Source organism: Dryas octopetala, chromosome 2 (genome assembly GCF_963921425.1).
Source record: "Dryas octopetala chromosome 2, drDryOcto1.1, whole genome shotgun sequence".
Classification (NCBI taxonomy): domain Eukaryota; kingdom Viridiplantae; phylum Streptophyta; class Magnoliopsida; order Rosales; family Rosaceae; genus Dryas; species Dryas octopetala.
The window spans coordinates 22369790-22499537 of record NC_141367.1 but is presented as its reverse complement, the minus strand read 5'-3'; the positions used below and the strand labels follow the sequence as shown (position 1 = coordinate 22499537).

Below are 129748 nucleotides of genomic sequence, written 5' to 3'. Positions count from 1 at the left end.
CCCATCTAAGAAGGTTCATTTAAGTTAGAGGGGATTCACTAAGCCCCATTTTTTTTTAATCCCAAGCTCACCAAACATGAGCTTAAGGTCTTAACTAAGCCAATCCCTATTAAGAAGGTAAAACAAACGGGCCCTAAACGTTACCAATTAATAAAGTCAAGCCTATTCAACACTGAAGAGCCAAGAGTTGAGCAAGAATTGGGCTAATGGGCTTAAAGCATGTCTTCATTAAATGGGCCTGTCAACTATATTACTAATTTTTAATCAACAATTAATTCAGTACAGGAATATCAGAATATGTATAAACCCATTATTAAGAATTTAAGACAGAACCATGGCCAAAAAAAACAAAAGAATTTAAGACAGAACAGAAGCAGAAGACACCAATAATGCAGGTTGCAGGAGACACAAATTTGAACAATTTAGTATTAAAAAATCAACATATATATATCAAAATTTAAGAATTAAAATATATTTGCTGCGTGTCATATGGATCCTTCATTATTTATATGTGTAATGTAGCTTCCACACTCTTTTTAACTGCAGCCAATTTATTAGTGTGTATGACCACAGCCACTTCTTTTTTTTATTTTTTGGTAACAGACCACAGGCCACTTTCAAGTTAATAATTATCACGTGCAAATTATATGTTTTATAAAACGTGAAGGCAAAAAGGAAAGGAAAGGTTATTTTCGACAAGGAACTGGTCGATGACATCATAGTGACTTCAACTCCCATTGCACATTATCATGGAAGGAGAATTAAATTGTTCATGAAAAAGATTATGAAACCCCATGCATGCAAATATTGCAAACCATGCATGCAAATATTGTCCACCAATATTTTCTAGAATGATCAAAATAACCACGTACGTTATTGTAAGATTAGTTCATTAATTTATATTAAACAGGAAATTAGAAAACATTACTTAATTTTCTATTCTATAGGCAATTTTTCTTGTTGTACTTAATTTTATTTCTCACTTATGAGTTATGCCCATCATATATATAATAGGGAATGAATAAAATTAGAAAATAAAAAAGAGGAGATGGGGAAGAAAACATTATGATGAGATGTGTGATTTAATTTGTTGATTAATAATTAATCTAATTAAGCATGCAATGCATAAGAGACAAGTGAGGGAATGAAGAGATGATATAGAAAAGAAGAAAATGAATAGAATAGAGAGAGAGAGAGAGAGAGAGAGAGAGAGAGAGAGAGGAGAGAGAGAGAGAGAGAGTTCACTTCACGTAGATGGAGCTAGCACTTTTAATGACCACCCACTACTACACAAAACATGCACCTCAAAAATCTTAGGCGTGACAAGCCAAGCCTAAAGTGGGGTGCATTATCATCATCATCATCATGCTCAATTCCTCATCCATGCTTAATTCCACGTCATCTCCACTTTTATCTTTCTACACAAGTGAACTCCACATTGATCATTTGGCCAAAAAAAAAAACTCCACGTTGATCATCATCGATCACCAATTCATAATCAACGTCATTCTCGCCACCTCACTTCACCGCTCCACCCATCTATCAATCACCCACCGTCACCTGCCCTAAAATTTTCACCTAATCTTCTAAGCAGCAGCATGCACTACTTCTTCCCTACTTATTATTCCGGCGAGCCACCGTGAACGTTTGGAACACGACGGTGCCGGCTGCCGGGAACTCGTCCACGGCGCAACTCCGGCACTTCAATCCGAGCGGCTCCAGAGCCCCCACCACACGCGTCCACACCTCGTGGCTCGAGCACGTCGTCGCCACCGACATCTTCGCCGGCCGGAAAATCCCGACCACCTTCTGCAACACCCGAACGACGTCGTCGCCGTCGTCGTAGATCGACCCGACGCACTCGAAGCTCGCGTAGCTGTACCCGTCCTCGGGAGTCACGTGGATCGTGGAGTGGCGGTCGCCGTCGACGATCCCATTCATGGAGTAACCGCACGGATCGAACGCGAAGTCGCAGATGAGAGCTCCGGGATTGATGTCGGCGATGCCGGTGATCTCCGTCATCTCTTTTCCGGCGGTGTCGCCGTTCTTACCGTCGCCGGGGCGGCGAAAGAAGTTTCTGGCGAGGTCGCGGTCGAGCTCCGTCATGCAGATCTCGATTGTGTAGACGTCGTCATATTCGGGGAAGCACGTGACGACGTGGTTTGTGGCGGAGGCGGAGAACACGTGCCATGCATGTGAGGGGGTTTTAGAGGGCATGACGGAGGCCTTACGGAAGCAGAGGTTGGTTGGGAGACAGTTCTCCAAGAAAACGACCTCGTTTTGGAAGCTGTTGTGGGGAAAGGGCTGCGCCCTGGGGAATATGAAGGTGCCTCGGGTGTACCTGCAGGAGCAGAGCGTGAGGTTCAATCGCTGGGCCGCGAGGCGGAGGAGTGGAGGGATGGATTTGAGGAGCTGGGTGGTCCCACATGTCTTGATGATGATTTTTGTGGGGTACACGAAGAGGCTGGACTCGGATAACACGTAGGCATCGAAGTATTGATTTGCTACGGCCGAGACCACGGTGCACTGAACAGCATGTAGGACTTGCTCTAGGGACTCAAAGTCAAGGAGCCTAAGACCAAGACCAAGAGTGCCCTTATTGTTAGGGTCGTCCCCAAAGAAGTGAAGCTCCAAACGCTTCTCAAAGCCTTCAAAACCAGACACGGCCATTGGGAAAATTGGGCACAATGAAACAAGAAACAAACAAGTACCCAACCAAGCTAACCCAAATGGCCAAATGCTGAAGAACCCAAATACCCAAAATGAAAGTTTAGAGAGAGAGAGAGAGAGAGAGAGAGAGAGAGGGTGATGTGAGGGAGTGGAGGTGAGAGAGAGAGGTGGGGTGTGGGATGGGATTTATAGGTAGGTGGGATTGGGGGGTGGGGAGTGAGAGTGAGAGTGTGAGTGAGAAAGAGAGAGTGGGGGATCGATGTGGAAGTGAGGGTTGGGGTTCGGGGCATGCGGGTGAGGCAACCAAGAATCATGATTGCAGGCATTATGAAGTGAATAAGATGTGATGATATTGATATATGCTTGCTTACTTGCAATTTTTATTTTTGTGTGCAAAATCTTTCAGCAGTCACAGAGAGACTCAGAGGAAAGATAGTCATAGATAGCTACAGCCAACGGATTTTATGCCCACGCCTATTAATGTTTAAATATATATTATGTATATATTTTTAAGGATAATTTAATGTTTGTTTTTTTGTCAACTTTATTGTATCTGAACCCTGCACTTCTAGCTCCACTTTGTTCCAGTCAGCAGCAGGCAGTCACTGTTCTTCTTCTTTTAGTGCTACTGCTACCAAACCCAACACTGCATTGTCATATGCCATAATTTTGATTAAGATTGACAAACATATTTTATCCAATTAATTCATTCTTTTCTACATTTTGATATGTTAAATGCTGAGATGGGTACCAAAGTTCTCTCCTGCCGGCATTTCCTTAATTAGCCATTTTAATTTGCATTTGTTTCCAAATAAGGCCTAGTCTAGGGTGAGGAAAAACGAGGGGGAGCGAAGGTCGAACTCTAATTTGGTGTCGGTTAAATACTATTTGTCACTAAAGCTACAAATTAACCCTCAAAATGTATAGTTTCTATCCCCTGCCTTTTATTTAAGAAAGGACTAAAAAAACAGGGGAGGTCCTTATTCCTTAACATTAATTTATGAATTCATCAGTTGGTGCATGTAGGACCAAGAAACAACATCATCAGTTGGCCTAGTAATTTGTAGTGATTGTAATCAAGAATATTGGGCAAATGAATTGGTCTGATACTTGCTCTTCTATTCACAAGCAGGTTGAGAACTGTGATTAGCCAGAAGGACCAAGGACCTTATCATGGCAAATTTTGATGAAGATAATTAATATGTTTTTCTGCCATATTTGGGAACTTTGGTTAAAATTACTTATCATCAAGTCTCATAACATGGGTCATCCTCATTCAAACCCTTTGGAACATATAAGTCAAAATCCAGCATTCACAATTAAAAGCCATTATGTATAAGTCATAGCTTCATAAAACAAAGACATAATTATAGACTAAAACTAGATATGTCCCTATGCATGACAAGAATTATTAGCAATTTAATTAGCATTGCTGCTAAGCTCAATTTGCTGTTTATAGGTTTTGCCTACAAGTAGGTGTACATAACTAAAAAAAAAAAATTGGAAAATTGGAAAATTTGAAAAAGAAAAATAATAAGATTATAAGAACAAGGTTTTGCTGTGCTATGAGCACTCCAAACTTTGAAAATAGGTAGTGGCATGATGCAAAGGTGAAATCTACATTTGAAAACAACTGGTTGATAGAGACAGCATTGTCTATTCGTGAGCAAGCAGGTGCTGATTAACAAATGGTGGACGTGCTCAAAATATCATGAATATTTTAGGGTTTAAATGCAAAACGAAAAAAACAAAAGGAATCAGGCGTGGAGGGATAAATAATGAGAATATCCTTGAATTTAGGGGTAGATCCGTACGTGAAATCAAGCCAATCACATCATTTTTATTCTCCATGCAAATTCATGTCGCCAGCTAGCTAGGTGGCACTATCATTTTTTACACCCTCTTTTGCATTTCTCATATAGCATGCACACTTAACCTAATCTTCTTTGTTTTATTAAAAAATATATATATATATTCTTAACCTCTTAATAATAGAAGAGGTTTTATGGATTGTTGTCTAGGAAAGTACCAATTATGCCCCCTATTATATTAAATAATTTTAATAATTCATTTAAAAACTAAGATTATTACAATATTATAAAATATCACATTTTATCTCTACCGTTCTCATCTTATACACACATACACTCTCTCTTTTTGTATATATATATATATATATTGTATTTATTATTTATTATAATTTTCATCACAGTGCACATATGTTGGATGCACATGGTATTTTTTATTTAAATAAATAAAACTCTCCCAAAAACTTTAGTAATAAAGCATTTGTCCAAAGGGCAAAACAAAGATTGTCAATTAATACTTATGCCAACTTTGATTAGGCAAACCTTTTTGTAACAAACCTAATTTGGAGTTAGGCCTCTAATTATTTACAAACTACATGCAGTCCAAAACACATTCAATATAAGTATGTTAGTTTTACATTTTCATGAATTAATTTGCCACGACTTAGACTAGTGCCGACAGAATTGCATTTCTCATATAATGATTTTCTTGTTAATTTTGGTCAGACATAAAGTTGAATGGGGGTACAGTAACTTTGAAGGAAAAGGGAGTAATTAGTGCTTGGTGGGCTTTCCAATGAAGTTTCATAGCCACCCTAATTAAACTACTTCCCCTCATCACATTTCTAGTCTCCTTGGCTTTTAATTCAAGACTATAGCTGAAGATTATATCAATAATTCAAAATGATCAACTAGCTAGCTAGGAAGAACCTTCTCTTCAACAAGAATTTTGTTTTTCTAGGGTTAGGTTAGGATATAGACTACAAAAACAGGAGAGAGGATATCAGCTATTTATATGTATATTATATCATCTGATTTATTAATTTGAATCACACATTCAAATACAAATTTACATTCTTTTATTAGGTTATGTTATTAGACTGTTAATATGAATTATATATTCACGTAAAAATTTATTTTAATTATTAACAATTTAGATTAACAATTTACAATCTAACAAAACCGATCATACCGAAGATGAAGTATAAATATAAAAGTAACCCTCTCTAGAATGTAGCTAGGGTAGGTTGTAGAGAGTACTGTAGGGACTAGAGAGGTAAAATTTAATGGAAAAATTAGAGAGGAAGGTTGGGAAAGCAATGATGGAAATATGTGAGTTTAGAATCAAATTTTGCAGTTTTAAGAAGAGGAATGATGCAGAATGTATGGCGTCATGAATAAATCTTATGGTATGTGGCTGGCAGCCCCCATTATGACCACAATCCCACCTCTTTGTGCTGCACGCGCATCACCAAACTCAACACACTATCTCTCTCAAAGCCCACACCACACTCTCTCTCACTCTCTTTTTGCTGCACGCAACCTTCTGCTTATGCTTAGCCCAACAACAGTTACAACACTCACACCTCTCTCTCTCTCTCTCTCTCTCTCTCTCTCTCTCTCTCTCTCTCACATCAGTACATCACCATCACAATTCACAAATGGTCAACCACTTTGTTAGAGAACCAAATCTTACTTAAAAAGTCTCAACCAAACCAAACCATCAACAAAAGTCCCCACCTTTTACATGAAGAAAAAGTTGAATCCAAAATCTTCTTCTAATTTCAACTTGGGACTAATTCATATTCTTTTGAAAACTTTAACCCTAATCCTTGTTTGGTCCCACTAACCCACCTTTTAAACTCTATAAACCTGACCACATGCATCCCCTTAATTGTCTTGATAAAATTTTTGTGCATAATAAGTGTATGCAACATTCTTCTTATAAGTCATGTAACTAACAGAGATCCAAAACTTGGAACATAATTTTATACCAGCACATAATTTTATACAACGTGCTATGGATCATCATGCACGTAAAGAAATATGTCTGCTAACTTAATATACATTGCATGTCGACCTATTTTTGATAATATATAGTCTTGTATATTGGAGAAATTTTCTCCCCCAAGTTCCCCAAGCCAAAATGAATGAAACGATGCATAAGCATCATCTCCATCCCCTACACATATAATTGGTCCCACTGATCGGCCTTATGCGCCCCCCGACAGCCACCATGGACGACCCCACCAAGCCTACACATCATCTCCCATGTGTCCCAACTCCTCGGCACACTCCGTCCCTCCCTGCCCTGGGCCCCAATGGGCCTCCATGTGCTTCCTTTCCAAGGCATGCTGTCCCCACCAGGCCCTCCAAGGCCCGACAATCATTCCTATTTGTCCAAATGGATCCGGGTCGGACAACCAGCCTTAGCCGCCATGCCATGCTCGCACGCGCACATCTACTCACACGTGGCGGATTGGATTGTCGATCCGTGAGTGCTACTGTACCATGCGCGCAGAATTGCCTGAATGTGTGGAGCCCACCACTCTCAGTATATCTCATCTATGTGTTAAATGTTGTGTGTGTGTGTGTGCGCGCAAGGCATCGCTATTAAGCTATTAGCTATAGCCTATAGATAGATCACTCTCAACCTTCTATTTAATTCATCACTTTTGTTAATGGACATCATCAAGTTCTTGGAAAAAAAATATTGAATGGTGTCCTTTTCGATCTCCTTCTTTGTTGCCATTAATGACTTGGAAGGTGCACAAATATTTATTTATTTTTTAATTCAAACTACATGTACCAATTATATGTTAATCACATCTTTTAAAAATTGAGATACACATACAACGAGCCTGATCTTATAAAATATCTGTTTAGCAATATAATTAGTGAATATGACTTATAACACTGCATGTTTTAAATTAAGGAGTTTGGTTTATCTTCGATAACAATTGCACAATATATCCAATTACTAGTTAACCACACACATGTTACCATAGTAATCATGATGTAATACGTCGCTAGTATTAACTATTAAGTGGAGTGGTAGTATCAAGTAATGTTTAATTTATTATCAATAAATTGAAAAGTAATCACTAATATAAAGTTACTTCTTTACGAATTAAAAATTTTAAATAATGTTGATAGTGAACTGTTACACTTTCAATTATACCCTTTGTACATTGAGAGTTGTGCAAAAATTATTAACCTAAACCAGATTTGCAAATAACAAGTCAACCACATGTTAGAAGAACCTTGATGATTAGAGCCTCAAAAGGCCAATCAAAATCTCAAGTGGTGGACATGCCTAAGTAAGTAAGTTTTTTATATTAGCAAAGTATCGATTAGTTTACTTCATTTAATCCCCTCTCTAGACACCTCATAGTTTCTTAGGCATTTCAAAGGTTTATCCTAGGTTTGAGCCTCTCTACTCATGATCCTTAGCAATTAACAAGTAAAAAAAAAGGAAGTTATAGTTTAAGTGGTCCAAAATGCCTCCTTGTTAATTGCATTACCAAAATGTATTTAAACCCTTTTAGCAGGGAAAGAAAAATTCTATCATATAAGTAGGTAGGTTTATTCGTGCAAATATCTTTTATTTTCACTTTGCCTCTTTAAACTTTAATCTTCTCACTTTGCCTCCGAACTTTATAACCTTATATTCCGTAAAGTTTGTCAATGGATTCGTTTAAAAAAATTCGACATGTCGCTTACGTAGATGAGTGACACGTCAGCTTTTTTCATTGTGTTATTGACGGATTTGACGAAATATGACTTACTGAAAGAGTTTGTAAAGTTCGGGAGGCAAAGTGAGAAGATTAAACTTTAAGGGAGTAAAGTGAGAATGAAAATTATTTTCAAATGACATTTGTGCTAATAAGTCAAGTAAGTATGACATACAAATACACTTCTAAGAAGCCATTGTGTTTTTACCACCCAAAGTTTAAGTTGATTCTCACTTTACCATCAAGATATTTATTTGTCGATCTTACTTTATCACCTACAACTAGGGGTGGGTACGGAACGGACTCCGTACCGAATCACCACTTCCTAGTTCTGAATTGCCCCCTGGGGAAGCACCATTTTCGCCACTGCCTCCACCACCGACGGTAGCGGTTACCGCCTATTTCGGTATTAGTCAGAGGTTGTCGGTGGACATCGGCATCGAAGAGAATGATCGAGAGAGAGATATATATATATAAAGAGGGAGAGACTGAGAGGAGATGTGTTGGGTTTCTTAAATCCAGGTGGACTTGCTGGGTTGCTGGGTTTGCAGAGGAGAGGCCGGCGAGGAAAGGCCGATGAGGAAAGGTCGGCGAGAAGATATTGGCGAGGAGATGTGCAAAGGAGATCACAACAAGCAGATTTGCAGAGGAAAGACGTTGACGAGGAGATTGCAGAGGAGATAAACCAATATGGGCTTCAGTATTGGAATACCGCCGATATGGGCTTTTCAACACCAGCTCCAACTCCCATTTGGGCGGATTTCGATACCAAAAATCAAGTCCTATCACCGTTCCGGCGGCATCGGAAACGGGCCGGTCGGTATCTCAGCATTTTAACCCAGCCCTACCTACAAATATGCCTCATGTCTTACTTTACTTTTCTCCATCCATTCCATCGTCCAAACCGTTAAAAATACTGATGTGACAAGGTGATTATTATCATTTCATCCACTTGGACAAAAAAATAAATAAAAAATTATCCTAAACCCTAAAGATTGGTGATGTGGCACCTACATGGCTATTGTAGGCTTTTTTTTTCTTATATAAGTTGCCATGTGTAAACAAATTTAATTAAAAATATAATATTCTAAAACTTAAAAAAAACAAAACAAAACCCATCTCCTTCCTCCCTCCCCTCGAAAAACTCCCCTCCCCCACCCCAAAAAAATTCTCATATTTTAAGTTTAAAATTATTGTAATTAAATTTATATTTTATAAAATATAAGAAATTTTAGTTTTTTTTTTTTGTCCAAGTAGACGAAATTGAATAAAGAGAGGAAAATATGCCTCTGCCACGTTAGCAATTTTTAACTGTTTGAATGATGGAATGGACGGAAAAAGATAAAGTGGGACACGGAGAATAATTGTATGTGATAAAGTAAGACAAATAAATATCTGGGTGGTAAAGTGAGAATCAACTCAAACTTTGAGTGGTAAAACCACAATTAAGCCTTTATAAATTATGAAAACTTTACTTTTTCACTATTAAAATGCAGAGCAAATTACATGTAGGTACCTCAAGTATGCACCATATTTCAAGTTTGTACCTCAAGTTCAAAAAGTTGCACGTCAGTACCTCAACTTTTATTTCGTTACAACCACGTACCTTCGTCATCTTTTCCGTTTGTCAGACCATTAAGCGCCTACGTGGCACACTGACATGGCTTATAAAAAATGCCACAGAAAAAAATTAATAAAAAAAATCAATAAACTTAAAAAAATGAAATAATTGAAAAAAAAAAAAAAAAACTATTTTTTTTTCCAAGTTCACCCCCAACCCGCAGCCCACCTCCCTCCCCACCATCTCCACCCTACCTGCAAAAAAAGAAAAACACAAACCCAGATTCAACCCTCCCCAACCTAGGGGTTGAATCTGGGTTTTTTTTTTTTTTTTTCTTAGTTTTTTTTTTTTTTTTTGTGCAGGTGAGGAGTTGCCATCGATAGTGGGTTGGGGTTGTCGTCGGTGGTGGGTTCGGCGGTTGGGTGGGTGGGTGGAAGGGAGGGGAGGGGAGGGTTAAATCTGGGTTTGTTTCTTTTTTTGCAGGTGAGGGTGGAGATGGAGAGGAGGGAGGTGCTGGAGTTGGGGTGAATTTGCAGAAATTTTTTTGGTTTTTTTTTTTTTTTCAATTAGTTCATTTTTTAAGGTTAATTGATTTTATTATTATTTTTTTGTCTATGTGGCATTTTTTGTAAGTCATGTCAGTGTGCCACGTAGGCGCTTAACGGTCTAACAAACGGAAAAGATGACGAAGGTACGTGATTGTAACGAAATAAAAGTTGAGGTACTGACGTGCAACTTTTTGAACTTGAGGTACAAACTTGAAATATGGTGCATACTTGAGGTACCTACATGTAATTTGCTATAAAATGTATATTTCTTACCATTAAATTTGTTATAGGTATGGTGTTCGTACAATGGATGACCTATTAATCTAGTAAGAAACAATGTCCTAATCTAGTAACAAAAGAATGAATGATATGATACATCCTATGTGTGCTAGTCTGCTAGAGCAAACAAGGTTTAAGAGGCCATAATCTCCAAGTCACTCACTGCCCCCCCACCACATAGTCACAAAAACAAACACACAAACAATGATACAAAGCCCTCTCCCAACCCAAGTGACCCAATAATAATAGCAGTAATAATAATAGTATTAAGCCTATGTAGCTCTCTGTCACACCACACACAGACACAGTCTCCTAGTCCTCGAGCCCTCCCACACCAAAATGCAAAATCTATCTCGAAGAGAGAGAGAGAGAGAGAGAGAGAGAGAGAGAGAGAGAGAGAGAGAGATAGCAATATTCTAATGTCCCATACACGCCACATCATTCCTCTCGTGCTTTTTACAAAGCCAAAGCCTAAATCCGAATCTCTCTCAATTGCTCCACGCAAGCATCATTCTGCTGCGTGACTTTGTGTGACCCCTTCCTTGGCTTGTTTTCTTGCTGCCCTAACCATTTTGCCTTTCTTCTGCTGTCTTATTCGCTTCCTTTCCTTGGCCAAACGTCCAACACACACAATAACACCTACCAGCTAAGGTCCAAGGATCATAATTCCCCACATGAATATATTGAAAACTTCTATCAAATTTATACCAAATTAGTTTCGATTCACTGTTATTTTATATAATATAAATTTAAAAATTATACGACATCTTAATGCGAATGATACATAAGTTTGACTTAATATGAACGGTACAAGTAATTTTTTTTTAATTGCAACATGACAAACTAGCCTAACATATTATGGCAAACAAAAAACCTAATCAACAAGTTTATTATGCTAATAAAAACGGTTGTTTGTTGTGCTACACTGCACCACATGCAAACAGCCAAATATTCATCTGACCCTTAAATTTTTTAAAGGTATGTACATTTCTCTTTAATAAAATGTAATTTCTCATCTTTGGGTGGTAATAATATGTATGTACGTAGTGCAGTATCCACGTAGAAGGTATGAATAAAAGCATCAAGTATGTATTGTTAAGTTGGTGGGCACAAGAAATTGTGTGGTTGGGCCAACTCGTAGTGAGTCAGTGAAATCCAGTTCAGTAAATTAGCAGGGTAGTGGACCCATGAGAGAGAGAAAGAGAAAGAGAAGTGGGGGAGTACGTTTCAACTTTCAAGAGAGATTCATGTCATTGAGATACCCCATTCCCCATATATGGTTCTCTTTTTGAAATGAAGCCATTCATTGATAGTGTGAGTGAGTGAGAGTGTCTGAGTGACAGAGTGAGGGCGTCAGGCATGGATATGTAAACATGGAGGCCATCATGTTCCCTCTGCTCCAAACCCTCTGTCCTCTCCAAAAGTTGTATATAATTAATCAGTTTTTTTGTTAAACCAACCCAACTTTCTACATCTCTGACTCAAACCCCTCAAAACCCCAGATTTTGGTTTTTTGAGTTTCACAAAGACAAATCTGTAAGATGCTGAAGAGCAGCTAAAAGAAAGCTATCTATCTCTATACTTACATTTTAGTGGTTTTACACTTTCTCCAATGAGGCAATGAGCAAGAAAGGAAAGGGTCATTAGGCTTTTGGCAATGGTGGACCAAAAGATAGCAATGCCGACATCTTGGAACTCTTAATATATTCTTTGCTTTGTTAAATGTTTAAAGCAGTAAACAATATTCTAATTGGACTAATCTTCTATGATTACCTCTAAGCATATTCAAAAAGATATTGTGGTAATGTGGGGTGTGAAGCATAATTTCATGCCATACTTGGTTATTTTTATTGCAACTTGTTTACCTTTGCTGCTGCATTTTCCTTAGGATAATTCTATTTAAACCCCACAATTTATTCTGCAAAAAAAAAAAAAAAAACTCATTTTGTCCTCATTTGTTTCTAGACTTTTTTAAGGTTACAGTCATATATAATTTTCTTGTGTCCAAAACAATTTCTAACATAGTCATTGATAGACAATTACTATCATCTCTCACGGTAGAGAGACAAATATATACATACAGTATACATGTAGTCTCATCCGATAAAAAATAAGTAAAAAAGATTAAGAATTAAAGGTTTCGAATGGAAACCAAATAGATCAAAGCTATGATACTTTGCTAGATAACTATTGTTCTCTGAAAGCTTAGACCGTAAATAAATACACCAACAATATATATTCAACAAATTAACACCACCAGCTACCTACTTATAGTTTTTAGACTTTCAAGGTATAGAAGAATGATTTGTTACTGTAGCATTAGAAAATCCATATAGTCTGGTCTCTGCATGGATTGGAAATGAGATTAAGAAAAAGGAATTAATATTGTATCGTAGCTACCACCACTGTAACATAATCATTATAATGTTGATATGTTATAAGTGGATTATGTGCCTAACGTGACATCTATAATACAATGTATATCAGCAGGATCTCAATCTCAGCATTAATAATATATCGATTAATTAATTACAGACAACTTAGGATTCGTACAATATAATTTGTCAGATCTTAGACAGTGCATGCTACCATAAAATATTAGCATCCCAGGTTTTTTTTTTTTTTTTTTTTTAGTTTTTAAATATTTTACCTAAATTAATAATATTGATTAGCTCAGTTTATGGATTGGAATGATCTAATTTAGTATTCCAAGATTCAACATTATTGTTGAAGATTTTACATGGTTCACAGAAGTTGGCAGAAAATTAAATAATAATGTCTTTTGATGCACTAGATATGGAGGACAAGAACAGGTTAAAAATATTTATCCATATCTTTTGAGAGTTTGTGTGACATCTTATAATTCTAGTGGTTAAACATATTTATCCAATATCTAAAGTTTTAAGTTTACATTTTTCAATATTGTTTAATAAATTGAAAAAAAAAAAATTTAGTGCTTGTTGATGGCCAACAATGAGGTGCAAATCAAAATTTTGGACCATGAAATGAAATGGTAAATGGGGCTTCTCAAAATTCAACTCAGCAATCAAGCAAGCTGCCTTAAGAAATAATTAAGGAATATTACAATGAGGAGCTAAAGTACTTAGTTTTGAATTAGAGTACAAGAAAGAAGGAAATTGAAAGTAGTGGGATATTTTATTTTTTTTTAGAAGCAAAGTAGTGGGAATTAAAGAAGTTAACTTTTGTGGATAGTGGACTATCGTTATGTATAACTTTTAAGATTTCAAAGATTGTATAATTATGAAATTATGTCTAACATTGTGTTTGAATTTAAAATGATTTGAGAAATTTGTAATTAGAAAACGTCTATTGGGTACTTGGGTTCTTATGAAATGAACAAAATTGACAGAGCTTCAACATATATATATATATATATAATTATATACATAAGGTTGGTTTTTTATATATAGCTTATTCATTATTATAGAGAAATATTATTGTTTTTCAGTACAATATAGTTTAGAGTATTATAGTACTATTTCACTAAAAACGTAAGTATAACAGCAATTTTTTATTTTTTGTCAAAAGTATAAGAAATGGGATAAGGGATACGGGCCTGGCGGGCCTATTGAGTCAGTCTATCAGTGGGCCCATTCCCGATTTTACGTATGGGCTAGTACTTGTACTGGATAGAGTGTGTGGGAGCTTCTACGAAGACCCAATACGTGTCTTTGAAGACCCATACTCAAAACTTAAAATTTTAAATTTTTTCCCGACACAAAAATTTGAAATATACCAAAACTACCCTTAAAGCAATTTAAACCAAAAAAATAAAAGACGAAAATTGAAAGTAAAAAAAGAAGAAGTTGCAGATCCCCCCCTAGCATGCCCCTCCATGCATGCATGAATAGGGTACATGTCCTTAAAATTGCCTCTTAAGTCTCTAATACATATACATTACACCAAAGTTGCCTAAAATAGATTTACTGATTTAGACACCAAAAGTTGTGTATAATAGTCTTAATAGTGCTTTTAGGATTAATAGCTGTATATGAGATTCATGTCAGGCAAATGAGGGCAACCTATTTGAGCTCTCTAAAAGTTGAGTGGAGCACCCTTATCTTGCCAACATTACTTTTACCGATGAATGTACATGTGAGTGGACACGTAACATCTTGCCAATTTTTTTTAGTCAAACTAAGATACAATTAGTAACAAGTACTAAAAATAAAAAATAGACCTCCTCTAACTTTTCGGCAACCCAAAATACTTGGAGAGAAAAAAGGGCAATATATCTGATTTCCTTATTCTTGTTTTGGTCTTGCATGTTTTTGGCTCCACAGAAGTTCCAAGTCCTCTTTAAGTCTAAGATAGTCCGACCTTTTTTCTCTTCCTTACAATTTGTCCTTTCCTTCTCTCTAACTAATCTCCCTCTCTCTCACCCCCCCATGCATGCATAAACCCCATTTCTCATGCCAATGGCTTCTATTCTATTTCCTTTGCCCTTACACCTCCCAAAAAGAAGCCCAAAAAGATCATACCAAACAATCTAGCTGAGACAGGATGGCCTTGTGGAGGAGTACTTCAACCCCCCTCCCCATACCCCTTGGCCTCCTGTCCATCCTCCTCCTCCACCTCATCACCAGCACCTTCGGCATCCGCCTTGGCATTGTCCGCCGCCCCTCCCCCAACCCCCCCATCTTCCACGAAGCCCCCGCCTTCCAAAACGGCCGCCAATGTGGCTCCAAAGACGCCGACCACATCCATGTGGCCATGACCCTGGATGCCAATTACCTCCGGGGCACAATGGCTGCTGTATTCTCCATGTTGCAACACTCCACCTGCCCTGAAAACCTCTACTTCCACTTCCTCTCTGCCCACATTGTACCTGACCTCTTTTCGAGTATCAAATCCACCTTCCCTTACTTGAACTTCACGACTTATACCTTTGATTCAAACCGAGTTCAAGATAAGATATCAAGGTCAATAAGAGAAGCATTGGATCAGCCTATGAATTATGCCAGAATTTACCTTGCTGATATCCTCCCAACCAATATGGGACGAGTCATATACTTAGACTCGGACCTTGTTGTGGTGGATGACATTGGCAAGCTGTGGGATGTGGATATTGAGGACAAGGTGGTAGCTGCACCAGAATACTGCCATGCAAACTTCACACAGTACTTCACCGACACGTTTTGGTCCGATTCGGATTTGTCGAAGACATTCGAGGGAAGAAACCCATGTTACTTCAACACAGGGGTGATGGTGGTGGATGTGGACAAGTGGAGGAAAGGAGGGTATACACAGAAGGTGGAGGAGTGGATGGCATTGCAAAAGAGAAAGAGGCTTTACCATTTGGGGTCTTTGCCACCCTTTTTGCTGGTTTTGGCTGGGAAGATTAAGCCTGTCGATCATAGGTGGAACCAACATGGGCTTGGTGGTGACAACTTTAAAGGAAAGTGCAGGAGCCTCCACCCTGGTCCCATTAGCCTTCTGCATTGGAGTGGGAAGGGTAAGCCATGGTTGAGGTTGGATTCCAGGAAGCCATGCACCGTCGATCATCTTTGGGCACCGTACGATCTCTACTATTCGTCGAGAAGCTTTCTAGAAGGGTGAAAGAGAAGGAGAGCATTTAAGTTTAGACGATAAAAGGCAGATTCTACTATGTACTATACATAACATAACACAGGCCTTGACTGGACATTTTTTACGGGGTGGGGGGCTAGGATGGGTTCTTTGTGCCTTTGGACAAGGGGTCCCCTTTATTTTTGACTACTCTCTAGGTTAGAATGCTGCAGCTTTGGATTGTAAATCATGATCAAAGTACGAACATGGGAATGTTAATATACCTTTTTTTAATTCTTTCCAAACTTTTTAGGCATACATAACAAGACCAAGTTTTCACCAAAGAAAGCGTTCAAACCAATGGTACTTAACAGAACATAAGCAAAATCAACCAAGGGAAGCTATCACTAATCAGTTAGTTTTCAGCAGATTGCCCTCTCATTTCCAACATAAATAGAGTTACATAAAGCCGTTTCACAACGAATCACACCACAAACTTGCCCTCCCATCTTTTCAACACCATCTCTAGCTAAGAATAACGACCGAGTATTTCCAAAACAGGAAGCCTGAAATGGCAACACCTTGTCACACCCGACATGCATTGGACTTTGAAACACTAGATCAGGGTGTAGTAGATTAGACATAGGAAGCATCCTTGATCCCCAAATTTACATTTTATATTCCTGAGTTGCCATCAATATTCATCCCTATACTTTAGATGCAGCAGCAGACGGGCACCTACCCAATGTATTCCACAAAATATAATCCCCAGAAGTTACCTGTTTACAAAGTAGATGGAATAAAATGGATCTTCAGGTATATACTCAATTTTCTCGTGTAAACAATGAAATTGCTAGTATTAGAAGAAACAGCAAACATATTAACAAAGATTTGCAAATTATTTGTAGCAGTGCCATGATTACATAAATATACTTTGCAAGTCCTATATATGATTGCACAAAATTAACTTCTATGCACGATGTATTAAAAAAAGGAAAATTGATGGAAACGAAGTTTTCTCCATAGCATGCATGTCAGGGCTACGACAATGCCAACATTTTTTTGCAACAAAAATTTGAAGTCTATCAAGTTTGAAAGTAGAGAACTCTGAAGAAAAACATACCTGAGTAGAGGACTCCACTGGTGCTTTAACAGCTGGATAAATGTTTACCTGCATGTAGCACAAACAATTAAGAGAGCTAGCAGACAAACAAATGCTATGCAGTTTCAATATGTTGACAGGAAAACAGAAACAGTGGATTGAGGAGTTGTGCATGTTGAGATATACAATTTGAAAAATTGGACGATTGATGGAAGATAGAGAGCATGTATTGGAAAGGTAAAGAGAGGACAGACCTAATTTAATATGTATTAGTTAAAAATTAGTTGTTTCTTTTTGGTAAGTAAAAAGTAGGAGTTTTAGATTATATGGTGTTAGCATGCATTTAAGACATATACTGATGGAAAACAGAAAGATATAAACATATGGCCTAGATACAACAAGAACACTTCAACTTTTGCCTATCTCTGGGCTGCTTTAATGAATGAGAGGAGAATTAAAGGAGTCACAACTTACAGATTTTGGATCAATTGACATTCCAGACAATGAAGCCCCAACAATTTTGAAAGAAACCTGTAAATGAGTCAGAAAGCAACTGCCTCTGTTAAACTCTTCAATAATGTCCGAACGCTTTAAAGTACGAAAATCCATTTTAACCAATTATGTGCAGAAAAGCATTATGATCTTGACATAAAGTTGTATTTTGAATACGCTTTCTTGTTTTGGCATGCAATTCATGAAAATAGACAATGGCAAGAGACTATAACAACAATAACTGAGAATGGAAACCAAATCTAGTTCCCAACATCAGAACACTAGAATAGAAACCAGATCTCCAATCGCTAATAACAGTGAAATACATAAAGGGTGACAATAGAGAATATAGAACTGCAGCATATTGAAAATACATTCAATAAGGTAATAACAGCCAGAAATCTTATTCTGCAAGGTAAGTTATTTTTTTCCCTAATTTCAAGCAACAACATGAGGGACGTCCACTAAGGAATCAGTTTGTCACAACAGTAACTTGCTGTATATAAGGCATTTTTTGATGCATTAACAAATGATAGCACAACAACTTTGAGACAAGATTCAACTTGAATATAGATGACTTCATGAATTCAACAAAATTGCATTCATAAACAAAGGACCAGACAATGTATCTGGCAAAAATGCAAGAGCTGAGGTTTAAGATTGCAAGACCTCCAACTAAATTTGAGAAAAACAAAGAGGAAGTGTATACCTTGGCATAATTATATGCATTCCAGCAAAATGGCTCCTCCAGATCAGCTGGATGAAGATCCTTGCTCATTTTCTCCATTAAGAACTCCTCTACATTTACCATATTATTACTGTTACCATCTGTCTCAATATCACTATCTTCATCAGTTATGCTTCCAATGGCCGAACTATAGGGAGGTAACTTTTGGGGTTTCCATGGTGCAAACTGAACTTTCCCAGGGAAAGTTGCCTCAATACTTTTCCCGCTAAGGCCCCGTCCACCCGTTATAATCTTCCATTCCACAGAATGTTCTGTTGTGGAAGCTATTCCAACCGATGGAGTCCCATCAAAAGATATAACCCTTCTCCTTGGAAAAGGCATAGTCACAGTACAAAATTCCATTGTGAGAGGAGACTTGTAGCCATCCATTAGCCGCAATTTGAATAAAAAATCACCTTTATCTTCAGAGACCATCGACAATTGGTAAAATCCCTTTATGGGAGGTCCAACACCACAGACTGCTTGGTAATGCATTAAAACAAAATTACCTAATGGTGGTGAAAACATCACAGCCTGCTTATCAACACCTTGTTCTGGAACTTGAGCACACGGATGAAATGATAAAACTTCAGTGTGATCTGTGTTCAACCCTATCAAGGGGAAGGACACATCAGGCAATCCTTCTAATTCTGCTCGGCAATTTATTTGACCAGAAATTGATATACTATCTGGAATCTCATCTCGGTCATACATAGCAGCATGGACAGTCTCATGAATTGAGAATAGGATTCTCTGCCTTCCTTTGTATAGGTAAGGCTTCCATGCTGGTTGCTTGAGGTCTGCAGGAGGAAGATCTGATGAAGAAAATCCATTAACCTTGATGGAAAAAAAATTGGAGAAGCTCAAATCCAATGGTGTTCCTACACATACAACAAACAAGAACATGAGAGACTAACCAGAAACAGGTTAATGCAAGATGATTCACCAAATTGGCAATAGTGACAATAATAATAAAGAAATCTGAGATGAGAAATACCATAATAAAAAGTACCAACCAAAGGGCATTGAACTACTTATGTAAGTTCGAAGTACATCTTTATCTAAAGGCCTAGAACCAGTCTTGAGAGCATCCAACATAACAGTTCCTGTCACAACACTGCTGGAAGGGCTTGAGGATGCAACTGGTGCAGCTAAAGGTTTTGCCCTTGAAGAGATGCTAGCTATTCCAATGCTGACAGTCAGTGAATCCAACAACCCTCCTACAGATGGAGATGCACTTACAACCACCTCAGGTTCCACCACATCGCCAGTTATTAAGTCACCCATAGCATGAGCCACCATAAATGCCCTACAGGAAAAAGAAAAAGAAATAATGTCTCTAGAGGAAGTCATACATGCTATTTAACACAGTACAAGTCAATTCATGTGAACATGCAAGGCCAGCTCCCTTCCATTTATAATGGAAGAAAAAGGGAATCACTTGCATCCGATCAATTCAAAGTAAACACAAGGCATGCGTACAAGATGGTTTTTAATTTATACAAACATCTGGGATACATTTATCTCATTGTGCATTTTAAATTGTGACTCCACAATTTTAATTCACAGACATTGCTCATAGGCTGCACAATTTACAAATTGATTTTGAAATCAGCTTGATGTTGAGGAGAATGAGAAAACAAGCAACATGAACTGTGAAAGGCAGGGAAGAAAAAGATGGGCAACAATGCACGATATAAAATTCTACTATGATATTCTTCCTGAACAACATTGCAAGTAACTTACCATACCCTGTGATGGACGGAAGATCAAGCAGAATGGAAGATATACTTTCCTCCACTCCAACCGCATTGCCACAATCAGATCTATTACATAATCTTGCATATGCTTTCAAATGCCTAGGCTCCACCAAAGGCAATACAAGGATGCAATAAAGGCCCTTCGTGTGCAAGATTAAAGGCCATAGCAGATCATTTTCTCTTTCCTCATCTTTGTTTATGTAAACTCCTATCATATGACGTGTAATTGGATCGTCAACCCAAGAATCTGAGCCTTCAGCTGATTGAGTTACACGGACCCCAAACCCACGAAGAGACCCCTCCCTGCACACATAAAAAGAATTAGTTATAGTGACATATAAAAAACATAGTAAAGTTACCATAATCAACAAAAAGGGGGACCCGACAATGAAAATGAAAAAAATTACTAGTAATAACATAATGCAAGAAATCCATAAAACCCAAATTACAAAAGCGAGAGTGAGTGAGAAAAAATACATCTTGTATGTAAACCTCAAAATTAACTTGTTCAACCAATGGAGCTGTTTTAGCACATTTAGTTATGATTCCGTCAGTCAGGCTAATAAAAGCAAAACACCAATGTCACTTGGACGATGGATTCAATAAACCAAGCTCTACAATATTAATACATACATTAACATATGATTGGTACAGCTACACTACATCCCAAGAAAACAAAACAAGAGAAACAAAGCAAAAAAATGATTTTCAACTGACCTTCTCTTTCTGTCTGCAAACGCAGCAGCTAACTCTGGATCACTTGGAAGTGAGGGAAATACACTGTAATTAACACCACCCTCAGTAGAGCTCTTCTTCTCGTTCTCATTCTTACAAGCCCCCCGCCATCGCTTCTCTACCACCGGGAACCTCCTAAGTACCCAAAAAAAAAAAAAAAAAAAGACAATTTAGTAAGACCCAGATTTCATAAATCCCTGTTTGGCTGCCAAGAAACGCAACCAGAAATTACAGTTTTGAATCTCAAGCAGTGAACAAACAGATCCTCATGCATCTAGTTGGCTTTACTCGATCAAATTTATAAACAAAGAAACAATTTTTTGGCTTGTGAATTTTCCTCAGCAAACAATCAGAGCGATGATGGCTCTCAAAAAGAAAAGAAACAAAATCTGAAATCAGCTAAGCTGTGGTTGTGCAATGTAGATATGATAGGTGTGTATACCTGGAGAAAACGACGGCGTCGAGGCTGTTGAGGATCCAGATGGCTCTGATGCTACAACCACCGGGCATGGCTTCTCTCTCACCAACTCACTGTTGGACAACTGATAAATGTGATTAGAGAGCGAGCTGCGGGTTGTGGAGATGTTGAAAATTCACCACGTACTGTCTTGGAATTCGCATGAAACGGTGCCGTTAGAGTAAGATGTATATGACTTCGTAAATGTAAAAGTCATGCAATCGAGTGAATTACCTTGAACGTTGGCATATCAACCGTGAGATGAGACTGATATGAAATATTCTCATTCCAGACCATTTAGGCCCCGTTTGGGATTATTGTGGAGAACCCAAAAGCTGCAGTATATGACAATTCTCAATCACCCACATCAATTTTGATGTTTGGTAGAAAAATAAAAAAGTGTTTTGTCCCACAATTCTCAATTCCCCACATCAAAAATAGAAAGCAAGTTTGTAGGTATTTTTGAAACTGCAGTGAATCACATCAACAATGAACATTTTATTTTACCTCTAGTACCCTCATTTTAGTAATTATAAATAGTCACAACAGTTTTACATTACAATTTACCAAACATCTTCACACTACTTTTTGTATTCACAGCACTTTTGAAAATATAGTTTACCAAACACTCAACTACTACTTTACTTCACAACTGACTTTACTTCACAGTTGCTTTACTTCACAGCTTTTTTTTCTCAGAGCAATCTCAAACTAAGCCTTAATATGTTATATTATGAAATTGTCGTTGGTCAAGTAAATTATGTGTAAAAATAACTTAATGTTCTCAAACTAGCCTAGTGATATTTCTCCCCCACAATATATAATTCCCAGCCAATCTAGTCTAAAATCCATTCATTTCAGTGTAAAATATTGAAAATAATGAAATTACCGAAACCCTAAAACTTAAGAATTAAAACCAAAACCTCAGTCATAATTGACATTTACATCCTAATGTAATAAATTTATCGAGGAAAAAAAAACAGAAATTAACCACAACTAGGTCATGATTGAATTTTTCTTCCCAATTCTTTCAAATTCAAAAGAAACAAAAAAATAAAAAATAAAAAATTTGGTTTGAGGAATGAAGATAGAAGCTTTCTCAAAAAATAAAAAAAGGAATGAAGATTGAAGGTGTGATAAGCAGAAAGGTGCAAAAAAAAATCTTGCTAGTTACACCATAATTTCTTTATTTTCTATTACAACATTAAAAACATTTATTGCAATTTACAAACAAGGCCCAAAAAAAAAACCACAAGCAAAATATTTAAAAAGGAAAATAAATATCAGGCATTTGCAGATGGCTCTCTTATACTTCCAAGAGAGGTGAGGATTTGGCTCCAGAGTTTGTCTGTTACAGGTTGCTGTTGATGTTCTGAATTCAGCAAGCAAGCTCAGGGTATGTACATAAATACATGTGGGACTTTACAGGTCCACACATAGATAGGAAATAACAGCGCCGGCCCTCCGTTTGGTCCTCTGGCTAACCTTCCACTTCTCAACCAGGACCTTCTTTATGTTGGGGCAACTTGAAACCACAGTAGCTACCCCAGCAGAAGTTATACCTGGGCAATAAACCATGTGGCAGGAGGTAAGCATTGTGCAATTTTTAACAAGATGATTTAAACCAACATCTGTTATTTGACGGCAATGTGACAGCACGACGTCTTTCAGGTTTGGACAGCCTTCTCCTAACTCAGCCATTGCCATATCCCCCAAATTCTGCCCAAAATAATTATTTGTCAGCCAATGTGACAGCACGATGTCTTAGATAATTATATTGTTTTCATGTACTAACTACTAAGGATACCTCTGGTGAGAGAGAGAGAGAGAGAGAGAGAGAGAGAGAGAGAGAGAGAACACACCTGGAGAACGCTTACGTCTAGGTAACTGAGTTGTGGGCACCCCCTTGCAATGGCTATCAATCCAGCATCACCAATTTTGTGGCAGCCACTGACATTCAGATATTGTAGGGAGCTACACTGACTAACAGCAATAAGGGCCTCATCCCCCACTCTAGTAGTAAAAGGTAAGATTAGGCAGATGTCCCATATGATATACAATGTTACAGAAATCATAAAGTAATCTATGATGTATATTCCCAGTCCACAAAAAATTCAAAAAAATTAAATAAATGTTTGAAAGCAAACTCTCAATTAAGTATAAGAGAATAAGCATCTGACTTAAAAATAAAGAAATACGGTGTTAAAAACTAAAAGAAATATAATACAAAAGACATGAAGAAAGTTTACCTATCACAAAATCGGAGGCTAAGATCTGTGAGAGACCTACAATACTCTCCAACAGCCACAATTCCCTTGTTTCCAATCTACAACCAAAAACGACAGATATACATTGTGACCAATCAAACAAAATAAGTAAATGGGTCCACAAATAAAGATTGACACAAGATATATAGCAAATGAATCATTTAACATAAAAGAAGGCATTTCTCAATAAGCATTATATTCTAAGATTCTGCAACCTTAAAAATTATTTTGCAGCCCCAACATAGAGTCCATGAACAATCTTTTGACCAAGTAAAATGAGTTAAAAGGAAGATACTGAATAACATGAAATCATGACAAAAATAGTTTTAATCATATCTGGTAAATGAAAACAAAATATGGGGATTAAGGCATTATTAGTTGGAACGAAACAAAGAATATGTTAACTGTATGCAAAATGTACATGCATTTGGGCATGCGTGTGAGTGTGTGTAGAGAGAGAGAGAGAGAGAGAGAGAGAGAGAGAGAGAGAGAGAGAGAGAGAGAACCTCATAACATCGACGAATGTGAAGTTTCTTCATATTTCTGCAGCCTTTAGCTATATTGCAAATGGCTTCATCTCCAATACTTGAGCAATCTACCAAGTGAAGAGCTTGCAAGAACTTACAGCCCCGTCCAACCTCACTAAGTGCAAAGTTGCCTATCCTTTGGCAGTACAATAATGCCAACTCAGTAAGACGCCTGCACATATACAAGACATGTAGATTAACTTACTATCAACACACAATATGAATACATTTTTAGAAAGGAACCTATGAAAGAGCGACTAGGTATGACCATGGGAAGCAAGAAAGTATTTCATTTCAAATAAAGCAGAATGCTGTCAGAACCTAATAAAAGAAGATGCAAGGAACATATGACTGAGTCTATACAACTGTTAACTAATGGAAGGTACGGTACGCATTTTACTTGGAATAAAAGTGAAAAAACAGTTTGCCTGTACTAAAGAAAACATAATCAATCCCCCAACAGAGCTGAATGTAAACCTCCTAAGGATACAACTACTGGAAGTAGATAATTTTCCACCTAATTGTATCCATATAATATATGCAAAGAAAATTAGAGAAAGCATTCTTCTAGAGCTTAGCAGCATCTGTAACTTAAACACGAATTCCACTCAATGCATCCCTATAATTACCACCTAACATACCAATTTAAGTTAAGCTGAGAGAGGAACATACGGGCAAGATTTCCCAATCGATTCCAGACCCATAGTTCCAATATTGTGGCATCCATTCACTTCAAGATGTGTAAGTTCCTTGCAGCCAGTTGCAATTGATTCCAAGGCCTTGTCACTCAGGAAGTAGCAGTCACTTAGAGTAAGATTTTTTAACTTCTTACAGCCAATCCCAATAGCACGTAAACCTCTGAAATGCAGCAGACATAAGAATAAAAGGAGAGTATTTAGCTATATCAGCTGAAATAGTGAAACAAAACAGACAAGCACAAAACGTCATCATTTTTCTGATTAATCTTATAAATAATGTGTGCAGGCACAATCTGAAGTCGCCAAAACAGTATTGGCAAAAAAATAAAAGAGTGAAACAGTAGAGAAACAAATGCTCAGGTCCAATATTTGTTCCAAAATGGAACGTATTGGAAAGAAATTAAAAAAAAAAAAACCACTAGAACAGAAGGAAAGAAAAAGGAAATAACAGTCTCATGGTAAATTTTTAAAAAAAGTACTTCCATTGCATTCAAATAATAAGAAAACTATCAACATGAGGAGTAATGAGTACTTACTTATCAGTAAACCTCTGGAAGCTATATAGAGCCAACAACTCCAGCGAGGAACAAAAAGCTCCCACAGCTTTCAAAGCCTCATCTGTGACATTAATACATTGTAGCTTCAAAACTTTCAAAGCAGGACATCCTTGGGCCACAGCAACCACCCCATTGTTGTGGATGAACTCTGAATCCAATGACAAGATCTCGAGAGATTTGCAGTGAGACCCCACTGCTTCCAAAGACGCATCAGTCATCTTTGCACAAGCTGCGATACCAAGCGATTTTAATGATTTCCCAACACCAAGGGCTAACTCAACCAAACATACGTCAGTCAATCCCTCACAAAACCGCAAGTTCAAATCTTCAAGCTGTTTACAAAACTGTCCCACAGCAGCTAGTCCCCGATCTCCAACATAGCAACCCTTGAAAAGAAAAACCATGGTTAGCTGGTGATTCATGTAGTGCACTTGACATGCATATCAAATACCAATATCAATGTGATTCACTTAAAAAGAATGGAAAAGACTCCTCTTGTATTAAAACAAGTTTGTCCAAAAGTTCCAACCCCGCCAAAATTAAAAACCCATTTGCCCATAATCCCAAGAAAGTATTCATAGGAAGAATTGCAATTATAATGAGACCAAATTTCCCAATCTATATGGCATTTCACTGCTACAAAGATACTAGAATAAAACCCATAAGAGATTGAAGTCCAATTAAGCAAAAATTCACCTGCAAATCCAACGACTTCAAGAATCTACACTTTTGAGCAAGCGATATCAATCCGAGACTGGAGGCGTTAGAGCACCAGATTAAGCTCAACGTTTCGAGCTTCGGAAAGCCTTCGCCGATAGCAGTCAACCCGGCGTCTGATAAGCTGCAGGACTCAAATCCAACACCGTCAGCCCCACTACTCTTGTCGTTGACATAATGCAGCTTCAGCGACGAACGCGCCGAACCATCAGTCCCACGCCTCCTCCTCGTCCTCCCCTTGAAAAAAACCAAAAAAACAAAAAAACAAACAAAAAAGTTAAGGCCGTGTTTGGTTGCACGAATTAGAAAAATTGGATTGATTTGGGATCGGTTGATTGATTACGAGGTGGGTGGGGAGGGAGATGTTGAGGCGCTCGTCGATGTGGACGTGGCGGACGTTGAGGAAGCGGCGGGCGATGAGGTGGACGAAGAGGTCGGGGTTGCCGGAGGCGCCGATGCGGAGGGTGGTGCGCGAGAGGCGCTCCAGCGCCAGCCAGCGCTTGCAGACCAGCGAGCAGGCGTCGCGCGTGGCCTTCGAGTCCACGCGCCGGAAGATCTCCACGATCAGCTCGTCGGGGAAACACGTGTTGATCCGATCATGGCCTCGCATTGAGATTCGAGATTGAGATTGAGATTGAGCTCAGCCCAGCTCTTATAAAGAAGAAGAAGAAGAAGAAGAAGAAGGAGGATTTCAATGAATGCGTTTTATGTTGGTCTTTCAGGCGAATCGGTGGAGTCGGCGGTTAGCTGCCAAGTGATTTGTCATCAATGCCCCTGTTTTTACAGATAACTGCCTTCCACTCTAACCCAACCTTTTTTTTTTAACTTCTGTCCAAAATTTGAGGAAAAAATTTAATATTGCGATTCGAAAATTTTGCCTTAAATTCAAATTTGAGGAATGTACAAGTTACAATTATTAGAATATATAGAAAAAGAGAACTACTATTTATACACTTTTTTTTTTCACACATTTTTTTTTACACACCTTCTATCATTTTTTAAAATATAAAATTTCTCCTTTAACACACTTCACTCAATATATTCAAACAATATACACACGCTCAACCCTTTCAAACAATACACACCCCCACCCCTAACCTCACGCCCACCCAATCCTAGCCAAGCCATAGCCATTCTTGTCAATACCATGGTTATGTCTTAAGTTAAATTATTTTGATTCATATGCAAATCTAGGTTTTTTTTTTTTAGCAACACTCTAGAAAAATGATTGAAGATGCTATGTTAATTAGAACATATCTAATGAGAACAAATAAATTTATACACGTTATATATTTATTTTTTTATCATATATAAAATGCATAAACGAAATACTAAATTAACACAAATACACAATATATCATAGATAAAATTGCACACATCCCACGTCATATTACCGATTTATGTTTTCAATTTTAAAGTGAATTTTTTTAAAAAAACTTATTTATAATGTGTATTCGATGCTGACAAACTTATTGAAAATTTTTTAACGAATTTAAAATGTGGACTTATTTAATATGAAAACCTACTTAAAAAAATATATTAGAAGAATTAATGTAAAATGGAAAGTTATAACTTATAAGTGAACTTAAGATCATTATCTTTATATTTGATCATAGATTCATAATCCCATTTAAACTACATCAACCTGCGTTGCCAAACATTTGTTTCTCTTGTAGTTTAGTTTTCCTCAAAAAGCCAAAAGCCAAAAAACAAAAACAAATACAGAATAAAATGATGAAATAAATATAATTTGTTTTATTTATTTACAAGAGTGAAAAAAAAAAAAAAAAAACACAAAAAAAGTGAGATTGAAGCTGCATGTGGATCCGCACTGAGACAAAAGACTGGCCTTGTTCCAGAATCGCCATTGACAAAGCTCTGCTGTATTTCCGTCAATTCTTGGACATCGAGAGAGGGAATTGATCGGCATCATCATCATGTCGTTCTCGTTCTTCAAGCCGTCGAGGCCCAAATCCCCACAGGAGGTGGCCAAGGCCATCAGCGACAGCCTCATGGCCCTTGACACCCAGACCGTCGTCGAAGTCAAAGCCCTCGAGAAGGTCTTCGCTTCTTTTCTCATTATCTGGGGGTTTCGCTATTTTCATCCCCAATTTCATGCTTTTTATTCTATGTTTAGTCTCAATTTTACCTTCTAAAATGCATAAGGTTGTGCTCTTGCTATGAATTTGTTCCTTCGTGCAATTTTAAATTACTCTACTATAGTACTATTTGGGCAAATGTGTGTTTGCTTTTTTGATTTGTGGGTGTTTCGGCCCCATTGCACTTATCAATAGGGGATTGTCAATGAGGTAGATTTAGCTGGACATAGTACTGGGAAATTAGCTTAGTGCAATCAAAATTGTAAGTTTAGAGGTGCTTTTCAATTCAAAACTTGTGCATGAGTATGCAAATTTACCGGCATATTCATAATCTAGTATGATTTTGTTTTGGGTATGTTACGAAGCTTAATCGTGAGGTAGTGTCCATTTCTTTAATGAATGATTTGAAAGTTTAGTTCTTTTAATATGATAATACTTCCGTTTATTACAGGCTATGGAAGAAGTTGAAAAGAATTTTGTGACGATGAGATGTATGCTTTCCGGAGATGGGGAGACTGAACCAAATATGGAACAAGTTTCTCAGCTTGCGCTTGAAATTTGTAAGGAGGAGGTTCTTCCTCTTCTAGTTCACAAGTTACCTATACTGGGATGGGAAGTAAGTTATGGTCATTTGTATCATACTGTCTATCATATGAAGCATTGATTGCACGAGATGATATAGTGTCTTCAATACAGGCAAGAAAGGATTTGGTCAATTGTTGGTCCGTATTGTTGAAGCAACAGGTTGACTCTACTTATTGCTGTGCAGAATACATTGAGAACCATCTTGAGTTACTAGACTTCCTTGTTGTGTGGTAAGTTTATCCAATTTTTTGTTGTTACTTATGTGTAAAGTATAAAGCCTATTTTCTTTTTGTTCATTTGTTTGTTCCTCCCACACATGTTTGAGGTGTACATAATTATTTTGATTTGATTTATTCCTCTCTTTCACTTTTGGAGAATCGATTTACCACTGCCAAATGGTGTGGTTGTGTTAATTTTAGAGTTGTCCTGAGGGAAGGCCATAAGAATGCCACTATAAGTGACCTGTGCGGCAATTATATTTATTGTTGCGTCATGAAAATGGGATAATAATGATCATGCTCTTGCAAGAAAGCTGATGGAAGAGGAACAAACAACACAGATATGCTATCAGTACTGATGATCCTATAGTGTCATGCCAATATTAGAAATTTTAAATCCACGTGTCCACGAGAATACTACATCCATTATGGTAATCAATTATTCATAATGAAAATTGGCAAGCCCTCGTTCCTACTAAGCGGTTATACAGTATGACACTCTTGATTTAGTATCATGTTACAATTATGAATTCACAGGCATCTTGTTCTTTATCATTGCAATAAACAACAGTAAGCATCTTTTATCAGATGTTATTTAACCCTATACTTCTCGTTTCAAGAATGCATATATTTTTCTGTTGATAATTTTGACCTTTTTTCCTATCTTTGTTTATAGAAGTATTTTTTCATGAACAATAGTGATCGTGTCCAAATTCTTGCTAATTCCAATACCGTTACTTTTTTTGCAGTTTCTTTACTGAAGGTTTCATGCTTTTACTTCTTTTAAGTGAATATGGACCCATGCATGCTGCTTAGTGTAAATTTTGCCAGCAGATATGACAAATGGGAAAATGTCTTAATGTTGCATACTTGTAGTCATACTTGTTCAACTGATAGATTATTGCACAATACTTATTGGTTTATCTTTGAAGCAGTTATGATAACAAGGAAATTGCCTTGAATTCTGGAACGATGTTGAGGGATTGCATCAAATTTCCTAGACTTGCAAAGTAAGACATTCAAGCTTTTCATCTCCCTCCCTCCCCTCCCCTCCCCCTGTTCCCTCAATGATTGTTGGAGGTCAGTTTGTGAAAGGAGCTGTTCTGTTACGTTCCATTAAAGAAGATTTTGAATGATTGCTGAAAAGGAAATGTTTGGAAAAACTGATATGCGGACCCTTCTCTTTGGCAATATTTGCAAAGATTGTTGCTGAAATTCCCAAGTAGTTGACATCCCCATGATTGTTACCATCACTGTTGTTGCCCTCTGAATAGCTATTCTCTTTATAAGCTTGATCTTAAACCCAAGTTATCTTACGGTTCATTTGGATGAAAGGATTTTGGATTTGAAAACCCATTGTTTGGACAAAATATTTAAATGTAGAGATTTCAACTAGGCTTTTTTTAAAAAAAAAAATAAAAAATAAACAATGGGGCCAGAGGTCGTGGCTTGTGGGTTACAGTCTGTGGCTTGCGGTCTGTGACTTGCGGTCTGTGACTTGTTGGCCATGGATGGTGTCTTGCGCCTCATGGCTCTCTGCCCACAACCCATATGTCATGGCCCATTGCTCGTCGCTTACCGTCCATGGCTCGTTGCCTGCGGCTATTGATCCATGACTTATGACTCATGGTTTTTGGCCAGTGGCCATGGCTCGTAGCCCATAGGCTGTCGTCCGTTGTCAAGGTTGAGTTGGTGGTTGAAGAGGCTGAGGCCAAAATTGATGTTGGGGTCGAGGCCAAAATCCAGGCTGGTTTTCCAAATTCAAATCCACCCACCCACCCACCCAAATCCCTTCATTAATCATTCTACTTGTAGACACTTTTAAAAATGCATGCTTTTTTCTTTTCTTTGTTTTCTTTCTAGTTGGCAGGCACTGGCAAGTTTCTTTTATTCACACTTTTGATTTTTGTAGTATTTTTCAGATACATATTGGAGTCTGCATGCTTTGAGCTGTTCTTTAAATTTGTGGAGCTGCCTAACTTTGATGTTGCTTCTGATGCATTCTCTACCTTTAAGGTCAGAATCATGAGCTTCTTTAATGTTGTACCTTTCTAAACGTTACTGAACTTTTAAGGCCCTATCTGTTCTTCCATGTGTTCCTAAGTTGATGTTTGGCAGGATCTACTTACTAAACATGCTACGGTGGTATCTGAATTTTTGACGGCTCACTATGATGAGGTTTGCTCACTTTTTATCTCACTATAATTTTCTGTACCAAGTCTTGCCAGTGGCATTTATTGCTGCAGGACTTTTTGATATGTCTATCTTGATTGAATAGTTTACACCTAGGATATCTGCTTGGCCAAGATGCTTCTTGGAGGAGAGTTTAATCATCTGAATATCTGTTGTTTTGAATATAAAATCAAGCTTATACCCTGATTTTGTACACCTGCATGGTGCAGGCCGTGAAGATAGCTTTTTTCACTATTGTCTTGGTAGATTTGTAGTGCATTTTATTTTTTCAGATTATCTAATAAGAAATTGTTGTTTCAGTTCTTCGATCAGTATGAAAAACTCTTGACATCTCCTAATTATGTGACTAGGAGACAATCTTTAAAGGTTGGTTCTGGTTATGTAACTTTTTGACTTCTGCAGTCTATTATTCTTTGATCTATTAGATGTGCTAAGGATAATTTGTTTATTAATTTTAGCTTCTCTCTGAATTCCTTTTGGAGCCTCCAAATTCTCATATAATGAAGCGCTACATTCTAGAAGTTCGGTACTTGAAAGTCATGATGACGTTACTCAGGGTATGGAATTTCTTTTGTTATTCTATGACTCTTTCACAGTATGCTGTTTACATTACCAACCTATGGGTGGTGCTGTACATTGAGATGTGCTTAGTTGGGTTTTTGGTTACACCCCGTTGTAATTGACCAGCTTTTAATGTTTGGTATAAACTTGAAAAGTTGAGAATTTTTTTATTGTTGTTTCTTTGTGCTTTAACATTTTGTTTACTATTGTTTGTTTAATATAAGCAGGATTCGAGTAAAAATATCCAAATATCTGCCTTCCACATTTTCAAGGTGCTGCCCCTCCCCCTTCGTTTTTACATTTTGTTTACTATTGTTTGTTTAATATAAGCAGGATTCGAGTAAAAATATCCAAATATCTGCCTTACACATTTTCAAGGTGCTGCCCCTCCCCCTTCGTTTTTACATCCTGTACCCCTCCATGTGTTTGTTTGTGTGTGTGGTTAGAATATGGAGTGCATTGTGTAGGCAATCAGTTGAACCTGCGTGCATTGCGTAGGCAATCAGTTCAACCTGCGTGCATTGTGCAGGCTATCAGTTGAACCTGCGTGCATTGTGTAGGCTTGAACCTGTGTGCATTCTGTAGGCGATCAGTTCCTGCATGCAGTGAGGCGTGTGTGTCAGTGTCAGTGTCAGGTTTAGAGAATTTGGTGTGCATTGTGTAGGCTCTCAGTTGAAGCTGCATGCAGTGAGGTGTGTGTTCAATGTCAGGGTAGAATATGGAGTGCATTGTGTAGGCTATCAGTTGAAGCTGCATGCAGTGAGGTGTGTGTGTTCAATGTCTAGATGCATACTTATAGTGTCCATGATGGACGTGTTGACTGGCAATCTTATTTTGATGCAATTAAATTTTTTTATCAACTTCATAAAAGAAATGAGATTGCTTAGATTCCTGTCCATGTTTCTAAATTTTTGTTTGTTTTTTATATTCATCATTCTGCATTCTACATGCAGATCTTTGTTGCTAATCCTAATAAGCCACGAGAAGTAAAGCTAATTCTAGCTAAAAACCATGAAAAGTTGACGGAGTTGCTTCAGAGTCTTTCTGCTGGCAAAGGTTATTTATTAACTCATTACTTTTCCGCCCATGTAACTCTTTGGAGGAATTGGCTTCAGTGAAAAAGATTATTGTTCTCCAAAAGAAAATATGGAAATCTCATGTTTTTTCATCCCTGCTGAATTATTGTTCTTTAACAGGTGATGAAGATGACCAATTTGAAGAGGAGAAAGAGCTGATCATCAAGGAAATCGAATTAGTATCCCAACTGCGTAATCTTGGATGCTAGTTCACGTCTCCTAGTTGTGTTTGTCCTGAAATCCTATATTTGAATTTGAATGCCTTTGCAATGGTCTTCTGACAAGCACTGTTTGCCAAGAAAAGGGAAAAAGAATGCATAGAATAGAATGCTTTCAATGCGCGAGGAGTGGGTGTATCAAGAACTGTATGCCCTTGTAATCTTGTTGAATTAAAAAGAAAAAAAAGGAAAGTGTTTTTGATATACATTGTTGTAAAAGATCCGAAAAAAGTATGTAAAAATGGTTGTTTTTCAGTGATCAGGAGCACTTGTGAGTTATATATATTTGTTCTGCAGGTTTTCCATTTTAAAGGTTTGTCTTTGCTTGATTGATCAGACACCTCCAGATTGGAGAATACTCCATGGCTAATGTGAGATGGACTTCAAAGTAGTTTCCTTCCTGAAGTTGCTTCCTGAAACATGCTTCATGAAGTCATCCTTGACCTGGATATGTTTTTGAATAGAATAATGTTATACTTACCACATTTTTGTATCACATTTTTATACCATCTCACGTGTCATTACTTTATTGAACAAAGTTTTTCTTTTTCTTTTTCTTTTTGGATTTTTTATTTTATTTTTTAGTATTCAATATATGAATGCCATGTAAGTTGCCACATAAGGTGGTATGCAATTATGGTATAAAAATATGGTATATCTAGCACTACTGTTTTGAATATTAGTTCATTTTTCTTTTTTCGCTACAAGACATTCGTTGATTATTAGGCTCCTCCTAAAGAGGTTTTTGCCTTTAGTTATTATATGTTAACTTTCTACTTCATGTTATGCAATGATTAAACAATTTAACAAATGTTTTTATTAACAAAAAAGATATTATATTATAATCTAAAACATAAAATGTAATTGAACACATTTGAATCCCGAGAAAAGAAAGCTCCAATTGACACAGATACGGACTATCTGAGAGAGAGAGAGAGAGAGAGAGAGAGAGAGAGAGAGAGGGGCCATTACTCCTAAATCCTAATAAGTAATTTCTAAATTTATTTGTTCCATATAAATTCTTAACAAATTGAAATTAGGATAGTTATTAGGGCCAATGATAGAGAAGGCTAGCTGAGATGAGAGGGGTTAGGCACTTAGGCCATTTTTAAGTATTCGTCAAAGACTCAAAAGAGTTTACTTTGAAGTGTTTAGATAGATTTGCGTTGAAATTAGTTAAGACCCTAAATCATAGATCGGATCATCGGAGTAAATTAATTTTATTATTGTAAGAAAAAAGAAAAAGAAAAAGAAAAATCTATTTTTAGCATTTAAAGGACATTTATCTGTCAGATTTTCCTTTCAGAATTTAAAGTAGATTATTTACGGCACAAAGTTGACATTTTTAGTATTGAGTATTAATTTTTTCTAGAAGTAGGAGTCCCGTCCCAGCTCGGATTCCCGGAGGCTGCAGAAAATCTCTGAAATATCCTCAACTCCGCACCGGCAAGCTTTCCCGATTCTATATATAAATATAGGTATTCTTCAAAACCCTCACAATTCATTCACCAAATATCAAAACCAAACGACCCGATTCTTCAAATGGATTTCTTCAAGTCCGTCTTCTCAGACGACCCGATTCCCTCCGATGAAGAAGACAACCAAAACGACGACCCGGACCAGGACCAAGACAGGGACCAGAATCCGAATACCAATTCAAGTTCTCGCGCTTGGGGCTTCGGAGGTCTTATCACCACGTTAGCCACGAAATCCGAGTCCGTCATCCAACACTACCGCCGCGATCTCCAGGAGTTCGGGTCCGAGCTGAAGAAAGAGACGGCCGTGATCCGGGAGGTGGCCTCACGCGCCGTCAAGGACCTCCCGGCCTCGCTCGAGGTCGGCGCGTCGGTGGCTCAGGAGTCGCTGGAGTCGGTCGGCCAGGCCATCGACGACATCGGCACCACCGTCTGGAAATCGACGGCGGAGATCATCTCTCACGGTAGGGACGCAATCTTAGTTGCTGATATTGATTCTGATTCAGAAAATGATATTAGTGATAATCATGGTCTTAGTGTTGATAATCGATTGAGTAGCAGTGGTAGTGATTTGAGGAGGTACAGTAGGTTTGAAGCTCAGGTGCGTGGTGTTCAGAGTAATGTGAATACTTACCTGGAGGAACCGGAGGATTTGGAGAGCTTTAGCAATTGGAAACTAGGGTTTGTGTTGGATGAGAAGGAAGAGGAGATTGGGAATTTGATGAGGGAAAATGGAGTGATTGGTGAAATTTATGGGAAAATTGTGCCGGGTAAGGTTGACAATGAGACCTTTTGGCTTAGGTACTTTTATAGGGTGCATAGGTTGAAGGAAGTGGAGGATGCGAGAGCTAAGCTCGTGAAGCGAGCGATTTCTGGGGACGAGGAGGATTTGAGTTGGGATCTTGATGATGATGATAAGGAGGAAGAGGAGGAGGAGAACAAAGAGGGTGATGGGTCGGAGTTTAAGGTTGGTTCCAGTGGGAATGCAGAGTTGGAGAAGCAAAAGGAAGCTTCTCCTGAAGTTGTAAGGGAGTGTGATGATGCTGAGAGTGTTGAGATTGTGGCACGAGAATCTGTAAGCGACTCTGGGGACAAGGCAGAGGCGAAATTTGATGAGAATGGAGTGTTGGTGGGGAAGATAGAGAGCAGTGACTCTTGCAAAGATAGTGATGTTTCAATTGTTTCAAGCCAGCCCTCGATGCCTGGGGAAGAAGAATTTCTTGGATGGGATGAGATTGAGGATATTGAAAGCGGCAATGAGGACAAAGGGGATGCATTTGCAACAAGCACAAGTAGAGCTGATTTGCATAAACGGCTCAGTGCCGCAGAGGAAGAGGAGGATTTGAGCTGGGATATTGATGATGATGATGATGCTATTAAGTCATGATAATCATGGTGTCCAGGATCACAACTGGTCTGAAGATAATTGTTTATTTGGTTGATATGGTTTAATACGTAAATATTTGTTCTCATCTATCTGTTCTTTGAAGAATAAGTGATTACATTCACATTAATGTCACATTTTATACTTCACTTCAATTAGAAACTTGATATGTGTTTCCTGTGCAATATAATGGAGTTCCTTGCACCCTTTATGAGTCTGAGTTTCATCTGAGGAAATTTTGTTTTGTTATTCTCAACTCTCAACCTAAAACAAGATCGTTTGCGCTGTGAGATTACATACCAACAGTTGGATGATTTCATATATGTTCTACTCCTCCCAAAACACCCAAAAAATGTAAGGTTGGGGGAGCAAAAGAAAAAAGAAGAAGAGATGACCGCATGTCAAATGATTCTTTGCTCTTTCTTTGATTGGAGTTGAAAATACTACTATGCTGCTAGGCTTTCATCTGTTGATAGGCATCCACTTATTCTGCCATATTCAGCTAAAACTCTTCTTAATTTATCATTCTAACTGCTACATATATGAAACTATTTCCATGGTTTAGCTTTGTAGTAGAGCACAGCCTTCTCTTAGGCATGGTCTAACTTTGTATTAGAACAGAACATTCTTTCAGGCCAATTAGGATTTGGCCGCTTCGGGTTTTAAAGATAATCCAAAAATTATCGGAAGTTGAATTCTTTATTATGGACCTGTAGTCCGTTCGACTCGCTCCTTAATGGTGCTTTTATGATTATCGCCCACAAATTTGATACTGACCTTTACCATGAGTGTAAGGCTTTACGAAACTAGCATGGCCTCTAAATATCCTAATGGTTGCTATGAATTTCGATACCGGTAATGCGACAATTTAGTTTGTTTGCACGTAGACAAATCCACTATTACTAAGGCACCAATTCAAATTCGAGTGGAGAACAAGTTTGAGTGACGAATTCACAAAACAAAAAATGAGTAACATAAATTGGCATATATCACACTTAGTTTCGGCAAAAGTAATACTAAGAAATCGGTGAAACATGCCACAGCTCCTCAGCTGTAATAACTAATAAGAGAGTAAAGTGAAACCATATACTACATCCACAATGGTATGTTCAGGCTTGGACTATATATTATGTCCACAATGACTTTAGCCAAAAACCAAACTGCAGAGAGTTGAGTCAGCAGTCGGAACAACTAATTGTTGCTTTCCCTCAGCATCCGCAATATAGTAAGGAAGAGGTTCAGGATGTCTAGGTAAAGAGTGATGGAGGCCCAAATGTACTCATCATAAGTAAAGCGCTTGATCAGGTTCTCGGTGTCATAAACAATGTACCCGGAGAAAACAATAGCGCCCACCGCACCAAAAATGGCATTAGTTGTAGGGCCAAGTGGGAAGAACGCCTACATAGGAGCACAAGATCACCAAGTCAGATCAATACAAGGGTGTATGCATATGTCGAACAAACTAATAGAAGGGTTGCCAGACAAATTTATAGAAAGACCATCTGACCTGCATGAAACCAGTTAGGAGGAGGACAATGAGGCCAGTGAAAAGGACTGGTCCGAGGAAGCTGAAGTCCTTGCCCTTCCTAGAAGCCCAGAAGGTGTAAGCAGTCAAGGATGCAACCACAGCTGAGGTTAAAAGTAAGGCTTCAAGCACTATTGCTCCTGCAAGAAACCAGTGCACAAACATAATGAGATGATAGTAATTCCAAGACCTAAAAAGCCCATAAAAAACCAAAAAAGAAAAGAAAAACAGAAACCAAAATAAAGCCTACAATTATTAGAAGATTGCAACATATCACTAAAACATTCACAATGTAGGTTAATGAGAGACTAACCATCTGTATTGGCAACGGCTACACCAACTGTGACACTCAAACTCAGAGTGAAAAGTCCAAGGAAGACAAAGTTGAGAGGATGCTTCTGCTGATACACATGCAGGGGCCACAACACTGCAGCAATATTCAAATTTAGTAATAAGAGGATACAAAAATATCAATGTCAGAGAACAAGACACAACAATAGATAACCCAGTTTTTCATAAAGCATGTTGGGTTGACTTGAATTCAAAGTAATGCACATAAATCTATCTTACAGTAGACATTACTGAGGCATAATAAACTCCTCAAGTATTCTAAGGATTTATTTGTAATACCATGTAATTTCATCACAGAGAATGATACAGTCATTTCAAAACTTGAATTCAAGAAAGCAAATTCACAAACAAATCAATACCCAAAATCAATCTCCATAACAAAAACATTATACCACCGTAATTAAACGCTTGTACACACCAATCGGCAAAGAATAGCAAACGCAGAACAGTCAAATCTAAAAATTATTAATCACCGATCACAAAATAAAAGAAAACAAAAAATCTACCATCGGATCTAAAATCATAAATCCCAAATTCGAACAATCAGAAAACAATACTATATACCCAATTCAGATTAATGCTAAAGGTAGTCTTTCTTGGGAACTTACAGATTAAGGGCATGATGGCGAAGAAGAGGAGAATTCCAGGGCTACCCTTGAGGAGATCGTTGACGGGAGGGTAGAGGACGGTGACGAAGGAGATCAACGTCGTCAGAAGCATCTGCGTGGCTAAGATGCCGTAGACCTTGCGAATGAAGCCCCATCGGAGCTGGTTCTCGCCTTTGCTTAGTCCTGGGTACAACGTCTCCCCTGACTCTAGGTCCACCTCGTCGAGCTTGCTGTTGGTACCCACCTCCGCGTACCCGTGCATCTTGTTCATGGTTGCTTTCTCTCTGATCTCTGGTTTTTTCTCTCTCAGAAATTGTCTCGGGAAAATTTTGAGGGAGAAAGAGAAAGGTTAGAGAATAGGGGTCGGTCTCTTGTGGACCTTGTGGTTGGTGGATAGCAATTTAGGAAAAATAAAGAGTAATTGAGAATTGCTATTTTACCGGCAAAAAATAAAGAAATGAATTGGCCTTTTTGGCGGTTTGGTTAGAATCACGGGTGGTTACGGTTAGGTGTATCACGACCTGTTTTGTGGCCGTTGGATTTGAATACGCGTGGTTGAGACGTTTTGATGGTTGAGATTACGTAAATTAATTAATTATGAAGGTCAAGTGGCAGCAGCATATTCTACAGATCTAAGGTTGAGACTTCCCGATATAGAGAAGAAGTCTATGATTGATTGATTGTCTATGATTATAATTTCAAGGAAATTGTTTTATTCTCAAACTGTCTGTCTCTACATCATTATCGATCAGTTACCCTCAACTTGCTGCCATTACGTTTTCTTAAGTTTTCTGGTGAGGTCAATTTGTAGATGTACTCAAATTGAATCAATAATTTATTTTTAGGATTCATCCTAAACCCAATAGGTTATTTTTAATTAGATTTATTTCTGCTCACTATGGTGAGTATTACTACTATAAGTGACACATGTCACTTGATCATCTTTATATAAATCAATTTTTCAAACCACACGTGTAGTATAAGAACATTATACTCTCATCAAAAATGATCACTATACCTATTTTGCATTATTTGTCCAGTCGAGTCGAAATGAGATTATAATGGTGTTTCTTCATGCAAAAATGGTTAGTCATTGGTTTGGATCATTTGACCATAAAACCACAAATTTATTTATCTTGTATAGGGTAATGAACTCTAAATAATTCATAAATAAACAGTTTTGATAACTTGGCCAAAAAAAAAAGTCACAAACAAGAAGGCAACTAATATTTCTCTTAAAGAATGTATAGTGGAATTCACATTTAAGCTTCCAATGTCAACTCTTGTCAAAAAAATAAAAAATAAAAACTAAGATGCATATTCCACAAGCTTCCCCAATTGCTTATTAATAAAGAAATATATTGCTTATAAATACGATTGATATCATCAAGTGGCCAATATCCTACTACTGAAACAAAGTCAATGTTTACTCCTGAAACAAACCATTAACTTATGGCCATGGCCATGCACCTACTGGCCCTGTTGGCCACTCACACAAACAGCAAAGCCAAAAGGGAATTCAGTCCAAGTCTAATTTCTATTCCACCATGAAAAATGACCACATTCTCCTCATACCTTTGATGCGTATTCCTGGCAGACGTGTTCAGCACTAGCATGAATCCTTGATTTGGAGTCGCTTTAGTGTACTAATGTCTCGAAAAGGTGTGAGGAAAGTAGTGATAAATACATAACACTATTTTTTTGTGTATGGGATCAAATGTGTAAGCACTACTGCACTAGTATTGTAGAAAAGTCCCCTGATTTGATGTTTCATTTGCAAAAGCATTAATTGAATGATTGGAAAGAATTCATTTGCAATTTGGTAGCATGAGTACTTAATTTGGTGTTTCAAAAGGGTTGCTTCAGTTGATGTTTGATTAGGATTTGCATTTCCACCTTCCAATTCAACCTCTTTATGAAATGATATAACAACAACAATCATTTTTCTAAAAGAAAAATGTGTGCATTGCAAAGCATATCATCAGTACTATACATTATTTTGTGAGACAAATAAGTATGGTAACGAGAATGCATCTTCATCACACCAAAAATGCGTTCAATAATGTTTCTCCTCTTTCCCATGGTTCAGGCACCAGTTCGAAACCACTCGAACAATTAACAAAAAAATTAGAAAAATATTGGGATAGTCATAAAATAATATTCACCTAGAACAACTAATTCTATATTTCTACCCTGCCTTCTATTATACACTTGTAAACCAATAATTTCCTTTTGTTTAGGCAATGTGAAGCCTATGCAGAAGGCAATTATATCTACTTCATTTGAGTTCTTTTGTTTCTCCCCTCTCCTTTCATGTTCTATTCAGTAATTGCTTTATATCTTCTTCATCCATATGAGATTCTCAACTTCTTCTACATCCCAAGCATGTCTGTTCAAAATCAAAGATGACAGGAGATGGAAGTGGGCTCCTCACTTATCTCATGAATAATGCAACTAAAATCCATGTGCACTCCCCATATTAGTATAACCAAGTCATCACATAATCCATAGAAGAAAAATCAAGTCATTACCATAATCCATATAAGTAAAATCAAGTCATTACTACAATCCATGTACTCTGCCATTATGCTTCCACCCAACACATTAACCAAGAGACAGCATACTATAATATGAAGTCTAATTCATGTTTGGGTAGCGGTTTGAACATTGAAACTATGATCATTATTATTTTAGTTTTTAAAGTGATATATCAACATCCAACAGGCAGAAAGAATAAAATGTAAACTTGTAGTCCTAATTCATATAGAACACCAAACAAATCCAAATGAAAATTTTGACGTGATTGATAGGACCACAGTTAGATGATACAAAACAAGACCAGAAAATTTCTATAAATTATAAAAGCAAAAGAAAACATAACAAGTACAAAGCAATATGAACTCCTTTAGAAACCAATATTAAGTTTAAAAAACAAACAAACTAAAAGTATCTCATAAGTCATAACTTGAATTAAGTATCTTTGTGAAAAAACAAACAACCTCTTACAGTCTTACTCATATCCTCTTGAGTCATAACACAACAAATAATCATGGAAAACAATGATGCAAAGTAATTATTTGCTATAAAAAAAAATTTAAGAAAGAAAAAAATCCTTTTTGCATTTCTAATTATGAGTAACTTACAGAAGTTGCAAGGAATACATCAAGAAGAGGTTGAAACATCACTTTCCTTCTAAGATATCCCCTAGACATGCTTCAACAAACTGGGTATTCTCCCGGCAAAGCTTATTGACCAGAGAATGGCAAATGTCTTTTTCCAGTACATAACCTATCCTAAACATAAAGTCTAAAACATATAAAGAATCATCCAACCTATCTCCTTGTGAGAGACAATTAACCAGTCTCCTGAAGGTTTGCCGCTTTGGTTTAAGCTTACTATTTAGCATTGCTACAAACCATTCCATTCCCTCTGCAACATCTCCTTGATCACACAATCCACTAATGATATAATCATGAGTGCTGACAATTGGTTCCAAACCTCTACTCTTCATATCATCCCACAAACTTTTTGCTTCATGTACACCTCCCACCTGACAAAGCTTTTTAATAAGTGGGGTATAAGAGTTGGTTGATGGCTGTAAACCTTGAGTCAGGAGCTCTTTCAATAAGTTCATACTCTCAATTATCTTGCCTTCCTTACAGAAACCTCGGATTAGAATGTTGTATGTTATCACATCACGAACAATACTCTTATGTGGCATCTCTTCAAACAATTCATATGCCTCATCAGTCCTTCCATGTAAACACAACCCTGTCATCATCGCGTTGTAACTGACTGTGGTTTCTTTATAACCTCTATTACACATTTCCTTGTACAAGATCTTGGCCACTTCAAAATTACCAATTTTACAAAACCCATGAATCATTGTAGTGTACGTGTACTCGTTTGGACGATATCCCTTTGCAATCATCTCAAACCACAGCTTCCTAGCTTCCCCAAGCCAACCCATTGTACAAAGACCATGAATCACGGTCGTATACATGACAATATCTAGAGCATAGCCTCTATCCTTAACATCATTGAATATACGCAAAGCCTCCTGCCTCTTTCCTTGCTTAAATAGCCAATTGATTACCACCTGATACGTATAGTTATCTGGGACACAGTTCTTTGCAATCATTATGTGGAGGAGTTCAGATACTCTAGTATATTGCTTCTCCTTACAAAACCCAGATATCAATTTGTTGAAAGCAGCATTTCTGAGGTCAAATCCAGCTTCCAAAACCTGCCGAAGAAGTTCATAACCTTTTTCAACCTTGTTCTCATCACAAAAGGCTTGAATTAGATACCCAATTGTCTCAACATCAGCTACAACACCACAATCCATCATTTCCTGATACAATTTCCAAAAAATATCGGTCCTCCCAACCTTAAGGCACCCCGACAAAGCCACATTCCAAGTCATTATTGACGGGCACACTCCAGCCCCTTTCAACCTATAAAACACATCAATCGCTTCCTCAACATATCCGCCCTCGCAAAGACACCCAAAATAACTTTCTAACGAAGCCAGGTCAGGGCTAAAACTGGTGTATTCAAGAAAAGATTTTGCAGCATTGCAGGCTTTAGCCTCCACAAGCGTACTGAAAAGCGCATTACAGGAAATGGGTTCAGGCGAAAACCCATTATGAGAGCTCAACCAGAAGAAAAACCGAAGCGAGAGAAGCACATTATTTTGGTGCTTCAAAAGCTCGCGGAGAAACCGGGGATCATAGAAATCAAAAGAAGGGTACTCAGAGGGCAGAATCTGCTCCCACCTGGGTTTTGTTCTAATAATCTTACAAATCTCTTGAGCAACTTCTGTAAAGTCACAGTCTTTGGTTTCTGTTGCAAGGTATCTGAAATGGGTATTGGGGTTCTGGCGAGCACGGTGGTTTTGGCGGAGGAAGATTAAGATCGAAGATAGAGCTCTGGCCATGAACTACTATTGCTCTATCTATTTCTAGCTATAAATTGAAGATTCAAATGGTGGAAAAGGTGTTCGAGTATGAACTTTTACTTACAGTTAGATGAGCTTTGAATCGAAGCTCTGCGAACTGCATAGGAAATCCATGGCGTCGAGAAGCGAATCAACGAGTTGGAGGAGGGTTTTTCTGAATCTATCGTCATCGCTACTCCATCGTACAGTGGCAGACGATGCACCAACAATGGTTTGGTTTTTGGACGAGATGCAGTCGTTCGGCACTCGGGGGCTTGCAGTTTACCAGAAACGACACATCGCATTATAAAAGCGGATATGTGCTTTATTTTCTGGTGAAAAGTATATGTGGTAAATACTAAAACAAGAGGAAGTTAATTTCACTTGGGAAAAAAAAAAGAAAAAAAAGTGAAATTAATTACCCTTTACAAAGTGACAAAAGTAGTATCATGCTACTTCTCAAAAACAAAAATAAAAAAAATAATTTCAAGCTATGTTAGTGTTATATTTTGGCCAAACACTCCAAGAAAGTGTTAGTGTGGACCAAATGGTGTATTGTACTTTCAAATGATGCTTACTTAGTCAAAGCCAACAATCCAACATCTACGTGTTAAAATGACAACATATACATCGATATTGGCCAAATGACAATAATTGTAAATACTAACTTTTATAATTAACATTTATGATTTAATATTCATGTACCTATCAAGAATGCTATTTGTTAACACGTCAATGTCGGTCAAATGACAATGTATTAACTTCCTATAATTAACACTCATGATTTACTAAAATCCACATCTACAAAGAATGTTGTTTGTTAACATAAGCAACCTTAGCCAACTCTAATTACTCTATCACTCATGAAAATCTAGTTTTGTGAGGAAAATTATCATCTTTACATATATAATAAATTGTAGATATCATATTTCTTTGTAATGATTAAATTTAGAAACTCACTTTCCACTCTTTTCAAGGAGAAGAATGCCATTAAACCTAAATGACTAGCAATTAAAGTATGTATTTTGTTTTATTTTATTCAACAAATTATAGGGACAAAACAAACACTCTTAAAACTAGATTGAATTACCAATTCTCTTAACAGACTACTTGAACCAACAATATCTACTTTAACAATAGAGATACCAACATTACAAAGTATGATAGGTTAAAGAGAGACATTGTATGCTCTTGGCCAAAAAAAAAAGAGAGACATTGTATGCGTATATATTATCAAAATTTTAGAGTTTATGTGAGAACATATATTTTTGTTTTTTAAGAAGAAAATCAGAAACATATGGATTTGGAACTAAAATATAAATATTTAAAGAGCAAATTATCTGTAAGTACCTCAATTATACACTGATTTTCAATTTAGTACTCCAACTTTAAAAATTTGATAAAAAGTACCTTAACTTTCATTTTGTGTCAAAATAGTACCTCCGTTAGTTTTTCTGTCAAATAAACCGTTATATGTTGACGTGGGGGGTATTTCGTCTTTTTACTTACATTTAAAAGATAATAATATTTTTAAAAATTTTTGAATAAAAAAAATTCTTAAAAAAATTAAAACTTTTCAAAATTTTAAAAAATTTTAAAAAAATTTTGGAGGGCAGGAAGGGTGAGGGGGCTGGGTTGGGGTTGGGGTGTGTCGGGGATGGGCTGTATAAGGGGTGTCAGGGAGGGGCTGGGTTGGGAAGAAGAAAGAGGGTAGGGGGCTGGTGCTGGGTGTGGGGTGCGACGGGGCTGGGGTTGGGGGGAGGGGTGCGACGAGACTGGGGGTGGGGGGGAGAGGGTGGGTCGGGCAGGGAGAGGTGGTATAATGGGTAGGGGCGGGGAGAGGAGGGGAAATGAGGGGAGAGGCTGGGTGGGGGAGGGCTGGATGGGGGCTGGGTGGTGGCGGGAAGGGATGGGTGAAGGAAGGAGGGCTGGTGCTGGGTGTGGGGTGCGACGGGACTGAGGGTTGGGGGGAGAGGGCTGGGTGGTGGCGGGAAGGGGAGAGGATGGCTGGGTGGGGGCGGGAAAGGGGAAGGGATGGGTGGTGGTGGTAGGAATGGGAGGGGATGGATGGGGGCGAGAAGGGGATGAGAGGGCTGGGTGGGGGCGGGGAGAGGAAGGGATGGGTGGGGGATGGGAGGGGCTGGGATGGCTAGGGGCGAGGCAAGGAGGGGAGGGGAGGGGAGGGGAGGGGAGGGGAGGGGAAAAAATTAAAAATAAAAAGTTTTAATTTTTTTACTGTTTATTTCAAAAGTTTTAATTTTTTAAGAATTTTTTTTATTTAAAAGTTTTTAAAAATATTATTATCTTTTAAATGTGGGTAAAAAGACAAAAATACTCCTGCCACGTCAGCATATAACGGTTTATTTGACAGAAAAACTAACGGAGGTACTATTTTGACACAAAATGAAAGTTAAGATATTTTTTGTCAAATTTTTAAAATTGGAATACTAAATTAAAAATAAGTGTATAATTAAGATACTTACAAATAATTTGCTCATATTTAAATAAGATGATATGTTAAAAAATAAATAAAATAAAATAAAAAATTGGATGATGATGTCAGTGTGTACCCTAATGAGCTCCAAATTACAATCAATAGGTCAAACCTGGATTAAAGAGCAGAAGCAAATAGGAAACTAGAGTGAGGAAGAGAGGATCCAAAAACCCAAAACTTTCATTTCATCATTTTCTAAACTTCTTCATTAGTCAGTCATCAGATTCCAAAACGCACTCTCAAATTCCTTTTTCCCAAACAATGTTCCCGCCAAAAATGTGAACGAAATTTCCCAAATACGGCCCTGAGTTTCAGAATCGTCGCTCTTACTCGCAGTGTTCTTGTTCTTCAGATATGGGCATGGAATCCAGCTCCACCCACTTCACGAATATGAGAAGGTAAATTTAGAAATAACCTAAAGTTTGATTTAGTCGTTGTTTTCCCAATTAATTCAGAATTAAGCTCCCACATATCTCCATCTTTGATTGAATTTAATCAAACTTTTATTTTTTATTGTGCATTTTGTATTTATGAATTGGGTATTTTTGGTTTTTTATTGGGTTTTATTATTCCTTGATGTTCTTATCCCATGCTGTTAATGTTTGGTTGCTGAGAAAATGGGGGAGAAAGACAGACATAGAATATTTCAAATCCCGGGGGTAAGGGTTGTTAGTTGTGATAAATTCATGATTTATTGAGCAGACAATTATCTCTTATTTTCATTATTTTCCTTTCCACTGTTCACATTAAGGCACTGTGATTACCAGGTTGATTGGTTAATTTTTTTTTAAGTTTGTTTTCCATTAGCAGTAAATATTGTTTCGGATTGTTAACCAAATGGTGGCTAAGATTGAAGTGATTTTTCATGTCATTTTTATTTCGTGTGGACACAGCTCAGATACTGATTCTAAGATTGAAGACTATGGGAACAACTTAGTTGTAAGAGCATACCCTCTAGGAATGATGCCTGCAATGAGAGCTGTTCGTACAGAGGATGAAGGGGAGTCTAGACTTGAACCATATGTGGGGTTAGAGTTCGATTCAGCAGATGTCGCACGTGAATTTTACACTCTCTATGCAGAAAGGATGGGATTTAAAGTCCGAACTGGTCAGTTGTATCGGTCGAGAACTGATGGGTCAGTTTCTTCTCGGAGATTTGTGTGCTCCAAGGAGGGCTTTCAGATTAGTTCACGGACAGGCTGCCCGGCTTTAATAAGGGTGCAAAGACGTGATTCTGGGAAGTGGGTTGTAGACCTTTTCCTGAAGGATCACAACCATGATCTTGGATCTACAGGGGAAAACCATCCTCCAATTTTGCAGCAGAGAACACTAACACCTACAAAGTCGGTTGTTGAAGTGTCGCATAGGCCAAAAATCAAATTGATTGAAGAAGTTGATGATGGACGACCTTGCCCATCTGGCATTATTAGTGCCAAACGTTTTAAACGGGATGGAGATGAAATGCAGTCAGAAGTTGAACCATCTGCAGGCTTAGAGTTCAATTCAGCCGATGAAGCATACCAATTTTACCATGCATATGCAGAACATACTGGATTTAGGATCAGGATTGGTCAATTGTTTCGTTCAAAGCTTGATGGCTCAATTACATCCCGGCGATTTGTGTGCTCAAAGGAAGGTTTTCAGCACCCATCGAGAGTTGGTTGTGGGGCATTTATGAGGATTAAGAGACAAGAATCTGGAAGGTGGGTAGTGGACCGTCTTGATAAAGACCATAACCATGGTCTTGGGTCTCAACTGGAAGTTCAAAAGAAAAATCTTTCTGCTTCAAGAAAGTTCATAGAGGAGGAAAATGGTGGGCTGGAAAATGAAGATATTCTTGACATAAACAATGACAACCTTGTCAAAAGACGTAGAGAAAATCACATTGGAAGTGATTGGTACCGTGTGCTTTTTGACTATTTTCAAACCAAACAGGCCGAAGATACAGGATTCTTTTATGCAGTAGAAGTTGATAATGGAAGTTGCATGAGTATTTTCTGGGCTGATGGCAGGTCTAGATTTTCATGCTGTCAGTTTGGAGATGCCATTATTTTTGATACCTCTTATCGGAAAAGTATTTATTTGGTGCCATTTGCCACTTTCATTGGAATCAACCACCACAAGCAACCAGTGCTTCTTGGCTGTGCCCTAATTGCTGATGAATCTGAGAAATCTTTTACTTGGGTGTTTCAAACATGGCTTAGGGCAATGTCAGGGCGTCGTCCTCTGTCGATAATAGCTGATCAAGACGATGTGATCCAGCAAGCCATCATGCAAGTTTTTCCAGGAACCCATCATCGTTTCTCATTGTGGCAGATTAAGGCCAAAGAATGTGAGCATCTAAGTATGATGCATAGTTCTTTTAAATATGAATATGAAAAATGCATTGACCAGTGTCAAACAGCTGATGAATTTGATACCGCATGGAATGCACTCCTCAGCCGGTATGGGTTGAAAGATAATGCTTGGCTGAAAGCAATGTACGAAAAGCGTGAAAGTTGGGTGCCATTATACTTGAGAGCTACATTCTTTGCTGGTATCCCATTCAATGAAACTATGGAATCATTCTTTGGTACACGTTTTAATGCCCAGACACCACTTGTGGAGTTTGTTTCACGATATGAAAGAGGTCTTGAGCGGCGTCGTGAAGAAGAAAGAAAAGAGGATTTTAACTCTTTTAACTTACAAGCCTTCTTGCAGACAAAAGAACCCATGGAAGAACAATGTAGAAGGCTTTATACACTGACCATATTCAGGATATTTCAGAAAGAACTTCTAAACTCCTATGGCTATCTGGGATTTAAGATTTATGAAGAAGGAGCCATCAGCAGGTATTTGGTCCGCAAATGTGGGAATGACAATGAGAAATGTGTAGTCACCACTAATGCATCTGATCTCAATGTGGGATGCAGCTGTCAAATGTTTGAATTTGAAGGTGTACTGTGTCGGCATGCGTTGAGAGTTTTCCAGATATTGGACATAAGAGAAGTTCCACCTAGCTATATCTTACGCCGATGGACTAGAAATGCTGAATATGGTATTCCTTGTGATTCTGAATCAGGTGGCAGCCCTCAAGAGCTTAAGGCCTTGATGGTGTGGAGTTTAAGAGAAGCAGCCAGTAAATACATAGAGGCTGGGGCAACATCTCTTGAAAAACACAAACTTGCCTATGATATTATGCGAGAGGGTGGAAGAAAACTTTGTTGGCAGAGGTAAGTGCCTGGAACAAAATCTCTACGGATTACTTTTGTAGTTTTGAGCTGCATACGTAGCTAGTCCTTTTTTCCAGTGGGTCTGAATTATGTAACCGAGGAATGTTGATTTGTCTTGGATAATCTTACGTGTTGCTGTCGATATTAGAATGATGTGAATATTGTGTTATGCATATTACCATTTTTTATTCAACTAATGTGCACCCAAAGTTTCCATTAATGAATGGGCTGGAGACTTTTAATTGTGCAGTTGAGAAGCTGGATGCTGATAATTGATTCTATATATTTTTATTTTATTTTTTTCTTCTTTTTTCCCCACAAAAGATTGTAGCAATGTATGTGAGTATGTCAGTCTTCTGTATCAACTATCAACTATACTGAAACTCGATTTTTAAAGATGCAAGTATTCTTTTTTTGCTTGAAATATTAGATTTGTTTATAGTAGTTAATAATGACAATATTAATTTGAAATATTATCCTTTTTATTTTAAGTTTATGACTACAGAATTGATCTTTCAATGCCTAAGAGGCTGCATTGCTTTCAAAGTACAGAGTGTACTTGCAAATCCAAGGGAGAGTCAAGGGTGTACAAGAAAACAACAAAGCCCACAAGTACAAAATAAAAGCAGAAGAAACCGCCCCATTGCAACTGCAAGTAAAATTACAAGGCAAATTTGATCTACTCATGATTTAACTTTTTTAATGACATTTTTGTAAAAAAGGATTATTAATTAATTTTTAAAAAAGAATCTAACCAGTTTAGAATTAAGAAAATAAGAACATAAAATAATATTAAAAAATTTTGTTGCATTGCAGCCTCCCTCCTATTGCCGTGACCCTCGGACCGACTGGCTACTGACCACCATGTGGTATTGTGGTGGCAGCTGCTACTTTTTTTTATTTTTTTTACTTTTTTTTTGTCGAAACTTTTTAAGGTTTAAGAAATAAAATATAATATAATTTTAAGAGTTAGATTGTAATTATTTAGGTTAAAGTTCAATTTAGACACTAAACTATAAGGGTATTTTAACTGCATACATCATTTAAAAAATCATTAAAAAACATACCTCATCTAAAATTTAAATTGAAAAAATAAATTTTTCTTCCTCTTTTCCTTTTTTACCCCTCTCCACCTCTCACTTTCTCTCTCTTCCCTCTCTCCAGCTAACCCTCCCAACCCAGCCCCTTTCGACCCCACCCCCACCACAACTTGCCGGACCCTCCCCTTCCACTTACCCGAGTCTCTCTCTCTCTCTCTCATTTTTCTTCTTCTTCCTCGTGTTTGTCTTCTTTTTTGCGTGACTTCGCACAGTCTAGCCGTGACCAAGCCAACTCCTGCCAAGCCCAGGCGGTGCAGCACCACTAGCCTGCAACTCCTCTCTCCCTCCCCAACTATCCCTCTCTTCCCTCTCCTCTCATGCGCGACTCCCCCATGTGTGCACCTTAGCCCAACCAAGGCTGGCCATTTCCCGGCGGCCCAAGGGCACCGGTGGGTCCCTTTGGTGCCGGCCATCCCCCACGAGCTATAGTCGGGGTCGAGAAGGTTGTTGTAGGGGTGTGGTCGGGAGGGGCTAGGTTAGGAGGGTTAGCTGGAGATCAAGAGGGAAGAGAGAGAGAAAGAGTGGGAGGGGAAGAAGGGTAAAAAAGGAAAAGAGGAAGAAAAATTCATTTTTTCAATTTAAATTTTAGATGGGGTATGTTTTTGAATGATTTTGTAGTTGATGGATGCAGTTGAAATACCCCTTATAGTTGAGTGTCTAAATTAAATTTTAGCCTTATTTTTAAAAGTGGTTGGGTACTTGGGTCTAGTGAGGAAATATGATGCTTGAAAAAAGAATAGGAATGTTGTAAGTAATTGGGTGTACTAATTTTGACTTAATATGAGTAATTTGGGTGTAAATGTGTAATGGATTTGTGGTCAATTTTTTATTTTTTTTTTCACAACGGTGTTGGTAACGTACGTAGATCCTCTTCTCTCTTCCTTCTCATTCATCTCTCATCTCCTTGTAGGCCTGAGATGAGTGGACAATTGGCATAGAAGGTAAAAAGACAAATAAAATTCTTATCTTGCTTGCATGATTAGCATTATGAGAAATTCTTTAGTAGCTAGGACAATAGCGTTATGTGTCTTGTATGACATTCAATCACATACTCATATGTATGTTTACTTCAAGAAAATTTTATAGTTTTTTTAAAACAAACAATACATATAGCATCGTACGTAGTATAGGATGGTCAAACCATACACGTGGTGAGATATCCCCACTTGAGATTTTCTCCATGAGTTAGGTAGCAGCTAGCTTGCTTGAAGTTTTTTGTTTTCATGTCAGCTTGTTAATTTGAATTGGCTTTCATGTCATAAAACTTTCATGTACCCGCTAAATTCTATTTCTTTCACTACGTGACTAGTAGGAGACACACCCACCCCTACTCCATATCCTTAATTACGTATTAATTAGAGTTAAAGGCTAATTAAGAGAATTAATGCAACAATATTAATGCAGATTGTAGAGGCATGCATGCAACATTGACTACTTGTGCCATGCTTAATTGGCAACCTTCCATTAAAGTAAATGCATTAATTGTCATCAAAATCAACAATAAATGTGATTGATCCGTACAGCTGCTTCCACAATTCCTCTGTTTGCAAAACTGCCAAACACAATAAAATGCATTCATCACTGCCCACGACCCCCACCATGAACTTTTCCTATAAATACACTATACCAACGACTTGTTTGCATATATGATCTCCTTCTTTCCTATCCTTCTCTGTTATATTTGATATACCTGCACAATTTTATATTTATATATACAAAAATACTCTAAAGCTCATTAATATATTAGAGTAAATATAGAACATTAATTAAGATCGATCATCACGGTAGAGGCCGGCTTGATGCATGAAGATGAAAATTGCCGCTAGCACCACTGGAAAAGGAGTATAAGAAAGAAAGGTGGGGTGTAGGGGATCCATCACCAATTAATGGAACTAAAAACATCACATGACAAGGATCAGTAAAAACAGCACAATTGAAAGTTGATACATCTTCTTCAAATTGTATGTGTCTACTACTCTACTTTGAAGAAGAAGATGTATCAACCTTCAATCTTGCTGTTTAATTTGCTGGTGGTTTCTGTGTTGATTTTCGTTCCATTGGCAATACCCAACTTCATTAATTTCTTGCACCTCATCTTTCCAGCTAGTGGTCATGGCGGCCATTCTCATCCTCATGCATCGATCGCATCTTAATTAATATTCTATATTTACAATATGGTGTGAGAGAATATATCTCTCTAATATTGGTAATAATAAACAATCTATATATTTTGATTGTTATATGCTGTTAAATAATGATGGTTGCTGCTAGAAGAGTTTAATTGCTCTTCAATTTGGGGAGTAATATTTTTTTGAGACATTAACACAATTTCACCACAAGACTAATTAAGCACTCAGTTAATAATGCTTGAAATATGTCCTAGTTAATATAAGGAAACAAACAAAATGACAACGTTAAATTGTGTGAGCAATAGGCGACCCATCGGCCTGTTTTGATTTTGTGCGGTGTGATCCTGGAAATCGATCCTTGTTTAATACTTTCCTAATTTGACCGTTTCTTGCTGGCCACTTCAGCCCTATTTGTAACCCTATGTCTTATTAACTATAATTAGGAGGCTAAAAAAAATATAATCAAATTTGTATGTGATCAATTAATAACCCTAATAATTAAGTTTAGAGATCATTGCTGTTCGATCTTCTTGTTGCGAGAGATTAAGAGTTGAGAAGGGTTGAGAGAAAAGAGATTACCTAAGAGTAAGAAGGCTATCTCTTCTTCGTATTGTAATCGTTCTTTTCATCGTAATTGGTTATAATGGTGGCCGTGAAATTAGTTGTGTTTGTGCTGCTATTGATTGTCACCACAGTGGCAGGGCGTGGTGGTGGTGGTGGACGTGGCGGCGGTGGTTTTGGTTTTAGCAAAGGTGGTGGAGGAGGAAGAGTACCCTCAGGAGGCAGCAGCCAGTGGCATGGTGGTCATGGTGGTCATGGTGGAAGAGTCAGTAGTGCTACTGCAGGATTTGCAGGCACAACCCCTGCATTATGTATTACATCAATTGTCTTTTTATCCTTCGTTTTTTCTTCTTGATTGATCATAATTAGATAATGGACCTAATTTGAACTCCACGTTTTAGATTGTAAAGCAAATACTCTTAACTATTAAAGTTTTTATTCCGCGTTCAATATGTTTGTTATGTAAACCCTAATCATTCATGCAAAGAGATTATGAGTTTGATTGTTATATAAATAGAGGGATATTGCTTATAAATTGTGACTCAATGATATAGATTTCATCACAGAAAAAAGCGTTCAACACTTTCACCAAAGAAAAAAGGGTTTAGCAATTTTATCACACGAGGGTTCATCACTGCAAGTTCGTATAAAATTGAGCTCCGAAATTTCCTTTAAAGATTTCATCACTGCATATCTTCCAAAAGAAATAACCATCTCTCAGCAGAAATTGATCCCCAATTCTAGAAACCTAGCTAAAAGCTACTACGTCCTCTTATCTCATCTACGATTTAGAAATTTTTGTTTAACTCATTTATTAAAGCACGCTTTATTTCACTACTTTTATTTGGATATCAATAACACTTCACTTAATTGAGCCTCATCCTTGATACAATTATTTGGTTTGTAATTTTGTAAAAGGGAAGTGTATTATTCAATCTTAAATATCTGTACGTAACATAGTAAATTGTTGTTACTAAGAAGTTGGTTATAAATTAATATTTGGAATGAATTTGTTATATGGATTTACTGGTTGAACTTAATGCAATTGTTTGGTTTAGTCATTTGGAAAATAAAGCTTAGCAGTTTCAATGTTGCAGTTTTTTCAAACGTGTTGACATATCGAGTAGTTTTAAAAAAATAAATAAATAAATAATCGTATTAAGTAGTTTACATTGGAGGAAAAAGAATCCTCCCTCACCACTTGTACTAACTCCAAAAGACTAATGGTATAAAGTAGTTATAGATAATAATTTTGAATAAAATTTCATAATATAAAATCTTAATGAAAGTAAGAATTGCAGCCATTACATTTGTGCTGGGTAAGGGGTCTTTCAATAAAAATAATTTTATTTTGGTATTTTAATTAACAGTAGCATTATTGTTTAATTAAATAATGATGTGTACAAATTAAATTTGCCACATTTGAAGCACAAATTAAGGCACCAACTATTTTCCCTATGTATATATTCCTTTCCTATAATTTGTTAAGTAAATGATTATAAAGTCCAAAATTGGGCTTTCACTACTTTTAAGACCCAGGTCTTTTTTTGGTATTTGAAAGAAGCCCAATTTATACCAACCCGGTCCTCACTTTCGTCTCCGTCATTCTCTCTCCGTCTCCTTCTTTTCTCTCCGTTTATCTCCACACTACAACAAAAAGAGTTATTAATAGCATTTGATGATAGCGTTTTTTTACTTTTGCTATGAAATGTAACATTTTAATAGCCCTCTCTCCTAGAAACGCTATGAAATGCGTCTCATTGACGCAAGCATTAAAAATTAAAATTACGAGATGCACTGAATACATCCTCCCACAACCTTACGAGCAAAAAGAACCAGGTGCCTCTCTTGATCTCATTTTCTCCTCTCTCTCTCTCTCTCTCTCACACGTCTAGGAAAAGGCTGGACCTCTCTTCCTCTTCCTCTTCATTGCGTTGCGAACAGAGGACACAAAGCACCTCTCTTCCTCCTTGCCTCGGGTAAGTTTCGCCACTCTATCATCTTCTTCCTCTTCCTATACTTTGTATGACTTATGGGTAAACTGATTTGGTTTTAGTGTTAGGGTATTTGAATTTAGGGTTAGGTAAAGTGCTTTTGATTAATCAATTTATTTGCCTTCAATTTAATTGGGTTAATTGATTTTAGGGTTAATGGGTGTTAAGTTGTCAGATCCTAATTAGTTTTCTTGGTAAAATATTTGAAAATTTCTCGGTTATAATGTTCATGGATCCTTTGAAAATCATTGTAAAAAAAAAGATGGGAGTTAGACTGTTAGTTCCCTTTATTTGGTCCGTCTATCGATTTTTCTAACATTAGAATCGCTCCCTAATCGACTAATCCCCATATATGATATGATATGGTTTGGTTTAGTATTGGGTTTTCGTCGACAGCAGCTGCAATTTCTCAGCTGGTTTGAAAAGATCTTATTGTCGACCGTTACGTTCTTTCCTCTAAGGTAACCACACAAACCCAACAACTCATTCTCTCTGTTTTCTTTGTTTCTTTCCCTTTTCATTTTTTTTTTGTGGGTGAAGCAGAAGTTTGATGCTCTTGAAGGTAGAATTGTGAACCTCGAGCATTCTTATCTGAATCTGAATCCTGCTCAGGTATTATTTTTAGGTTTTTTCTATTGTTGTTTCTTTGGTTTTAATATTGGATTTTTTTTATAAAAAATAATATAAGTTTGCTGAGGAACTGTTCAAAAAGGAACTACCTTTTCCACTCCCAGACCCAGGAACTCGTTTTCATCTTCAAGCAAATCTGCAAATGTTGTAGTTCCCATTTTGTACCCATCAGGTATTTCTTCTTTACACTATGCATTCTTGATTACTGAAGTACATTTTGTTGGGTATCAAATACCATGAATGTTCTAAGTTTTATTCGATTCTAGTGCATCTTGGGTTTGTTACTTTACTTTTTTTAATTGTTTTTTCTTGGTAGACGGGTTTTGTTTTGTATTACTAGTGGGAATGACATTTTGCAGGCTTGGTTGCTGGTTTCTTAGTGTTATTCTAGACACAAACAGACCCATGCGGCTTTGGTATATGGGTACTATAATGTCAGTTGGGAAAGTTGAATTCTTGAATTTGTTCTTGTTTAATTATTTTATGGTATATGGTTTGCTAGTTTGATTGTTGTTTATTTCACAAAGAAATTTGGGGCTTTTCTGTAAAATTTTTAAACTTTTAGATAGTTGGTGATTTTAATGTATGGGTTGTAGTCAAATTTAGTTCTCTTGAAGTGATCCGTAGTGAAGCCCTACTATATTATGGGTTGGGTTAGGCAATTTTGATTTTTTTTTTTTCTTGGATTTGCTGCTATATATATTGCATTTTGTGATTAAGTGTACAATGAGATTTGCTGCTAATTTCATTTTTCTTGGATGTTGATGAAATTTGAAATGAAGTGAGAAATAGCAATTTAGCATCTATTGAGATAAAATGAGAGAGGATGTTGGAAACTGCAGACAAAATGATAACCCTTTGTGAAAGCTTCCTTCTTTACTCATTTGCTTAATTATACTTGTAGCGGGAATTGGAAAGCTCACCCACTGGAGGGTGCTAGTAAACAGCACCAAGGTCTCTCTCTTTCTCTCTTATAGTATATATGTGTTGTTAGTGTAGTAATTGTGTATCTTAATTTAGTCTAGGTGCTGTATGAATTTAAAGAAATTGAATAAATTTGTTTAGGTATGCTTTTCTGTAAATTCTAAAGCCAGCATATTAAAATTTAAGAGAAATTTTGGGCAAATAACAAATGAACAACAAAAAGGGATTTGGATAATCTTGGTATGTTTTTCTACTTATTTGTGATAAATCTAATGAGGTCTAAGAGATGAGAAGTGAAGGGCAGCTGGAAAGAACACTTAGACTAGTAGTTAATTAGACCAAAGACGGCTACTACAGAGTATTAGTTTAGAACTAACAACTAACAGAGGAGGTGGCTAAGGCCAATGTGCCCCAACCCCTCCTTCCAGTTTCGAATCCCACCATCACAAAAAACAAAAACAAAAAAAATCTTAATTTAGTATTTGCACACCACCACTCAGCACCATCTATTTCTCTCTCTAGAAAAAAGTGATAGCTAGAAAAGAAGAAGAAACTAGATTCTTACAAACATTAATTATTAGATTACTCATCTAAAGTAGCTTAAGCAATAATTATTTGATTGCCAAATAAAGGAATGTTTGTTTAATTATTCTATGCAAATTATGAAGTGAAACTGGCAGGTAGCTTAAATTCTTGCGCCAACTTGCTTCTTGAAATAAGGTATTAAGTACTGTATGCATAAGGCTTGTCACCTTTACTTATTTATTTGTGTGTCTTCAAATGATTGAGTTATTTATTTATGCTATACACTAAGAAGGAAAAATTGAACTTGTATTGCTGCTTTGTTATCTGCATTTGCATTTGTATTTTGCATTATCAGTCTAGTGAAAATGCCAAAGTTGATAGAAAATAAAATCTTTGATTAAATCTAGCTGATGGATGATCCTCGATCATGGGAGAAGAAATTGGGATGGAAGTGGTGGCAAAAACCATGTTATTGAACGCTATGAGGAGATAGAGTTGAGGACACTTGCACCTAATGTGGAAAGAGAAGGTAATGTTTCCTTATGTATCTCTGCAATTACTTAGTCTATTTGTAGTCATGTCACTACTACAAAAAATTTAATAGTGTTCCCTCTATGTTTGTTCCCTGTTAACCTACACCAAGGTCAAAGTCTATTTTGAATTCAAATGTTTATATGTTTTTTTTTTTTTTTTGTTTGTCTATTTGGTCTGAGTTTGATGTCATTCTCCTAAACTGTACTGTTAAACCTGAGGAAACAAAAGAAAGTGTTCAATATGATCTTTCACTAGCAAACTTGTATGGAAGTTTAGGAATAGGAATCAAAACCAAGTTCAAGATGATCTTTCAAGATGGGTGAAGTGTATGTTGTATTGCTTGGCTACTGCCTTGCTATTTATGACTTTAAAGTGCGTCTTTTTCATGAAAAATTTAAAAGAATGAGTTTTTTTGCCTACTGTGCAGAGTATATTAAAATTAATTATGGCTGATTGTAGCCATTGTTCAGTTGATGAATCTGGTGTATGAAATTGTTACTTGGGCAAAATTTATAAGTTTAAGAAATATTAAATTTTGCCTATATTAAGGCTTTGGCTAAACTTAGAAATGATTGGACTTTCTTTTTGGCAGTTTGGAGGCACTTGGATATTGGATTGTTTCTTTTTGGCATTTTGGAGAAACTTGGCTATTGGATGCGTTATTTTGAGGAGAGTTAACAGGTTACTCGAGTATCATGAAGGCTAGGCTCGTTTTTGTTACTAAAAGACCTACATATTAGTGTTTTTTAAAGGCCAATTTGAAATTATGGCATTTATTAAACTATTATGCTTATGTAGCCTTAACATTGGTGTTTGAAGTAACATATATATATATATATATATTGTATTTCAGGACCAATATATTTAATGATGTGTTTTAGTTCCAATTGTTTCTTTTAATTTACATATATACTTGATAACACATAATTTTCATACTAAATGCTAGCTATATATAAAAAATTTCTAGTAGCAACCTAAAAAGCCTAAAAAAAAAAATTTTGGAGGCACCAAAATATGTAATCAATAACTATTATATATATGTAAAAATTAACAATAGCATTTTAATTTTAAAATGCTATAGTAATAATTATTATAGCTTCTTTAAAATGCTATTAAACGCCCCAATAATAGCACTTTAAAAATGCTATTGTATATCTTTCTACAACATTTTTAAAACGTTATTATATAGATCTTTTATAGCATTTCTAAAACGCTATAATAAACCTTGGGTCTATTATTGCGTCGGCTGTCATAGCGTTTGCGATAACGCTATAAAAGGGCTTTTATAGCTTTTTTTGAGTGCTATAAAAGCCCCTTTTTGTTGTAGTGCCATCTCGATCCCTCTCTTTCTCTGTCTGCAAGCTTTGCCGCTGCTCCCTTCTCCGGCGACTCACCATTGTTGCCGTCTTTGATCGGACAATCGTTGCCCCTGCTTGGATCGATCTCGGTGCCTTTCTTCGGCAAACCACCACGAAGATGATCCTCCCTTCGCTTTGAGAAAGAGGTAGCAGAAGCCGCAGCTCCAGATCGACCTCCTTCCTCACTCCCTACCTCACAAGTATGTCTCTCTCTTCCTATCTCTATATCTCTTTTCTCTCTCAGCTTAGCTTGGAAACATGGCCTACGCTACCACTGAATTGGGGACTGAATTGGGGTTTCTGATTTTGGGACTCCAATTTCAGGTTTAGGACTCCAATTTCAGATTTTGGCACTCCAATTTCAGATTTTGGGATTTCTCTCTCCACTGATTGGTTTGTATGCTAAGCAATGAAAGTAATGGATTATTAAATGATGTTGAGGAATTAATTCATAATTTCGTTTCTTGTTTTTCTTCCAATGAAATTAATTTTTCATTCTTGTTGAGATATGGGTGTTAGATATAATTATAACTTTGCTAGTGATTGTTCAGCTCTACACAAGAAAGGTTCCTATGGATCCCAATGTTGACCTGCAAGCCATAGCTACATCTTGCAATGGATTTGTTGGGGCTGACTTGGAAGCTTTATGTCGTGAGGCTGCCTTGTCTGCAATGAAAAGGTATTCAGATGCCAATAAAGATGGTGCGTTTAGCTTATCAATAGAAGACTGGAAGCATGCAAGGTCTGTGGTTAGCCCAAGTATAACAAGAGGTGTCACTGTGGAAATCCCCAAGGTGACTTGGGAAGATATAGGAGGATTAAAAGACTTGAAGGTGTGTAAATTTTTGTATTCATTCAGGTTTGGAGTCTGATGGTACTAATTATACCTTTCTCATTTACAGAAAAAGCTCCAGCAAGCTGTTGAGTGGCCTATTAAATATTCTACTGTGTTTTCAAGGCTGGGAATATCACCCATGCGGGGAATTCTCCTCTATGGTCCTCCAGGATGCTCAAAAACCACCCTTGTTTTCTCTATGGATTATTAAATGATGTTGAGGAATTGATTCATAATTTCGTTTCTTGTTTTTCTTCCAATGAAATTAATTTTGGTTTTTAACATATGTATATAATATTGTAACAAATGGGAAGGTCATGGAGTTTATGACAGGTCCAAAGGGAACAGAAGAACTGGTGACTAATATATCGATTTTGTTATTAATTAGTGTACGTAATTGTGGTATATATATAACTATATATATATACACGGGTGGTGCAGGATATTGGTTTGTGTAACTACTTGTATATTAGTGTTTCATTATCATTATTGAGTAATTCATTGTTTGTGTTTCAATGGCAGGGGAGGTTTGTTTCTCTTGACTTTTTCTTGACTAGAATTTTGGGGTCATGCCTATATTTGTTTAGGTGGCAATTCAAGTAGGAATCAAAGATGTACTACTGGAAATTTTATATATTGTTCAAATCATTTATAGTTATGTCGTGCATCTTAGTTATGTTAGTAGAATATGTCATATTCATTTTATAGCCAATATGTAAGTGGAGTTGCGATTGTTACTGCTTGTCAGTAGCAATATGTAAGTAAGTTATACAGTAATGTGATTGTTATTTAAAATGTTATTTTATAGCCAATATGTAAGTGGAGTTACGATTGTTACTATTTGTCAGTAGCAATATGTAAGTGGGGTTACGATTGACTTTTCCTTAAAAATGTTTGTTGATGCTTAGTTGCTGCGTTAAAAAGTGGTGTTTGTAGACATAATTTTGAGTGGATGAATTGCAGGTAACATTGGACAATATCTGATTATTACTTCAAGGCAGTAGCAATAGGTGATTGTTAGCAATACCTGATTGCCACTGGCAGGTGCCACTGGCAGGTAGTAGCAATTCCTAATTGTCATTGCCAGACAATAGCAATAGGTGATTGTTATTGCCAGACAGTAGCAATATGTGATAGTTATTAGCAGTAGGTGAATATTACTGTCAGGCAGTGACAATATGTGATTATTACTGTCAGACAGTAGTAATAGGTGATTGTTACTATTCGATAGTAACAATTATATTTATTATTAAAACACAAAAGATTACTGTGTGACAGTAGCAATCAAGTGATTGTTACTGTGTGACAGTAGCAATCAGGTGATTGTTACTCTCTGAATTTTGTAATTTTCTATGGTTTGAATTTTGGTGATTGTTATTGTATGACGATAACAAGATATATTAATTATCTTCAACAGGTGATTGTTACTGTAAGACAGTATCAATAGGTGATTGTTACTACCAAATAATAACAATTTCTGATTGTTACTGCCAGACAGTAGCAATAAGTGATTGTTATTATCAAACAATGATAATACTTGATTGCCACTGCCCGGCACTAGCAATAGATGATTGTTACTATTCGATAGTAACAATTATATTTACTATTAAAACGTAAAAGATTATGGATGCTTCATCTTGATTTTTTGTATTTTATATTAGTTATTATTTAAGATGTTTTATGACATGAAAATACATAAATTATTATTTGGTTTTTTTAGGTAGTTTATGTACCAATTGGTACTGAAAAGAAAAAAAAAAAAAAAAAAAAAAGAGGGGGAAAAATGGCATTTTAAAAACACTGTAGCGCTGTTACTGTAGCACCGGTTTTTTAAAAAGTGGGCCGCTACAGTATTTTACTGTAGCGCTTGGGCCGGATGAATAGTGAATTTTAAAAAATGGACTTTAAAAAAAAAAACCCTAATTTGTTTGCTTTTCAAGTTTTTATTTTTTATTTTCGATCCTCACATGATTTATTACGTAATTAGAAATTAGAATGTGCAATTTTTGTTTCAGATTGACTTGAATGAGTTGAATTCTCGAATTTTGGATGCATTTTGAACAAATTTAATATGCCGTCAGAAATACCATCCAGACAATGCATCCAAAGTTGGTAGCTAATCCAATAGAACTTTGACTATATATATATGTACTACTCCTAAGTCCTAACCAAATTTTTATAGCCACTGAAAACTAAATTTTTCTCTGACAACAATCCTTGCTTCAACTATCCAACACAATGTCACTTCGATGATTGTTTCGGTTTAGCCGGCATAGCCTGAATGCAAGATCGAAAACAGCTACGAAATATCTGTGATCTTTTCAGTGACCTGCACAATGCATTCATTCTTAAATGGGCATATATTCGTTAGGAACCAGGAAGCACCTTCATCGCTTCTCTGTCGGAACTGCTGATGAATTATCTTCCATCAAATGACAAAATCGATAGCCTTATCATACCAGTTCCTCTAGAATTAACAGATGGCTCATACAGGCCATATATGGTGCCATATTATCAACAATCTTTTCCCCCTGTCGATCAAATTGATCAGGTCAGAGACATAAGTGCAAGGCAAAAATTCTCATTCAAAAGTATGACATACAAATAGGGGGAGAAAGAAAAGGAGGATTACCAAGGCAAGAGTAGCACCGCATATCAGATAAGATAGTAGTCAGACAAGACAGCAGCACTTATCACACCAACCAGGCATAACAAGGAAACAATATCTGCTATCCCAATGGATGGATCCGATAACAAGTAAATTTTATGAGTGTTGCAGTTGCCTCTAAAACCTCTGACAATCATTGCCTGCAAGAGCCATTGAGTTGGTAAAACATTAAAAACGGGAATCACTGTTTTTTTTTTTTTTTTTTCCTTTTTATTTAGTAAGTAAAACACTTTCAAAGCCACTAAATTTGTCCCTTGTCATTATATATACAACAGACATATTATATAACAATATATCAATTGGGCAGAGAGAAGCATTTGCAAGTTAAATTGATGCACAGACCTGTGAAATCTGCTCTGCATGGCTAAAAATATTTTTGAAGACCCGACGAAAGTAGGCAAAGAAAACTGTAAAATAAGAACCAAATCAAAAATAAACAGAATTTAATGAGAAATTTATCCAAGAAAAAGTTGATAAGACAGTATTCATATAGCTAAAGTTTTAATATCAATTTGTCCCTCATCACCTGAGCTGATACTTACGCTAGTGCTTTAGAATATGAAGTAGTTCTCCATGTTAGAGACCAGAAGTAATTAACTCTGAATTTTTCAACCCATGAGATATATTGAAGCATGTAATGACCAGTGTAAAGGAAGAAAACTGGCTGGCTGTATACAGCCAATAATATTAAAAACATTCAGTCACAGTCGCAAGAGACCTCAACATGAAGTTAAGAATTTGGTGGGGAGGGAGGGACAACCTATATCTAGTCAATAATTTGGAATTGGCATTATGGGGTGGAGAAGATAGAACGCTAAAACTCAGAATCCCACTACACATGACTGTTAACCGACAGAGGTAAAGAATTCATTTGAACTTTCTGAGGTGTAACCCTGAAGTTATTTCTGACAAGAATAAGACTTCAAATAGTATATGTATGTGTATACATGCACACACTAAAAATACCAGAACTACCAGTACCAGTTTTAATACCAATGAAACATCTTCAACATAGGACAATAGGACAATAGCACAATAGTTCATAAGATACGAAAGAGTCAGATTGACAAACTCAAGCTAAAATGAAATTTCATATATGCCAGAATTTGCTTGACAATATCCATAAACAAAGAGGGGCCAAAAGCACATGTACCATTTGAATAGCATAAGAACCTTATCTTATGATAAGATTTAGCCAGCATACAACTATTACTGCTTTGAGGACCCAACAACTCAGGTTTGATTTTTATGGACAAGGGAGAGAAAAACAATTATTAAAAAAATAATAAAAACCTTCATATATGAATGCAATATATTCTTACCATCGATTGTCTCCACCATTGTCAACTGTTCCCAGTTTATCTTACGAGATACAATCCCCAATGCAACGTTACGGACCTACCAACACATTATGAGTATATTCAAAAGAGGGTAGATATAATTTTTGAGTAGACTTTAGAAGTTTTAAAGATTCGATCTTTTTCTAAAAGAAAATTTGAAATAACTTAACACAAGTCTTATTGACCAATCCACGTACCTCATCGAACACTAGACTGATGAACCTCAATGAAAGCAAGAGGGTAAGAATAATTTCAGCCACTGGAACACCAAGATTTGTCAAAGGGAGCATAAACCACCGCAAGGCAAATGCAAGTTCTTCAGGGGTTGTGGTTGTCAGGCAGAGGCTTGCACTTTGGAAGACCTTTCACAAAAATATGAGCCCTAGTTCTTAGATTAATCAAAAGCATTTTTTGTATTCAAATCACTTAATGTAGACATGTAGTCTAGTAAACATATTTTCAAGTTATGAATTGCATGAATAAAAGAAATATAAACATGCCACTCTTCTTTTGAGTTACACCACTCCATTCTCAAATTTAATTTGGACCTCCATATGCTACATAGACAAGCTCATAATGTGATTTTAACAATGGGCATCCAAAGATGTTCTTATTAAATGGAAGGCAAAAGGTGTACCAAGAAAAGATAGAAGTAACTTACAGTAAAGGTCAAACAAGCAGCAGTGCTTGCTACAGACAAGCCTTTCCTGGTAAAATGTAATGGCCCTAGCTTCATAATTAAATATGAGTAACCTCCCAGAGATGCAGGAACATTTGATAATCCCATCATTGCTGGAGGTGGGGTTCTCAACTGAACAAGGGGCGGTGCACCATCTGAACCCAGCCCCAGCGTAATGAATAAAATTCCAGAAATCAAAGACACTCTTCCCAGTTGGTCCTGTATCCAAGAAACTTTGCTGCATTAGTACATTGATTATCTAGCAAAAAGAGAGAAAAAAAACTACTGGATGCATCAAAAGATTATCAAAATATTGATCAAATTAGAACCAGCTCCTGACTCAATAGATGGTACTTAGTTACTTACCATCCATGTTTGTCTTGGCAGAATCCATATTGACAAAATGGCCAAGTATATTACTAAACCAAATCGTAGTATTATATGTGACCTTGCTGGTAAAACAACTAGAGCCAAAAGCCAAACCTGCATGATCAAGATGTCTAAATATCAAGTTTTTTAAATACAACAGAATCTAAAGAATTAAATATGTTTACGTTCCCATTTATCGCTTATCATGCAAATTTACCAACAATTAGATGTCATTCACAAATAGACATTTGAGAAAGAACAAACCTCCAGGATGCAGAATGATATCATTGCCAGTGGATTGTTTAAGTCTATGTTCACAAAGCAAACAGCCTCCACTTTCATATCCTAATTATGTGACATATCATATTTCAAAATTTTGGTTTGACTGAAAGTTGCTATTTTATATGATGTTTTACCTTTCCAATATTAGTCACTTTATAATTTAAATAGTAATATCATCGAGGTTTGAGAGCCACCATGTTTAACAAAAAAATTGCAACTTGGTGACCTGAGGTGCATATAGCTCAACTCTGTCATCTCAAATTTCAGAGACTGTCATAGCAATTTCTTTCACTATGCCTAAAGAAACCATTAAATGTTCCTTAACTCTCTCCTTGTCCACCAGAAAATGAAGACAAGGAAAGAACAACTTTGCCTTATTTTATTTAAAATTCCTGTTCTAAAACAATTACAACTAAGAAGACCTACAGCTGCACCCAATTAGCAGAGTTGAACGATTTCTTAGATCCCACCTAAAGCGTGAAATTTTTTATTTTTCTATACATATTGAAAGTTAAAAATCAAAACAAAAAGAAGAAAGAACCTGTTGACCAATCTATCAAATTGCTCCGCAACATATACAGATCAAACTCATAAGAATAGAAACTCAATGAAATGAAAAACAAACTGACATACCCAAAATCCAAAATCCAAACTCCAAAATTTATTTTCCAATTCCATCAATACCCATAAACCAGTTCAGCTAAAGTTACCAAAACCAGGGGTTAAGCCGTCAAAACCCCGGAAACCAAATTAGAACAAGCCCACCAAATATTATCAAAAACCAACAAACACCCATCAAAATTAAGCGTACCAATTTGATTCTGGGGTCCAGAGAATGAAGAAACGTGGTGGGTTCCGACACGTACTGGCCAATGGGGCTAGCGGTCGCACCTGAAATCAGCCGAAGAAATTTTTCTGCTCCGAAAGCTTTGGTTGGCAACACGTTCAGCCACCACGGGGTTTGGCTACCATCACTAGCCGTTGCTGAAGCTCTAATTTGGAAGCTTAATTTTGGGTTTACTTGTCGTATAAGGGTTTTGTTCAGGGAACGCAGGTGAGTGAACTTCTTTGGGGCAATTACAGTTTTGGGAGTAGGGTTTAGTGGGAAACAGGGGAATGCGACCGTTGCGATGGCACGGTGCGTGAAGTTCATGGGAGAAGAGTTGATGGGTTTGGATGTCTTTGTAGTTTGTACAGTTCGTGAAGTTTGCTATCTTTCAAAGTGGCGGGAATCAATCTAACTATATATTTCAGCTTCAGATCAACTCATGAAGAAAGGAACCACTGCAATTTTAGTAAGATAAGTTGGGCCCAATTATCAGGTTAGTTATACAAACAAAATAATAGTACCATATTTCACCAAAAAAAAAAAACCGACACTTTGTCCTGCTCAAATTTTGTTGGAAACAATGTTTGGCCGATATAAATTTGAAATTCTTAACATTGTTTTTTTATTAACTTCCATTAATTTCTGGTTCTTAAATGATCAAGATAAGATCATCTAAGTTCGTTTAGGGTTACCTAACAGGCTTTGTAAGAGGCAATGTTTATGGAACATTGATCTTACGAAAACCTTGCGTGCAGTGCACTAAGCTTAGGACGATGATAGCTTTTTCAAGAATAAAATTATTCACATTATTGTAATTGATGAATTTCAATTATACTAATGATGTGATACACAATATTGTAGAAGAACGAGGTCTATTTGGCATTACTCAAATTTCGATTTCATGCGTTGAAATTAAGTATCACACTTTCCATAAAACCTTAAAACTCTCGCACAAAAGCAGCAGTAAAAAAAATGTAAGAATAGAAACACTCAGATACAATTCTGTATGTGGTCATGTATATTTATAAATCAATCAAGCAGTGTGGATCAACATAGGGATTAAACTCTTCCCCTCCTGTCCATTTCTGCTGCAATAGCTTCTTCAACCCCAGCATGGATGGCACAAGTAGAAAATAGCTGTGTTGCACTCACAATTATTGTTATGATCTCCAAAGTACGCTGTGTAGTAATACAATAACAACATTATTAGTTACTCAACAATCATATAACATTGTATACAACGAACTTCTCACAATTACTGAAAGATGATCACTAATTCATTATACAACTATAAGAAGGACGTTGTATAATTCATCGTATACAAGAATTTCATTGTTTTTTTTTTTTTTTTGAAAAAAAAACTATAAATATGAGCAGCAGCTTACCAAGTTGGCATCTATCCAACCAAGTTCAATCTCTTTACAAGCCAATCTGAAACAAGGAACAGTGGAGAAGAAACTATATGAATTGGGGTCTGAGCCAAACCAATGTTTCAAACAAAATGAAGACAATAAAGAGCAGAAATGTTCATTCACCCCATGGCAAGAAGAGTGAGGGACCAAGCTACAAGAGAAGAGGCAGCTGCAGTGTGTACGTTGGGGCCATCCCATTGAAAAACGTTGTGGAGTCCAGTAAGTGAGGTGGCAATGCCAACAACGCCGGCAATGAGGGAGAAAATCAGGAAGAAACCGGTCGCCATATTCCCAATTGGGAAGAATATTGGAAATATGCGCAACGGAATTGATAAAACAGATGCTGTACATGATCAATAAAGTCATATTTGTTACCAAAAATTGTATTTGAAACCATACAATAACAATGTCTGTCGACTATGCATGACTGGCTATATATTTAGTCTCTGTCTGTCTAAATTACCTCTTTTAAAGCCCCTCAGGCTTATCTAAATGGTTAAGATTAAGATAGCTCATGAGTTCGATCTCATCTAATGTACCAAAGAAAACTATACCTGCTTCACGAGACCTTTGGATTCCATGGTTGACAGCCCATGAAGCTATCACAATGACAATGAAATACAGAATAAGATTAACAATTAAGAGAATGGATGCTGCTGATTTTGACCCTCCAGAAGCCATGGCCTTTGAAGTTTGGAGAATTGGAGATAATTAAGAAGAGGAAAACTTGTTACTGTCACCCTCCTAGAGGGCAGGAGAGAACTATATAAAACCAAGGAGTTGTTCCTTCCCTAAAGAAGAAACAATATTAACAAGGGTATTGGTCCTGCAGCCATATAGTTTATTAAAATGAATGCCTTTAATTCAAAGAAACAGCTTGCATTCCTTTCCATCATTGGGATTGCCCCATATAAGAGCAAAGAATCCTTCTTGATTTTCTGGTTAATTTAGAGAAGTAGTTTATAGATCTTCCTACAAATATGCATGGCTTCTTTGCTTATTGTCAGTTCTGCACGGCAGCACTTTACTGGAATAAAGTTTCCCTGCTAAGCACACAAAATGAAAGAATAAAGTTTCCCTTTTCTGTTTTTAATGCTTTTCTGCTGGCAAAAGAAATGAGTATTATTAGTATACAGGCCTAGAGGGTACTCTCACTGCCCAAAATTGCTATCACCGTACCAAACAATAAACAGGACAAATGATCCAAATATGTTTCTCCATTTCTCCCTTGTCTTCTTGAATATAAAGATAATAGATCGAAGTTAAATGGTCATAAAAACATATTATCAGGAAAAAAAAAGGCTTAATTGTGTTTTTACCACCTAAAGTTTGGGGTGTTTCCCATTTTATCACCCAGAATTTTATTTGTCCCACTTTACCACCCAAAGTTTACATTGATTATCACTTTACCACCCAGAACTTTATCTGTCCCACTTTACCACCCAAAGTTTACATTGATTCCCACTTTACCACCCAAAGTTTACATTGATTCCTACTTTACCCCCTGAATCTAGAGTGACAGAATAGACAGAAAAAGGTTAACTGGGACACGAAAAATAGTTTTGGGTGGTAAAGTAGGAATCAATGTAAACTTTGGGTAGTAAAGTGGGACAAATAAATTTCTGGGTGGTAAAGTTAGAATCAATGTAAACTTTGGGTGGTAAAGTGGGACAAATAAAGTTATGGGTGGTAAAGTGGGAATCAATGTAAACTTTGGGTGGTAAAAACACAATTAAACAAAAAAAAAAAGTATAAATTACTCCCAATAACAAAAAATCAAAGGTTTGGAAATCCAACCAAATAAAAAATTAAGTTAAAGTCCAATCTATTCACGTACACGCGCCTAGAGACCAAAAACACCCTACCAAGTGCTTGGAAAGAAAATGCCCATATAATGTAAATATGGTGGAACGGGCCCTCAACATTAACATAGCTCACATGCCACATACCAAGTAAAATATCCAGTAAACTGTCAAATAAATTCATTGAGATTTGAGACTATCTGATCTACAGGTTTTCTTGAATACGAGAAACCATTCTACAAAGTTGAGCATGAATGACAACTCACGTTAGACCTTTATTTACAAAGGATCTTCTCAAAAGGATTTAAAAGGGGAGGGGAAAAGCTTCACAACACTTTGGCTGTTTGATCCCAGTTGACAGCACTTTAAACGCTGGTGGATTATTTCAAACGAATTGATTTCAGACTTTCAATGCAAGCTTTTGAGCAGCAAGAACTTCAGCCTCAAGTGTTGGCTCCCACAACAATGTAGTTTCTGCCAGCAGCGCGGTCACAATGTAAGGGTCCATGTTTGAAGCTGGACGCCTATCCTCCAGATAACCTAAGACAAGAATAAAAGAACACCAAAAGATTCAGTAATGCAGATTGTGAATAAAATGACATATTGGAAATAAAATGCTGCCAATAATATTAGCCTGAGAATACTAGAATAGGCTGTAACTTCCAACCATAAGTTTAGTGCAACAACAGCCTATTGCTCGTCTTGGAAGCATACGAACAATAGACTTCAGAAACTTTAAATGTATTTAACATTTACTCAGAACTCTTTGAAAAATGTTTAAGATAAGATTGCTGAAAGTGGTACCTTTTCCTTGCTTCTCAGTTTCACGGCCAACACGGATTGAGCAGCCACGGTTTGCCACTCCCTACATGTTTAAGTTAAAGAGTATTTATTAACAAGTTAAGACCGGTAAATGTTCTTGCTCTTTAATTTAAAATTCAATACAAACGGCTAGCAATTTTTAAGGGCATACCCAAGAAAATTGTTCAATGCTGGCTGTTTCATGCTTTCCTGTCAACCTTCTCTCGTTTCCTTCTCCATAGGCACTAATATGCTCTTTGTGGCGAAGCGACAGATTCAAAATTGCCTTCTTAATAACTGCAAAGCCTCCTTCTTCCCTCATGCTCTTTGTACTGTGAAAGCAATGATTATTCAATGGTTTCCTAACTGTTATAGGATACTTTCCAATAATACATCAAAGATTATAGTCTAAAATCTAAAATACCTGTAATTGGTGTGGCATCCTGCACCATTCCAGTCACCCTGTAAATGAAAAATAGGAGATAGGTTCATTCATCTACACATATTTTCTGAAAGATTTGTTATATGGTAAAAGCTACATTACCTCTATTGGTTTTGGATCAAGTGTAAGAACAACACCAGCTTGTTCAGTGATTCTCTGTCAGGTAGGGAAAAAACAATATTTGAGTAAATTATAGAACACACCGACACACGAACACCAGTTGAATGATACCATTCAGTTGCAAAACTGCCACCAAGTTTAAGGACAAGTAAAAGGCATTCCAGTGGGAATTACAAGATATGCATTTGCAGGCACCAGACAGAATCTGGTGGAGATCATTCCTGGCATTGTTGTCTTTCTTCATTGAAGTGACTTTTACATGCCCAAGAATAGATCGGGATGAGTTACCTCAAGAATGTATCTTGAAATCCAGATGTGATCTCCAGCTTCAATTCCCACACTAGGACCCACTTGATACTCCCACTGCATGATAATGCCAATAGTTATTACTGACAGATGAAGCAAGGTAACTACAATACTTGAATTCAGAAGCAGGACAAGATAGATATGGACAAGAGGGTAAACCTGGCCTGGCATAACCTCCCCATTGGTGCCACTGATGTTAATTCCAGCATATAGACAAGCCTTGTAATGAGCATCTGATATGTCACGGCCAAATGACTTGTCTGCACCAGCAGCACAGTAATAGGGACCCTAAGAGAAATATAAATGTATTATTAGCCAGCACATATTCATCATGTTGAATGATTATATCAGACAATCTATCAATTACTGGAAATGAAACTATTTAGAACTGACAGATAATTGCAAACAGATTTACAACCTGAGGACCAGGGTAACCTCCAACTGGCCAGCCTAAAGGCCATTTCACATTGGTTTGAAGTAATGTGTACTCTTGCTCTATCCCATACCTGAGCAGAATAGTCAAGATTAGTAGATCTTCTGAATCCTAATATGTAAATCGCAGATCATTTAATGCATAATAATACATTAATATGACTATTATTAATTACTATTTACTAAATATTGGCACAAACGATGAAAAGGATAATTCCAGTTCAAATCACCCACCAAACATACCCGCACACACACACACAGAGGCCTTGGAACCTAAGACTAAATTATGGAAGGAGAAATTACCATGGAACTTCATCTATAACCTTCTTGTTACTAAAAATCTCAGCAGCCCTGTGGCGTTTGTTTGTTGGGATAGGCTCCCCTGCTGGTGTGTATGTATCACAAATTACCTTTATAACACACATAGGATGGTGTCAATTAAGTTCTATAGTACATGCACTTTATTTCACCGAACGTTGTAAAGTGTAAGCTATGTATTTATATATTCAATTTTCTGATTATATTGTAACAGTTTTATAATTTAGTACTTGTATGATGCCTACCAATATATTGTTGCCACCACGAAAAGGGTCCTTGAATATCGCTTGAGGGCTGGGAAATAGAAGTTATATCAAGTTCATGGTGTTATAATGAAGTGATACAACAACAAAAATATAATCTTTTTTTGAAGATCTTACTATAAGATTACTTCACTGTCTTCACCGGGTGCTTGTCCGGTACTTGATCCATCATAATTCCACTTGGGAAGCTCAGACGGATGCTCAACAGGCTTTGATATTGTCTGAAAATGTAAACAAAATTATGCATGAGAATCATCAAACTTCAAGATCAAAAGTATATTAACATTTATCGTACCCTTGACTTGCTACGCAGATCAATCCCTGAACCTCCAACCCTGTTTCAAAATGACAGCATCAAAAAATGTTTTTGGAGGTGAACTCACAGGAAATTAAGGGTAAGAGTGTCACTCCTGACCCACCATGATATCAAAGTTTTAATAAAATGACTGCCTAAGTGAGCTAACTTTCAAATTGGAATTCTATTTTACTCCATTATGAAAAAAAAAAGTTGAGATTTCAATCATAATTGCTCTCAGTTGTTGTTAGTTTACAAGTGCTAGCATGCACTATGAATATCATATGTTAGCAGAGAAGATAAATTTACCAAATGTACTCGGCAATAATCTTGTCAGTGTATGGAGTAAGGTCCAAATTTAGTAGACCCTCTAGCCTGTTTATGGTACTCCCTTCTGACTTGACGGCAAGCACTCTGAATTTAGCAGAGCTCTTAAGCGATCCTCTCTTGTTCTGTTTCAAAAGCAGAGAACTCCACATCTTTGTGGTCATAGGACTAGAAGTGGTTGAGCTCTTAGTAATTGTCATCTGCCACTGTGAAGTGGGTGCCAAAATCTGTGCCATTTTGGCCTACTCCTCACTGAAAAATAGTATAACCATGATCAAAGACTTCTTAGTAGTTATTAGTTTTTATCCTCAAGATCTACAGAGACTCCAGTATTGAAATTGGGAAGTTCGATTTAAATAGGTAAAACCAAGAAAACGTGAAGTTATCATTTGGTTCTGCAATAAAAATTAAATGATAAGCTTTCATGTAATGTAAGGATATTGTTACCCACTCAAACTTTTACTATATCTGCAGTTAAAGATGACATTTGCTTTATATTATACTTGGCATGCATTTTCATACAGGACAAATTTCATTTCCTAGATTTTTAAAGCAAGCAATTGGTTTGGTTCAAACCCTGCCTCTTACACACCAGTCCTTCCATTATGTAACATGATCAATTTGTTCTAATTATAGACAATTGTAAATTCTTCTATTCTTGCTATTCAAAACTCTATTTATGCACTTGTTTATACATGGCTTCTCATCCTCACCAGCCAATTATTTTGTCATGACTAACATCTTTGTGGGCATCGCATGGTAACTTATTATTTTGTTCTCTCTTTTGGTTGAATGGATCATGATTTAGTAAATACATATTTCTGCATTGTTTTGTGACATCATGTGAGAGGGAGTGTATTCTTATACTATCATACATTCATACCCTCTTGATTTCAATGAGACATGGAACAGCATGTTTTGTGCCTTTTGGCTATCAAATGTAACAAAAAATGGCAAAGCAAAGAGAAGTCAACTTTTGCGTTGTTTACAAGTGGGAAGGAAATAGAATTATTGGGAGAGAGAAATAAAGTGACAGACTCACACTCACAGTTGACATTATAGCTAATAATTGGATGGCCATAAATGTCATTTCGGATTATATTGTCCAAACTCTCGGATCATGTCATGTGGACTATGTCTTCTCGGGAATAATCCACTACGGGGCACTTGTGCTAAATGACAATAAGACCCCAACTCTCTTTTTTTCTTTTCTAATACTGAAAAGTCTGAAATGAATGATTGAATGATTGAATCCAAATAAACAAATTCAGAAAAGAAGGAAGATAATCTAATTACATATCACCAAAATAGAAACCAAGTTATTATCAGTTACCACCAAATTAACCACTTGGCATTTTTTAAGAGAAAGATTAAGGGCTATAGGAGAAACACCAAGCACAAACAGAGAAAGAAAAATATACTAACAATCTACCATGTGTCAAACTTTTCTGCACCAGTCTGTCAGATTCAAGCAGAATATGACCAATAGTGTCAGGCATTGTTAATTTTTACTGAATGTTTGACTAACCCATCACCCATTCAAAGTTTACTACACTCTGGTTCTCCATTGTTCCCTCATACAAGCAAAGATGCTATGGAAGTATGGATGGAGTTGGCACAAGAAACTTACCTTAAGACTGCTGCAAAATGGCTGGAACAGGAAGGCTGAAACTGGGTTCCGCAGCTGGAGCTGGTTAGAGTGTGAGAAAGAGTAGATGGGTATTTTGGTGTGAGGCTTTATATAAAATGGTGGTTGATGGGCAAAAGATTTGTTGGCTTTTCCTTAGTAGATAGGGGTATATGGATGAGTGGAGGAAAATAGTTTTTGGTCCCTTAAGAGGCTCCAAGAGAAGCTTGGATTAGTAGTATCAAAGATAAGGTTCCTAAATTTTTTAATTCTTTCTCCCTATTTTTTTGGGGTCAAGTTCTTTCTCCCTATGAAGTTATGAACCGTACAAGGGAAGTGAATATAATATGGTTTTAATGCTAATTAAGGTTGTGTTACATATAATATGCTCCATAACAAAAAAAGGCAAGGATCAAGCAGAATGTTGCTTTTGGATTGCTTTTACTTTTGCTCCTAACCTCCTACTAATCTACCGTGTCTTAGTTTTGTCATCATCATTAACTTATTATTGTCTATGAACTATTTTTATTTGAGAATGACATATTTGAATTGAAAAAGAGAAATATTTCCGAACCAATAGCTAGTAGTAGACATTGTTTAAAAATTCTAACTCAAGTGATAATTTGAAGAAGATCATTCGAAAATATTATATAAAATTGGGTGACTAATGTAATAACGTGTACTAGATACCACTCAAAACTCCAATTTTTTTGTTTGTTGGATGATATAGAAGGTGAAGTCGTATTTTATATATATTTCATTGCATGGAAACCAAATTAAGTTAAGCATGATGCATGATGTCAAGCAAGCCCTCTTTTCTTCCCTCTTCCAATTATCCAGCGAATGCTTGGTGGAGAAAGGGACATTTCTTAATATTGCGCCCTTTTGGGACCACCATAAGGCATGCATTGTGTCTTATATGCAGAGAGATGCACATTTCACATGCCCTTCAAATGCATGATCTACAATCTTTTGGCTGCGTTGAGTATATCACATGCTCTAGTTTTCTGCGGAGAGAAGTCTCTCACTCTCCAGCAATGCTATCACTTCAGAGTGCATCTTATCTTAAGCACTAAAAGAGTAATTAAGAGTAGTATAGAACATTTTTGAGCATCTTAATTCCTAATATTTTAACTAAAATGATTGAGATGCTTTAGGCTCCATGGTCAGCCTGTTCCTGGTCAGTCAGCCCATCAAGACCATAGTTGGCCTCTATGGCCAGCCAGCTCTTGGCCTTCCTATTTTAGACATTAGGGATTCAGATTCTTTACTTAATTACTAATCTTTTCGGTGTTGATATTATGCTTACATCTAAGATCATATTGTTTTATACTTTTGTATAAATATCATTTGATATAGATTTTAATTACTAAATCCTAATTAAACATTTTATGTTTAACTCTTAAACATAAAATGACGTCGTTTTAGACATGCATAGAGATAAAATCAACACACAAAAATAAGTAGAGAATCATATAGTATGCATTATACAATTGATTCAAATTTAACATTTTAAAATGGATTTGACTTTCAGCAATTGGATTCAGTCCAACTACTAAAAGGTTTAGAAAGTTCAATGATGCTCAAATACTGTGGCTCAGGGTGAGCAAAATCCCAAAACAATCAATATTTCAAGCTGAGCTAATGAGGGCTCATTCACTCTACAGACATTTCAGAGTCAAATGTACTTCATCAATGGCATGGCATGCATGAGAAACTCTGCTTACAGACCATTAATCAGAGACCATCATTGACTGAGTTAAAGAGGGTCTCATTCACTCTACAGCCAATGCAACCTTTATCAATGGCATGCATGAGAATCTCTGCTTATAGACCATCATTGGCCAACATTAATAGCCCCTAACCAAATTGACAGCCCTTTCATTAATTTGCTGTATAGACCCTATTTTGGGGTAAGGAGTAAAGTCACTTTTGATTGCTTGTGAATTTGAGCAAAGCTTTGTTAGCATAGAATTGGGTACGTCTTTGAATTAGTGGAATTAGTGGAATTGTCTATTGCTTCAAGGCAAATGAATGGACCCTTGTGTGTTGCTGACACAAGCATAATATTAGTGGAATCATTAATTGGTAAGGTGAGTGATGCCTCACATCATGAGTTTCCAAGAAAGGTACCTGGTCATTATCATAACACATTTTACTTTATCTATTCAACCTTTGATGCAAGGTAAGAGGCTGCCCTTCATGCCCACTTGGATATTTAACCCTTTTTCTAGATGCCCTTTACATTTATGTTCCCCAATCTGCACCATTTGCATTTGTTCTTTACTTTCTTATTGGTTAAGATTGTTAATTTATTTCCTTTCAATGGAAAAGAAATTAGAGGTCCAAGTGTCCAACCGTCCAACCCATACCACCTTGCACATAAAGTCATAAACATACCTACTTTGTTCAAATATCTTGTAATCTTGATTTAGCTTTGGTTTAAGATCTTTCCATGACTAATTTAAAAATTATAAAAAAATTGAAAAAGGAAAAAACAAAAAAACAAAAAAAGCATAACAGTTGTACTTCAAAATCAATTGACTACTGATTTCTTAGTGTAGTATTTCTTCTAACTTTGTAGCAAGAGATTTTGAATTCAAATCCTCATTCCTTAAATAAAAATAATAATTACACAAAATAAAGAGAAGCATAACAACTATTTTTTTTTGGTAATAAAAGCATAACGATTGTACTTCAAAGGAAATTTTTAGAATTTGAAATAGGAAATTTTAGCATCTTTATCACATTTCATTTTAAGTAAAATAATTTATCACATACTAAAAATCAAACGAAACAAGATAGTGATGGGCCAGTTTGATATTACTGTGTGAAAAAACAGCTGTGAGGTAAAACAGTTGTGAAGTAAAGTCAGCTGTAAAGTAAACCAGCTGAGTATTTAATAAAGTATGTTTTCAAAAGTGCTGTGAGTGCAAAAAACAGTATCAAAGTGGTTGGTAAATGTTAATGTAAAAGTGATGTGACTGTGTATAATTACTAAAATAGACATGATGCTAAAAGTGTATTTCACTTATTTGTTTGGTAAAAATAAAATGTGTTTTACTTGTTTTTTAAATTTTTGGCTACAAATTTTTATTAGCATTAATTTTTCTAAGAACAACATTATTAAATAACTATGTCTATTATTTTTTTAGGTATATTATAATTTTAATCATGCAAATAAAATATCATAATTAATTATCACAATATAAAATATAACTAACAATGAACATATTTTTTAATTTAAAATAAACAAATTAAAAATATAGAAATCAATGAGGATATTATGGGTAAAATAAAATATTCATTGTTGCTGTGATTCACTGCAGCTTTCAAAAGCACCTAGAAACTTGCTTTCTGTTTTTGTTGTAGGAAGTTGAGAATTGTGGGAAAAAGCAGTTTTTAATTTTTTTACCAAACACCAAAACTGCTGTAGGTGATTGAGAATTGTCATCCACAGCAGCTTTTGGATCTTCCACCGCAATCCCAAACGGGGCCTTAAAATTACAGTTGATAAAATTCTATTTATTTTTTGTTTTGGTCAAATACAATTCTATTTACCGATAATCCTCATAAAGATAAATATAAGGCTCAAGTATATTTACATCCACCAACTATAGGGTTCATTTCAAGTTGATCCACGAACTATAAAACATTTCAAATTTTCCCATTAACTATAGGATTCATTTCAAGTTGGTCCACGAACTATGAAACATTTCAAATTTTCTCATTAACTATATGGTTCATTTCAAGTTGGTCCACAAATAAATAAAAAATATATATATAAATAATCCGGTTCGGTTCAATTTTTTTGTCAACGCGGTTTTGTCAACCATTCTGTATGTTTTTTGTTAGTTCGTTAATCAATTTGAAATGAACCCTATAGTTAATGGGGAAATTTGAAATGTGTTATAAATCGTGGACCAACTTGAAATGAACCCTATAGTTAATGGGAAAATTTGAAATATTTTATAGATCGTGGGCTAATTTGAAATGGACCCTATAGTTGAGAATATAAATGTACTTAAGCCTATATATAATTTGTGTAAGTGTGTCCCACATAAACCTCTTTCAAGTGAAAGACATTATTAGCTATGTAGTCAACATGAAACCCATAAATTGTTTTTTTTTTTTTACATCAGAAAAAATCGAACTGTGAACTTAGTTTAATTCTACCCTTATTTTATCCATCTCCATCACTTAAACTAACCCTAAAAGCTTAGGAATTTTTTTCTTTTTATTACAGTGGAAGACATCAAACTCTTAACTTATTTAAACTTACTCATTATCTTACCTCTCACTATTAAGACTAACCCGAAAAATAAAGAATAGTTCGGTAAACTTAAAATAGATTCATCATCCCGACCCGAACCCGGTCCACCTTGTGTCCATGACTCCATTCCTGCATTCCAACCCATGAATTTGTGGCAAACACGTGCGATCCATCAAAATAAAATTAATTAAAAAAAAAAGCCATAGACAGAGAGGTCGGGAAAGAAAAAAAAAAAAAAACAGAAGAGCCAGAGAGGCATGCGTCGGGACTCGGAAGGAGCAAGCAAAAAATATAGTAATAATAATAATACTAAGCTTTTGTTTGCAAGGAAACAAACAGAAATCGTAAGGGAAACACCACCACCACCACCAACAACATAGGCCGGTCTTTCTTCTTGTTTCCTAATGTTCTTCTGAGGAATTTGTAATCACCCACCAGATTATTTTCCGTCCTGGTCTTTATTTTGTGATTTAATATTTATTTATTATACGAGTATTTTGTTAAAAGGAGTGAAATTGTTGAAGAACAGCTGGGAGGGAGATCATTTTGAATCTATGGAGCAGCTTGTCAACTTTATAATTCGGCCTCCCAGGTAACAGTACCCTTTAATCCTCTCTTTCGTTTTTGCTCTTTTTCTTTATCTGTGAGATTGTTTTTGGAATTTTTTTTGTTTTTGTGATTGGAATTCTTGATGGGTTTTTGTTCATGCTCCGTTTGGTTGTTGAGAAAAGATGAATTGGGATTTGAAGTTTAAATCTTAGTTGATTTCCCATATGGGTCTCTATGAATATGAAACTCTTTATTTAACTGAGCCTAATTCAACTATTTGTTTAAGTAGAATTCAGCTTTTTCCATTTTTTTTTTTGTTGAGTTGAGTAGAAAGAAATAGAGTATGAAGCATATGGTTGGTACTTGATATTATTTTAATTTTGATAAGTTTCAGAGGAAAATATGGTTTATGCTGGTAGAGCTGGAGTTGAACCTTATTAGCATTCCCTCCCCCCTCCCCCCCCTCCTTCTTGATATGATGGAAAACCAAGATCATGTTGTGTTCAGTGCTTCTCTTTCCCTTTTCTATTCTGGTGTAAAATTTTAGATTCTTGGAGTTGGTTTGTTGAACTTTAAACCTCACAAAATTATTGAGATTTTAGTGATTTCTTTGCCCTAAAGGATTGGAAATATAAGAAACTTTTAATTACTTGAAGAGATTATGAGTTTATTCTTGTTGGGTTTCAGGGCTGAATACGACCCAAAAAATGATTTATTGGATCAAGAGTTCATACTGAAAGGGAAATGGTACCAAAGGAAAGATCTGGAGGTAAGCATCCTTATTTTGTATGTCTGAGGAAGGTAGTTTACCATTTTATTTTACCTTCTGAATTTCTAAGATTTTCTTCATGTTGGAGGCTGTAAAAACTTGCTAGAAATGCACTTTAGTACAGAACACAGCTGGTACAATCTGTAAATGGTTTATTTTGTGTGGGTCTAGCTCTGGTAATTCTTAATGGGGAACATTTGCATATATATATTTATATATATATATATATTTTTTCTTTTCTTTTTTTTTTTTTCTGTTGAACAAAATTTTGAGGAAATGCTATCCAGGGTGTTTGGGTCTAAGGTGCAATGATGCTAGACTTTTTCTACTTATGACCAAATCAGGTTTTGTTGTCAGGCCCAAGCATGGGTACAAAACTGCATCTGTAGCAAATATATACATGAAAAGTTTTGGTCAACCCTAGCTAACTGGTGACCTATTCGAGATTGCAGAAGCACATCTCATTTAGTGTTCAGGAAGCATTTGGTAAATGATGTTAGACAGCCATGGAACCTTTTGTATGAGTAATTCCAGTTAATTTCTTTCATTAATTCATCCTCTATTTTTTTTTTCTTGTTCTTTGTCTCCTTCGGAATGAAACATATAAGTGAAACTTGTCTGACCTTTCTAGTTGATGAGAAAGGGATCTAACACCCTACTTTAATTAGTTCAACAAAACTCTGGTGATTATTTGTCTTGACAACTTTTATTTTGCCCATTATTTTCTGAATTATGTTCATTTTCTGCTAGCTTATGACCTAAGATTTCCATGTGGTTGTTATCCTTCTATATAAAGGTCTTTGAAAATTGTGCAGGTTAAAAACAGTCGGGGACATGTCCTCAACTGTAGTCATTACATGCCCATTGTTAGTCCTGAAGGAAAGCCTTTGCCCTGTGTCATTTATTGTCATGGAAACAGGTGACTCTATAACTGAAGAATTATGCTTCAATGGAGTTGATGTGTTATTTCAAAGGGATTTCATACAGGATTTACAGTCTTTCTGACATTTCAAAACTTGGAAGAATGATATTTTATTATTGCAATTGAGTAGTAAACTGTATAATCGCCCTCCCTGTGATTTGCAGAAATGGATCTCATTTAGGTAATTAGTAATCAAACAATTTCTAAACGGCCGTAAATTCAGTAAGAAGGTGGGGTTGCTTGACTGTTATTGAAATATCAATAGTGAATTAATGGGCATCATAATTTCAGTAATTACTAAAGGCTCTGATATGGGAGTGATGTTTTTAGTGGCCACTGGTGAAAACCTTGCAATTTCCGATGTTATTTCCTTAGTATCAAAATGCCATATTGTACAGTGTCTGAAAGAATACATCCAGCCAGTCTTATTTATGTGAAAAAAAAAAATATAGTTACAATAGAGAAATAATATACAAATTTGTGGCATTGTCTTAAGGTTGTACTTGTCTTTACCTACTAAAAGAGAAATGGTAGTTGTCTTTAGATGGGTCTAGCATTCAAAGGTCTTCACAAAATAACCCTATTGATATTTGCTGCACACAATCCCTTGTGTGCATAACTGCATATGCAATTAAAGATTAATTCTTCTATTAATTGTACTGCTAGTTGAATTTTCAGAAATTATGTCAGAGCAACATGGTTGATGCCCTGTATTTCATTTTGCAACCTATATTATTGCATCCCAGTAGATGATCAGCCAGAATTTACTCTTCAAAGGACACTTCATACTTCATAGCTATGTTACACTTATGTATGAAAGTGTTATGTCTGTGCTAATTTAAATGATGTTTTATGCAATTTTTTTCATAGAATTTAACTTTACTGACTGCAGCATATTGTGTTGACAGTGGGTGCAGGGCTGATGCCAGTGAAGCAGCTATTATTTTGCTGCCTTCAAATATTACAGTTTTCACTCTTGATTTCTCAGGATCTGGACTCTCTGGAGGAGAGCACGTCACTTTGGGGTGGAATGAAGTAAGTGCTCAGTAACTATTCAAAACAAAAGCATTGTATATATAAGACTAGACTACAAATATTATGTTGTGTTTAATTCACATCATCTCCAGCTTGATTTAATGACCGCATTGGACTTTTAAAAAGTTGTAAGTTGAAATGGAAGGGCAATAATGGTAACTACTGAGTCAACTTTCTCTGTCCCCAATTTGGGGGGGAGGGGGTTGGGAGAAAGTATACTTCTACCTTTTCATTTGGGAAGTTTTAAACTAAAATAGAAATAAAAGTAATTTTGGCCACACATGAATATGAGATATATTGATTTTGTATATTTAATAATTGGTCTAATGAGTATTTGAAATCAAAGTCTACTATTTCCATTGAGGGCATTTCATACATTTTTCTCAATTTGTCAAAAACATTTGCATGAAGATAATGTTTGAACTTCTTGTTCAATGAAAACCATGGCATTTCCCTGTAGCTCCTTATGCACTGGATCATCAATATGCATGTAGGTATTTTCTATTCTGCATCATGGAATTGGCATCTGACATCCTTAAATGTTTTTCAGAAGGATGACCTGAGGACTGTGGTCGATTATTTGCGAGCAGATGGAAATGTCTCTTTGATTGGCTTATGGGGTCGGTCAATGGGTGCTGTCACTAGGTTTTGTTCATTCACTTATTGTCTTGCTTTAGCTTACACATATTAAATGCAGACGTATAGATCTTTTCATTTCTTGCATTAAAGGTTAAAAAAAGTTCTTCAATCTCTTGGAAGGAGAAATATAAGTGTTTTTCTATGCTTCCAGAGGATTGTTATAGCCAGTAATTTAATCCATAATTTCTTCTACCTTTTGTTCTTAATGGCTGCTAAAATTGTGATTGAATCATAACAATGCAACTTGATAGTTGCAAGTGTCATACATGTGGTTTTGAAATTATTGTATGAATTGGTACTTCCATTTGTATGATAATATGTAAGATACTCCTATTTTTGGTGTCTGTTGGGCTCATTGAGATGTCATTTATGTTCCAGGCTACAAGAATATTTGAAGGTTTTAAGTTTCATAAGAAGACTTAGATAAGCATGATTGGCAAGTACCATGGAGTCCAATGGTCTTATTCTTTTGGTACTTGCTGCCAACTAGGATGGTGGGACGTTAGATTGCGAGGATGTACATGTACCTAACAATTGATATATAAACTAAAAGTGCAATAAAGCTAATATAAAAATCAGTTTTTGGATATAATGTATCTTTGAATTGTTATCTATTCCTTGGTCGTTGGTTCATATTGTTCTAGGAATCCTAGTCTCTGATGTTAACTTTCCTGGAAATAATCCAATTTTTATTTTATTCTTTTAAGAAGCGAAAATTTGGTGAACCAGCCATAGTTTTGCTATTGCACTTGGTTGTAAACCAAATATAGGACTCAAATTTCAATATACTAATTCAGAACAGCCATTCAGAATAGGTTTTACCGCTTTAGGTTTCAATATAAGACAAAATTTTATGATGTTTCTGATATCTTTCAAGTTTCTGAAGAAGTTGCTTTGCTCATTATTATTGTCCAGCAAGAGCATATGTCTGCGTACGCTTTTGTGTGCTTAACCACTAGTCTTGTTATTACACCAACTCTGGTGCATTTCTTATTATTATTGTGCAGGGCTCTAACTTTGCCTTTGCTCATTAACTTAGCCTCCTGGCTTTGTTTAGGTCTTCTTTATCTGCCATTAACAATATACATAATTTGGCAGTCTTTTGTATGGAGCTGAGGATCCTTCAATCGCAGGAATGGTTCTTGACAGTCCATTCTCTGATTTGGTTGATTTGATGATGGAACTGGTGGACACCTACAAAATTCGTTTGCCGAAGTTCACTGTAAGTAGATCCTAATATAGTAATATGTCTGATTGTTTGGGATATTGCAACTGTGTCTTGTGCTTATTGAGGAATAGATTGCCATAAATCAGAGCCTTTCTGATATTCGTTACCAATCTTTTCCTATATTGGGCAATCAAGTTCTTTTGTTTATTAGTTATAGCGGCATACTAAACAATTGATTGCAAGGACCCTGATGTCATGACTGTTATTCTCCTATGACCTTGACTTTTTTTTTTTTGCCTATCTTAGGTGAAGTTTGCAATCCAATACATGAGAAGAGCTATCCAGAAAAAGGCAAAATTTGACATAATGAACCTGAACACCATTAAGGTATCACTATCTTATTAATGAATGCTTTTTATCTGTTGTGTTGAATCTATGACTAAATACATTGGAATAGAAAACCAAATTTATGTTTTTTGTTTCTCATCATCATGATTTTTCATACAATTGAAGTTCATATTATACAGTCAAAGTTTCTGGCTGACATCCATGTGTCAATATTTTTCCACTGGTTGTTACAGTGATGACATGCAAGAAATTGATGTAGGACAAACTGACAAAATTTACTTTGATACCAGTTGATGTTGGACTGGAAGAAAATAGATGAGAGAGGGAAAGGGAAGAAGAAGAAGAATGAGAGAGAGAGAGAGAGAGGAAAATAGGGTAAAATCAATATCTAGATGTCTAAAACCCTATTATAATTAGGCCCACTAATACAAGAAATCCCAAAATAATAAAACACTGCATAATTACTAATTTCCTAATTTCTAATAATAGATAACCTAATTTTTAAGTTTGCACTATGACAAAAATATATACAATTCCGCTTCTTTCATCCATCATCACATAGTCACGCCATTTGGTCAAAGACAGCTTGACTGTTTTGATCTTGAACTTGTCAAACCTTATTTTCACATGGTCATTCTCTTAGATGTAACTGTATGACTTATTTGAGATTTATGACTTATTGGACACTCTTGACTGGTGGAGTGTCGCATGTCAGACACAAAAATGGACACGACACGCAACTGACACGCCCGACACGTGTCGGACATGCGACTTTGCATGTCGGTTGACTTATTTATCTTTGTGTTTCTCATTTATCTTCTTTTTTTTTTTCCCTATAGGTGGCAGACTCTTGCTTTGTTCCAGCTTTGTTTGGGCATGCCATTGATGATGATTTTATACAACCTCATCATTCAGATCGTGTATTTGAGGCTTATGTGGTAACTATCCATGTTGTTATTACATTAATTTTGACATGATATGCGTGCTGGCATGCAGCTTATGTCTTGTGTCTCATATAATGTTTACATGGAATTGGAACTCTCAATTCTCTATGACGTCCAAGGGGTTTAGTTTGTAAATCTTGAGGAAGCTCCTTGCACACTTTTGAGATTGAGCTTGTTGGCTAATGATTTCCTGCTCCTTCAAATCATTACACATACTAAAATTTCCATTTGCAAGAGATGCCTCTTGGATCTACTAACCTCTGGTTTGCATCATTATATATTCTGAAATATCCTTATGTGAATGATGCCTGTTGGATGTCCCTTTTGGTGTATGTGTCTGTTGTCTGGCACTGCAGGTGTCTAATGTTGTGTTGGACTTGTCGTATAATGCAAATTTTGCAGGGAGACAAAAATATCATCAAATTTGAGGGAGATCACAACTCTCCGCGACCTCAATTCTACTTTGATTCTATAAATATCTTTTTCCACAATGTTTTGCAACCCCCGGAGGATGAGGTTGGGGGAACATTTTTTGACACTATGCACGATAACTTTGGTAAGGTAAATCAAACTGCAATTCATCTGGTTGTAAGTTTTTATTGGATTAACACTGCCAGATTTTACATTCACTGCACTTCTCGATTGTTGACTGCTTTACCTGCAGAGTGGTTGGAGAACTATGCATGAAGTTGATTATGGTCGTCGAGGTTCAACTGCTTCTAAAGGTATGATATGACTAAATTACCTTATTGTTTCTTTAACTTCTCAAGTACTGATTTCAGACTGTATCCTTATTTGGAAACGTCTTTCTTACTCAATCTTCTATTTATTACTTGTTACCTTCAGAACCAGCAACGAGCAGCAGCACACAGGATGCCATTAGACAAGTCCGTTCAAGAAGACCCATGAGTCGGACAGAGGTTAGTAATCGGTTGCTCAAATGTCAAAATGGTACACAATATGAAAGGAGGTTGCACGGGGAAAGATCTTTTGAAGGATATGTACAATGATCGATCACCCCCCTCTCTCCTCTCAAGCGCACATACAAATTTGAAATTAGAGGGCGACAATATAGCACAACTTTTTCTTTTGGTTGGGGAGGGGGGGTGGGGAAGTTGCTGAAGTATTAACTTAAATTTGTTGTCTTTTGGTATTTTCTATGATTTTTCCTTAGGTTCCTTCTGATATTTCATCCAAAGATGACCAATCTGAACCCAAGGTATCTTCTTGCCTTTTCTATTGTTTATTGTTTTTCAAATCCCAAATTGTCTTCCCTCATAATAACGTGAAGTTGTAACATGGCATATGCTTGATCAGTATCTGAAATATTTGCTGAACTTAAAAAAAAATGAAAAATTATGTGCCACCATAGGTGAAACTCGGTACATAATGAGCCTGGTGGGTCACAAATTTTATGGTGCATTGGTGTTTGAATAATTCTAGGTCCTCTTGTCTTATATCTATTAACTATAAAGGTAACAGAATTAAACATCTTCACACTGCATGGTGGTGCAGGATGGAAAAGCTGATAATGATCTTTGTTCATCATCTTCTGATATGATTAGCTTTGAATTCTCAAACGGCCATCCTTGTGGCCCTCATGTTCCAACCACAATGGATGACGATCAATATGTAGAATACCAACTTGATGACCTGGCAGGTTTTCCAACTGATGTGGAGGAGGAAGAAAGGGTGAGTCATATAATTGGCCTAGATGAGTTCTAGATCCAGGATTTTTTGGAATGTCTGATGAATTTTGTTGCCTTAGCATTTAACTCGTCCAAATTATCAGATGTTCATGGAAGCAGTGATCTTGTCCCTAAAAGACTTAGAAGTGAGTCGCCCACAGCCAGAAGCAGAAGAGCAACCACCAGGGGATACCCCTGATTCTCTAAAGTCGTCACAAAAAGATGACCATGATTCGAGACCTGAACCCTTGGAGACACAATCTACTTCCACTTCAGCTGTGGATTGTGGGTCCTTGAAAATAGAATCTACTTCCACTTCAGTAAGTAAAGCCCATGATTCCAGACCTGAGCATCCAACTCCTGATACAATGGTTCAGTCTACAGAACTTGCATCTCAAACTCCTCCATCCATAATGGACTTGGGCGGCGCCGGGCCATCTACTCAAAGTGATACACCAGCAAGCAGCCAAAGCACATCAGATAGAGACATGTCAGCTAACACAACAGCCACAGTAACGGTGGTAAAAAACCCTCAAGGCCATGTCATGGATGGTTTGATGCGCCGTTGGGATTTCAACTTCTTTAAAAACAACCATAGTCGATAAGATGAACTTTTTTTGTTTTTGCCTTTTCCCTGTAGACCATATGATGTATTGTTTTGTAAGTTGTAACTAAAGTGTCAGGGTTCATGATTTGTAAAATGCTTAAGACGAAAAGCAAAAAACAAACAGAAAAAGGAAAAGAATAGAAAAGGTGCTGTGAAGATGGTTTTTTAATTACAGATTCTCTGTATTCAGTGTCCACAACAGAGATGAATGTATTATTTTTTATTGGTTCGTTTGGATGTTGGAAATGATCTTTCAATGTAACACAGTTACTCTGTCTTTTCATTGTTAATCTTAGTCAATCTACGTTGCTCCCTTCTTTTAGGCATTCAGTACAAATGTTCCTGCAGGTTTTCAAATGTCATATTCCATGCAACCAAAGTACCAAACCAATCCAACAATTATTTTTTCTTTGAAGCTTTCCCCATTAATATCCCCAATTTCATATGTTAGTTTTGGGTAAATTAGTGGTTTCCACTTACTAAGTTTGTTTTCCCAATTCATATATTGTGCAAGGTCTCATTATCTCATAAAAGATGCTTTTGACTCTCTTTAAAATTTATTTAATATGTAAATGACAATGTTAACAATTTACAAGAAAAAATAGCATAATATTGTACAGAAAGGCAACGAAATTCTCAATAAGTAAAAATTTATTATGTCAATTCAGAAGTTAGTATAATTTAATTGCATATGTACAGATTAACTTGGAAGTGAAAGAATCTTCCTTCTGTAACAAGTTAACAACTAACAAAACAAAAAATAATTTTTCTTCACAAAAAAAAAACAGAATTTAATTACATGTGTACAGATTAACTTGGAAAAATAAAAAGAATCTTTAACTTTCAAGGCAATTATATTTACAGGATTAGTTCATCTTCTCCTCTGCAATGATTTACCCATCAGCTAGCAACGTCAATGCAGTCTCTACCAGTGAGTGGATTGTTGTGCTGTGCCTGCTCATTCCTACAGTACCAGAGAAAATGTTGAAGCTTTCAAGCTCTGCTGTGGTCTCAAGCACAAACTCCAGCTCCTTTTCCATTCCCAAATCCCTGAAAATTTGAACATTTTTTGGTTTGTCACTCATCATCCAAATTGCCAGCTCTACGGCAAACCTCCTTATTCTTGGGACTTTGATTGGTGGGTGTCTGTAATTCTTCAGAATCTGAACTAATTCATTGGCCACTTCTGCCTCAGTGATTCCAGCTTTCTCAAACATGAGGCTTGAGTCTTCAGGAGATAAAAATGCTAAAACATGTGCAGCTAGTCCAACCATCACTTCCTTGAGTTTGTGCTCTTCTGACATGATTGCTTGAAGCACCTGCAATGAGAGCAAAATGCATAAGAAATGATCAACATTGTCTCTATATTCATTATAATCTTTATGAAGTATGAATGAAAAATTAGTCTTTAGTGCCTTTTATCAAACTCAGACTATCAATATGAATCATTGATCAAGTGGGTCCTTTTTTAGTGTGATTTAGATTGACGATTTAGCAACGTAACATGTTAGAGTGTCTGATAAGAGAATATTACTGAAAATACAGGTTTATGGAATAGCAAGAAAGCACTTACTGTAGGTGCTGCATTTGTAATCTCCTTAAGCTGGAGGAAACAGTTTGAGCCACTGTAGGTGCACAAATTCCTCAAAATTCTAGCAGCATTGACGCGAACCAACGGAAGCTCAAGAGCTTCAACAAGGCTTCCGAGTAGGCCCAATTTTAAGATACGATGACAATTGTTCTTGCTTTCCAATGCCAGCATAGCTAGAGCTTCTCCAGCTCGAATCCTCACTTGTTTATCATTCTCCAGCATTCCCTTCTTAAAGAAAATGTTGAAAAGCTCCTTAAGCACTCCACCTGTTCCACCTATTCTCTCAGTTGCATCCTCTTCCAGTGCCAGACTAGTTAAAATTTCAATGGCCAGTTGTTGCAGCATTGGGCGGTAGTCTCCATATCTCAGGATATCTCTAATATTGCTGACTGTGAAAACTATTTCTGAAATCTCTCTCCTCAGATTCTTCCCAGTGGCGCCTGTTGTGCTTGCAAGTCTCTTCACCAATTGCAGGGATCGTTTCAGTGTCAGTATCTGAGCTGGTGTAACATTTTCTTCCTTGAGCAGTCTCTCTTCAGCATGTGTGAAGTCTATGATCTTTGGCAGTAGGCCTCTAGTGTTCCCAATCTTTCCACAGTTATCGTGGTCCCGGGCAAGTTTCTTCAGAATGAGAAGTCCCAAATGGTTAAATGTCCAGACTCCATAGTTTACATGGTCAGCAATGATTCTCTTTTCACTGATTTCATAAGATGCACCACTTGAGCTTCTGGAGTTTTGGAGCAGAGATGAGATTGATTCCATTGCTCCGGGAATTCCAGCTACCCGGATGGAGTTCTGCTTTTTGCCAGCCAGTTTTGACAGAATTTCTGCAGCAGATCGTCTGATTTCTTCTTCTTCTGGATCTGTCCAATTCAGTATCTCAACCAATCTTTCTATCACTAATATATTTATCCCAATCTTCTGCAGGGTGTCATCCGAATACTTCTGGTTCACCGCGAATTGGCGAAGGATTTTAGCTCCGATAAGCTGCTCATCTGGGGAATTTGAAGCCAATAAATCCATGGCAAAAGTAACCATATCCATTTTCAAGCCATCAAAAATGCTCCCATTGACACATCTTGAATAGGCATCATAGAAGAACCTTCTAATTGAAACCATGCCTGAAGGCCCCAACTCACACTCCTTGTTTACCTCATCCAACAGATTGCAGTAGCTCACCTTATACTCAGCATAAGCCTTCTCCATCAGAAACAACAGAGCTTCTGCCAAGGCCAAGGAATAGAAAATGCTCAGAGCAGATTGCCTATTCCTCTTGTCAGTGTCTCCCTTTTCTACGTCACCATAGTTGTGTTTGATGAGCTTCATTAATGAGAGAACAACACAAGCTGTTGCTGATAAAAGCTGGAGCCAATACAGCAGCCTACTGATATGGCTCGCACGAAAAACCCATTGAGCATATGGAAGCAGAGGGACCTCTGAGCTTGTCCATGTCCGATTCATCTTCCCTTGAGAATCAGAATCTCTTGGAGTGTTTGCATCATGAATCTCTGTAATTTCTCTGTTGCGTTGAACTTTCTTCCCAACAGTAAGAACAGGCCTGAAAATTGCTTTAATGTTCCCAATGAGGAAGCTTGATCTGGTTCTCAATGTGCGAAAACTTCCAGCCGATGTGGCTTGGTGTTGCCATTCAAGCTCATGGCTCCTGCTGAATATCCGAGTCCCTTCGATCAACAAAATGATGGTGATGAACCAGAAGTCGGTTTTGTCTAAGGTAATGGCAAAACCGCCAAGAAGAACAACGGTTGCCCAGATAAACCCAAGAGCTCCAAGGCCAGTTGCTGCCTTTTCAAGCACTGCTAGCCTCAGAGCAAAGAGGGTCAGCTGCTTTTCGGGTGCACGAACTGCTGGTGTTGTTGGATGAACAGAAAGTGGAGTGCTGCTCTGGGGCTCAAAGATTGTGTTACCTGCACTGCAGCTTTCACTCAGCCTCTGAAGCTCAGAAACCTGCAAATGAATGCTTCCTTCACCTTCTGCTGAGTTATGCTGAACCATGCTGCTAGATCTTTGTATGTCTCTATGAATGTCTTGTAGAAGTAGATAATATTTAATTGGCTCTGGCCTCTGGGGTTTTGGAGTTGTTACTGCTTCTGGTCTTATATATAAAAGCTTGGAGGAATATTGGCTTGGGGAGCACGTTTATTCTGTGGAAATGAAGAGGAAAGAGTAAACGTCATATTGCTTCTGTTTTTTCCCCATTTTCCTCGGAAGTCTGTTGTGCTTGGTCTTAAGTACTTTGTTGCTTCCACTAATTAGTTTCTTGATATATCAGATAAAGACATAAAAGCCTACTCTTTCCATAACCAAAAGTGAATATTCCCTTTTTTTTTTTTTTTGTTCTCTCTTTTATATTACTTTTCACTTTAACTGAACAAAAGCAAAGCTAATGTAGCTTTGTGTTCCTGCTGAAGAAATTGGTTGGGTTTTTCTCTGAACGTACCATTTTCCCATGTATTCCGGCTTGGAGACATTGACTTCTCCAAATGTCTTCTCCTTTTCTCTTTGTTCTTCCTGGGAGACTTTTGGCTTCTGTTTTTTTTTTTTTATATACAAGTCGTTCTTAATCAATAATTTCCTCCTAGTCTTCCTCCAAATTAGATCAACTTGGAATAAAATTTCATTATGCCAACTAAGCCTCTGCTATAGAAAAGATATGGATGATTTGAGTTTAAGACAAAATGTTATCAAATTGGCCACTTGTCCTATGCTAATCAATGGTTTCCTCCAAGTCTTTCTTTCAATTCGAAAATCCATTTAATTATATCCAGGCCTTAAAGCCAGCATAACTCTGCTATACTATTGCACAATAGCATATTCTTTCTCTAGATAAAGTTAAAAAAATAAACAATTTTTGGCTATTTCTTTCATTTGGGTTTTTTTTTTTTTTTTTTTTTTTGTGGCTTATTAAAAATTCCTTTAATGAGTAGTTTTGGCAAATTAGTTGGTTATAGCTTGCAGGAATGGGTAATAGAACGAGTCCATTTGTGTCAAGTTAAAGGCTCAAATGGGACCCTCCCTACTCCAATCTCTTTGAGTGCACGATTATTATTATTATTTTTGGGGTTGTCTCAAACTTTCGATCACCGTCTAAGGTTATATTGGAGTGCAGCTAAAAGGCAGTGGGTGTTAGACTTTTAGTTAATAACTTAATTAGGTTTGCAATTGGTGGCTGTAATAAAGTCTAACCACAAGGTAGGAGATTCCCTGATCTTTTTGGATCTTAACTTTATTCCTTTACGAGTTTGAGAATTGGGATTGTGTAAGGATTGTGTAAAATTGTAAATCAATACACGTAAACTTTTTTAATAATATTTCTGTTCTGACTTGGCCTTTGTGAACCTGCACTCAACTGGGTGATGATTAAAATGAAACTTATTTTGGATAGAAACCTGGGGTGTCCTTACAAACTGACTTGCAAGGAAAGGTACCCAAAAGAGTTATATACTAACCCTTGGGCATAGCTTGCCCTTGAAAAACCGGTTTGCAAAATAAGGGTGTCCGAGAAATCAATGACTAAGTTACTAACCCAAAATCTTATATTTTTTCAAATATTTGAACACATGACTTTGCTATAAAGAGTCAAGGAAATAAGAATTCACAAAATCAAAAAAAAAAAAAAAAAAAACAAAAGGAATGTGTTGTATAATACATGAGAAAGATAAAACACTCTACCCCAAGGAAAAAGAAGGGGAGGATGAGTTTATTGGTTTAGGTGGGTTTAATATTTAATGTGCATGTGGGGAGGTAGGTCGGTGGGTAGAGTAAAATAATTTTACAATTTTGTCAAACGTAAGACAAAGATTGTCCTACTTGAAATGCTCCCCAAGCAAGCTCACGACCTAAGCAAATTCCGAGCTAAAATATGGTGGTTCTTATTTATCAATTGCTCTAAACTGGACAACAGTTTCTGGCATATTTCAGAAATCTTACAAACCTTCCCAATAGTAGAAAACAAGCCAACAATCATTCATTTAGCACATTGCTAAAGAAATGTTCTACTGCAACATCAAAACTATGAATCGAGTCCACATATTTCTCATTTCATAAAAAACAGATCTTTCTCTTTTCAATTTTTTCCTAATCAACTAAACTCACAAAATGAATCATCCATTCAGAAAGACTGTACCAATAAATAGCTGTCAGTAAAAACTGTAACAAAATTTATCTCCATCCAAAGCTTTTGTAGCATAAATTCTCTTCTTTGTTTTTCCACTTAATCTCTTTAGTGACGGATTTGCAGAAGAATTTCGAAGTAGGCAGCAGTGGATTATGCTTCCATGCCCTCGAGTAAGCTCCCTCCCCCCAAAAAAATGTCAATGTGTGTTGCACAAACTGAACACTTCAAACAAGAGATGGGTTACAAATGCAACTGGATTACCATTTCCACGTCTTTCCACTGTTATCACCTAGAAGAGGAGAGATGACATAGTTGCAATAGCTGATAAGATATGTAAGCATACAGAAAGCAGCATATACAATTTGATGTACCAATTCATTTGACAAAGCTCTCAGGCAGAATAGAGCTTCTATGCTATCGTCACTAGGGACCTGTCTTAGTCAAATTCCAGCTCAGAGTATAAATAACTTAATTCTTTGTGTGCCTAGAAGCTTATTAAGCTATAGGATGGCTTTCGTATTGTTAGTATAATTCTATTCCATAATTTTTTCTTGAAGGTGTCCTGGAATGGTAAGAATTAAAATAATTGTTGGATTTATAAGATAAGGAAATAAATAGAGGAAGTCAATGTCAGAGTATGTCAGCACTTGATCGATATACATTCAAGACAAGCAAATAGATGACAAGGGGGTAGGATTGAATTATGAACCTAACCACTTCAACTTTATACATCGTCATGAACCATAACCATTTAGATATTGCAAAACATCAAATTAATGTCGGGTACAAAATCTAATTCCGAGACTCTCACTACCTGACCAAAAACATCAAATTGATGAACATGTTGATTAATTAATTGGATATCATTTACTGTTACTGTAGTTGCCATATGACCCATAAGCAGTAAAGATAAAATGAAAAATAGAAAATAAAAACTTTATCTGCAGGTCTAACAAGCCCGACTACAACACACCAGATCCACGACCAATGGACACTAGATTAACTAACAGGCTTTACATAATCATGCAGTAACTTTTTGCATCCTTCAAGGGACAAACAGAACATTAGTTAGAGAACCAATTAAGCAAAGGATGAATCACAGGCAGGTTTATATAAAGCAGACGTGATTTAATGAATCTTTAGACCATAACTGATATCTGATTGCAAGGCGATCAAAACGAAATTTCATTTAGGGCAAAAAGATTGGCTTCTCCAATTCAGGCTAAAAGAAGCTAATTGACAGAACTTCTGCAAAGATTGGCCAACAGAAAAGTCAGATGTGCAAATGTATTTTGAACCAGCACAGGCAACAGGCAGTGAAACATTTTGGCTTAGCGGCTAGCACATGGGTTATTAGACAGTTGTATAGTATCGAAAAGAATGTCATACATAGATCAAGTATATCATCTCCAACATTACCTAGACAACCACTATTTTGTGCTTATCTCGTTACAAACCAACTTGCTAAATTCATCACATAAACAACTCCAATGAACCTGAATTTTCATGATCAACATACTTTCCATTAATTAATAGATGAAGTCCAACCATATCTAACACTGTACCCATGAAAGATCCCTATAGTCCTCTTCATTTACAAGAAAACAATAAAACATAATAACACGTTTTCAATTTCTTGAAAGAAATTGTTTAAAATATTGAGTTTAAAAGGGACACTGTAAACTACAACTACTTAACGCAGTTGATTTTCCTAGGTTATGAACTTCATATTGAAATTGCTACAAGAAACATTATCCTACAACCCAAAGAACTCAAATCACTATGTACATTCTTCCACACAAACCAATTCATTCAAATTGTAGCATTATCATGTAAAACTCTCAGACAGTCAAAAAGACAAATTCAACTTGGTATCTCAATTACCTCCACAGCTATATCACAGTCCTCCTCTGCTGGACCTTAGCTTTCTCCGCATCAATAATGGCCTCCACCAACTTAACTGCAGTGTCCAACATGCCCTCTTTATTCACCACAACATAGTCAAAATTCTTAACATGCTTCACCTCCTCCCTCGCAGTAGAAATCCTCACAAGAAGGGACTCCTTAGTCTCAGTCTTCCTATCAATCAACCTCTCCACAAGCTTGGCCTCGCTCTCCGCCATCAAGAAAATGAAAACAGCCGAATTCCCAAGAATCTTCCTCAAAGTTTGAGCACCCTGAATGTCAACTCTCAAAACTATGTCAAACCCTTTTCCCATATAGTCCCTAATTTGCTGTTTTGGTATACCCTTATAGTCCCCATACACCAATGCATACTCCAACAGCTCATTCCTCTCAACCATTGTAAGAAACTCTTCCTTGCTCACAAAGTAATAATCTTTACCATGAACTTCGCCGTCCCGCATTGCCCGGCTCGTCGCCGTGACCACAAAATGCAGGTTTTCGTTGGAATCTTTCAGCTTCTTAATCACAGCGTCCTTGCCCACGCCGCTTGGACCGCTAATAACGATGATTAGAGGGTTGGGGTTGGGCCAGAGCGGCTCGGAGCTGAAGGCTGAGCCAAGAGAGGCCTCGAGAGCGCGAAGAAGCTCGGAGCGGTCGGCTTTGTCGATGGCGGGTATGGGAACCGAACTGGGTCGTCGGGCATCACCCATTTGGGAGAAGAACCGTGGGGGTGAGGACAATGGGAGAGTGGGTTTTGGTTTGGGGTGGATTTGGATGAGAGAGTTGCGGGTTCTCAAGAATTTTGGGTTGAGTGGTTTTGGGTTAAGGAGGGGAGGAGGGTTGGTGCGAGAGAGAGAGGTGGTGAGGAATCTGCGAAACATTGAGAGGGCCTGAGGGAGAGAGAGAAAGAGAGGGTGCACTATATGAGGTTGGGGAAGCAGGACACTGAATCTCAACTATATGGTTATAAGAATATAAGTTCAAGTTTACACATACACAATAGATGTTAATAAATTGGGGGTTTTTTTTTTTTTTTTTTTCTAAAGTCCAATTTAAAAATTAGGGTGATAACACAACCCACTTGTTATCGAAATCTCAACCCGATCTACTTTAATGAGAAGCGCGCGATATAGAAGTTATCGAGTACTTAACAATTGCCACTGTCAAACGTGAAAATCGTTGCCATTATGCGACAATAGTTATTTTAATTGCAAAAAATACTTATGTTATACTGTTATTAATTGTCACTGTTTGATATTGGAAAATATTGTCATTGTGCGACTGTGGCAATCTGCCCTTTTTAAAAATAAAATAAAAACTCAACGAGCGCTCGGCACTAAAAACACAGAAAAAAACATAACATGGGCTTTATTTGTACAAAGTTGACATATTTATCATTGTAATTTTTAAGTGGGTTTATTTATCATTAAGGACTGTAAAATAGACTTTAAAATAATTTACTATGATAAATTTACACATTTCATTTTTTAAATGGATTAGTCACGTTAAATAATATTTTGTATGATATTGTTTGCATAAAGATTAAGTTGATTTATCTTTGTCTCTAGGTGCACCGATGTCCTGATTCTCAAGATGTAGGCATTTAAGGACCTACCTCAAATGCCTTGAATATTGAATGCCTCAATATTCACCGTATGCTTAAGGTCTACCCTTAAATGTCTAAATGTCCACCATGGAATGCTTTAAGTTTCACCTTGTGATGTTTTTAAGGTGTACCTTGAGATACATTGGGTTGTCTTAAGGTGCATATTGGTTGATAATGTATAATTTATAAAAAATCATGTTACAAAAAAAAATTTTAAGGCCTTGGGACGGACTTGGGCCTTGCCTATTTGCACTAAAAAAGTCCAAAACCGAGTACGCAATGAGCCATTATTTCATAGAGTAGGTTCGACCTGACCTATTGTATAGGGCCTAGTAAGCCTAATGGCTAATAGTGATAGGGTATTGCTTTTTGTTTTGTTTTTTATCAATAATTGTCATACATAAAAATTGAACACTAAACCAATTCATTTTTGGAAAATATTGCATGCCTTCTCTTTAGATTTTGGAAGCAAATGACCTTGAGATTTATGATAAAGATGTAGGCGCAATACAGTTTCTCTGTATTTTTCCCCTTTTTTATGAACTCAGTTGAAATTTTGATTCAATTATTCTTTTGTATTAAGACAAGACTAGGAAAAAGTTATCATAATCTCAAACACCTAATATAAAGTCTAAGGTCTTAAATCTTATAATTATTGAGTTGTTCAATTAAGACTAAATTATTGTAAACATATAAAGTAATATATATTTTTTAATATTAAAAACATTAATAAACACGTTCATTTTTTAAATTTGTCTCTTCACTCGCATAGTAAGTAATTATGTGACTAACCATTCTAATATTGTAGGAAATATTACATTATAGCATAACCAAGCCAATTTATTTAAAGAAAATTTATTATGTGTGATGGTATAACTAAATGGCATACTAATGTGGTGGTATAAATATAATTTGTATTTATAGTTTAAATATTATATTATATACATACTATAATTTGTATGAAATCATAATAGGACGCAACATGGTAAGTAATGCCATAATGACGTACAATTATCTCACATCACCTTCAAAAGCAATGATTTTGGTGTGTGTGGTATTAATGTATTATTATAACTATTACTATTCATAAGCCGTAATATAAAATACCATATTATTAGACGGCGCAATTAGAAAAAACAATAAAATCACCACCGTCACGCACACCAGTCACCACCAGTCGACTTGATCACGAACCCACATCATCATCACCACGACACCACCCAATAATCAATTATTATCTCTCCCTCCAAGCCTCCCAATTTCTCAACTCTCCATAACACCAAATATCAGACCCTCAAATTCAACCCCAAAACCCCCGAATTCCCAATTCAACACCCCCATCCCCCTTCAATCAGAAACCCTAATTCTCAATCCAACCTGCAACCCAACACGACCCACCAAATTCAATCGAACCCACTTCACAATTTTCCCTCCAAACCAACCCCAGAACATCAAAATCGATCGTTTTCGCTCCCTCGGCCATTAATTGTTGATGGGCACAGTCAATCTCTGCAACGAAGCATTGAAACCCACCTCGACCGGTCACGTGTCGCAGCCTCCGCCGGTCACGTGCTCGACGTCTTGCACCGAGACCGTCAATGGGTGCCACGAGCTTAAGATCAGTGGGTACTCGCTCGCCAAGGGCATGGGAATCGGAAAGTACATCGCGTCCGATACGTTCGTGGTCGGCGGCTACACGTGGGCTATATATTTCTACCCGGACGGCAAGAGCGTCGAGGAGAACGCCGCGTACGTGTCTCTCTTCATAGCGCTGGCGAGCGAGGGCACCGACGTCAGGGCTCTGTTCGAATTGACGCTTGCGGATCAGAGCGAGAGGCAGCGGCACAAGGTGCATAGCCATTTCCTGAGGAGGCTCGAGAGCGGTCCCTATACGCTTAAATACCGCGGAAGCATGTGGTATGCGTTAAAGATTACTATTTTGAATGTATAATTTTATGTGTTGTGTGTGTGTGTGTGTTTATGTATTTGATTATTATTGCAGGTTTGGGAAAATGATTGTTGGGTTTGTTAGTTAATGATGATATGGTCTGTCTTCGATATGCAATGTTGTAGGTTTGTTGAGCTAATTAAGTATGCTTATAGGGTTTAAATTTTTGTTTTGTTTAATCATTTTAAGTTTTACGTCTGCCACAATCTTTAAGCGCCTTGATTGCAATTCGTAGATAAGATCCCAGATAAAAATTTGTTTAAATGTAAAGGAAGTAAGCGGACCAAAAAGCCTTGTCTTGTCTTGTGTGTTCTGTAACACTAGTTCAGTAGCATTGTTAAATGAGGAGCAAGGCAAAAAAATGTTGTTGGGGGCCTGGCTTTCGTGAAGCAAATATATTGTAGTTTACCTTGTCATTAGGGTCCATACAAGACAAAATTCTTGCCTGTAATGTTGTGGATAAAAAGTGTAACTGAATAGGTTCAACTTTTGGCTGTTGCAGGGGTTATAAACGCTTCTTCAAAAGAACTCTTTTAGAGACATCAGACTACCTTAAAGATGATTGCCTTCTAATTAAATGTCGTGTTGGTGTTGTTAAGACAAATACAGAGGGGCCTAAAACCTACAGTATAGCAGTACCACCTTCCAATATAGGTCAGCATTTTGGTAAGCTCTTGGAAAGTGGACGGGGGACTGATGTGAGTTTTGAAGTTGATGGGGAAGTATTTGCTGCCCACAAGTTGGTGCTCGCTGCACGCTCGCCTGTGTTCAGGGCACAACTTTTTGGTCCTTTGAAAGATAAAAGCACTCATTGCATAAAGATTGAAGACATTGAGGTTCCCGTATTTAAGGTTCTCTCTCTCTCTCTCTCTCTCTCCAAAAACAAAAACAAAAAAACAAAAACGGTAGTAAGCATCAATCAGATGCCTAATATCTGCAGTTAGGGCTGAATAACTATCAAACTTAAACAGAAGTTCAATTCTCCTGAAGGAGAACTAATTGCTGATTGTTTATTTATCCCCATCCTTTTCTTCCTACATTATTTTGTGGTTTAGTGGAGTATATTATTATTGTCAATCTTTGGGGTGGGAAATAACAGATTACTATTTTTTCACTAAAGAAGTAAAATAGGGGGAAAAATAGTTTTAACAATTACTGACATGCTATATACATTTACTCATCCACATATTTGAATTGTTTGAGCGGAAGCTTAGATGTTAGTGACTCAATGGTAAACGCTGAGTCTGAATGTGTGTCTTAGGCTTTTAGCACGAATTAGGACATCACACAAATGATTCATAGTTTGAGTGTTATCATCATCTGAATAAAGTTGTTTATGCTTGTTTGATAGGACTTTACTTTGTTGTTTATATATGGATTGGTGGGGTAGGCTTAGTGCTAAATAGCATCTCTTTTGCATTTTCAAATGACAATAATAAATGAGGAACAGAAGATTAAAGAAAGGTCCTTTCTTTCTAAGCTTTAGATATTGAGTGGTGACTCTCAATATGTTCAAGAGAATTAATTCTTTTGTAATTGGTCATATGGTACTAACATTTGCAGCTTTAATTTTGGACCATAAAAGTGAGTCTGTTTAATTGCTGGCACTGATAGGAAATTTACAGAATTATAACCTTCAAATTTGAAATGTGTATGTGGTTTTGATTAGTAGCAACTATATGTTTGTTTCAGAATGATAGCTTGTTGATGTTTGAAATGTTATTCAAGTAGTTAATGGCAGTGCATTTCTATCAATTATTTCATTGTGTGCTTGTTGACAAAATGACGTTGGTGTCTCTGTAATGACTCTAGCTAATTAAATATGCTGGGACAAGAATAATGGTCAGGCCCATGGTTTGCTCCATGTGGTCTGGGGTTTAATTCCCCTCAAGGTACCTACCTAGCTATTTGCTAGGGTTTCCTAACTCCCAAAGGTTGTAGGGTTCGGCAGGAGGCCCCTGTTTTGAGCCCAGGTCCGCGAAGCAGGTTTGGGGGATTTCTGGGTATCAAAAAATGAAAAAATATGCTGGGACAAAAATAATGATTATCTGTAAAAGAATCTGTTCCACTTTCTTAAAGTTTTGTGGGATAATTTAAATAGTTGTATTCTTTGTATGTCAAACATGAGGTTGTGGATATTATGCAACAGAGCAAGTCTCTTGCAGTTGTGGAACTTCATTGCTATGGAGGATCCCATGGCTACATTTACGATGGTGAAACTAGAGCTGGGGCAAATATAGTATCATAGAGAATGGCTTTGTTGTCAGGTCAAACCGAGAAATGTCCAGATTGGCTTCTGTTGTGCTCTATTACATAATCTTGTTTTACTTTGTGAGTGGGCATATTTTAGAGTTAGCATTGGCGATTCCCTGTTCCTTGTCTGTTATTCATCTTTTAGGCTAAAGAAACTGTTGTCAACAGTTAAGTTGATTCTGTTATTGAAGTAAAAGGGAATGGCTGAGCTTGCATGATAATAACTCCTCTTCCTTCTTCCTTTGGATGCTTGCAGGCATTACTTCACTTCATCTACTGGGATGCTCTACCAGACATGCAAGAGCTTGTGGGGCTAAATTCAAATTGGGCCTCAACACATATGGCCCAACATCTGCTGGCAGCAGCAGATCAATATGCCCTTGAGAGGCTCAGATCTCTCTGTGAGGCTAAACTTTGTGAGAATGTTGCCATAAACAATGTTGCAACAACATTAGCCTTGGCAGAGCAGCACCACTGTTATCAACTTAAAGCTGTATGTCTCAAATTCATCGCAGTGCCTGAAAATTTAAGAGGTAAGACCTTTTTTTTTTCCCCGTACCAATATGTCCTTGTTGTGTTAATGTTTTTAGAAAGCTATATTTGAAAATTGAGAAAACTCACCTGTTTTTGGTTTAAAAAAGAGAAGATTTAAATTGTTATTGGGCCATTCACCAGTTGAGTGGAGCAAAACAGGTTTAATAAGTAGCTTTTAAATATACAACTTATGAAACTTTCTTTATCAGTTGGGAACCTCTTGAACTTTAATTTATAATTTACAATCAGTGTTTCATTAACTTTTAATTTACAATCAGTTGATTGGAGCAAACCAGGTTCAGTGGGTAGTTTTAAATAGACTTGTGAAGCAAACTTCCTTCTTTTGGTTTTTAGGGTTTGGTTTTGAATGAAGGAAACTTTGTTGGTTGGGAACCTCTTGTGCATGTGTTTTTCACTCTTCAATTTGATGGTAGTAAATTTTATCAGAGGTTCAATGCTGATTGAATGTCTTTGTTGCTGCCCATTTAAGAACTTAATAACTGTATATTGATTAGAAGCTTTTCTTTTTAATATGAATATATTGATAAGAAGCTGGCGAATTCTTTTCAGCTGTGATTGAAACTGATGGATACAAGTACTTGACGGAAAGCTGCCCTTCTGTCATCACTGAGCTACTGCATTATGTTGCAAGGATTGGTGAGCATTCTTTTGTTGCTTCTGGATACGGGAAAGGGACCTTATTAGATGGCAGTGATGTGAATGGAAGGCGGGTTAAGCCAAGGTTGTATTGATATGGAAATAAGCTGCAAGAATGAAAGGAGAGAGCTTCTAGGCTTAGCCATTTTTGAATTGTACCAACACTAATGTAATTCATATGAAAAGAAAAAGAAATTAGTGGTTCATTTGGTTTTTCTTGTAATATCATGTGTCATAAGTATTTGTTTGTTATATACTTTGTAAACCCTTTGGTGGCTATATTCGTGTGCAATTTTGCTTGGTATAGTTAATGAAAGATGCAGCATTTTTTTTATCCTGTAAAAAAAGGTGCAGCATGTAACCTTTGTCACTGTGTCTCATGTACTAAAATGAGAAAGTGTGCAGAAAGAGCCAGTCCTGTTAAAATGAAATACCCACTGACAATATTCTTTTTTCGATTGGCAACCTTTTTTTGACAGTGTGATTGTGATATGATACTATCAGAATTTTAATTAGGATCACACTTCAATGAGTTTTACCCAATCAATAATGCTAACCCTCCAAGTAAACTAGCAAAAAAAAAAACTGACTACAAAGAAATATACTAACGGATAGATTTGCACTGTACAAGTCCATATGCAGACAATTAAAAACAGTCTCGGTATTTCACTTTATTCGAGCATCCAACCCAGATGACAAGGAAATCAATTACAGCCACATTTCCTAACAGGTTTGACTAAAATGAGAAATCAGAGATCTTATTTCAAGAAGAAAATAATATAGGTGAAAATACAACCATTGATTTTCTGCCCGAGGATAAAACAAAAAATAACTCAAGTTACTCTTGCAAAAAATGACAGACAGAGAGGATAAGTCAAGATAGCTTAGCATTTCCTTCATTCAAGATGTCACATGCCCTTTTTATGTCTTGGTTCCGATCTGAATCAGAGTAAGGGAATCATGGAGACAGATCATACAACCCCTTAACTATGAATTAGTGATATAAAGTACAACTAGTAGCTAAACTTCCTCCAACGTACATGATGGGCCTCAATCTTTTCACGCAGATGTGGGAATATCCAAAATATATAGAACTGATTTGTATCACTTAAATTGAAGTTTCAATTAGTGATGGATCAATCTTGGTTAGCATGTGGTGGATGACTGTCCTATCCAACATTTGTTATGGTAAGTGGATTCCACCATATGAACACATCATAGACGAGTCAGTACCATTGACTTCCAGATCCACCTTGAGCGGCAGCAACTTTCCTTGGCATGTACTGAGGCTTTGGCTGCAATCCATTGGAACCTTCAACTTCTTCATTATCTACCCTCTCATTTTTGCATGTTGGATTTCTTCTAGGATATGAATAGCCTGCAGCAGTATATTGAGTTGGAACAACTGGATTCTTAACCATCCTTCGCTGCTCAAGAGCCTCTGCTGCAGATGCTGCCCCGCAATTATTAAAACGTAACACTGAACCAACAACTTTCCCAGGCCTTGCAGCTCCTGCATCAACAACCGGTTACAACCACTCAAACTGGAACATCACAAGTTAGAAAAGAAAAGTGACAAAAGTGTAAACTGTAAAGAAATGTGTACAAGGAATTCCAAAAAGGCCAAGTGTGGGAATAATGGGAACAAGACACATATTGCAAGAACAATTGTACAGATAAAGAAATAGAGATAGGGAAAAGCCACAGACAACCTAACAATGACAATTTGTAATTTAATTATAGAATAACAATCTGCACCTTGGATGGTCTGAGGAACTTGAATTGGAAGCCTCGTTGTAGGGACTCCACTGCTCCTGTCCATCTGTGGCTTCTCAATTTCTTTGATGGAGCATTTCGAGAGGTCCTCTGTGACTTCTGTTGAATGTTGTACCGAGTCATTTGGATATAAAACACATGCCCTGCGTGCACAAATTTTAGTCAACCCCATGGTGTCAATATTAGATAATGAGTAGCTTGACAAGAATACGTTATTGAGATTCACAGGGTGATGCTCAGAAGAGCTACAGGGGATACCTGGGTAGTGATGCATGTTTTTGTCTCTCAGGGGGGGCAGCAGCGCCATTTCCATAATGCTCCTCAAGATAAGCAAATTGCTTCTTGAAATGGTCAACAGCACTGTGTTGAAAAAGTAAAAATATCAAAAAATTGTGATAAAGCTTTGTGCAAAGCAATCAGATAGCTTGCAAATTGGAGGAAACTCAGTTTGCAGGCTCTCTCAGTTACAGGATATTTCCCCCAGAATTGACATTCAAGGTTTAGACTCCAAAACCAAATACCTGATATATGAGACAAACATAATATCTACAAATATTGTATCTACTAACTTAATAATGCCATATTTCACTTTTCAAGAATTATTGTAGATATTGCATATTGATCTTACATGTATCATGATTTCTGTGCCCTAAATATACCTAATACCTCCTAGCTCGAGAGTTGACTTTGATGGCTCCTCAAGCTGACAGTTTACTTCGTTACAAGGGGAAATCCATCAACAAAATAGGCTTAAGGTTACAGATTTTAGCTCTTTTTGTTTATACTTTTCAAAAGAAGATTAGCACAGACACCATTCGTATGGAACCTTGGAACAAGTTTTAAAAACTGATTTGATCCCTCATGACGTAAACAAAAGAGAAATCATGAACTTAAATGTGAAGAGCAGTCAGGAATTTATTTGCAATTTGCAGCAATTATATATGAGTATATATCAATTATTTGAGCATACCTAATGGAATCAACATGATATTAGAACAATCTCAACTTTTCACAATGCAGAGTAGTAGTGGCACATAAAACGTTTTCCATAAACATCAAAAAATTTATTAAAAAAGTAGACAAAGTTGACTGGGCAATTTTTATTTTTTTTAATGAGAAACACAAAGTTGACCAGACAATGAACATCTACAAGACAACATCCATGTCAATAAAGGATTTGTATCAATATGAAAAAGATATGTGTAAGAGCAACATATCAGTCGGATGTTAGATTAATAATATAAAATTCGTGATGAGAATACCTTGGATACATGAAGCCTGTTGGCTCTGATCCTTCCAAGTACTCCTTCAACATCTTTGGATGGTACTCAAGAGTCTCACGGTAAATGAGCTCTCTTACATCTTCTTTGGTTATCCTTCGCCTCTCAAATTCAAATTCCATCTTGGTAACTGGTTGAGAAGAAGGTTCTCTCTCCACTTTTGCCAAACCCTTAAAATAGGGATCAGCAAGGGCCTAAAAGAAGCAGAACAATATCTCTGTTAAAAGAGTAATATGCATAGTGGAAAGTAAAGATGAATTTGCACAAACATTTACCTCTTCAGCAGTAGGTCTATCCTTTGGTTCAAATGCCAACATTCTTTCTAATAAACGAAGAGCAAGTGGGTCTGCATTTGGAAATTTCTGGGAGAAAGGAATTTGCTTCTTTTTTCGCATACTGCTTAAGTATCTGCGAGCCTTCTCATTGCGTACCTGTTTAATAAAAATAAAATTAGACTCGGAGAACAGCTGTTCAGACGATGACATGCACAAGAAAATGGGTAAATACACAGATGCACACACATATATCCTCAATATTTTAATATTATAACTTTATTACAGGAAACTGACCCTGGCAATTGCTTCAGCAGATGGTGTTCCCAATAGATCAGTCATCAGATCCAATTGATGGACAACATTTTTGCCAGGAAAAAGAGGCTTTCCAGTTAAAAGCTCGGCGAAAATGCACCCAATGCTCCATATATCTATTGCAGGTGTATACTGAAAACAGAAAACGGAGTATCAATAGACTGAACTCACACCTTTATTACACATTTATTAGAGAAGACTAAGATAGATATTATTGGGTGAGTATTGAAGCATTACTGCATGACATAACTTGCAAGGGTTAGTGTCCAATGCCATTACAGGAAGTAGCGGTATTCTCATTGTATAATAGTTTGTAACGTCAACCCCACAGACAATGCAAGGCAAAGTAAGTTAAGCTTGCATAGAAGATGGAGAAGGTATGACTCATTCTAACTATTGTAAAAGTGCACAATCTGTCAAATAGCAACCATGAAGGATTACAGATGCAGTCTCATGTCCCAGGCACTGCCAACGTTAGCAAGTAGTTAATACCAGGCACAAATCACTTTTGTGCATGCCAATATGAGATAGCGAATGCTTGTCAAAAAGCGTTTGTAACTAATCATGTTGGGGATTCTACAAAAGCATATGATAATAGATCTAGAATTAAATAAGTCAAAAAAATATGAGAACAGTGTTCTAAATCTGTCAAACAGCAGCCATTATATGTAGGGCTACAGATGAAGTCTCATGCTCCAGGCAATGCCAATGCTAGCAAGCATTTAAAAACAGGCACAAATCACTTTTGTGGATGCCAAAATTCAAATTCTTTTGCAACAAAAAAAAAATGCCAATGAGAGATTGCTAATGCATAGTTGGTAGGAGCAGTTTCTTATAGGCTACAAAGCATGATACTATAACTAGTATTAAGTAAGTCAAAAAGAAAAAGAGATGAGAATGGTGTTCTAAATCCACTCAAAATCAGTTAAGTAAAGGATAAAAGGATAGGTGGTGAGATCTTAAGAGCTAAAGTTCACCAAAAAACTAAATAAATTTGGACAAAAGAAGAGATAAAGAAACAACATGCAATGATGTAATATACAAAAAATGAAGTTGGAAAAATATTAAAAGAATGATTATAGGCTTATAGCAAACAGAGCCACAACTATAATACCAGATGAAAAGAACAAACTGCATCCAAGAAAGTGAAGGGATAATGATTCTCGCACCTTTGAGAAAAATGATCCACACAATTCAGGAGCCCTGTACCATCTTGTGGCAACATAGTCCTGCATGTAAAATAAATGGAACTATAAATTGACGAGACATTGAGCAAGAACTTACATTTATCAGAAAATATGCAAATCTGATACCAAGGGGAAATTGAAAATCACTAATTGTTCAAGAAACTTACTGTCCAAAATATAGCAGTGGGAGTATCATTGAAAGCTACTCTTGCAAGACCAAAGTCACAGATCTTCAGTTTGCAGTCAGCATTTGCTAAGATATTTTTGGGTTTTAGATCTCGGTGAAAGACATTTGCTAAAAGACCAATACATGAAGAACATCAGATCAGGAATTATCATGAAATACTTTGAGTTTGAGGTAAAAAATCTGCACTAATGTAAATTTGATAAATGTACTGCAAACTAGGTTGAAACAGTCAAAATTATGAGACTATGACCTGTGTGTATGTACTTCATGCCTCGAAGAAGCTGATAAAGAAAGAACTGATAATGTTCAGGTGTCAAATCATCATTTGCTTTAATAACCTGGTGTAAATCAGATTCCATGAGTTCAAAAACAACATATATGTCTTTGAATTCCCTTCTGGATGGAGGTAACAAGATGTGCTTGATCTCCACGATGTCCGGATGACGCAGGAGCCTAAGAAGTTTAATCTCACGAAGGATGCGTGTAGCATCCGAGACATGTTCAAAGATATCATTTATTTTCTTTATTGCAACTTTTTCTCCAGTATGTGTATCATATGCAGAGCAAACAACACCATAGCTTCCTTTACCAATTACTTCCTCTATTCTGTACCTACTCCCCTCACCATATTCTGTGAAGAAGTCCACATCCACAGACTGCATGAGCACAAACATATTATTTCATCAACATGATACAATAAGCGAAGTCATTATGCAATTGAAATGATGCACAACAGTCAATGGAAACGGTTGGTCTGTACCTTCCACAATACTACAATGATTAAAGCAACAAAAAAAAAATAACTAAAAAATTAGCAAATTTAAGTAGAAGAAGATCAAAGAATACTGAAATGTAAAGCAGATCCACAGTCATAATAAAAGCTAGGGCCAATCTGATGTAAATCACAATAATAACATCCCCAAACCAGGGTGAACACATACTAATTATTTTCTTGAAATATTTCCCTCTAAATTTTGGCTGAATACTACAAGAACTTATGATGATCAAGGAGGTAAACGGCAAGAAAAGGAAAAGAAGCATACCAGAAGGTTTATATATATAATACTGAAGTTATAGATAAGAGAGATGCCCAGTTAAGCTTATAAGCATATGTCTCGTATTTCAGTTTTACTAACAGTTTTGGTCCCTGAACTAACCATAAAATGTTTACAAAAGAAAACAAAAGCCAAACAATAAAAGCTTTACATTACAAAAAATATTAAAAAATATTGAACTGGGCCCTTTCCTAGACAGAAATATGCACAAAAGCCTATGGCATACAGGCATAGAACTGAGACATGAACATGACACTGTTCAATCACATCCACATATAGGAATAATACCATAATACAACAAAAAAATCCACTAAATATGGACCACATAAAAATATTAGAGAACCACAATGAAGTAATTGAGAACATAAAAAATCTGCCCAGCAAGAGAATTTTGATGTCAATTATCATGAAATAATAGAAGTTACAAATACAAGATCATTTCTTTCAATAACATTGACAAAAAAGCACCAATATACACGAGAACAACAACAAAAGACATCAGAAATGATTTTTTTTTTTTTCTCCTTTTTGCTGGAACATATAAGAAATGGCTGAATTTACCTTTTTTCTTTGATCAGCCTGCATCTTAGCAACAAAGCATCAATGACTTTCGAAGCAACAATCCAATAGGTGCATCTAACACCTTGAGTAAAAACTCAGACCCAGATCACAAAAGGCAGCGCAAAGCTAAGCCAAATCTCACTCAAATTCAAATACCCAGATGCTCAAATCTTCTCAATATCACCAGGCAATAACTAAAACCCAATACCATATACAAGACTGAACCCAATTCCAATCGGAAGTTGTGAGACAAAGCAAGAGCTTTAGTCCAAAATAAGAAAGCTTATAGAGTTTGACTTGTTTTGGGGCTAAAATAGCTACTCTTTGTATTGAAATGGAATACTTAACCTTGAGACAAGCAAATGGTTTGGGCCGAAAAATGTAGGCGGAAGTTTCTAATTCAGCTGGAAACGAAGAGTTTACAGATCACAGAGTGAAAGTGTGAGTTCTTCTATGTAATCCAGCGGAAAAAACAAACTTTGGGGGATCTAAGAAGGCGGTGATACCAAAAAATTTGCAAAGAAGATTTTTATATACAATGAAAAAAGACAGATTCTTTTGAAGAAGAACAAAATGGGTTTTCAGAGCAGAGTAAAAGTGCTTTTGTTTTGTAGCTGAAATTGGGATTTGAAGTGGCGGCTTATTGCAGATTGGGAATGGGAAATTTTCAGAGTGGGAAGTGCTTTTGGATCTCTGAGAGGGAAAGAGATAGAGAATCCCAGAACGGCAAGTCGGAGCCTTTGGAGCGAAGAGAGAGACAGAGAAAAACAAAGAAACAGTAAAATATGCGAACTGAGAAAACAGCAAAGGGGAAAGATGGGCCTTATTATCTAATTTTTTATTTTTTTATCTGAAAAAATACTATTGCTTAGTGGGGTTTAAAATAAAAAATTATATTCTAATACTAGCAATAATTATATTTTTGTGGAAATGACTAATTATATTTTTGTGGAAATGACCTTTTTGCCATCACTTTGCTATTTTATTTTAATTTTCATGTTTTGCTTTTTCAAAGTAAATAGTGCATTTTGCATCTATGGCTTTAATTCAAGACCACATTTGAAGAAACATGAATTCCTAGCCAAACTAATTACCCTTTAAGATTTCAATAAAAAAATTATTTTTATGATGAGATTGAGCATATGAAGTGAGAATGAGAGGTATGTGGGATGGGAGTATCAGTGACGAAAAGAAGTTAGAAATGAGTTGATATGGAATAAACATATCATCTTTATAAATATGATTATATAGAAAATGAGGAATTTATTTTAAAATAACACTTTTCTCTTTAGTATCTTAATCAAAGTTATATGTAGATTTTAGTAACCTAAGAAACTAATATTTTAAAAGTATAACTGTATAATTAAATAAACTACACTAGAAACTTAAATATAAATTCTTTATTATAAACCATTTCATCCAACTAGATCTTAGTTGTATTTGACATTTTTTATGTGATGAATGATGAAGAAGGTCCATATCTAGAAAACTTGATTTTTTGTCAATTAAGATGTGAGAAATTATTTAACCCTTACAAAAGGGGTTGGTGACTTGGTGTCATTCATGCCACCGACCTGGTTATTTCTTTGAAGTAAATTTATATGATATTACCAATTTTCATTAAGAAAGAAAAAGAAAGAGAAAAAAAAAAAAAAAAGATGAAGCTAATTGCTACCAATAATGGTTTAGAGGTTCATCCATAGATAGATGGAATCGTATTTGACAATTACTTGGTAATATTAAAGTTAATAAATTGAGGGGGTCCTATAGACTGACATCGACAATGTAAGCCATAGCTAGAGTTCCTAAGTCACAGATAATGTGATATTCCTAAATTCTGTATCGATAATGTGGTGGACAGTTCTAGGTACTTATGAACAACAATTTTTTTTTTCTTTGCCATTGATGAACAACAACTCTTTTTTTTTTTTTTTGTTGCCATTGATGAACTACAACTCTTTAACCATGAAAGAAACGATGTCATCCTATACACTACAGTGCAACGTGAATTCATAGACAGATAAATAGTTATGCGCTACATTAAAAAAGTCTATCCATTAGTATAAGTGCAATATGTATAATTTATCTCCAAGTGAGGTTATGTGCCAACCTCTAAAGAAGGCCATATAGTGTGATTCCTAAGTCTCAATCCCATATTAGTAATGTGTTAGGTAGATTTACGGGTCTTAACTCTTAAGTAAGGTTTAGGAGTCCAAAAGCCAATTTCAACTAATACTCTTAACTAATACTATCTCCTTTAATTGCGTTATTTTACTTATTTTTAATCTGTCTTATGTTACAAATTTAATAGTTATTTTGTATCTTTAAATTTTATTGTTAAACCCTAAATTAATCATAAGGAGAATTCTGAATATTAATATTAATATACCATACAAATGAAAGTCAAGCAATACACACTGAAATAAGTGAGAGAAAAATTTATCTATTACGAATGTGTATATACATTTATGACTATATCCGTTATATGAAAGTTTTACTCAATAAATAAAAAATCTATTTCTCAAACCAACCGTCTACCCAAATAAAAAAAACCAACCATCTAGAATTTTAGCCAACAAATAAAGTAAATAAGGAAATAAATCAGTCTGAACTTTGATGGAAGAACGAATATTATTTATTGGTAACTGGAAATGAGCAGTAATAAAATAATTTAAACTCATTCACTGAATATAAACATTCACCATTCATTGAATACCCAGGTGCATGTGCATCACATGGGATCTCCAAATGGGAATCTCATACTGAATTGGAAGCCATAAAATAAGGCACACAAATACCCAAATTATTTTTATCTTATGATTTATGTTGTTTACAAAGTTTAGAGGAACTAATAGCTTGCCAGGTAGAGCGAGCTGAACAGGTACCATTGCTTGCAGGAAGTCATATAACTCTGTCCTTTTTTGAAGCATTTTGGGTACAAATTGTTCCAAGCTGTGGATTGTGATCTCGAGTAGAGCATCCAAGTGAGAGGGGGCCCACTCTCATTGAAAACCTTTCTTTAACAACAAGGCTAAGCAATGCATCTTGGCCAAAGACTGTCCCATCCAAAGATTGCCAATTATCCCCACCATCATAGACTGATAAAACAACAATATTAACTTATAATATTGCTTTACATTTAATTCCTTTTTACAAGTTAAATCACAATTTGAAACGTATGAACTTATAATAATTAATTGGTAACTAATTACAAGAAAATAAAAAACAATTGGATACATTTCAAATTGTATTAACTTGTAACTTTGTAAGGAGAAATGACTTCTTAAATGTAAAGATCCAAACATTTTTCATAAAACAATAGTGCTCGACAATGTGTCTAAAGTGCATTTAGTTTTCTCCAATTCCAACAGCATAGTTGAGGAGTTGTCATTGGCCTGAGTCTTCCATGAAATCACTCGTTGCCATTGTCCAAAAGCCCTAGTCTTTAAGGTAGAGTTTGTTTTGCATGAATGAGAATTTGAGAACGAGTATGAGATTTCATTTTTTATGTTTGGTATATTAAAAAATTAAAATATTTAATCTAAAATTAATTGATAATTGATAGAGAAATTCATGATCTCATTTTATTTATACAAAGTTTTATTTATTTGAGGATTCCTCTCCAAAATAATATGCACATTATTGAGAATGTGTTAAATATTTTACATTTTATATGAGATGAGATGAGATGAGTGGTGCTACCTAGCAGACTCTAATGCAGATAAACAGTAAATAAGCATGAATGTAGATGTCAACATAGTACGAATATAGTGTGAATACAGTGTCGACACACAAAATCGAGATGTGTTATAGTCAAAATTTAGATGTGCCGCAGTCAATTAATGATGTGTCGATATTATATCTGCACCATGCCGACGCCGGCATTCATGTTATTTATTAATTATTAGAGCCCGCCCCAAATGTTATATATTATAGGGATTAATGTCATTTTGCTCCCCAGACTATTACACATGTATCAGTTTGCTCCCTAGACTTCTAATTTGGAAAATTAAGGACCCTGACTTTTTCAATTTTGCCAATTAAGGTTATTCTGTCAATTTATACATTTTTCATCTAAAATGTCGAGATGATCAACTAGAATTTAGCAAGAAATGAAAGAGGAAAAATGATGCATGAGGAAAAAATGATAAGATCTAATTGAAAGGGACCATTTTGCCCTCAAAGATTTGAATAAAAAATGTGTAAATTGACAAAAGAACCTCAATTGGCAAAATTAAAAAAATCAGAGTCCTTAATTTTTCAAATTAGAAGTCTGGGGAGCAAACTGATACAAGTGTAATAGTCTGGGGAGCAAAATGGTATTAATCCCTATATTATAATACAATTCACCCAAGTATTCTTATCGTCCACAGAGAATATGTGGGGAAGTGGAAATGATTAGAAAGAGGAGAAATAGTAATAAAATTGGATAGGTGATGATTCCACGCGCTTTTTCCATGATGTAAAGTGTAAACAGAGTGACAGTGTGACACTGTCAAAAGGGGCCCACATCTGAGTGCTGCGTTGCACCATTTGCTGACCAAGCGTGTTCCCCAAATGCTTCGTAGGAGCGTCAGATTTCCTCCACGTCACAAACATGATAAGCACAGAAACGTTTGTGTCCAACTGTCCATTTAACTTGAAAAACCTACACACCCAAAGCCCATTATCCACATTCATTGAGAGAAGCCCAGCCCATGCACGTACCATGAGATGCACTACCAAATCCCCACACAAAGCCCAAAATGTTACCCTTAAAACACAAAAAACACCCAAAGAGTGTGTTGGACACTTTGAGTGTCCTTAGAAGAAAGAACCCAATATTCATTACCAAGTTGTTTCCAACTGTTAACAAACAAAAAGTATTTGGGAAATCTTTTTTTTTTTTTTTTTTTTACGATAGTCTAACATATTAAGTTGTCAAATTATCGATTAGGATCATAAATAAGGTAGAATCTTGTCTAAATATGTGATTCAATTTGATAGTTTGACAATATAACATATCAAATATCTGGTCAAAACACATTAAATATACGATCCAAATGCCATAGTATTTTATTCATCAGATAAACATTCCACAAAACCCTGCTGCATTTTTCTTGTGTCCATTAGGTTAAAAACCAATACTTTAAGCAATGCAATGATGCATTTAAAACCTGTACCCCAAGCAGCTAACATTTACATACGTATATTGGCACATAAAAAGTGCAGGCATTATTTAACCATTACAGATACAAAGCAGATGATAAGATAAACTCCACAGTCCACACTGTTCTCATCTTAAGTGACAATGAACAGTGCCATTCACTTGAGATGGTCCAAGAACCACTCCAACAAGTCTTGATGAGCCTCCTCAGCAGACTTAACAGATGCTTCGTCTTCAACATTGTACCTCGTGGTCCATCCATGTTCCACTTTTGGAAATATTTTCACATAGCTTTTGATCTGTGATTCCATAAAACAACACTGATTCATATAAATCAACATTTTAAATCACTACCAGCTACAGCAGTGGTACCTCTCTTTCTTATCAATGAGTTTCCACATTATGCTTGTATACACCCCTTTTGTGTCTATCTCTCTTATCATGTGCTAGGTCACGTGATGAGAGAAATAGACACGCAGGGTGTATACACCGTGATAGAGAAGTTTTCCTTAGTCTTAGTATGAAGGAGGAGGTCTTCAGTTCAACTATATTGAACCATTATTTAAATGGAGTTTGCTAACTAATTTATTGTGTTCCTATCATTTTTAGAAAAATTTTAAAATGCTAATTTTGAAATCACAGGACTAAGGAATGTCCATGATGAAAGTCAACCGAGGCACTAAATTAAGTATTGAAGACTGTTTTGATGAAGGATATTCATTCATACCTCAGTTTTTGCAATCAAAACCTCTTCAAATTGTTTCAAGACTTCAGGTGGAGTAATGTGATCAAACTCAGCTCCAAGTATAGCAATGGGAACCTTAACCTCTGAAAGTAGTTCCATCATCCATTGATCAACTAGGACTCAATCTTTGTTTGGCAAAGAATCATAATATATACCAACTTTTTTTCTGTTCCTCTGATATTTCCATACTGAAAAATATAAAGGGGTGCTTCTGCTTTACACCCTCTAAATACAGAAGTCTTACCCTTGATATCATCCACAGTGGTAAATGCAGGATGCAACAAAACACCAGCTTTGATAAAGTTGTGGCCATGCTTTCCAAGTTCAACCACAACCTTTGCTGAGAACAGGACAAGTGATTCCATATGTCAGCAGAAACAATACTTACCATAGGTTGAACAACTGGATTGAGGAAGTGAAGTTAAAAACTGTCTAAATATGAGACATTTTATTAAACAGAACCGAAAAAAAAAAACATATTACCTAAAAGTAACAAAGAAGTTTACAGAAAATGAAAATGAACTCACCGCCCCAACAGAAGCCTGCAGCCCCAACTACAGAAACGCCTTTACTTTTTAAAGCTTCAATTACTAGTTTTGCATCTTCGAATCCCTTCTCCTATCAATACAAAAAATGATTCTTTAAAGAAGTAAAAGTTTTAACAATATCTGAACACTCAACAATTCTGTAGCAATTTTTATAACACCGCAACATCAGACAGCCCAAAATGAAAAATTCCCAATAAGTATCTGAAAGTGTAGTGCCAGATGAAACTGTAAATCCAAGTATCTCAATGTGATACTTGTACAAGTATCATGTAGAGAAACTTGTAAAGTACTTCAATTACAAAGAAATTTATAGATATAAGCATCAAAATAAATTGAATTAAGGAACCAACCGGACTATGATCTTTTAACCAAACAGGTAGAGAGTCAAAAGACCCATCATCTCCAAGTACAAAAGGATCTCCATAAAAGAAGTCAGGAACCACAACAAAGAATCCAGCAGCTGCAACTTTGTCTGCAAACTTCCTTCACAACACAGAAGGCATGGTATATGGTATTATGGGAACATGCAAACTATACACATAGTGATTTAGGTGATCAATAACACAACTGCTCTTCAAAGAAAATTCTGATGTTGGAAACTGGAAGGATGAACTATCCTTCATTATATTGTAGAGTCAACACTCTAAATCCAGGTGGGTATCTTCTAAGCATCAGCAAAGGGAGATATGAAAGTTGCTATATCCCTTTCCAAAATTTGGTTACATATATATATGAAACCTATATAACCAATTGTACTCTTCATGTAAATTGTTTCAGTGTCCACCAAGTCATCAAATTTAATCAGCCTAACTGATGGCCCAGAGTTGATATGAGAAAAGGGACAACATAAAAATTTAGGTTCAAACTTAAGAAAAGTGGTCCAGAGAACTCATCTAGCAGACTATGAAAAACAAATAAATTAGCTGTAGAGAAACAGATCATATGGGAATAAGCTAGTCATACCTCAAGTTTGGAGCTTGAAATCCTGCATGGCAAAGAAACATGTCAAGTCAAACCTGATTCCTTAATTCATCAGTCAACCAAACAAACTTTGAGCACCCATTAACATACACAACCTAACAATCAGTCCTCACTAAACCAAAAACGGATACAGACCACTCAAATACACAAGGGAAATAACCCATATCACAGAATGAAGAAATAAATTTAGAAAATACTGAACTAAAGGGAAAAAAAGAAGAAGAGATTTTTAAAGTGGTGGGAAAGTACCAAAAATGTCAGAGAGGAAAAGAATGGCAAGCTTAGAGTGAGGGGAGCCAGTGACATAGGACTCAAGACCCCCAAACTTCTCAACATGGCCGGATCCACTGGATGGGTTGAGGATTGGTGGGTTTGAGCAGCACTGAGGGCCTGACATTCTCTCTTTTCTTTATCTCTGAATCACAAAGTGCACATACACTCGCACATTCTTTGCCACTATTTAATCAAGCTAGGAGACTAGATACTAAGGCAATTAGTGGAGTAGTTAGCATCTGGTTTCTAAATTACTGGGCAGGTGCATATTGGCATATTTTAAGTGATATGCACTCCCAGAGTCCCACGGTCAACAAAAGTATCTTTTTTTTTTTTTTTTTTTTTTCTTGTTCTGATCAACAATCTTTATTGTTACGTGGATACAATCATACAAATATATATATATCAAATTCTAAATCAATACAATGATTTACGTGGATACTTTTAAGCGCTGGCCCTGGTAAGTTTGGAAGAGAAGGTAGGAGTCTAGGAACCTTCTACCTATCAATGGAATAAAGATTTACCTTCCCGATTGGACTCAAATCTATCTAAACCTCTCTTATTTTTGCAAGTAAGATATAGGCATGTATATGACACATCATTTTATGAGTAAACTTGGTGATCTCAACATTTTTTTTTTTGTTTCGGTGCTCTCAACATTAACATGAGTTGTAGTAACACATTATATGGTAAATAAATTTAGTAAAATTAATGACTCTTAACTTTATTTTTTTCAGCACATATACCACATGAAATAATGGAAACCACATTCCTTCAATCCTTCACCACAGTCTCAAGAGATTTGATATTACAGAGACAACCTTTAACTATGGTAAATTAGTATCATCTCACTCATCATGTATTACTTAATATTCATTTTAATTGTTTTATGGTTTTCAAACTTAAAAAAAAATAAAATAAAATAAAATAAAACTCATTGGGTGGCCATATTGACCATTGAGCTGCAAGCGTGCAACAAACGGCATGGCGCCAAACCCATTAAAATGACATATTCTTTATTCTGTATTGTGCACCAACAAAACCTAAACTTAAGTGAGCATAAAATGGAATCTAAAATTAGGATCACAGAATTATACCATCAACCAAACACCAAAAACCTTATATAAAAATAGGGGTCTACACTATATCAGCTCCACCATCTCTTACATAAATATAAGAGTATTTGCAGCGGTGAGGTTCAATATTTTATTTTAGAACACAAATATGAACTATAAAGTAAAATTTAGTTCAATAAATTGGCCCACAATGTTTAAAAATATATACCTCTACAGCCTCTTTCATATCGACACAAAGATTGCATTATATCTCCTTGTTTTTCATTTTAAATTTTTAAACGTTTACTCTAATGCCTTTCTTCTTTTTTATTTTTTTAAATAAATGTATCATTTCTTCTATCCATTTAATAAATGTATTACAATTTTTGTTAACTCTCTTTTGCCAATATATTTTCTTGTTTGTAAAAAACTTACAACATTGAAAATTATTTAAATATACAATTTTTTTGAGAATATCTAAATATAAAAGTTGGGTATGAAATTAAAATTTTAAAAATATATCCAAAATTGGTCTATTTTTAAAGATCTCTTTGAGACCATTTAATGGTATAATTTTTATCGTAATTAAATTTTTCCATTTTATGTCATTTGAGTATGTAAAAAAATATAGTTATTGATCTGAAGCCATTGAAGAACTGCACCACTGCAAATAAAATTGCAATTTAGTTCAATAAATGCAAAAACAGTTCACAAAATTGAACTATTGAACAACTACTGCGGATGCTCTCAGCTCCACACTACTCTCATCTTAAATGACAGTAGAATACAGAGTTAATTACACTTATACCCCTTAAAGTTTATTGTCTTTTCACATACACCCCATAAGATTTCAATAATTACACATACACCCTTAAGGTTTTAAAACTGTTACATATAACCCCTACAAGAGAAAAAAAAAAAATAAATAAATAAATAAATATTTGTATTCAGGTTGAACCTTACACCTTGAATAATCTTATTAAGCTATTTAATCCCTTAGCATATTTTTTTGGATAATTTCTCATCATTTTTGTCTCACTATAGGAGTTATATGTAATAGTTTTAAAACCTTAGAAAATGTATGTATAATTATTAAAACTTCAGGAGGTGTATGTGAAAAGACGATAAACCTCAGGGGTGTAAGTATAATTAACTGGTAGAATACATAATTGATGACACCATTCAGTGTTCACTTCAAACAATGCATTTCAACCCTTTACACTCCAAGCAACAAAAATTTACATCTATATATTGGTGCATAGATAGTAGTGCAGGCATTATTTAACCATTAAGAATTAAAAGCAGTTGATAAGATAAGGTCCACACAGTTCTCATCTCAAGTGACGATAGAACACTAAAGTGATGATACCATTCCCTTGCAATGGCTCAAGAACCACTCCAACAAGTTTTGATGAGCCTCCTCAGCAACCTTCACAGCTTCTTCGTCTTCAACATTGTACCTCACGGTCCACCCATGAACCACTTTTGGGAATATCTTCACATGGCTTTTAATCTGTGATTCCATAAAACCAACAGTCATTTCAACAACTTTAAAATTTTAATCACTACCAGCTACCACAGTGGTTCCTCTTTCCCTATCAAGGTGGTCTTGTGTATAACTCTATGAACCCTTATTTAAAGGAGCCAAATATTTTCATCTGACCCCAAACAGTTGAGGTAATTTGTCATATCACAAATGTCCCACATTGAAAACATAGAATATCTTAGCATAGTATATAAGCTCTTAGGAACTATTCCCTTACAAGTTCGTTTTGTAAAGGTTGGTTCTACATATAAACCATGACTTAATTGCATGTCATAATAAGAAAGACAAAATCCATGATTAAAATCAACAAGGGCATTAAAATTATTGAAGACTGTTTTGATGAAGGATATTCCTACCTCAGACTTTGCAGTTAAAGCCTCTTCAAATTGTTTCACAACTTCGGGTGGAGACATCTGATCAATCTCAGCTCCGAGTATAGAAATGGGAACCTTAACCGCTGAAAGTAGTTCCAGGAATGTATCAATAAACTGAGACTGAATATCACATTTGTGATCTTCCTCTAATATCTTCTTTAACCAACAGTATTAGAGTGCTTCTATTTTACACCTTTCTTAATGTGAAGAAAAATTTTATTACCAGAAAACTCTCAAACAGAATTACTTATACACCATCTTCGAAAACCAACATAATTAGAGTGCTTCTATCACCTTTCTTAGTGTGAAGAAAATTTTTATTACCAGAAAACTCTCAAACAGAATTACTTATACACCCGCACAAGTGGTGGCCATGGCTGCCCCCTGTTGCCATGGCACAATACAAAGAAAAAAAAAAAAAAAAATCTTACCCTTGATATCATCCAGAGTGACGAATGAAGGATGACATAGAACAGCAGCTTGGATAAAGTCATGCTTTGCAAGTTCAACCACAACCTTGGCTGAGAACAGGACAAATAATTCAACGTCAACTGAAACAATATTTTCCATATTGGTTGAACTAATGAATTGAGAATGTGAAGTAAAACACAGCCTAAGTGTTAGCCCCCACAAAACAGTGTTTAAATATGAGACATTTTTGTTAAGCTGAAAAAACAACTAATAAATCACATATATATACGTATATAAAGAAAAATAAAGCATAAAAGTTTAGGGAAAAGAAAATGATCTCACCCCCCCAACAGAAGCCTGCAGCCCCAATTGCAGAAACGCCTTTACTTTTTAAAGCTTCAAGTATTGGTTTTACATCTTCGGATGCCTTGTCCTACCAATACAAAAACAAGAGTTTGGAAGCTAAATATTTTAACAATTCTTGAACACTCAAAAATTGCATAGCAACTCTTAAAACACCACAATATCAGGTCCACATATTTAACCATTGTCACACAAAAGGTGGAAACAGCCTAGCATAGCATTTAATTTTTTTTGATAAGAAGCAGAGTGGTTAAAAACCGTATAAAGTTTAAAACAACAACAATAATGGGACTGCCAAGCTGAATCCACACACATCTTCAACTTCAAACAGCCTAAAATGAGAATTTTCGAATAAGTATCTGAAAATTTTATTTCAATTCAAGAATCACAAAGCGATACATGTATAAGTACTTAATTTATAAATAAAAAAAAATTATTGATTTGCATCAAAATAAAAAAAAAACAACCGGTCCATGATCTTTTATCCAAGCAGGTAGACCGGCATAGGACCCATCTTCGCCAGGTACAAAAGGGCTTCCTTGAAAGAAGTCAGGGACCACAACAAAGAACCCAGCAGCTGCAACTTTGTCTGCAAGCTTCCTTTACAACAGAAGGCAGGTGGCATTAGTAAAGTGTATTTGATATTTAGGAAACATTCCTATAAAGAAAAAATGATATTTTGGAAACATACTAACTATATAGTGATTTGGGTGAATAACACAAATGTTAAAAAAAAAAAATCTCTGATTTTGGAATCCTTCATTATAGTATAAAGTTGAAAGTTGCTATATCTGATAGACAATCTGAAACTAATGGTTGTAGCTATTTTTCAAAATTTAGTTACTTATAGACCTATTATAACCTTTTCTCCCTTAACAATTGTACGCATTAAGTAAACTGTTTCAAAGTGTTCACTAAGTCATCAAATTCAATCAGCAAGTGTGACTGATGGTGCAGAGTTGATATTAGAAAAGGGACAACATAAAAAAGGTTCAAATTCAAGAAAAAAACGATAGAAATAACTGAGCGGTAAAAAACAGATATGGGATTAAGCCATACCTCAAGTTTGGAGCGTCATATCCTGCATAGCAGATCAACATGTAATATTAAGTTATTAACAAGTGGTGTGGTGATAAAATATCACAGCAAGCAATTATATAGTAGAGACAGATGGTTTGAAGGATCGTATATGAATTATTTTACGCTAACATCACTACTTCATTCCCAATTTCAAGCACCCAAACGGGGAAAGAATGAAAACAGAAATCATGATTAAAAGAAAACGAAGAAAGAAAGACACAGAACTGGGGACACAAGTAAATAGTATATTGAAAAAACAAGTAAACACCCAAAGGCCAAATATAAAAGCTTTATGTCACAAAAGATTAACAAAGACCCATTTTCATGACCAAATGGAATATCATCGAGGCTAGATTATCAACAACGGAAACAGAAAAGATCATCCACAAAGAAAAAGGAAAAAGGAAAATGTCAAAAGTTGATTCCTTCATCAGTCAACCAAACATATCCAGATCCCCCATCAGCATATACAACCAAAAAAATAATAATCAGTGCCCGTTAAACCAAAAACACACACAGGCCACTCAAATACACAATAACCCACATCATAGAATGAATCAAAAATACAAAATACTAAACCAAACAAAAAAAAGAACAGAGATTTTTGAAGTGGTGGGAAAGTACCAAAAATGTCAGAGACGAGAAGAATGGCAAGCTTGGAGTGAGGGGAGCCAGTGACATAGGAGTCGAGACCACCAAGCTTTTCAACATGGCCGGATCCTCCAGATGGGTCTAGGGTTGGTGGGTTTGAGCAGCACTGAGGGCCTGACATTTTTTCTCGTTCTCTCTGAATCACAAAGCGCGCAAAACACAGACTCTTTGTCACTGTTTTTTTCTTACCTTAACTTTGATCATTGTCTTAATGTGGTACTTAAACTTTTATTTGTCCCAATTGAGTACCTAAACTTTTATTTTGTGTCTAATAGGTACCAAAATAAATTTTTGTTAAAATTATCAACAAAAATTAGGGGCAATATAGTCACTTCAAAAAATTTATTTTTAAATTTTAAATTTTAATTTTTAATTTTTTTTGTTTGTTGTGTGTTTTTTTTAATAATTTTAAACATATAAAGAAAATAATTAAAATATACTTTGACTATATTGCCCCTAATTTTTATTGACAATTTTAACAAAAATTCATTTTGGTACCTATTAGACACAAAATAAAAATTTAGGTACTCAATTGGGACAAATCAAAATTTAGGTACCACATTAAGACAAAGATCAAACTTTAAGTACTAAATATAAAATAAACCCAATATTCAAACGAGCTCGCACGGTATAGCTAAAAATAAAAGGATGGACTTGTAGACTAGTGGTTGGGAGCAGGGTGTTAAATTTCGAAGTTTTCGGCGAAATTTCGCCGAAAATTTCGATTTTTGGGGGTGTCGAAATCGAAACCCATATTTGCTAAAATTTCGGGATGATTTCGTCGAAATTGTCGAAATTATTGAAATTTCGACGGTACCCATAACCCATTGAATTTGAGATCTGGTATTCTGGTTTTGGAGCTGGGTTTTTAGCTTTTTGCAGAAAAATGGAGAGGTGGCAGGGGGGAGATCGAGGGAGAAAGAGGGGTGGCGGCAGGCGGCGGCAGGGGTAGATCGAGGGAGAGAGAGGCGACGGCAGGGGGAGATCGAGGGAGAGAGGCGACGCGGGCGACGGGGCGTGGGCAGGGGGCGACGGGGCAAGGGCAAGGGGCGACGGCGGGGGGAGATGCAGAGAAAGAGAGAGAGAGAGAGAAGAAGAAGAAGAAGAAGAAATGAAGAATGGGGGTTGCAGGTTGCTGGAGCAGTGGAGCCTCGGGGGAAAAGAAAGGAAAGGGAAAGGAAGGAAAGAAAAAGAAGAAAAAAGAAGAAAAAAAAAGAAAAAAAAAAGAAAAGGTTTAGGGTTGTTTGGGGTTTGGGGCCTTTGGGTTAATTGTGAAGAAAAAAAATAGTTTGGAGTTTTGTTCGCCCGTTTTGGAGTTTCGTTTAGTTATTTTTAAACCCTAAACTAGTAAACTATAATATATTTTTATATAAAAAATAATTTAAAATACCCTAAAGGGCTTAAACCCTAGTATCATATATCATATCCTAAACAATATAGAATATAGATTATAAAATATATAGGGTTTAGTGTATATATTATAGAGTATAGAACTATAGATAATATACTAATTTCATTTTATACTAATTTTATTTAACAGTATTTGTCTCCAGCGTGCATTATATTTATCTTATATCACATGAAACCTACTATATAATTTGGTTTCTTCAATATTTTTTATCAATTTAGTAGATAATATGATAAATAAACATATGGTAAAGTTTCATTCAAAATTTCCATAATTTGATATCAATTTCCATCATTTCCGTCAAATTTTTGTCGAAATTTAAAAATCTTTGAAATTTTCGTCGAAATTTTCATCGAAATTTCCTCGAAACCCGAAATTTTATTCCTTGGTTGGGAGTAAGCACAACGTTTATTTGCATCATCTCAAACGTCACCATAATTTTTCAATGAAAAGAAAATCGTCACCATAATATTCGATGGTGCATCGAATAATAAAACAGGGACCAGTCCAAATAATTGAGATCACAGACATACATGCAGGGCCCAAATTATAAATTCCATTACCTAACAAAATGGGATATTATAAATTTGGGTGCGTGGCACCATATTTGGACTTTTTAGAATTTTAATAGTATTTCTAGAATTTTATGGTAGCGTGTTAACCAATTGTCCTTTTCTTTTGGAGTGCCTCGCAACTCTAGTGGTAAACCCAAAAAAAACTCTAGTGGTAAACATTTTACCTTCACATCTATAATCAAAATTCAATTATCATCCTCTTTCTTCTGGGCTTGCGTTTCTTTTGTACAAAAATATATTACAAATCTCTCTGTTTTTTAAACTCGTAAAATGATAAAAAAAAATGATGACCATAAAATGAGAACTCGTACAATCGTATATCTCAAATTCAATTTCTCATAAACATACAAATATATTGATTTTTTTTGTTATGTGTGAGTCGTGTGACTTGCAATTAATTGAAAGTTAATTCATAATAAATTACTAAAAACTCAATAAAAAATAATTTTAAAGTCTATTTTTTGGCTCTTAATAATAAATAAACTCACATAATATTTCTAATAATAAAAAGGTCAACCTAATAAGACATAAACTCACATTTTTTAAAAAAGTCACTCAAACTCACAAAAATAATAAAAGAAATACACTAAGGGCAATAACTCTGTATTGATTGAGCAAGTAAAATTTGTGATTGATAGCTGAGAAAATATGCAAGAAAATGAAAACTAAGCTGGAGAATTCTCATTATTCTCTCACACACAAAGTGATACAGTATATGAGCTTATAAAGCTGAAAACTGACTTCTAACATATTCATTTCCATCAGCGTAACTAACTTGCCAGCTAATGTAACAGACTAACTTCTAGAAGCTGACAGTGGACTGCTGACTGAGCAAGCTTGGAAGCTGACTAGAGTGGCTGCTGACTAGGCAAGCGTACAGCTAACACCCCCCCGCAATCACATGCTTAGGAACAAGCATGAGATTGGAAAGCAGAGACTTGATGTGGGGAGAAGACAAAGCTTTAGTGAGAATATCTGCAGTTTGTTGAGAGGAAGAGACAAAGTCCAAGTGAATATCCCCTCGAATGACTCTCTCGCGAATGAAATGGAAATCGATTTCTATGTGCTTAGCTCTAGAATGAAACACAGGATTAGAAGACAACGCAATGGCAGACAGATTATCACAGTGAAGCAGAGGAGGAGTAGAAATGAAGACATGAACATCACAAAGAAGCTGCCTGATCCAAGTTAACTCAGCAGCAGTGAAGGCTAGAGCCCTATATTCAGCCTCAGTAGAGGACCTGGAGACAGTAGGTTGACGTTTTGAACACCAAGAAATGGGATTAGAGCCAAGAAAGATGACATAGCCAGTGGTGGAGCGTCTGTCATTGGGATCACCAGCCCAATCTGCATCACTGTAAGCAAGAAGATCAAGAGTACCTTTTTGATAATGAATGCCATAGTCAATGGTATGCTTAAGATATCTGAGAATGCGATAAGCAGCATCAAGATGAACATCTGTAGGAGCATGCATGAATTGACAGACTGTGTTGACACTAAAAGCAATATCAGGCCTGGTAAATGTAAGATATTGCAGAGCACCAACCAAGCTTCGAAATAAAGTTGGATCAGAAAGAGGTGTGCCAGCATACTTGAGCAGTTTGTGATTGGGAATAGATGGAGTAGAGCAAGACTTGCAATCCTCCATAGCTGCCTTCTTAAGCAAATCAGTGATGTATTTCTGTTGATTAACAAAGATACCTGTAGAAGTCCGAGTAATTTGCAAACCCAAAAAATAGTTGAGTTCTCTCAGATCATTCATTTCAAACTCAGACGAAAGCTCCTTAATAACGGCTGAAATGACAGAATCATCAGTGCCTGTGATGATAATATCATCAACATACAATAACAAAAGAACCATGGACTTGGACTGTGCATCACTTCTGACAAACAAGGAAGAATCAGCAAAGGAGGCCTTGAAACCTAGACTAGGAAGAAAAGAAGTAAACCTCTCATTCCATGCTCTAGGAGCCTGCTTCAAACCATAGAGAGACTTATTTAACTTGCAGACATAATGAGGATAAGAAGCATCAACAAACCCTTGAGGCTGCTTCATATAAACTTCTTCAGTAAGCAGACCATGTAAAAATGCATTTTTGACATCCAATTGCCGCAATTTCCATCCAAATTGAGCAGCCAATGCAAGAACCAATCTAACAGTAGAATGTCGGACTACTGGACTGAATGTTTCATCAAAATCCAAACCAGCCTCTTGACTGAAGCCTTGAGCAACCAACCTGGCCTTATATCTAGAAATGGAACCATCAGCATTTTTCTTAATACGATACACCCATTTACAACCAAAAAGGTTCTTGTGAGGAGGAAGAGGGACAAGAGACCAGGTACCTTGCTTCTGCAAGGCAGTGAATTCCTCAAGCATGGCCTGCTGCCACTGAAGAATGCGAGATGCAGAACCATAAGTCTTTGGTTCAACAAGTGTTAAATCAACAGGAGAGTGAGCAAGATAAGATTTAGGCTTAACAATACCTGACCTGGACCGAGTCTGCATAGGATGAAGATTAGAGAGAGGAGGTGGAGAAAAGGAAATGGGAATATCAAGTTGAATGGCAGGTGGTGAAATCGATGGAGAAGAAACATTAGGCTCACTAGAATGAGAGATAGGAGGCTCACTAGAGATAATAGGCTCACTAGAATGAGAGGAAGAGTGAGAAGAAGTACCTGAAGAAGCTTGAGCAGGAGCAATAGGAGACTGAGTACCATGACCTGAAGAGGAAACAACTGGAGAAGCAGGTTGGGCAGTGGGAGGGTGAACAGAAGAAGGAATGGAAAAATTAAGAACAACAGGAGACGCAGAAGAAGAAGATGACAAGGGAGAATCAATAGAAGAAGAAGACAAAGATTTATAAGGAAAAACAGATTCATCAAAAACAACATGTCTAGAAATATAAAATTTGGAACAAGCAGGATTAAAACATAGATAGCCTTTATAACCTGCAACATAGCCCAAAAAGATACATTGAGTGGTGCGAGATTGAAATTTAGAGTGATTATATGGTCTCAGAAGAGGATAACATGCACAACCAAATATTTTTAAATGATGAAGAGCAGGAAGGGTGCCATGAACTGACTCAAATGGGGACTTATGATTCAAGACTAGAGTAGGCATTCTGTTAATCAAATATGCAGCAGTACTACAAGCATAAGACCAAAAAATAGAAGGCAAAGAGGCATCTTTAAGCAAGGCTATAGCAGTTTCAACAATATGCCTGTTCTTCCTTTCAGCTAAGCCATTTTGCTGAGGTGTGTAGGGACAAGAAACTTGATGAGATATACCATGAGAAGCAAGATAAGAATGAAGAATTTTGTTTTGATATTCACCCCCTCCATCAGATTGTAAAGTATGAATTTTAGCAGAAAATTGATTAGACAAAAAGGCATGAAGCTTAATGAAAAGAGAAGAGACATCAGACTTATTTTTCATTGGAAATAGCCAAAGGAACCGTGTACACTCATCAATGAAGGAAACATAGTATTTGAATCCATCCAAAGATACAACAGGAGCTGGACCCCAAACATCACTATGAATGACTGAAAAAGGTATTACAGATTTATTTGAAGAAAGCTGAAAAGGTAGCTTTGACATTTTAGCAGCTAAACAAGACTCACAAAGACTCATGTGTGAATCTAAAGTACAAGATATCTGAGATTTGGACAACATTTGAGAAACTATCTCAGTTGCAGGATGCCCAAATCGTCTATGCCAAAGAGAAGACTTGACCGAGTGTCCAAGATAGGCTGTAGAAGGAGAAACTTGCTGAATAGGAGAAGAGTGAACAGAGGAAGGAAAAGATACTGTCTTGGGAATGGGATACAAGCCATGATTACTCAGACCTTTGAAGAGTATTGCTCCTGTCAGCTTGTCCTGGATACAAAAAGAGTGAGCATCACAAAGAAAAGAACAGTTATTATCAAGACAAAGCTTATGGACAGATAGCAAGTTAGCAGAAATCTTTGGAACATGAAAAACTTGGGATAAATGCAAAGGTTTTGAGGAAGTAGGAATAAAAGAGGAACCAGAATGAGATATGTGTAAGCCTTCGCCATTGCCAACAGTAATGGTATCTGAGGTGGAATATGGTTGAGGAGCTGAAATAGAAGAAAGATCAGCTGTCATGTGATGTGTTGCTCCTGTATCAGTTAACCAAAAATCTTGAATTGTTGCATCAGGCTGAAGAGAAGCATTCATAGCAGTGAGAGTGGAAGTAGGACCTTTGCCTTGGTAAGCAAAGTTGGTTCTGTGAAAACAATCAAGAGCAGTGTGCCCCTTCTTGAAACAGATTTGACATTGCTCAATATGCTTGGATAAAGGACTAATATTGAGTCGTTGAAAGCAATCTGCAGCAGAATGACCATGCTTTGCACAAATTTGACATTGAGAAGCTGAACCAGAAGCAGCATTCCCACCATAGCCACCAAAGTTACTATTTTGTCTATATCCAAAATTTCCTTGACCATTTGTACCACCAGAAGCAGCATTCCCACCATAACCACCATTGCCTCCAAAGTTACCATGTTGTCTATGGCCAAAGTTACCATTGAAACTAGGATTATATCTATTATTAGGACCATAACCTCTGCCATAGTTGCTATAGTTGCCATTGCCATTGTTACCAAAACCTCTGCCATAGTTATTTCCAAAAGAAGTCCCTCGACCCTGATAGGTATTATTCTGCCATGAACCCCTTCCTCCACCCCTCATAAAAGGAGGTTGATAAGGAGGAACAGCAGAGGATTGATGCTGAGAAGAAGGAACATCAGGCTGACCAGAAGATGGTTGAGAAGACTCTTTCTTGGCTAACATTGCAGACAAAGGAGTAAAACCTACATCTTGTGAGTTCTCAGAAATGGAAGCTTCTTCAGCAAGAAGGTTGATGCGAAACTCCTTCATAGTACAATTAATGTTCTGATGCCTGTGAATAGATTTCATCATTGTGAATTCAGAGGGAAGACCCTTAAGAGCAGTGATTATAATATCCTCATCAGAATAGAAAATCCCAACAGAAGCAATAGCATCTCGTGCCAACTTGATCTTATTCAGGTACTGAGCACAAGAATCATTACCCTTCTTAATATTGTGAAGATTAGTCTTCAATTGATGCACATGAGTGCGAGTAAGACTAGCAAAATTATCTCGCAGATTCTCCCAAACTTCTTGAGAGGTTTCACAACCAATAACACAAGGCAAAGCTTCACTTGATAGAGTAGCAAGAAGAAGAGTGATCAGGGCCTTATCGTTTTGCTCCCAGTCCAAGAAAGCTTGAGTGAGAGCAGCATTAGCACCATTTTCATCAGCAAAAGCATATTTGGGAGGACATGGAATTCGACCATTAATGTAACCCATAAGACCATGACCTTGAAGCATAGTCTCTATTTGATACTTCCAAACCATGTAGTTTGAGTCATCCAAGCGTACAGGAACTAAAGTGCAAATTTGAGGAAGAAGAGATATGGGAGTCATGGTGATCACAACAAGCAACTGAATATCAAGCACAAATAGCAATTGAGTAGCAATCGAGTAGCAATCGAATAGCAATCGAGTAGCAATCGAATAGCAATCGAGTGGCAATCGAATCCAACTTCACAATCTTCAACAAATAGCAACAATTAACTCAATTCAGAGAGAAAATTCACAAGCAATGATCAATTCAACACAAAATTTCAACTTCAAGCTTTAGCACAACACTTCAATCTGTCCAACACTTCAAGATTTCCAACCTTTCATTCTTTAACACTTCAAGATTTCCAAAAAATTGCATTCTTTCCAATACTTCAGCAAATCAACAAGACTAAAATCTTTCAAGAATTCACCGTTGTCTAAACTTCACAAAGAAACCAAAAAAACCAACAAGGACAAGACCAAGATCAAATCAGAGAAAGCTTACAGATCAGAGATCGAGAGCGCACCAGATCAAGACCAAGATCAAGAACAATCACGCCGAAGAAAAATTAGAGAGGAAAAACAGAGCAATCGCAGCAACGAACACGGATCAGTGGCTCTGATACCATGATTGAGCAAGTAAAATTTGTGATTGATAGCTGAGAAAATATGCAAGAAAATGAAAACTAAGCTGGAGAATTCTCATTATTCTCTCACACACAAAGTGATACAGTATATGAGCTTATAAAGCTGAAAACTGACTTCTAACAGATTCATTTCCATCAGCGTAACTAACTTGCCAGCTAATGTAACAGACTAACTTCTAGAAGCTGACAGTGGACTGCTGACTGAGCAAGCTTGGAAGCTGACTAGAGTGGCTGCTGACTAGGCAAGCGTACAGCTAACATGTATCAGTAGCTACTATTTGCAATAATAAACATGACGTTATGATTGCCACCATTGATAATATTCCAGAAGTGGG

The 129748-nt window shown here is 36.4% G+C and overlaps 19 protein-coding genes across 23 annotated transcripts; 6 read left to right on the top strand and 13 right to left on the bottom strand.

Annotated features, from left to right (window-relative positions):
- Positions 1–1245: 1245 nt before the first annotated feature.
- On the bottom strand, positions 1246–2767 carry BUD2 (Adenosylmethionine decarboxylase family protein). The gene has a single exon (XM_086233420.1). The coding sequence runs from the start codon at positions 2668–2670 to the stop codon at positions 1615–1617; it is 1056 nt and encodes a 351-aa protein (XP_086089546.1). The 5' UTR covers positions 2671–2767; the 3' UTR covers positions 1246–1614.
- Positions 2768–15124: 12357 nt separating this feature from the next.
- On the top strand, positions 15125–16249 carry GATL4 (galacturonosyltransferase-like 4). The gene has a single exon (XM_086232389.1). The coding sequence runs from the start codon at positions 15125–15127 to the stop codon at positions 16178–16180; it is 1056 nt and encodes a 351-aa protein (XP_086088515.1). The 3' UTR covers positions 16181–16249.
- Positions 16250–16429: 180 nt separating this feature from the next.
- LOC147294200 (clathrin adaptor complexes medium subunit family protein) lies at positions 16430–21497 on the bottom strand. Of its 2 annotated transcripts, none has more exons than XM_086230586.1 (8): positions 21388–21497; positions 20928–21080; positions 20202–20513; positions 19467–19759; positions 18433–19331; positions 17706–17762; positions 17253–17300; positions 16430–16908 (listed from the first exon to the last, which is right to left on the bottom strand). In XM_086230586.1, exons 1-8 carry the CDS (start codon positions 21453–21455, stop codon positions 16837–16839), a joined length of 1902 nt encoding a protein of 633 aa, XP_086086712.1. In that variant the 5' UTR covers positions 21456–21497; the 3' UTR covers positions 16430–16836. The 2 variants fall into 2 exon arrangements, with proteins under 2 accessions (XP_086086712.1, XP_086086713.1); XM_086230587.1 differs by lacking the exon at positions 21388–21497 and adding an exon at positions 21178–21283 and having other exon boundaries at positions 16431–16908.
- A 1068-nt stretch (positions 21498–22565) lies between these two features.
- Positions 22566–26875, bottom strand: LOC147294199 (F-box/RNI-like superfamily protein). Its single transcript, XM_086232577.1, has 8 exons — positions 26512–26875; positions 26148–26405; positions 25431–25837; positions 24869–25054; positions 24176–24368; positions 23652–23728; positions 23265–23415; positions 22566–23121 (listed from the first exon to the last, which is right to left on the bottom strand). The coding sequence occupies exons 1-8, from the start codon at positions 26776–26778 to the stop codon at positions 22825–22827; spliced, it is 1836 nt and encodes a 611-aa protein (XP_086088703.1). The 5' UTR covers positions 26779–26875; the 3' UTR covers positions 22566–22824.
- Positions 26876–27971: 1096 nt separating this feature from the next.
- LOC147294198 (Mo25 family protein) lies at positions 27972–33373 on the top strand. Its single transcript, XM_086231918.1, has 11 exons — positions 27972–28228; positions 28719–28883; positions 28964–29082; positions 30006–30080; positions 30993–31086; positions 31189–31248; positions 31564–31629; positions 31722–31820; positions 32052–32096; positions 32778–32880; positions 33021–33373. Exons 1-11 carry the CDS (start codon positions 28106–28108, stop codon positions 33107–33109), a joined length of 1038 nt encoding a protein of 345 aa, XP_086088044.1. The 5' UTR covers positions 27972–28105; the 3' UTR covers positions 33110–33373.
- A 1055-nt stretch (positions 33374–34428) lies between these two features.
- On the top strand, positions 34429–36194 carry LOC147294197 (uncharacterized). Its single transcript, XM_086232653.1, has one exon. It carries the CDS (start codon positions 34661–34663, stop codon positions 35978–35980), a length of 1320 nt encoding a protein of 439 aa, XP_086088779.1. The 5' UTR covers positions 34429–34660; the 3' UTR covers positions 35981–36194.
- A 745-nt stretch (positions 36195–36939) lies between these two features.
- LOC147294196 (Bax inhibitor-1 family protein) lies at positions 36940–38848 on the bottom strand. The gene is made up of 4 exons (XM_086232280.1): positions 38462–38848; positions 37816–37929; positions 37485–37642; positions 36940–37375 (listed from the first exon to the last, which is right to left on the bottom strand). Exons 1-4 carry the CDS (start codon positions 38730–38732, stop codon positions 37169–37171), a joined length of 750 nt encoding a protein of 249 aa, XP_086088406.1. The 5' UTR covers positions 38733–38848; the 3' UTR covers positions 36940–37168.
- A 2713-nt stretch (positions 38849–41561) lies between these two features.
- LOC147294195 (Tetratricopeptide repeat (TPR)-like superfamily protein) lies at positions 41562–43664 on the bottom strand. The gene has a single exon (XM_086233490.1). It carries the CDS (start codon positions 43398–43400, stop codon positions 41643–41645), a length of 1758 nt encoding a protein of 585 aa, XP_086089616.1. The 5' UTR covers positions 43401–43664; the 3' UTR covers positions 41562–41642.
- Positions 43665–46041: 2377 nt separating this feature from the next.
- LOC147294194 (protein FAR1-RELATED SEQUENCE 7-like) lies at positions 46042–49404 on the top strand. Its single transcript, XM_086232688.1, has 2 exons — positions 46042–46292; positions 46788–49404. The coding sequence occupies exons 1-2, from the start codon at positions 46249–46251 to the stop codon at positions 49108–49110; spliced, it is 2367 nt and encodes a 788-aa protein (XP_086088814.1). The 5' UTR covers positions 46042–46248; the 3' UTR covers positions 49111–49404.
- A 12409-nt stretch (positions 49405–61813) lies between these two features.
- Positions 61814–66329, bottom strand: ABCI12 (cobalt ion transmembrane transporter). Its single transcript, XM_086233105.1, has 8 exons — positions 65846–66329; positions 64750–64866; positions 64366–64602; positions 63902–64066; positions 63687–63762; positions 62707–62771; positions 62329–62504; positions 61814–62227 (listed from the first exon to the last, which is right to left on the bottom strand). The coding sequence occupies exons 1-7, from the start codon at positions 66185–66187 to the stop codon at positions 62352–62354; spliced, it is 1155 nt and encodes a 384-aa protein (XP_086089231.1). The 5' UTR covers positions 66188–66329; the 3' UTR covers positions 61814–62227; positions 62329–62351.
- A 418-nt stretch (positions 66330–66747) lies between these two features.
- Positions 66748–68569, bottom strand: LOC147294192 (AWPM-19-like family protein). Its single transcript, XM_086234100.1, has 4 exons — positions 67830–68569; positions 67399–67618; positions 67249–67294; positions 66748–67042 (listed from the first exon to the last, which is right to left on the bottom strand). The coding sequence occupies exons 1-4, from the start codon at positions 67954–67956 to the stop codon at positions 66923–66925; spliced, it is 513 nt and encodes a 170-aa protein (XP_086090226.1). The 5' UTR covers positions 67957–68569; the 3' UTR covers positions 66748–66922.
- A 664-nt stretch (positions 68570–69233) lies between these two features.
- On the bottom strand, positions 69234–74170 carry GS2 (glutamine synthetase 2). Its single transcript, XM_086232232.1, has 14 exons — positions 74012–74170; positions 72364–72633; positions 72055–72094; positions 71877–71980; positions 71742–71790; positions 71482–71588; positions 71165–71252; positions 70906–71034; positions 70729–70803; positions 70423–70476; positions 70303–70340; positions 70051–70210; positions 69882–69942; positions 69234–69617 (listed from the first exon to the last, which is right to left on the bottom strand). The coding sequence occupies exons 2-14, from the start codon at positions 72615–72617 to the stop codon at positions 69478–69480; spliced, it is 1299 nt and encodes a 432-aa protein (XP_086088358.1). The 5' UTR covers positions 72618–72633; positions 74012–74170; the 3' UTR covers positions 69234–69477.
- Positions 74171–78515: 4345 nt separating this feature from the next.
- Positions 78516–87231, top strand: LOC147294190 (uncharacterized). Of its 2 annotated transcripts, XM_086232421.1 has the most exons (15): positions 78522–78661; positions 78789–78873; positions 79518–79599; positions 80415–80518; positions 81430–81556; positions 82107–82201; positions 83294–83417; positions 83670–83750; positions 84551–84649; positions 85058–85216; positions 85320–85380; positions 85502–85575; positions 85830–85874; positions 86171–86347; positions 86448–87231. In XM_086232421.1, exons 2-15 carry the CDS (start codon positions 78836–78838, stop codon positions 86946–86948), a joined length of 1767 nt encoding a protein of 588 aa, XP_086088547.1. In that variant the 5' UTR covers positions 78522–78661; positions 78789–78835; the 3' UTR covers positions 86949–87231. The 2 variants fall into 2 exon arrangements, with proteins under 2 accessions (XP_086088546.1, XP_086088547.1); XM_086232420.1 differs by having other exon boundaries at positions 78516–78873.
- A 361-nt stretch (positions 87232–87592) lies between these two features.
- Positions 87593–90598, bottom strand: LOC147294189 (uncharacterized). The gene is made up of 2 exons (XM_086232607.1): positions 88524–90598; positions 87593–88269 (listed from the first exon to the last, which is right to left on the bottom strand). The coding sequence occupies exons 1-2, from the start codon at positions 90552–90554 to the stop codon at positions 87844–87846; spliced, it is 2457 nt and encodes an 818-aa protein (XP_086088733.1). The 5' UTR covers positions 90555–90598; the 3' UTR covers positions 87593–87843.
- Positions 90599–92508: 1910 nt separating this feature from the next.
- On the bottom strand, positions 92509–95509 carry LOC147294188 (P-loop containing nucleoside triphosphate hydrolases superfamily protein). Of its 3 annotated transcripts, none has more exons than XM_086232624.1 (2): positions 94561–95509; positions 92509–92965 (listed from the first exon to the last, which is right to left on the bottom strand). In XM_086232624.1, exon 1 carries the CDS (start codon positions 95460–95462, stop codon positions 94569–94571), a length of 894 nt encoding a protein of 297 aa, XP_086088750.1. In that variant the 5' UTR covers positions 95463–95509; the 3' UTR covers positions 92509–92965; positions 94561–94568. The 3 variants fall into 3 exon arrangements, with proteins under 3 accessions (XP_086088750.1, XP_086088751.1, XP_086088753.1); XM_086232625.1 differs by having other exon boundaries at positions 92509–92898; XM_086232627.1 differs by having other exon boundaries at positions 92509–92891.
- Positions 95510–97345: 1836 nt separating this feature from the next.
- Positions 97346–102002, top strand: BPM1 (BTB-POZ and MATH domain 1). The gene is made up of 4 exons (XM_086232395.1): positions 97346–98104; positions 98638–98986; positions 100645–100921; positions 101493–102002. Exons 1-4 carry the CDS (start codon positions 97680–97682, stop codon positions 101672–101674), a joined length of 1233 nt encoding a protein of 410 aa, XP_086088521.1. The 5' UTR covers positions 97346–97679; the 3' UTR covers positions 101675–102002.
- A 314-nt stretch (positions 102003–102316) lies between these two features.
- On the bottom strand, positions 102317–109008 carry MPK16 (mitogen-activated protein kinase 16). Its single transcript, XM_086234432.1, has 10 exons — positions 108213–109008; positions 106847–107252; positions 106577–106704; positions 106392–106451; positions 105205–105354; positions 104911–105066; positions 104618–104829; positions 103614–103715; positions 103338–103498; positions 102317–103092 (listed from the first exon to the last, which is right to left on the bottom strand). Exons 1-10 carry the CDS (start codon positions 108234–108236, stop codon positions 102806–102808), a joined length of 1686 nt encoding a protein of 561 aa, XP_086090558.1. The 5' UTR covers positions 108237–109008; the 3' UTR covers positions 102317–102805.
- Positions 109009–113320: 4312 nt separating this feature from the next.
- Positions 113321–116138, bottom strand: LOC147294185 (endo-1,3;1,4-beta-D-glucanase-like). The gene is made up of 7 exons (XM_086230669.1): positions 115882–116138; positions 115615–115636; positions 115002–115134; positions 114631–114721; positions 114348–114443; positions 114086–114186; positions 113321–113657 (listed from the first exon to the last, which is right to left on the bottom strand). The coding sequence occupies exons 1-7, from the start codon at positions 116027–116029 to the stop codon at positions 113517–113519; spliced, it is 732 nt and encodes a 243-aa protein (XP_086086795.1). The 5' UTR covers positions 116030–116138; the 3' UTR covers positions 113321–113516.
- A 1962-nt stretch (positions 116139–118100) lies between these two features.
- On the bottom strand, positions 118101–121564 carry LOC147294184 (endo-1,3;1,4-beta-D-glucanase-like). The gene is made up of 7 exons (XM_086232008.1): positions 121359–121564; positions 120714–120735; positions 120122–120254; positions 119634–119724; positions 119312–119401; positions 118863–118963; positions 118101–118473 (listed from the first exon to the last, which is right to left on the bottom strand). Exons 1-7 carry the CDS (start codon positions 121504–121506, stop codon positions 118315–118317), a joined length of 744 nt encoding a protein of 247 aa, XP_086088134.1. The 5' UTR covers positions 121507–121564; the 3' UTR covers positions 118101–118314.
- Between the last annotated feature and the right edge of the window lie 8184 nt (positions 121565–129748).

Bases quoted from the DNA above. Each gene is read 5' to 3' on its own strand.
- GS2 (XM_086232232.1), bottom strand. From the start codon at position 72,617: ATGGCACAGATTTTGGCACCCACTTCACAGTGGCAGATGACAATTACT. The intron at 71,253-71,481 runs GTAATTTCTCCT...TATTCTGCTCAG, and splicing joins GTTATAGATGAAGTTCCATG to GTATGGGATAGAGCAAGAGT. The intron at 70,211-70,302 runs GTATTTTAGATT...TTGCTTTCACAG, and splicing joins GGATGCCACACCAATTACAG to TACAAAGAGCATGAGGGAAG.
- LOC147294194 (XM_086232688.1), top strand. From the start codon at position 46,249: ATGGGCATGGAATCCAGCTCCACCCACTTCACGAATATGAGAAG. The intron at 46,293-46,787 runs GTAAATTTAGAA...GTGTGGACACAG, and splicing joins CACTTCACGAATATGAGAAG to CTCAGATACTGATTCTAAGA.
- ABCI12 (XM_086233105.1), bottom strand. From the start codon at position 66,187: ATGAACTTCACGCACCGTGCCATCGCAACGGTCGCATTCCCCTGTTTC. The intron at 64,603-64,749 runs GTAAGTAACTAA...TCTTGGATACAG, and splicing joins TGCCAAGACAAACATGGATG to GACCAACTGGGAAGAGTGTC. The intron at 62,772-63,686 runs GTAAGAATATAT...CTTATTTTACAG, and splicing joins AATGGTGGAGACAATCGATG to TTTTCTTTGCCTACTTTCGT.
- LOC147294184 (XM_086232008.1), bottom strand. From the start codon at position 121,506: ATGTCAGGCCCTCAGTGCTGCTCAAACCCACCAACCCTAGACCCATCT. The intron at 120,255-120,713 runs GTATGGCTTAAT...TCTGTTGTAAAG, and splicing joins TATGACGCTCCAAACTTGAG to GAAGCTTGCAGACAAAGTTG. The intron at 119,725-120,121 runs GTTGTTTTTTTT...TTGTATTGGTAG, and splicing joins GGATAAAAGATCATGGACCG to GACAAGGCATCCGAAGATGT.
- LOC147294189 (XM_086232607.1), bottom strand. From the start codon at position 90,554: ATGGTTCAGCATAACTCAGCAGAAGGTGAAGGAAGCATTCATTTGCAG. The intron at 88,270-88,523 runs GTAAGTGCTTTC...CTCTCATTGCAG, and splicing joins TTACAAATGCAGCACCTACA to GTGCTTCAAGCAATCATGTC.
- LOC147294195 (XM_086233490.1), bottom strand. From the start codon at position 43,400: ATGGCCAGAGCTCTATCTTCGATCTTAATCTTCCTCCGCCAAAACCAC.
- LOC147294190 (XM_086232420.1), top strand. From the start codon at position 78,836: ATGGAGCAGCTTGTCAACTTTATAATTCGGCCTCCCAG. The intron at 82,202-83,293 runs GTTTTGTTCATT...ATAATTTGGCAG, and splicing joins TCAATGGGTGCTGTCACTAG to TCTTTTGTATGGAGCTGAGG. The intron at 85,217-85,319 runs GTAAATCAAACT...CTTTACCTGCAG, and splicing joins TGCACGATAACTTTGGTAAG to AGTGGTTGGAGAACTATGCA.
- BPM1 (XM_086232395.1), top strand. From the start codon at position 97,680: ATGGGCACAGTCAATCTCTGCAACGAAGCATTGAAACCCACCTCGACC. The intron at 98,105-98,637 runs GTATGCGTTAAA...TGGCTGTTGCAG, and splicing joins AAATACCGCGGAAGCATGTG to GGGTTATAAACGCTTCTTCA. The intron at 98,987-100,644 runs GTTCTCTCTCTC...GGATGCTTGCAG, and splicing joins TTGAGGTTCCCGTATTTAAG to GCATTACTTCACTTCATCTA.
- LOC147294198 (XM_086231918.1), top strand. From the start codon at position 28,106: ATGTCGTTCTCGTTCTTCAAGCCGTCGAGGCCCAAATCCCCACAGGAG. The intron at 31,630-31,721 runs GTTGGTTCTGGT...TATTAATTTTAG, and splicing joins CTAGGAGACAATCTTTAAAG to CTTCTCTCTGAATTCCTTTT. The intron at 31,821-32,051 runs GTATGGAATTTC...TAATATAAGCAG, and splicing joins TCATGATGACGTTACTCAGG to GATTCGAGTAAAAATATCCA.
- LOC147294192 (XM_086234100.1), bottom strand. From the start codon at position 67,956: ATGGCTTCTGGAGGGTCAAAATCAGCAGCATCCATTCTCTTAATTGTT. The intron at 67,619-67,829 runs GTATAGTTTTCT...GATCATGTACAG, and splicing joins CCAAAGGTCTCGTGAAGCAG to CATCTGTTTTATCAATTCCG. The intron at 67,295-67,398 runs GTGAATGAACAT...TCCTTGTTTCAG, and splicing joins CTCACTCTTCTTGCCATGGG to ATTGGCTTGTAAAGAGATTG.
- LOC147294200 (XM_086230586.1), bottom strand. From the start codon at position 21,455: ATGCCCGGTGGTTGTAGCATCAGAGCCATCTGGATCCTCAACAGCCTC. The intron at 21,081-21,387 runs GTATACACACCT...TTGGGTACTTAG, and splicing joins GACGCCGTCGTTTTCTCCAG to GAGGTTCCCGGTGGTAGAGA. The intron at 17,763-18,432 runs GTATACACTTCC...ACTCATTTACAG, and splicing joins ATGCATATAATTATGCCAAG to GTTTCTTTCAAAATTGTTGG.
- BUD2 (XM_086233420.1), bottom strand. From the start codon at position 2,670: ATGGCCGTGTCTGGTTTTGAAGGCTTTGAGAAGCGTTTGGAGCTTCAC.
- LOC147294185 (XM_086230669.1), bottom strand. From the start codon at position 116,029: ATGTCAGGCCCTCAGTGCTGCTCAAACCCACCAATCCTCAACCCATCC. The intron at 115,135-115,614 runs GTATGACTAGCT...TGTGTTGTGAAG, and splicing joins TTTCAAGCTCCAAACTTGAG to GAAGTTTGCAGACAAAGTTG. The intron at 114,722-115,001 runs GTTGGTTCCTTA...TTGTATTGATAG, and splicing joins GGTTAAAAGATCATAGTCCG to GAGAAGGGATTCGAAGATGC.
- LOC147294196 (XM_086232280.1), bottom strand. From the start codon at position 38,732: ATGAACAAGATGCACGGGTACGCGGAGGTGGGTACCAACAGCAAGCTC. The intron at 37,930-38,461 runs GTAAGTTCCCAA...ATATTGCTGCAG, and splicing joins CGCCATCATGCCCTTAATCT to TGTTGTGGCCCCTGCATGTG. The intron at 37,643-37,815 runs GTTAGTCTCTCA...GGTTTCTTGCAG, and splicing joins AGCCGTTGCCAATACAGATG to GAGCAATAGTGCTTGAAGCC.
- GATL4 (XM_086232389.1), top strand. From the start codon at position 15,125: ATGGCCTTGTGGAGGAGTACTTCAACCCCCCTCCCCATACCCCTTGGC.
- LOC147294197 (XM_086232653.1), top strand. From the start codon at position 34,661: ATGGATTTCTTCAAGTCCGTCTTCTCAGACGACCCGATTCCCTCCGAT.
- MPK16 (XM_086234432.1), bottom strand. From the start codon at position 108,236: ATGCAGGCTGATCAAAGAAAAAAG. The intron at 107,253-108,212 runs GTAAATTCAGCC...GTGCTCATGCAG, and splicing joins AGGCTGATCAAAGAAAAAAG to TCTGTGGATGTGGACTTCTT. The intron at 103,499-103,613 runs GTATCCCCTGTA...TTGTGCACGCAG, and splicing joins AAACATGCATCACTACCCAG to GGCATGTGTTTTATATCCAA.
- LOC147294188 (XM_086232624.1), bottom strand. From the start codon at position 95,462: ATGTTTCGCAGATTCCTCACCACCTCTCTCTCTCGCACCAACCCTCCT.
- LOC147294199 (XM_086232577.1), bottom strand. From the start codon at position 26,778: ATGCGAGGCCATGATCGGATCAACACGTGTTTCCCCGACGAGCTGATC. The intron at 24,369-24,868 runs GTATGTTCCTCT...GTATATGTGCAG, and splicing joins TCGATTGGGAAATCTTGCCC to GCGTCTTACTGAGTTGGCAT. The intron at 23,416-23,651 runs GTAAACTTTCTT...TTTTACTACTAG, and splicing joins AGCCTCCGATTTTGTGATAG to AGTGGGGGATGAGGCCCTTA.